The sequence below is a fragment of the Quercus suber genome, unplaced genomic scaffold, assembly GCF_002906115.3.
Source record: "Quercus suber isolate HL8 unplaced genomic scaffold, Cork oak 2.0 scaffold_85, whole genome shotgun sequence".
NCBI classification, from domain to species: domain Eukaryota; kingdom Viridiplantae; phylum Streptophyta; class Magnoliopsida; order Fagales; family Fagaceae; genus Quercus; species Quercus suber.
Genome location: NW_027069550.1, coordinates 470,335 through 614,513, shown reverse-complemented (window position 1 = coordinate 614,513; position 144,179 = coordinate 470,335). Strand labels below are relative to the sequence as shown.

General features: G+C 36.0%; 5 protein-coding genes, 2 long non-coding RNA genes and 2 pseudogenes across 7 annotated transcripts in view; 7 read left to right on the top strand and 2 right to left on the bottom strand.

The window, feature by feature from the left end:
- The window catches only part of LOC112008535 (uncharacterized), a 5,890-nt gene extending 3,882 nt beyond the window's left edge, over positions 1-2,008 (top strand). Inside the window, exons 3-7 of the mRNA XM_024040861.2 lie at positions 72-216; positions 305-523; positions 971-1,190; positions 1,311-1,506; positions 1,615-2,008. Coding sequence (XP_023896629.2) covers positions 72-216; positions 305-523; positions 971-1,190; positions 1,311-1,506; positions 1,615-1,726 — 892 coding nt within the window. The 3' untranslated portion in view covers positions 1,727-2,008. The remainder of the gene's footprint in view (positions 1-71; positions 217-304; positions 524-970; positions 1,191-1,310; positions 1,507-1,614) is intronic.
- Positions 2,009-5,701: 3,693 nt separating this feature from the next.
- LOC112008513 (putative receptor protein kinase ZmPK1) lies at positions 5,702-6,355 on the top strand (annotated as a pseudogene).
- Positions 6,356-14,481: 8,126 nt separating this feature from the next.
- On the bottom strand, positions 14,482-25,670 carry LOC136067785 (putative receptor protein kinase ZmPK1; annotated as a pseudogene).
- Positions 25,671-26,985: 1,315 nt separating this feature from the next.
- LOC112008511 (putative receptor protein kinase ZmPK1) lies at positions 26,986-29,661 on the top strand. Its single transcript, XM_065774022.1, has one exon. It carries the CDS (start codon positions 27,106-27,108, stop codon positions 29,449-29,451), a length of 2,346 nt encoding a protein of 781 aa, XP_065630094.1. The 5' UTR covers positions 26,986-27,105; the 3' UTR covers positions 29,452-29,661.
- Positions 29,662-60,768: 31,107 nt separating this feature from the next.
- On the top strand, positions 60,769-62,859 carry LOC136067794 (uncharacterized). Its single transcript, XR_010629211.1, has 3 exons — positions 60,769-61,530; positions 61,632-61,743; positions 62,482-62,859. It is a non-coding gene; the product is annotated as an uncharacterized LOC136067794 (long non-coding RNA).
- Positions 62,860-68,513: 5,654 nt separating this feature from the next.
- LOC136067793 (uncharacterized) lies at positions 68,514-70,217 on the top strand. Its single transcript, XR_010629210.1, has 4 exons — positions 68,514-68,603; positions 69,073-69,140; positions 69,920-70,025; positions 70,127-70,217. It is a non-coding gene; the product is annotated as an uncharacterized LOC136067793 (long non-coding RNA).
- A 23,336-nt stretch (positions 70,218-93,553) lies between these two features.
- On the top strand, positions 93,554-105,387 carry LOC112008508 (TMV resistance protein N-like). Its single transcript, XM_065774021.1, is given in 8 exon segments — positions 93,554-93,977; positions 94,078-94,592; positions 95,115-95,386; positions 95,389-96,227; positions 96,438-96,710; positions 96,803-97,603; positions 97,710-98,749; positions 105,003-105,387. Coding segments are annotated over 7 exon segments (3,843 nt in total). The 5' UTR covers positions 93,554-93,809; the 3' UTR covers positions 98,685-98,749; positions 105,003-105,387.
- Positions 104,856-114,401, top strand: LOC112008507 (eukaryotic translation initiation factor 5B-like). The gene is made up of 5 exons (XM_065774077.1): positions 104,856-104,888; positions 105,003-105,128; positions 113,514-113,684; positions 113,778-113,954; positions 114,030-114,401. Exons 1-5 carry the CDS (start codon positions 104,856-104,858, stop codon positions 114,399-114,401), a joined length of 879 nt encoding a protein of 292 aa, XP_065630149.1.
- Positions 114,402-119,749: 5,348 nt separating this feature from the next.
- LOC112008506 (uncharacterized) lies at positions 119,750-121,162 on the bottom strand. The gene has a single exon (XM_024040831.1). It carries the CDS (start codon positions 121,160-121,162, stop codon positions 119,750-119,752), a length of 1,413 nt encoding a protein of 470 aa, XP_023896599.1.
- Positions 121,163-144,179: the final 23,017 nt, after the last annotated feature.

The following is a 144,179-nucleotide window of genomic DNA, read 5'->3' as shown; positions in this document are numbered from 1 at the left end:
GTATGATTCACACGAGTGGACAAACCCAAGTGACTTTGAAGAGATTGCTCACTTACTGTTAATTTTTCCAGGCAGTGTCTGAAGCTCATTCCTCATGAGAAATTCTCTTTTGCAAAATTATGGCTTCTAGCTGCTCAATTTGAGATCCGGCAGCTAAATCTCAAGGCTGCACGACAAATCCTGGGAAATGCAATTGGCAAAGCTCCTAAAGATAAGGTCATTTACTGATTGAGTTTAAATATGTACTATATTTGGCATATTCCACATATTCTCACGCTTGTGATTTTGCTTTTTAACCCAATAGATATTCAAGAAGTATATTGAGATAGAGCTTCAGCTTGGAAATATAGACCGTGGCCGAAAGCTTTATGAGAAGTATCTGGAGTGGGCGCCTGAAAACTGTTATGCATGGAGCAAGTATGCGGAGTTAGAGAGATCTTTGTGTGAGACTGAGCGAGCTAGGGAAATCTTTGAGCTTGCAATTGCCCAACCAGCACTGGATATGCCAGAGTTATTATGGAAGGTACATGCAATAGTTTTTCAGTAAATTTTCTGTTACTTGTAAAAATGAAAGAAGTTATTTCAGGATGATGTTTGTAGATGCTGTTTCTTGATTCATTCCATAGTTTTTCAGTAAATTTTCTGTTACTCATAAAAATGAAATAAGTTATTGTTTCTTGATTCTTAATCCTGCTATTCCAGAAATAATGAAAAAGGGGCCCTATCTGATAAATAAATGAAGTTCATTCATTTCTTTTTGTGACCTAAATTGGGTGAGTTCTGTCTTATAGTCTGATTTATTTTGCCACTTGATATCCCATAATTCTGCGGATGTGATGATCACTTTTTTGGTTACTAGTGTAGCAATTTGACTTGATTGTAAGAAAGCTTTGGCATACTTTTTTAAAGCTTGTTGACTAAATTGATTTTTAGATAATTGGTAATAATACATTTATTTATTTTGTGACAGGCATACATTGATTTTGAAATATCAGAGGGTGAATTTGAAAGGAGCAGAGAGCTCTATGAGAGGCTTCTGGACAGAACTAAGCACTTGAAGGTCTGGATAAGCTATGCAAAGTTTGAGGCGTCTGCCATGGAGGAGGATGCTAAGGGTTCAGACTTGGCAGAAGATGATCTCCAGGAGCATCATCATGAACAAAAGAAGCAATGCATTCAGCATGCTAGAAGTAAGGAATTTTTGGCAAAATCTTATTGTTTACTTCTTTTAATTTATAATTTGATTGTGTTTAAATTCCATCACAAATAAAACAAGCTCTAACCCTTTTCTTTTGTTTTCTATGAATCAGGGGTTTTTGAGAAAGCCATTAACTACTACAGAACATCTGCACCTGAGTTAAAAGAGGAAAGAGCAATGCTACTGGAAGAGTGGCTGAACATGGAGAGCAGTTTTGGGGAGCTTGGTGATATTAGTTTAGTCCAGGCTAAGCTGCCAAAGAAGCTGAAAAAGAGGAGGCAGATGGTGTCTGAGGATGGTCCTGCTAGGTATGTTAATTAACTTATAAAAGTCTTATTAAGATTTGATATAATTGTGTTCCTTGCATTCTTTAGGCTTTTCCTTATTTGCCAGTACTAACAACTTTAAATTGGCAGGTATGAGGAATACATCGATTATATGTTCCCTGAGGAAACTCAGACGACTAATCTTAAAATCTTGGAAGCTGCCTATAAGTGGAAGAAGCAAAAGATTTCTGATGAAGACTAGCATGGTTACTTGTTTTTGTAGAATTGTAGCTTTTGGTGTAAATACACAATTGTTTTTTTTTAATGTTAATTCGGTGAAAATGAAGTAGTTTAGCTGCTAATCATATTTTTCTGGAATGAACGATTGCACCCCCAAAATCAGTTGAGGGAACTTAAGAGTTGTACAGAGTGTCTAGATTAGATTCTGAGAATTTATTATCATAGTGATGAAACAAGCATATCCTTCTAGGCTGAAATTTATTCTATCAATTCCTGAAATGCACTTTGAACTGATTGTTGATTATAGATAGTGTCATGTGATATCCACTATGGAGAAATTTTTCATAGACATTTTAATAACTTATGGTGCATTTACTGTGTTATTAGTAATGCCACAGATATGGTAAGCTCTAGATGAATTTGCCACTGTACATGGCATTGGATGAAAGTTTTATATTGCATGCCTTTTTGATCTTAAGTTTTTCTTTTGTTTGGGTTAAGAGAGAGTTCAAAAATGTAGCCAATAATATGGTTAAGTGCTGCTGTCTATAATTCAGTACTGATCTGTAACAGTTCTTCCCTTCCCCTTTCAGTCTGGGAGTTTTGGAAGGCTGATGTTGGATTTTCTTTTTGAAACTGATGTTGGATCTTTTTCAGTTTAATGAAAAGTTACTAGTTTATTATATATTAAAAAAAAAAGTTTCCCTCCTCAAGCCCATGCCCCATAGGTAATATGGAATCAATAGTTTAAATTTTTAAAGCTTTATTTTTTTCATAATATTCTCAGCAACTCATCCAGATGAGCTTGAATTTCCTTTGGATGAGGGAGACAGTAGTCAATCTGGGAAAAAAAAGAAGAAGAGAGAATGGGTTGTGCAAGTGCAATAAGATCAGGTTGTAAAGCTTATTAATGTTCTTTTTTGATACCAGGTTCGGAAAGTACAAAGCATAGATGTTTTAGTTAGTACCAGACATATCCATTACACCTTGAATGTTCTGATAAAAAATAATGAATGCGAGAATTTGTTGCACTTTTAGCCATATTAGTCACACAGCATAATTGTCTAAGATCTGCAAATAGTGCTCTACTACTCCAATGGGTCTCCTGGACTTGTTGCCAACTGTTTTTCAGTTCCCTTACTGTTGGTGAGGAGGATGATATTTGAGAACCCCAACTGTGTTGCTTTTTTTGACTGCAGCTGGCCAAATTGGCCAAATACCACATTTTTTGGAATTTTTTAGCAAAAAAACACTGTTTTACCATAGAAGAGTTTTAAAAACTCAAGTTCCTCATTAGTCCTGCCACCGTGGCACTGTTGAGTTGGAATTTGTGGGATTAAAAAAAATTATGTGGTACTCGAGCTTGGTAAACTCGAGTACCATGCAACACAATACTCGAGTATACCAGACTCGAGTACCTTTTATAAATAAAATGCAAAAAATTTTATTTCTACGGTACTCGAGTTTACCAAACTCGAGTACTGTGTAATTTTTTTTTTTTTTTTGGGATAATCAACAAATAAACAAAAAGATAAAAATAAGTAGCTTTTTTATGTTTTTATTTATTTAAATAGAAGCATTGTAAAATATAGAAATTTTAATTTTGAAATATGAATTTAATTTCTACATTTATTAAAATTGTTCATTGTTTTCTCATAAAAATTGTTCATTGTTTTCTGTATAAACTATTTCTACGATTTTGCATAAAATTATTTTCTATTCAGCATTATTTAAGAAATTGTTCACTCTCTTTTTTGCATAAATTATTTTCTGTTCACTATTTAAAAAATTGTTCACTGTTTTCTCATAAAACACTTAGTGAAATCGTGTTTTCTAAATTTAAACGCCAAATCTGAATGCTTTTTCATGTTTGAATTTCACAATAACCGAATATATTTTTTTGCATTGATAAAATCTGTTTCTACATTAATAAAATTTTCTCTCTGCACATCATATTTACTGTATATTCAAATCTGCTTACTGCATTCATAAAATTTGTTTTTTGCATTAATTAAAATTGTTCACTGTTTTCTCATAAAAATTGGACATGTTGCAAGAACAACCCCGAGATGAAGACAACAGCAAGATGAGGGCTAAACTAGAGTGTGCTGGAGCTTTAACAACTTCAACTCTTCCTACTGTTACTTCTTCTTTTGCAGATTACCTAAGGCTGCCAATAACTTATGAGAGAGTAAAACTATTATTTGGTAATCAAGTGATAAAGAGAATAACAGACGAAAAGCGCAATGCATTGCTGGTGGTTGCTGCATTGCTTGTAATAGTGACCTATCAAGCTGCACTATGCCCTCCTGGTGGACTTTGGCAAGATGATCTGTTCAAACCCAATGCCACTATAGCTGCACTCAGCCCTCCTACTCCTGCAAGGGGACTTTTGATTGAGTCCAATTCCAATATCACAGCACCACATAAAGCAAGGTCAGCCATTGCTAGGACAACATAATTTTTTTAACGTGTCTTCAAAAAACTACTCAAGCCATAGTTGGTACTACATCATGTTTAATGTATATTCAAATCTACTTACTGCATTCATAAAATCTGTTTTCTGCATTAATTCAAACTGTTTTCTGCATGTGGTTCGTATGACTACAGTTGGCGTCTGCGTAAATTATTTTCTGTTTACTATTTAAAAAATTGTTCGCTGTTTTTTCATAAAACACCTAGTGAAATCGTGCTTTCTAAATTTAAAAGCCAAATCTGAATGCTTTTTCATGTTTAAATTTCACAATAATCGAATTGATTTTTCTGCATTAATAAAATTTTCTCTCTGGACATCATGTTTACTGTATATTTGAATCTATTTACTGCATTCATAAAATCTACTTTTTGCATTAAGTAAAATTGTCCAAACAAATCAAGGCAGTCTAGACAAATACAGACAGATGTTCAAAAGTTACTGTTGTTTACTAGCATGAGTAAAAAGAGATCTGATAGATTCTCAAGATTTGAAAGACTCCCAGACAGATGTAGACAGACTATTACTCATCAGTACTAATTTCCATACCACCAACAGATTAACTTGAGTTAAATTTACCAACTCAGGTTACTTTACCATGGTTCATTTCACCTATAAAAGAGACGGATTACGAAGACAAAAGACAAGTTTCTAAGTTTCTAAGATTCTAAGCTTCTAAGTTCCAAGTTTTAGAAAGCCTTTTGTAATAGCCTTCCCTCTCCCTTAGAAAGACTTTTGTACTCTTTCCCCTCTTGTAATCTTGTAACCTTTCTCTTCAGACAGTTTTATTTTCAAGCTTGTATCAAAGAAGGCAGTTTGTTTTCAAGTTTATCAAAGACTGAAGTTTTTATTCAAGTAAGATTTTACTAGTTTCTATTTTCATATTCCATACTCCATTTTAACCTTAGTTTAAATATATCTATTTTGCTATTTACTTCTTTATTATCTATTTTATCATTGTTTATGCTTCCATATTACTGATGTGCTTTCTCTGGGTAGTCATTGGTATTAGAGAATCCGGATTATAAAACACCTAATGAACAATGAATAATTTATGTAGAAAAAACATTGAACAATTTTTCAAATAATGCTGAAGAGAAAATACTTTTATGCAGAATGCTAAAAATAGTTTATGCAGAAAACAGTGAAATTTTTTTATGAGAAAATAATGAATAGTTTTAATTAATGCAAAAAATAGATTTTATGAATGCAATAAACAGATTTTAATATATAGTAAACATGATGTACAAAGAGCAAATTTTATTAACGCAAAAAAACCAATTCGATTATTGTGAGCAAATTTTATTAACGCAGAAAAACCAATTCGATTATTAACGCAAAATTTGTCCATTATTTACATGGTTACATATTTAAAAAAACACAAAAANGCAGAAAAGAGAGTGAACAATTTTTTAAATAATGCTGAACAAAAAATAATTTTATGCAAAATGCTAGAAATAGTTTATGCAGAAAACATTGAACAAAAGAACACAATGAAAACACAGGCTTTTGGTGTATGAGTACATGGAGCACGGTTCTTTGGCTCAAAACCTCTCTTTTAATGTACTTGATTGGAGGAAAATGTTTGAAATTGCTTTGGGTACTGCAAAAGGTCTAGCGTATCTTCATGAAGAGTGCTTGGAGTGGGTTTTACATTGAGACATGAAGCTTGAAAACATACTTCTTGACTCTAATTATCATCCAAAGGTAGCATATTTTGGTTTATCCAAATTACAGAACAGAGGTGATCTCAACAATCCAAGCTTCTCAAGAATGAGAGGAACTCGCGGTTACATAGCTCCAGAATGGGTGTTCAATCTACCCATCACCTCCAAAGTAGATGTTTATAGCTACGGGATTATTGTGTTAGAGATGATGACTGGGAAGAGCACAATAATGGGTGTCCACACTATAGGTGTTGGAGTTGAAGTTGAACATAGAAGGTTGGTTACTTGGGTTAAGGAGGCAAAGAACAGAGAGGCAACTACTACTACTACTACTACTACTTCCTGGATTGAAGATATCATAGACCCCACAATGGAAGGCATATGGGATATGGGTAAGATAAAAATCTTGGTTGAAGTGGCTTTGCAGTGTGTAGAAGAAGACAAAGATGCAAGACCCACCATGAGTGAAGTAGTCAAGATGCTTGTTCATTGTGAAAATGGACCTACTTGAAATAGAGAGATCCTAATACCAATATACCACCAACATGGCATGATGGATCTTATATTTTGCTTTGTTTTGATTTTCTCATTAGTTTGTTCTCCTATTTTGTGTGTGTTTGAAATAAAATTCCTAATATATAACTGTTTGTTACTTTTTTATTAATTAATTGCACCTTCTCCCAAATTAAATTCACAAAAAAAAAAAAAAAAAACTCTTAGAAAATGGTGACTTCAATTCACAGTTTTCAATTGCTTTATATGTGTGTGTAAAACCCGTAATGCTTTGTCCAATTAAACATCCATATTACCATTTTGGGTTGGACTTGGACCCATGCCACTATAGGCTCCCCCGTTTAGGCCAAGCCCAGCCCAATCCTTAATAGTTAAAATTTGAATCTAACATTTACCCAGACTTTATAATTTACTCTTTTGAATTTAATAACCTCAAACAAGACTCAGAGATATTTTTTGATAATGCAAAGATAGCTTAGAAAATTCTTACACTAATCCAAACCTTATAAGTTATAACCTACTCTTTTGATTTTATTCACGTCAAACAAGGCTTGGAGATACTTTAGTATCTTAGGCTTAGATAATTCAAAGATAGTTTGGAAAAGTCTTACATATAATGTAACAAAAGAACACAGTGACGTTTGTTGGTATGAGAAACTATGGAAAATATTAGAGTAAAAGTTAAGTTATTCAAAGTTCAAATGCCTAAAACAATTTTACTTAAAACTTTTTTATTTCTTTTGATTGACTAGGACTGATCCATAAAACCTTCAAAAGATGAAAGACAAAAAATTTTAACTCAGAAAAGAGGAAACCTACATTTAAATTCTAGAATTTAGGGGTTAAACAAATTAAACCCCCATAGTTTTAAAATTGACAAATTAAACTATCACTATATTGAATTTAATTGTCCTTAAAAAAAAACAATGTTTATGTTATATTGGTCTATACAATTAAATATTTGAATTTAATTAGAAAACATAAGCTCTAATATCTAAAGAACAATAGTTGATTTTTATCTTGTTTCATGATTAGCTACATATGAGTATAATGAAATGTAGGCTACTCTCCCCTCCAAAAACAGTGAATAATAAAGTATGATGTTTGAGAATGTATTTAATATCATAGTGATATATCAAATCTCTCTCACAAAATAGTGAGTTCCACAATATTATGTCCAAAAAAAAAAAAAAAAAGTTCCACAATATTTGCCGGTGACATAAATTAAAAATTGCACAATGTTGACCGTAAGAATAAGACCATTTAGACTTCAGAGTGAACCACACCTAAACCATAATCTGAAAGCTTACCATAGAAATAATCTGAGACTTAGACATGGCAAAACGGGCGGGTCGGGTCGGGTTCGGGTCGGGTCAATCGGGTTGTGGGTCAAACGGGTCACGGGTCAAAAACGGGTCATTTTAAGCGGGTTAAAATCGGGTTCGGGTCAATTGGGTTGCGGGTCGGGTTGGGTCGGGTCGGGTTGACCCGTATTTTTCACATGAATTTTTTATTATTTAATTTTTATGAAGAAAACAATATGTATCTGTCATTTGGAAAGTTATGCAACAAATTACTTGATGTAAAATGCATTATTTTGAATTCACCACTTGTATCAAGAATGAACTCAGTTAAACTTATTAATACTTATTCAATAATGTTAAAATTATACAAATCCTAATATTACTATCTAAAACAAAATAACACAAAGATAAGTAAAACAAATACACAAGTTTTATTTCTACACAATATCAACATTCCAAAATATAAAACAAAATTGCAAATGACTTATTGGATAACTCATTTGATAAAGAATAAAAACATATAAGAAATTTAAAATTTTAAAAATTAATTTTATAATCTATTATCAGTTGTGGTTGACACTCTATTTCAATTTGAGATATACTTTAAAATTTGATTGCTTACTTATTTACACATGATTTCTTTTATGAATATCATATTATTGTTAAGCAACACACACTTTAGGAAATATCATAATTTATTTTGAAAAACCGTTTATTTTGGACATAAATTATTAAAAAATAGGTCTAAGTATTCATAATTTATGCTAATTTGATACTTTAGCTTCACTATTTTCACACTTGTGAATGTTTCTCACATGTCTACAATTTTAAATCTGTATTTTTAACTCTACTGTAATCAAATTATCTTGGCATGTACTTTGTTATTTGATATCTAAAAATATTTACTCATTACAGAATGTTCAATTATTTATCTTTCAATTAATTTGCATGTAGTTATGTAAATGTATCAATTGTTTCCTTAAAGTTTACAATAAACAATTAAACTAATATTGTCTTAGTTTTACTATTTTTTTACCAAAAAAAAAAAGTTTTAAAAAAATGGTTCGGGTTCGGGTCGGGTCGCAGGTCGGGTCGGGTTGACCCGCAAAAAACACGGGTCGGGTCACGGGTCAACCCGTTTTTGCTTCGGGTAAAAAAAATCGAGTTCGGGTCGGGTCGGGTTGGGTCAGAAAATTCTGACCCGTTTTGCCATGTCTACTGAGACTAGTGGAGAGATGTGTAGCGTGCAACGTGTCTTCAACGTGTGGATAATCACATGATGAATGTAGCTTGGAAGTCAGTTTGTCCAAACTCCAAACTTAAACGCCAGGTCAAACGGAACATTTTACCTTGTTGGGTTGGGCCCGCTATGGGCCAGTTTGGGCTAAGCCCAGCCATTTCCTCACTGTTAAAATTCAAATCAGCGGGCCGAGCCTAACTAGCACGAAGTCAGTTTAACTTGGTTGACTAGCACTTGAGGTCTCATATCTTATACGTCATTCTATGGATACTGCTTTTTACTAAAAACTGAAAATTGAAAATACTATAACAAAATAGTTTTTAAATGTATAAATAATACTGTGAAACTCAGTTTTAATGAAAAAGTTACTGAATGAAAATACTTGTGGGTCTCGTGAACAGTACACGAGACCAACATAAAAAACGCTTCTGCTGAGAAATGCGCAAAATGCACTTCCCAAATAAAGGCTATATTATTTTACTATTGCTTCCTGTTTTTCCTTTTAATGAAAATTTTTACAATTATTTTATATATTTTTTTTGAGATAAATGAAAATTTATTAATGCTTCCTCACTCGATCTGTGTGGGGTGAGGTCCATTAATATTATCAAAGCACTTGCTGCTTAATAGCTACTACTTAAATGATTTTTCTATTGTGGTGTGCTTCTCTAACGGATAATTGCAAGTATTTCTGAGACAATAATTTTGATAAAAGAGGACTTGCATTAATTAAAAAGAAATAATTTGTACAAAATAACCACTGACCTAATTTTGTAGGATTTTTATTTACAGCTAGGAACATGCCAGAGCATGCATTCAGTGCATTTATCAATTCTTACTTTGAATAATAAAGAAACTCAAGTACATAGTTGTTCCCTTTTTTTATCATTGATAAACAACTACCTGGTACCTAATGTAACTACCTGTTAGAATGAGACCACTATTGGAAAAGCAAATTTGAAAACACAATTATTGTGAAATTTAAACATGAAAAAGCATTCAGATTTGGCTTTTAAATTTAGAAAACACGATTTCACTAGGTGTTTTATGAGAAAACAATGAACAATTTTTTAAATAGTGAACAGAAAATAATATACGCATAAAAGAGAGTGAACAATTTTTTAAATAATGCTGAACAAAAAATAATTTTATCGTATCTGTGATTTGACGATTTGATTGATAAATAGACTAGATCCGAGAGGTAGTGGTTGGATGTGACGGCGGTAACTCGCTTCTGACGGTGGCTACTGGTGAAGGCGAGGGCAGCGGAAGAACGCCGGAAAATACCACTAGGTCAGAGCAATGGCTCTGATACCATGTTAACAATATAAAGAGAGAATGACTGAATAGTCAGTATAATATTATGTGTGTAACAATGTACAAAAGAGAGCCTTTATATAGGCTAGGTATGTGTGCAGTACAAGTAATAGAAGTATAGTACAAGTAATATACTAGGCTAAGTCCAATGGGCTAATCTATACACTAACAGTATTAATCACTTGTAAAAGATTTTGGTTTATGTTCTCTCTTGCAGCTAGTTAAACTTCCACGTGCCCCAAATGTTGATAAAATATTGAAGAAGTATCTGGGTTACAGGATGAAGAAGTATAACTCGTAAGTTCATTCCTGTTTTTATGGACACTTCTCAGTCTTTTACTTTTTGGCTTGCTAAATTTCAAGTCTTTCTTGTATAGTGGACCATAATTTACAGAATTTATTTTGTTGTAACGTCTACTTGGCACTTATTTCTTTACCTATTTCTTTACCTGTAATATACTACACTAGTTTTTTTTTAGCTGGATTTTCACAAAATGTATCATCAACTAACTTATTCTTAAAAATAAGTGGTTTTTGATTTTTGTATGGCTTCTTTTTATAGAACTAGCTTTTGAAGGCTCAACCCAACTAAGCCTTAATTTAAATCAAATTGGGGTTGGCTATGAACCTCTTCAACTAATCGGGGTGTTGACCACATGTATTGTTTTCTGTCATACTGTAGATTCTTTGTCACCTCCCAATTTAATAGTATTTCTTCACTATTTATACCCGTGTTATTTTATCCTCCCTCTACTTAATTTTCACTCCATCAAAATGAATTAAACATTCTCTTTAACATGTGCATTAATCAATCTCATGCACATGGCCAAACCATTGTTATCTACTATTTTGCATATTAGTCATCTTTACATTTGAATAGATGGCATCATTCTTTATCTAATATTTCCTAGTATTACTGCTTATCCATCTTAGCATTCAAATTTCAACCATAGTGAGTTTTATAGCAATCTTATAGCCCTTCAGCTGATACAGTATTCCCGATATACTTCTCTCTCCTTCACCCCGTTCTTATTCAATGACCCACATCATCCTCAGTCATCCCATCCTTACAAATTATTGAACCAAGATATTGAAATGGTCAGTCTTCTAACCAATTTAATCTTATAAGAAAATTTTAAAATAAAACACAATAATGGTTCATTTAGCAATCATTTAGATTAGAGTGTTTGAAGAGAGGTTGTACGTTGATATAGTCTGCATTACTGTATCTAGTTCTGAAGGCCAGAGAAATGTGAAAAAGAGCACCTTGGTGTAAATGCCCTCAAGTGTTAAACTTACTATTGATGCATCTTGCAACTTCTGTATTTAGACATTACTTTCCTATGCAATTTTTGTTGTGTGTGAAGTTCTTAGTATCATGTTTTTGGAATTGATGCATTCGTGTCTTGGTAATTACCTATTGTTAGTGTTCTGGTGTTCATGTTTTTGTGTGTTGTCATTGTCCTTTCTCTGTAACGTAATTAAATGGATATAGGATAGCTGATTCAGTGGGAGAAATTCTGAGAGGATTACGTTGTTACTTCAACAAAGCATTGCCAGCAATACTTCTATATAAAAGTGAGCGTCGGCAATATAAAGAAGCAATTTCAGTTGATGTCTCTCCTTCAACTGTATATGGTGCTGAACATCTATTGCGCCTCCTGGGTATGTTTATCCTTTTATGCTAGAAGTCATTTATTTTCTTGGGGAAAATCTGTTACGTTTTCTGTGTTTTAAATAGCAATAATCTTGATTTATTATATTTTAAATAAATTAATCAACAGATGTTGCGTCTCTTTTGTGAAGTTTGATTTGTAGGATGATTCTAGTTTTTTTACCTTAAATATATTAATACTTATTGTTTTAATAACCAGCCATATCATAATTATGTAGAATGTGGAAGTTTCGACATTTATCAAACATGTTGAGAGCAATAGGGCTGGCTAAATGAGTAATTCTTCCTGCCATGCCCTATCAAAATTGACTGGCTGGCAGAGTTCTACTTCTACCAGGATAAGTTTTTTAGACAACTGTCGGGTCTGTATATCTTCTACTAAAGCTAAACTTTATATATATCAGGGGTTCTGTATAAATAAAATGATGCAGCACAAAATTCTTAAAGGGAGCTAAGAATAAACAAATGAATAGAAAAATAAAAATAAGGAAAAAATAAACACACCACCCCTGTGGCATACCCTTAAAACATGAAACTATATTATTTTTACCTATATAAAAAAAAAAAGAAAAAAGAAACTATTCTATGGTTTATTTTGTAACACTTACCTTCCTTGTGGTTTGCTTTATGAGGCATTTTTGTTAATTTAAAGAAATTTGATGATATTACCAGTGCTAACAACACCCATTGGAAAATGAACTTAGGAATCAGCACTATGCCATTGGTAAATTGCAATAGAAATTTTAAATCCAGCTTGTTTCCAATTTCCATTGGAGTGTAATAGCTAATTATATAGGCTACTGGGATTCAACCTTAATTCTTAACTAACTTGGGCCAAAGCCCAATTATTGAATTCATAAATAACCTTTACTCTAGGAAATATAGTAAAATGCCAATAACTTAATAAACTAATATGACCTAAAATAAAATCCAATGGACCAATAGTAAAAATAAAATTGACTTCTGAAAATAAATAAAATTACATTAAAATAAAATTGTTTTTGTGCTCCCTGTATCATAAAATATGCTAGGAGACCATGAGTTATGGAAAGTGGAAATGACAGTTTATATATGTTAATCTATGCTAGTACATTTTCTGGTTGTCTATGGTAGCACTTGTCCAATAATCATCAATTGCATTGAGCTGATCTTGAAACAGTCCTAAAAATCCTTCCTCTTGCCCTTTTGTGACTGATTTTTATCAAAATTTTTCTAATTCATTTAGTTTTGAGTGGTTTATGTGTAGATTTGTTTCTGTTCTCAGTTTAAAACTATTTTTGTATCTAATGCTAAAACAAAGAAGACGTGTGAAATGTTTGGTAGATTTACCCTTTTTAGCTTAATTATGTGTTTGTGTAGTGAATTGAATCATTTTCAATGTTACAAGATCTTATATGACCGAAGTCCTAGCTGATCAATGTTTATATGCAAGTTATTAAACATTCTTACATGTTACAATGGAAATTATTCTTAACTACATATTTTTAAATTAATATTTATAACTAGTTTAATTTTGTAATTTGAGGAAGTAGCCTTGTTTAATAATTTTTTTCTTACTTATCAAAAAGAAGAAGATATGGTGCCAGCTAATCTAGGATATGTAGTTTTGGACTTGCCTATTACTAAGTACAAAAACTTGTCTATTGCTGATTTTAAATGTGTAGCTCAAGACATAAAAGATGTCAACTCATATGATATCAAATTGATTTTTTCTTTCCTAAAAATTAGTTTAAAACGGAAAAAGAAATATTGGCTGATGGCTGATCTTCAAGATATACCTGTGTACGTAATATATTGATTTTGGACAAGAAGGACATTTTGAATATTTATTATATTGCCTAACAAATATTGTGGCGCTTGTTGGATTTGCAGAGTAATTGATGACTGTAAATGTGGATTGCTACTGTTGCTGGACATGTGCTATTGTTTTTAATTGTGAATTTTACTAAACTAGAACTGCTTGATGTAGCATCTTTTGGCTTATGTATTTCCTTTTGGTGTTATAAAATCTGCTAGCCATCTTTACTTCGTGTTTGTAATGTCATTCTTTTGGTATTTGCAGTTAAGATGCCTGAGTTATTGTACTATGCCAACATCGAAGAGGAGACATTGATGGAGCTATGTAGGGAAGTTTATAACATTTTTTGAGAAATAATTCACACACACTTGTGTTTTTAAAATGTTACTAGCAACAAATCACAATTTTTAATTTTTAAGCAAACCAGATGTTGTAAAATGTAATTGATATCCAATTTTCCTATATTAATTTAATTACTTGTAATATATGATCTATGTGGTAAAGTTATAGTCGCTCAAAGCTTTTCCGACCGACCAATTACTTAGTCGCTTACTTTTTATTTATTTATTATTATTACTTTTTAAATCTCCCAACAAGAATGAAATTGATGGCTCTTGTTTGTGGTTGTTGGATGACTTAAAAAAAAAAAAACTTTGCCAATTTAGAAGGGAAGATGCAGTTAATTAAAAAAAGAAGCAAACCGTTACATGTTTGAAATTATTCTATATGTTCATTAAATAGGAGAATTAACGAGAGATTCAAAACAAAGCATAATATGAGAGAATATTTGTCAAGCCATGTTAATGGTATTAGGATTCTCTCTATTTGAAGTAGATCTATTTTCATAGCGAACAAGTTTCTCAACTCTTTGGCTCATGGTAGGTCTTGCATCTTTGTCTTCTTTTACACACTGCAAAGCCACTTCAACCAAGATTTTCATCTAATCCATGTCACATTTGTCTTCCATTGTGAGGTCTATGATATCTTCAATCTAGGTAGTAGTAATTGCCTCTTCGATCTTTGCCTCCCTAATCCAAGTAACTAGCCTTCTGTGTTCTACTTCACTCCATCTATGGTGTGGACACTCATTATTGCGATCTTTCTAGTCACCATTTCCAACACAACAATCCCGTAGCTATAAACATCTACTTTGGAGGTGATGGGTAGATTGAAGACCCACTCTGGAGCCATGTAACTGCGGGTTCATCTCATCCTTGAGAAGCTTGAATTGTTTACACCACCTTTGTTTTGTAGTTTAGATAAACCAAAATCTGCTAGCTTTGGTTGATAATTCGAGTCTAGAAGTATGTTCTAAGGCTTTACATCGCAATGTAAAACCCAATGGTGTATTTGGGGTCTGGGTCTTGTGAGGGTGCCTGTGTGATACTCTTGTAATCTCCTTTACTTTATAGTGGAATGTTCTCTGTCGCTGCTAATAAATGTAGGCAATTGCAGAACTATGTAAATTCCTTGTGCCTATTATTTTCTTCTCTCTTCTTTAATCTTAAATAAGTGGGCGTATTTTCACAAAAATATATAAGTATTTTATATAAATAAAGACGTTTCTTTGTTTTTCCATTTCTTTTTAAAACTAAAAAGCGATTAGTGACTTGGAGCATTTACATTCAATTTTGTAAAAATTCTCTATTTTAGACTACCAAAAATTTAATTTATCTGATTTATACAATCACTTTTACAATATATTATATATCTTATTCTCCAATTTAAAACATATTATATTAAATAATCTAAATAACTCTTTGTTGAGGGCCAAAATTTCACAAGAAAGCTCATTCCATGAAAAGTAAGGAAAGACCTTGGGCTTTAACAAAAGAAGGCCCAATTCATGAAACTAAGAAGGACCATGAAGGCCCAAAATCCCAAAAAGAAGGAAAAAAGAAAGAAATAATAATGATAATAAAGAAAAAAGAAGAGGATCTTGGTCAGGCTAGAGGAAGGATCTCGGGTGGACCAGAGGAAGGATCTCGGGCAGACTAGAGGATATGCAGCGATAAGAAGGATCCCAGTCAGACCAGAAGATATGCAGCAAGATGTATGTTCATATTTCCAACAAAAGTCATTAAAAAATCCAGCAAAATCCAGTGAAAGAACTGGGCTGGGATACCTAGAGGCTGCCAGAGGCTCGGGATCCTCGGGATGTGTAACACAGCTAAAGTGGGATTGAGATAGCTCAAAATGGGTACCACGAAAGACAAGAAATGAAGAATAGATATGTCCTTCTCAAGCACCCAGTGGTGCAGCAAAGAACTAGAAAGCTTGGAGAGTGATAATTTATGAACAAAATGCTGGTACCTCGGGGAACCCAAAATGAAGAACTATAAAGGGAAGTGGCTGGGAAAACCTTCAACCTAGTAGGAATGGATTCTGCTCACTCGGGGAAAATGACAGCAAGAAGGACGGCTAAAAAGCTGAGTCTAAAAGGTAAAAAAGCCTTGAAAGAAGAGAGATTGAAGGTTAGCTGCCCAAGGATGCCTTGGAATGGAAAGTCAGCAAGTGACTTTTAGAGAAACAGCACTAAAAGAGGAAAATTATGAGAAACAGGGAAAGAACCAGCCATCAGAATGGCTGACATGACAGGGGCTCTGGTACCTAGTGAGCCAATGAGGGAGAATCAATGGTAGCCAAACCCTAAAATGACACTATAAAAGGGGGGAAGCAGCCAACATTAAGGGGCATTATGCAGAAGCAGAAAATCATAACAAAATCTTTGAGAAAACACGGTCTAAAACTCAAAGAAAGTAAAAAATAGCGCTCGGTATCCTAGAACAGCCACTATAGAACGTACTTGGATTCAAAGGGATTCAAATTTTGCAAGTCTTAGAGGCTTAGATAGTCATCTAAGTCTGTAATTTTTGAGCTTATTTGGACCTTGTAACGCATCTTAGTGAGCACATTGTAATTCACAATTAAGAAAAATAATGAAATATCTTATATTGATTTGAGGATCTCTAACAATTATTTCGTGTATTTCTTTATTACATTGTCTTCCTTTAATGTTTCTTGCTGCTCAATACATATATTCTTGCTTGCTAGTTTTCCTTTTACTTAGCCAAAAGCTGAGTCCTTTTATTGGGGTCCTCACTTCAACTTGGGCCTTGGACACACTTAGCCTCCAAAGAAACATTATCAATCTCTCCCACAAAATTCCTTCTCACCTAACTATCTTGGAAGGCAATGCCCAAGCAAAGCCACTTGGACTTGAGTTCCAAATCCCACAAGTCTTGTGCAAAAGCACTAAGTCTGTGAGAGTTGAGGCTAGGATCCTCGTGGCTGAATCATTCTCATGAAATTCATTTATATATATATATATATATATATGTATATGTATTAAAATGTATATCCCAATTTAAGAAACTAACAATTATTTGAAAATTTGTGTATTGTATAGTGTTTTTTATGTAGGACCTATAAAGGTAAAGGGAAAGGAAAAAACTATATTGCATAATAAGTATGGAGAAAGATCATATAGTTCAGAGAATCAGCATTCTGGGTTCTTACAGGCCTAGTACGCCCTGAGATCCCACGACAGTACGCCCGGGGTACCAAGTGAAGGAACTCTTTTAAATGTTTATACAATAAAAGATAAGCCTTAAATATTCTATTTCAATCTCTTTCTCATTGTGAATATTATGAATACTTATTTTACTTATTTCGTAAGTGTAAATGGTCATTTTGTGACACTGAAACACTTATAATGATATTTTATTGCTCAAGAGGAATCGCATTTTTGCCTTGAGGAGATTTATGTGACTTGTGCACAACTTGGTTCGTAATCAGCTCCCATTTAGCTGCGGTAAACCAAGTCCAGTCCACCAAAACAGCAAGTATTTGGTCCGGGATCCTTGTCTTTACTTGGGCCTGTGTGCTAAGAAAAAAGCACTCTCACACTCTTTTTATATAATTTTTTCTACTCAACAAACCAGCAGCTAAACTGAATTGAAATTAACCTAAACACCCGAATTGAATTCAGCCCAACAACCTACCCGAAATAACTAACAACCCCAACCCACCACCATTTACCATCTAACCCCAACCTGCTACCATTGACAACCCAATCTCAACCCGCCATCATCGATAACCCTAACCTACAACTTGAGCCTAGCTAAGTGATCCATGCCTAAATTGAATATCAAACAACCACAACCTAGCAACACTAATCAAATCCACTCTCAAATCAAGTCGATCGATCCACTACCACAGCACCATGATGGTGGAACCTTGACAAAAAGAGATTCAGGAGAAGAGAGATTTCTTTTTAATTTTTAAAGTTAGAAATAGAAGTTCTCTAATAATGCAATAATGCTATTGCTATAGTTAATTTTGGAAGAAAAGTAGAAAATTGTAGCATTTGTAAATTTTGAACAGTGATAGAAAACCGGATATATGGGGCGTTTTTTTTTAAATTGGATGAACGGTACTCTCTATTTTCCATATTTAGGTGTTTTTACTTTTTACAATGAAAATGTTCTAAGTGCATGTCCCACATCTAATTTAATATAATTGATTGGATCTCATTTTAGTTTGCTGTGCTTGTAACTACCACAAGAAAGAGTGTCAAAGACAGCAAATTTGGATGTCCCGGGGTCATCTATATAATGATGGCACGCGACTTGGTAGAGGAGACTTTAGACTTTGTTTGAGAGTTCTTAGAGCATCTCCAACGGTATAATTAAACCCAAAATTTTCTCTATAATAGAGAATGAAACCAGAATTCATTGTTCCAATAGTCTCTCTATATCTTAAAAAGTTTTTTGCTCATAAACAGTAACTCATCAAGTTTGATGATTTACTGTAGATTAGGAAAATAATTTATCACATTAAAAAATTCCAGAGCTAACTTTTTTGTGCCAGCGTGAATAAAGGAAGAATTAAAAAAAATATTAAACAAATAATGAAGAAATAATATTTTAATGGAATAGAGAAAATATAGAGAATCTATTGGAAATTGTATTTTATAAAGTAGGTAGATAAAAGGTAAAAGTCACTGTTCACTGACCAAATAGTACAAAAATTTGAAGAAATTGTTGGAGATGCTCTTAATGGAATGAAATAGAATGATTATAAAAGAATGGAAAGAAATGGAATAGAATAGAATGTATTTAAGCATGAGAAGTGAATGAAAAATAATGGAATGAAATGAAATTAAGTAACTTTGATTGAATGCTTTAAAATAAAGGAATGGAAATGAATGAAATATAAGTAATCTTACATTCTCATACACTTTTTTTATAGGTTAATTAATAATATTTTCAACAAATTTAAAAGATTAATTCAATCTGTTATTGAAGTCAAGAAATTTAATAAAAGTTTTATTATTTACTTTTAAATAATTTTATGTTTTGAGTAATGGCAAAATTAATAGATGTTTTAAGAGTATTGTTTTATGATATATTTTTAGAGACTTTTTTATGAGAAAAGTAACAAAGTAATTAATTTTTTTATTATAAATTTTTATATTTTTCATAAAAAATAATGTTAAAATTTTTTAAAAATGATTTATTAACTATTTGCTCATTAACACGACCCTTTGACTAAAGTAGAAAACTGAAAAGTCGTCGTGGGATGGACAATTTTTATTGATTGGGTGGAGCGGATTCTTGAACAACCCTAGTAACAGGCCCATTTCTTGCTTTCAATGTGCATCTCTCGTGTTATTGACTAGAACATCTTGCCTTTTTTCTTTGCCAAAATTGAATAGACTTTCTTGGACTAATCTTAAAAGTGGAAGATCACTACAAACTCCTTCAATATAAAACTCCTTCTAGAAACAACAAATTATAAGCATGGTGGGAAATTTTTGTATGGTACCAACATAAAAAATAAAAGAAAAACGAAAAAGAAAAACCAAGATTAGCAGTGTTATAGAGAGATAATTGTAGATTAAGAAAAATTAACTTTCCTATTCTCTTATATTTTCATTTCTCAACTAGGAAAAAAAAATATCCATCATTTTACTTTTCCGTCCTTTATACTAAATATTCACGGTGAAAAATTAAAATAATTTTAAATTTTCTATCCTCTAATCTAACTAGACTCTTTCTTTCTCAGCCAAAAAAAAAAAAAAATATGAGAAAAGTAACAAAGTAATTAATTTTTTTATTATAAATTTTTATATTTTTCATAAAAAATAATGTTAAAATTTTTTAAAAATGATTTATTAACTATTTGCTCATTAACACGACCCTTTGACTAAAGTAGAAAACTGAAAAGTCGTCGTGGGATGGACAATTTTTATTGATTGGGTGGAGCGGATTCTTGAACAACCCTAGTAACAGGCCCATTTCTTGCTTTCAATGTGCATCTCTCGTGTTATTGACTAGAACATCTTGCCTTTTTTCTTTGCCAAAATTGAATAGACTTTCTTGGACTAATCTTAAAAGTGGAAGATCACTACAAACTCCTTCAATATAAAACTCCTTCTAGAAACAACAAATTATAAGCATGGTGGGAAATTTTTGTATGGTACCAACATAAAAAATAAAAGAAAAACGAAAAAGAAAAACCAAGATTAGCAGTGTTATAGAGAGATAATTGTAGATTAAGAAAAATTAACTTTCCTATTCTCTTATATTTTCATTTCTCAACTAGGAAAAAAAAATATCCATCATTTTACTTTTCCGTCCTTTATACTAAATATTCACGGTGAAAAATTAAAATAATTTTAAATTTTCTATCCTCTAATCTAACTAGACTCTTTCTTTCTCAGCCAAAAAAAAAAAAAAACAGACTCTTTCCGATCATATCTACCTGGATAGGACTACTTTAACCTCTAAGGTATCTTAGAGCCTTTAGACAATTAGCCCACATTCTCATCACAGTCACATTTCACTCGGCAAAAATATGTAACGTGTGGTGGTGGTGTGAGCTTATAATTAAGCTACTACTTTAGTTTGATGTGCGCTTGTCCATTTTCATTAAACTCGTCTCCTTTTTTCTTTTCTATACTATTATTTAAGAGGTTTTCCATATTTGGATTTCTCATTTTGAATGCCCAAAGTATCCTCATCCTATTCGCTTACAAGTTTTAAACCAGCTAGGATAAATATGTAAAAAAAACTGCCAACTATTGTCCTAAATTTTAGTTTTTCAAAAAGAAAACTACCAAGTATTCAGCATGTTCAATTTAAGATAACAGCGAATTACTATCTTAACTCCACAAACAAAAATGCCCAGAAAAAAGGAGCCCACTCTCCCGGACATAAACACAAATTCAATGAATAGTGCACTCTCCTAATTCTTCAGCTTTCTTCTGAAAAAAAGAAAAAAGAAAAGAAAAGAAAGAAAGATAGATCTTCACTTTTGACAAAAATTTCCTCATTCTCTCTCATGTTGGCCGTCCTTATTATTTTCTCTTCATTAGATTAATGGCCACTACAATGATGGTAAGTGTTTTGATCCAATTTTTTTCTACATATTTTTTAGACATTGTCTATTGGCATTGCTGTTTTGGAGATTTTTGCATAACAAGAGATCAACGTGACGAGAGTATGTTATGTTCTGTCAAATTTCTCAAAAGTGGTGGGTCTCTTATCCTATTAACACATATATCTCCTCTGTACATCCAATCCATTGGTGAGGTGTTGGCTGTGTAACTATGATTCTATTTTTTGGAATTGTTTGATAGTTGTCCTAATTGTTATTGCGTTTTCTGATGCAGCCATGCAGAACACGCTTGATGATACATCAGGTAGGGAATTACCGGGGCTACTAAGGTAAGTTACTACTTATTGTATGAATTGGCCTTATTTACAACGTTGTTTGATGTTGAATGTTGTGCCTACTTGATGGTAAAATAATATTATTTTGTGAATTTGGAATCTTTTTTTTTGTCTTTTATTTTTGTTAAATGAAAAGCATCCAAGATTCACGTTTGTTTTTGTTTGGGTGTTGTTTTCGGTGTTGTTGTTTACTTTATTTTATTTTATTTAAAATCTCTGAACACGCTTGATGATACATCAGGTAGGGAATTACCGGGGCTACTAAGGTAAGTTACTACTTATTGTATGAATTGGCCTTATTTACAACGTTGTTTGATGTTGAATGTTGTGCCTACTTGATGGTAAAATAATATTATTTTGTGAATTTGGAATCTTTTTTTTTGTCTTTTATTTTTGTTAAATGAAAAGCATCCAAGATTCACGTTTGTTTTTGTTTGGGTGTTGTTTTCGGTGTTGTTGTTTACTTTATTTTATTTTATTTAAAATCTCCTTGCTGCTATTCTGCTTCTTCTGCTTACGGCCATACAAACTCTATGGCCTGTAAAGTTCAAATTAGATGTGGATCACTTTATCTTTTCTTTTCAGTTGGTACCTTTTGAATAAGAGGTTAACTTATGATTATCCCTATCATTAGGAAGTCTTTTGAGTGTGTTAGTGTTGGAATTGGATCAGATAAGCATAATGCTTATCTATATCTGTTTAATTGTATGATCGATGGCTGGGTTTTCGGGTTGGTAAAGGAGAGAGGAGGGATTTTTTTTGTTTTGTGTTAGTGAAGATGTAAAAAGGAGGGATTTTTGGGGTTCTATTTTGAAGGCTTGCTGTGAGGTTGTATGGGGTTTAGGGTAGGTGTAGAAAGGAAGATACTTTTTTTACGCTACTTTTTTTAAATGTAATTTACTCCACTTTTTTTTAGAGGGTATTATTATATATTTGATGTATTATGTTAATGGTTATTCAATTTAAGACAAAACTTAAGTATAGTAACTTAGGTACTGTTCATTAGGTTCCACTCTTAAGATTCAGTCATGTGGCTATTTAACTAAAAAAAATACTTACATCCCATGAGAAAAAATTCATATGGCAGAATTTTAAAAGGGGAACCTAGGAAAAAATATCTAAGTACTGTATCTAAGTCTTACTCTTCAATTTAAACCTCACATGAAGTGATTGTTATCTAAGAAATTGTTGTAAAAAATTTCTTTTGTAACATAAATTATATTTATCATTTGTATAATTCTATGTGAAATTCAATTTACATTTTTTTTATAGTAATTATTAATTTACTATTCCATAAAAAATGTTACGTACCTTTTCTCTGTTTTAAGGGTAGTTGATATCTTTAAGATTTAAACTCTTTTGGATAGAACACAGATTTTGGATAGAACATGGGATTTTTTTTTTTTAAAATAGTTTAATTCAAAATTTTTAAATGTGTACTTTTTCTTTTTTAACTTTTTATTATGGATGTGTACTACATTACTAAATTTTAGGATTAAAACACTACATTTTAGGATTAAATTCAACTTGATCACTGTCATAAATAAATGCTGGTGAGTATTATGTGTGATGAAATAATTTTTCATTACACTCCTAGGTTTTTTTTGTGATTGGAAAATGTAGTAATCCCAAATTATAATAAATGTTTTAAATTAACCTTTACCCAAAAAATAGAAGAGCTTTTGAGCACGCGCGCGACCATGTGCTCGTGCTCAGAGGCTAGTTTCCTTTATGCCTCTTTTTTTTTTTTTTAATTATATATATATATATATATATATATTTTTACTTTAAACTTCACCCATCTCTTTTTTTTAGAGTTTTTTTTTTTTTTTTTTTTTTTCTCTCTCTTTTTTTGAAATTCAAAAACCATTTTATAACTAGTATTTATGCTATATCGATTCATATTTTTGTTGACAAAGTCAATAGGCATATTTTATTTTCCTTTTATTCGAAAAGTCAAGTTTGGTTTTACGCTTTGTTATTTGTGAATGCAAGAAAATTTGATGGTCACATTCTAATATGAAAAATAAATTCGGTTTGTCTTTGTTCTTTGTTAATGTAGTCTTTGGCATACTCAAATCCTACATGATTGCTTCCTATTTTTGAAAATCATTAGGATATTAAGAATAGAGTTTTAGATAAGTTGTTTATCATTTTACATCATGGTAGATTTATGAATCATGATTTTTTTTTCTTAACATTTCCATGATTTTAATAACATTATCTCCATTTGATCATAATTACAAAATTTTGCATCTTTTTCTCCCCCTCCAATTAGATGTATTCATATAACTCTATAACAAACATAATATAGAGTTACTTATAATGGTCGGTTTGTATCTTCCAGCAATATTCATGTGCATTTGCAATTCATTATTGTTGGATAAGAAAGAAAGAAGGTCATTTTTTTTTTTTTATGTAATTGGTTAATCATTTGATAAAACGCACTGTACTTGTAATTGGGTAGATCTAAGTTGAATTTAATGTATCAAAGAGTATGTTGTTCAAACATATCAAATAATATCATTAAAGACATGAAGGTTGATTCAAGAAATAAGTGAAGAAAGACTATTTCATTAAGTCTCGACACAAGCTCGACCGATGCTGTTATCGAAGATTAATGGAGAAGCTCGACACAAGCTCAATCTATTGAGAACTACGATTTCAGAAATCTCAGATCTAAAATTCGGCCCATGATGACTTGAATGATTAGAGTTTCTCTTCTTACAACCCTAGTAATATATATAAGGCTTATTTTAAAAGTCATTATGTACGAAAACAGAGACCTAGAACTAATATACTATGTGAGAAGCTACTGCGTTTGTGCGCCTTAGGGTTTTGTAACAAAGTGCTTTTTGATCTTCATTGTTTATGAAGTGAAGAACTTTGCAACCAACAACAATCAATCAAGTTGCTGGAGTTAGTCACGTACTAGAATCCATGCAAAAGAGTTAGTTATAGATTGGAGATTTGTGCAACAAAAGCAAAAAGATTGCTACAAGATCCAGTTCAATTGGGTATTGGAGTAAAGGTTCAACTATAGGTTGGTATTTTGGGATAGGCTAGGGGAGTGGTAAGATTTCTTATACTTGCAACTACTTGATTATTGATTAGTGAATTCTTGGAAGTGGTGACCTTAAATTCGTCTAGTAGTGTTTTTGCCTTGTGAGAGGTTTTTCCCATTTGTCAACAAATCACTGTGTTAATTTATTTTCCGCTGTATTTAGTTTATTTGGTGATTTGTTGGTACCTTCACGATTTGTATGTAATTTGACATAATTAATCAACTTAGGTAATTGAATTAATTAACTCAGCTCAATCTATTTTAACCCAATAAAAAGGAAACAATGAAGTCCTCAAAGCTAGGGATGATAATAATAAAAAAAAAAAAAACTTTGAATAGGCTAACAAATTAGACAAAGGAGTTTCAAAAGTAAAAAATTAAACTTTATAATTTCAAAAGCAACAAGTTAAACCATAAACCTTAAATAAAAGATATATATAAAAAATTACAATTGTAGTCTCAAAAGTAACAAGGTAAACCCAGAGATTTCGAAAAGTAACAAATTGAACTCTTAACCTATACAAAATCTCAAAATTTCATAACCACGCATGGACTTTTCAACTTTATATATAATTGCATCTCTCTCTCTCTCCAATGACTTTTATTTATTGACATTCCAACAATTAATGCTATAAATAGCAAATTTCACAATTTTTTTTCATAATTTTTGAGGTGGTAAATTTTGATTAGTGCGCAACATCACTTTTATGAAGGACGATCGATCCTTAGTATATATTACTTTTAATATATATATCAATTATAACTTACCACCTAAGCAATTGTAATAAGCTTATAAAATTGGTTGTACGTTTCAACTTATTGTATTACTGTGTGCTGGGATGGGATGTGTTGAAAATGAGTACGATCATAAAGAAATAACAACCTATTGCTTGAAAAACGAATGCTTTTGTTGTTGTTGATTTTCCTTGTCTTTTTCCTATTCTTTTTCGTTGGCTCAGTCAATACTAATCCTTAGACACAAAAAATCTAGATTATGCTTGGCTTTAATTTGGCAAATAATGTAACCAAAAAAATTCCATGCCAAATTCTGTCATTCCTCTATATATCGTCTAATTCGTTTCAATTACCACCCCCCCCAAAAAAAAAAAAAAAAAAACTACCACACCATTTCTTATGAACAAATTCTTTCATTCCAGTGAAGAATGATGTGGCCATCTCTATATCGAATCATCGTTTTATAAGAGTTTACAAGAAGCCTCCAATCAATATATATATATATATATATAATTGATTCATACTAAAAGTTTGAAGATTCTACCGTATAAGCAACTGACTTAAGGCCACAAAGTAGAAAAAGACTTCAGAATTTTAACTAATAGGTTTATTTATTTAATTGTAATAGTATTAATTAAGCCCAAATATTAGCCAATAAATAAAATAATATTATTTTATCAAATGAAAAAGAAAGAGTGAAAAATGCTACGTGCACAACATTTTTCACAATAAATTCTAAGTAGTAGGTTGTTACTAACTGTTATTAGTGGATCAAAAAAGTACTTTAAGTAGTGGGTTTAAATTAGAATTAATAACAACTTAACAAATCCTAGCTGCTCACAATAAATTCTAAGTATTAGTTTGGATAGCACTTCATTCCACTTAATGTTGCGTTGCGTTTTGTTCCTGTTTTTTTTTTTTTTTTTTTATTTATTTACGCCGGAGTTATTGACTTTTGAGGGACAAAAAGTACTGTGCACGCACGTGCACTGTTCATGCACTGTTCACATATTAAAAATACTAAAAATGAGTCCCATGATACTATTCATACATTTACAAATTATTTTGCTACAGTGTTTTCAACAACAATCAGTTTTCAGCAACAATAAGTTGTATCTAAACGGACCCTAAATACTACTTAGTAAGTAGTAGGTTGTTACTAACTGTTATTGGTGGACCAAAAATGTACTTTAAGTAGTAGGTTCAAATTAGAATTAATAACAACTTAACACCTAGCTAGGATTTTTTATGAAAAAGTTTTAAATGTAGAATCTTAAAAAAAAGAAGCAATACATAAAAATTTTCTTAACATTTTTCACAACAATTGAGTTGGTAAACTTTTATAAGTTCTCATTTAAGTTTATCACTAACATCATTTTTTTTTTACTTATAATTATCAATCTGTCACTTTAACAAGTGTGAAAAGTTTTGGCAAATTTTTTGTGTCTAGACTTTCTCAAAAAAAAAAAAAAAAAAAAAAAATCAACAAGGTTTATATTAATTAGTAATTTTGCATTTAAAACAAGAAAATATAGTTTATTTGATATTAAAAAAAATTTAATATAAAAAATTATATATATTTTTTGAGAAGAATATAAAAAATTATATTTTAGTATATAAGGTCTCCGTCTATTTTTCGCCTTGGGCCTCAGAATCCATTTAGCCGCCCCTAACTTTAAGAAACATGGCTACTCATTTACGACCTTAAGAAATTGTAAAAGAAACAAGGAACTAGAGTCTTGCTTTTAGGATTACTGTTACTCGTCAAATCAATTAGAGCACGGAACTAGTCTTTGCTTTTACGTACGTTCACACGTATCTTTGATCCTTAAATAAAGAGAAGCACATCTTTGTTTCCCATGACCATCTCTTGTTCATGACTACTATAATCTTGTTGCTTCTCTCTTTGACATTATTTGCTCCATTCTCATCTTCAACATTTAGCAAAGGTTCATCTCTCGTCAGTGAGAGACCAACATATGTTTTAACTTCACCAGATAACGTTTTCTCTGCAGGCTTTTACTCCGTTGGTGAAAATGCTTTTTGCTTTGCCACATGGTTTAGCAACTCAAGCACTGTAGTTTGGGTGGCAAACCGTGACCAACCAGTTAATGGAAAGCGCTCAAAGCTCTCACTTCTCAAAAATGGCAATCTGATCTTAACTGATGCGGGTAAGTTCACTGTTTGGGCCACAAATACTTTCTCACTCTCCTCAGTAGTACAATTATTTCTCTTCAACACCGGTAATCTTGTTCTACAAAATACGGAAAGTGTTATTTTGTGGCAAAGCTTTGACTTCCCTACAAATACACTTCTTCCTCAACAATTACTCACTAGAAACACAAAACTTGTCTCCTCTAGAAGCCAGACAAACCATTCCTCTGGTTTCTATGAGCTTTTCTTCGACAATAATAACGTTCTCAGCCTTCTTTTTAATGGTCCTGAGGTTTCCAGTATTTACTGGCCTGAACCGTGGCTTGTAAGCTGGGTGGCTGGAAGGTCCACGTATAACAATAGTAGAATTGCAGTGCTGAATTCCTTAGGAAACTTTAGTTCATCCGATGATTTTACTTTTTTGTCAAATGACTATGGAGCAGTGCTTCATAGAAGATTGACACTTGATTATGATGGTAATATTCGATTGTATAGTTGGGAAAAGGAGAGTCAAACTTGGGTTGTTTCATGGCAAGCCAATCAGAAACCTTGTAGGATTAATGGGGTTTGTGGGGCCAACAGTCTGTGCAAATATGTTGTTGGTTCTGGGAGGAAATGCTCTTGCCTTCCAGGATACAAGATGAAAAATAGTTCTGACTGGTCGTATGGGTGTGAACCCAAATTTGATCTCCCTCATCACAACAAACACGAGTCTGTCTTTCCCCTACTATCCAATGTTGAATTCTACGGGTATGATGTTGGTTACTTCGTCAATTACAGCTTAGATGACTGTACAAATTCATGCTTGCAATTACAAAATTGCAATGCAGTCCAGTATGCCTTTGGAACAGGTGAATGTTTCCGTAAGTCACTATTGCTGAATGGATATAATTCCCCAGATTGTGGAAAAAATACCTATTTGAGGCTCCCAAAAAGCTTTAAGTCCAACCAAAATCTTGTAAAAGAATTTAGTTTAGATTGCTCAAGGGAGGGTACAATACAATTGGACAGAACATACGTTAAAAATCGTGAAAAGGGGATAGTGAAATTCCTGCTTTGGTTTGCATGTGGAGTGGGAGGACTTGAACTCACTTGTATCTTTGTGGTGTGTTGTCTTCTGATCAAAACGAGGAAAAGCTCAGATGCAAACAACCAAGGGTATGGTCTTGTTGCCACTAGATTCAGAAAATTTACCTATGCTGAGCTAAAAAAGGCCACAAACGGTTTTACTGAACAGATAGGAAGAGGCGCATGGGGAGCTGTATACAAAGGGGTATTGTCTGACAATAGAGTTGTAGCAATCAAGCGTCTCGATGAAGCCAACCAAGGAGAAGACGTATTCCTAGCAGAAGTAAGCATCATTGGGAGGCTTAACCACATGAACTTGATAGACATGTGGGGTTATTGTGCTGAAGGGAAGCGCAGGCTTTTGGTGTACGACTATATGATGCATGGTTCTTTGGCAGAAAATCTCTCTTCTAATGCACTTGACTGGAAGCAAAGGTTTGAAATTGCTCTTGGTACTGCAAAAGGTTTAGCTTATTTGCATGAAGAGTGCTTGGAGTGGGTTTTACATTGTGACGTAAAGCCTCAGAATATACTTTTAGACTCGAATTATGAACCAAAAGTGGCAGATTTTGGTCTATCTAAATTGCAAAATAGAGGTGCCCTTAACAATCCAAGCTTCTCAAGAATGAGAGGAACTCGTGGTTATATGGCTCCAGAGTGGGTTTTCAATCTACCTATAACCTCCAAAGTTGATGTTTATAGCTATGGAATTGTTGTGTTGGAGATGGTGACTGGAAAGAGCACAATAATGGGTGTCCACACTACAGATATTGGAGTTGAAGCTAAAAACGAAAGGCTGGCCACTTGGGTTAAGGGGAAAAAGAACAGAGAAGTTGCAAACACTTCTTGGATTGATGATATCATGGACCCCAAAATGGAAGGCATATATGACAAGGGTAAGATGGAGATCTTAGTTGAAATGGCTTTGCAGTGCTTAGAGGAAGACAAAGATGAAAGACCCACCATGAAACAAGTAGTTGAGAAGCTTTCTTCACCTTGAAAATGATCTTCTCTAACATGGCATGGCGGGTCTCCTCATGTTCAGCCTTTTTCTGATTCTCTCGTTAGTTTGTTCTCTTATTTAGTGCCTACATAGTATGTTTCATGGGGTTGTCTTCTTTATTTCAGCATGTATCTTTTGTGGAACCCTAAGTTTTATGCAACTCTTCTATGTTATAATAGATATTTCCTTAATTGTGTTTGAATGCCATTACCACCAACATGTATAATGCATTTATTTATTTTATTGGGTAATTATAGGTTTACATTGTATTTGCAATACAAGATTTACATTGTAATATTGTACATTTTTTGTGTACAACATGACAATGTTTAGTCTATAATATAAAATTTACATTGCTAATATAGTGTAAAGTAAAAGTTTTCATTATTTTATTATTAATTTCTCTAAACGTGGCCACAAATTTGTAGCCACGTTTAATGTTCACTCTGTAACCAAAAAAGCAAGCGGTTTTTCGTTTTCCCACAAAATCTTTCAATCTTAGTGAAAAATATGGATCTAAATTCACTTCATTGGCAACTGAAATTCATACAAACTATCAAGATCATGTCTTCTTGGGAAGCTTACACTCTATATAATTCCCAAATTGGGTGCCACCCCAAGTTGGCTAGTACAAAGTGAATTTTTATGTTGCCATAAGATCGAAACAAAACTTAGCGTAGTTGTAGTTTGTAGAGATGATATGTCACGACCCAAACCTGTACTTCAGAATTTAGAGCATGACCAGCATATTAATATCAAGGTTTTCAGACTTGGACCGTTCATTGAACCGTAAAAGGGAGAGGTTCAAGGTTTTTGAGGTCGAATCGAGGTTGAACCGTGATGACATCATAATTAATTTAATAATTAATTAAAGCCTAAATATAGATATTAAATTTATAAAACTAGTAAAATTCACTAATATATCTATATATGTGAGAGAAATTTAATGATTTTCAAGCATATATTTAATATTTAAATAAGAAAGTTAATAAAATAAAATAATAACCATGAAAATATTAAAATTTATGATTAATTTTTGAAGTAAAGTTGAATATCTTTGAAGGGTTTTAATTATAATTTTTTTTATTCCTTGTAAGAGATGGATAAATTAATTAAGTAGAATAAAATTGTGTTAAGTTGTTTTTATAAAAAAAAAAAAAAATGCTAAAGGATTGGACCACACAGTTCTTGACCGGTTCGTACGGTCCAACCTTGGTTTTAGGGGTTCACAGAATTGCCACATATGCCCGGTTCTTTATGCTTAAAAACCAGTTTTCATCACGGTTCACGGTTTTCAAGGTCCGACCTTCCGGTCCGGTCTGGTTCTGAGAACTATGTTTGTGATAGCTATTTCCAGTTTAAAACTTTTATCTTTTTTTATATAAAAAAAAGAAATTATCTTTTATTTTATCGTTTTCTCTAAAAATGCAAAAATCATATGTGAATCCCATCATCATGACTACCTCTAATATTTCAAACATGGGATGAAACAAACAATCAAGCCAATATTCATTTTTAAGTTGATATCGTGAGATACTTTGTAGTTTGTAGGCAGGGAATGGATCTCAAAGTGCCACACATTAAACTGCCCAATGAATTAACAAAATAGATCCCTATTATTATTGATCAACTACTAATCCAAATAAGCTAGACACATAAGTTATACGTTACAACTTAATTAGTTTTTTTTATTATTTTTTTTTAACAACTACTTTATTAGTTGATTTGTTGGCTTGTTACTAATTTTAGTGAGGTTACTGAAAAAATGAAGTATTGTCCTAATCTACTGATTGAATTTAGTTGATTACGCTATTATTATATCCAAATGGAACTTTAAAATAAGTAGCATTGGAAATTTCATCAATACTGCATATAGATATAATAAATTATACCATATATATATATGGTATAATTTATATCAATACAAAATAGGTAATAAACTAGTGTCATGGGTAGAATTTATTAAAAGTTGAAAAGAAAGTCTTGTTAGTGTTTGTGTCTTGGAAGTCTTCCCTTGTGCTTGATACAACTTTCTCAGAAAAGATCTAACTAGGAACAAATTTCTTCCCAAGCAAACTAACGTTGAATATACTCATCCAAGTTAATTGAAAATGTGTGATGCTCTGCCACAAAATCTTTCCTTATCAAAACTAGTCAACATAGAATTCAACATGACATTAGAATTTCCTATCGTATAAAGTGGGTTTGTTTGATATTGTGAAATTTCTTTATCTAGCCATTGAAAAGTCTAGTATGAGGCTGCCTAGTTCCAAAAGTCATGCTTTACTAGTTAAGAGTTGAAATGGTTATTAACCAAAATTGTGATTATTTTAGGACCAAAATTAAGATTATTGAGAATGCATTTTATGAGCGTGTCAAAAAAATGAGCCAATTTTTTGATGTTATGTGGTAATGGTCTACTGTCCTGAATTCATTTAAGGCACTATTTGTGGTTTAACTTAATTTCAACATTCCCTCAAAAATGAAGTTTATCTATCTCAAAAAAAAAAAAAAAAAAACCTACATGGATTGCATAATTTTTTTATGTGTGGCGAAATGAAGTGGTGTCCTAGTTATTCTGTTTATTAGCTATTTTAGTGGTCTTATTCACAATTGACAACATTGTTTTGTTTGAAATTCATGCCAAAAAATATATATATATATATGATGAAACTTCTAGTTGTAAAAGAAATTGATATCTTGAATTTCAAATATTCATTATAAGTTGTAGAGAACATTGGAAAAGAAAAAGAAATTCTTATGAAAATAAATCTAAATATGTTCGTCAATGATTTTTTATTTTTTATTTTTTATTTTTCTGCAGCCAGTCATTGATTAATTATTATTGTATATAGACTTAAGAAATTTTGATCCACAACAAAGTATATATTAAAGATTGAAGCAATTACACATCCCAGTGTGCTTTTGTTGCTTAGTTCTAAGCTATTGTTATGCTACTGGTCGTGTACATTGTTTCGCTGCAAACTAAATTAAGCGTCATCTAGACTATTTATTAGTTATGGACTTTACCACATGTTGTTTGGTGATAGGATGTTAGAGTTGGCGGGAATTTTTGTTTGATGACTTGAGCTTAATCGGTTTTTAATGCTTTAAATTTGTACCATGCATTAGGGATTTGGCGTAAAGCATTAACTCGGTGAGTCTTGTATATGCGACAATTTTGTTGGACATTAATAGGTTCATTTTTGGATACATATATTAATTTTCTAACTTGAGAAAAATACGATGCAACTTAATTTACACGGAGCTTTGATTTTTCATCATCATTCATTACTTTATCAAAAAAATTTTAAAATATTCAAGGTCATTAATATAGAATATGTCCCAATTTGATTTTAACTTTTAAGTGGCTATATATTTTTTACTCAAAAAAAAAAAAAAAAGTGACCATATTTATTATGGTGATTTTTTTTTTTATAGTGATACTACTTTGAAGGATGGAACATTAATAATAATAATAATAATAATAATATGGGGTTTAACTGGATTTTACTTTGAAATATTGTGAAAAAAGGGACAAAAGTTTTAATGAGATCATTAGGCAAATACAGTTTATTGGAATTACAAAAAAAAAAAAAAAAAGTTTGGTTAATGGATGCGCTTGGAATTATAAAAAAAAACTTTTATCTTTTATTTTATTTTTTTGTTTTCTCTAAAAATGCAAAAATTATAGATGAATCCCTCATGACTACCTTTGATATTTCAAATATGAGATGAAACAAACAATCAAGTCAATGTTCATTTTTAAGTTGATATCATGAGATACTCTATAGGCAGGGAAGGGATCTCAAAGTGCCACGATTATTTCTATGTAAAAAGTAGCAAATTGGTATAATCAACTTTTTTATTATATAGTATATGATATAATTTATTTAATATATGATATTATTATACATGACAAAGGAAAATTTGGTTTGTGTATCCATCATCACTTCTTTTAGGAGATATATCTACCGCAGGATAACTTTTGTTATTAATATTCTTATCATATGATATTATTATTATGTCATGGAAATCCAACCATATCATAGCAGATGGAATTTCAAGAATCACNACATTAATAATAATAATAATAATAATGGGGTTTAACTGGATTTTACTTTGAAATATTGTGAAAAAAGGGACAAAAGTTTTAATGAGATCATTAGGCAAATACAGTTTATTGGAATTACAAAAAAAAAAAAAAAAAAAAAGTTTGGTTAATGGATGCGCTTGAAATTATAAAAAAAAAACTTTTATCTTTTATTTTTTTTTTGTTTTCTCTAAAAAGCAAAAATTATAGGTGAATCCCTCATGACTACCTTTGATATTTCAAATATGAGATGAAACAAACAATCAAGCCAATGTTCATTTTTAAGTTGATATCATGAGATACTTATAGGCAGGGAAGGGATCTCAAAGTGCCACGATTATTTCTATGTAAAAAGTAGCAAATTGGTATAATCAACTTTTTTATTATATAGTATATGATATAATTTATTTAATATATGATATTATTATACATGACAAAGGAAAATTTGGTTTGTGTATCCATCATCACTTCTTTTAGGAGATATATCTACCGCAGGATAACTTTTGTTATTAATATTCTTATCATATGATATTATTATTATGTCATGGAAATCCAACCATATCATAGCAGATGGAATTTCAAGAATCACAAGCATAAATGTGCCGCAAGATCTGCAAGCCCAACTTTGAAACAGAAAAAGGGCACTCCAATGGAATTTTAAGTTGATGAATTCTGTTCAGAAGCTGTTCCAGAGGCTTGTGTAGCACCCGCAGCTGTTCCACTCACCTCTGCTGTTGATGTTGCACGTATTGCATTTCGCATGCAAATTCTATGGTAAGAATGGCTTGTATTTTACTTAAAAATGAACATTGGAGAATGGTTTAAAATATATCACCTGTGCTATTAGTTGTTGGCATTGAAGAAGGAAGAGAAAGTATCCCAGTAGAGCCATAGTTCTGAGGCAAATATGGGTATTGTACCATTTGGGGATATTGAACTCCAAAACCCTGAGCCTGGCTACTTTGTGCGTATTGTGCATAGAATGGGTAAAAATTGTGGTGCATTTCAGGTCGTCCTGCTGCCCCAGAGGTGGCATAATAAGTAGAGAATTGTTGACCCCCATAAACACTGTAATAGTTCTGTAATATTGACATCAAACTCAAAATCAAGCAATGTAATGTAGTATTTACCATTTGCAATATATGCACACACAAATGTACTAGCCATAGGATACATAGCATCTTCGGAATATCCAGTGTACCTGAAAGTTGACCAAAAAGATTTTTGAAGGGTGAAAAAAACATAGATTGATAGGGAATAATAACAAACAAATGAATAGAACAAAGTATTAATTAGTCTAAGTTTTTTTCCTAGGATCTTTCTAGCTTACCCATAAGCTGAATAAGGAAATGTGTATTGACAAGTTGGTTGATGGTAATATGCAGATGAGGATCCATGATAAGCAGGTGAAGCTACCAAGCCAGTTGCCGGTCTAAACCTTCCTGAACCTGACATTTTATTTTAAAACAAAATCACTTTTTTTTTGGGGATACCCTATGGCATTCAGATCCATATATATTTATAGCATCAAAATACATATTCAGTGAAATCCATTTGCAATAGCTTGCTAAGGTTGAAATAGAGACTGGAATGATAATGAGCATGTTGATGTTGTGTTGGATACCTATAATCCAACATTACTCATTTCGACATTGTCTCATGAATCCATATCAGATGAATACTTAATGATCATTGACCTTGGCTAGAAAGTTGATATTGGAGGTGTCCATTAATTGTCTATATGTCATTTTCTCCACAAAAAAAAAAAAAAGGAAAAAAAAAAAAAAAAAGGAAATCACAAAAAAAAAAAAGAAAAAAAAAAAGAAGGAAAAAAGAAATGAGAAAGATGGGAGAGCATGTTGAGGAGTTGGTGGACGAGTCTTCTGGGCACCAAGAGATGCAAGATTGCAGTTTGCTCTCCTTCCATCAATCACGGGAGATGGGTTTTGACATGCTCTCATGGCTGCCTCTGGATCCTTAAATGTAACCTAAGAAACAGAAAAAACAAAATAAAGACCCGGTTTTTTCTAATCAGACAAACAAATGAAACATTAGATATAGGCAAATGCCATTGGAAAACGACATGACCAAGTGAATAGGTAGATAAATAAATAAACGACATGTTGTTTTAACCACAGTTAAGATCTTTCATTCATTCTCATTATCACACTCACACACCGAAAGAGTAAAGAGTAAAGGCAGAGTAGTGGTGTACTCTATTACTTTTTGCGGTGAAAGCAGGACAGCCAGCCGTTCCCTTCCCGCCTTAAAAAGAAAGAAAGAGAGAGATGAGCGAATTGGTAGTTCCAGGGAAGGAGGCAAACGTGTTGAAAGGTCACGACTCTTTAGGAGGCTCTACTCGGTAATTCTGAAATGGGTCATCATGGCTTGACCTTTTTTGGGCTCAAAGCCTACCAATCTGCGGACATTTTTCTTTTTTTGAGAAGCATAATAAATTCAACATGTATTAAGCTAATGAAGCCTTATATGGATAACATAATGGTATTTTAGGATTTGGTATTGGTATGATTAAATCTGAAAGGAAAGGGGGGTTATTGTTGCCTGTAAGTGTCAATGTAGAACAAGGAAGTACTACTTAAGCCAAAGGGTCAACGGTGATTTGGTGTAGTTGAAGCTAATGACTTTTTGGTAATTATTGTTAGTAATAAGAATAATATGATATAATCAATATGGATTCGCATGCATCTTTTTTTTTTTCAATTCAATCCCAATAAAAGTTCACACCAAGAATAAAAAGGGGAGAGAGGGAGCTACAATGAAGATTCATGATACATTATATCCTAAGTAGGTAAAAAAAGAGTTGACATGATAGCAAAAACAATCAAGGAAGCAGAAGTAGAAACGAGAGGTCTTTAACAAAAATTGCGTAAATCTTATTTCAATCATTCAATTTGTTTATTCTATATCACAAAGATTTTGATAAAGATTATCAGATTTCCTTCTTTTTTTCTTTTTGTGGTTGAATGATGTTGGGGGCCGTTTTTCATTGTGCAGCCACGTGTTGTCCTTTGGATGGGTGACCTTGTTAGACCTGGATTTGTTTTGGAGAGTTGCGTCTAGAACTCAACATTGGGCCACATAGTCCAATGGCTTCTAGCATATTTTTAGACCTACAAAATGGGTAAAGCCCAAAGTCTAAAAATCATGATAGTGGTTGAATAAATAAATAATATGTGTTTGATATAATTGCTTTGATCGAGTGATGAGTTAAAGATCATAATGATGTATGATGGGTGATATCCAATATTAGGGAGTAATTAATTAAGTGTCATATGTCTAGCAATGGGATGGATCCAAAGTAGTCCATGTCCAGTTGTGGTATAGTTCATGTAATAAGATATGTCCAGCAGAGGTTTATGTTCAAATAATAAAGTGTGTCCAGCTGAGGTTTATGTTCAAGATAATATATGTACAACAAAGGTCTATGTTCAAATGATAAATGTCCAGAAGAGATTTATGTCCAAATAATATATGTCCAGCAGTGACAAGTCAATTTATTAGCTAGCGTATGTGTTTACTAGATAGTAATGTAATAGTAAAGTAATTTGTATTTAAAGGTGAAGCAATAATGTATTCAATAATGTAAATTTAGAGTAATATCAATGAGCTGATAATATTCCAGTAATATGACTTCAGCGGTAGAGAGGCAGTATGCCATGATATGTCCTTCCATGATGACTTCAAAATTGAAGGGAAAAAAATGGGTGCAACCAAAGGGAGAGAGAGTATGTTTGGCTGTGTGTAGAGGCTAGTTAAGTTTGTTCCCTCTATCATGCACTTATATGAATTTCCCTTTGATAATGCTCTTTTAGTTATTGTGAAGTTATGGATAGTATTGCCTTCCATAAGAAAAGATTTTGTAAGATAGGTTTATGCCTTCCTATGAGAAGGGCTTTAGTATGAGCTCTTTGTGCCTTCTAAGAGGACTTTAATAAAAGGTCTTTGTGCCTTCTAGGAGAAGAGTTTTATGTATTAGAAGTCTATACCTTCCATGAGAAGGGCTTTTGTAAGAAGTATTTGTACCTTCTAGGAGAATGATTTTAGTATTAGAAGTTTATACTTTCTATGAGAAGGACTTTTAGTATGAGTGTTTGATATCTCTTGAGAGGCATGGAGATGGTAAAAGATATAAATGTTTTGTGGTATGTAGTATTTGTAATTTGTATGGCTAATAAATATGGGTACTTGATGAGAGATGGGTTTGTAATATATATGAGAAATATATATGGATAATTTGTGAGAGATGTAATTAATGGGAAAGGCTAGCATATAACTATAAACAGCCAAAAAAAAAAACTTAAATCGAAGAAAAAAGTTACAACCACTACTAGGATAAGAAGCCAATGATCTTGTGATTGTGAAGGATTTGGGATAACACTAATGGAGAACAAGATGATAGAAGGTATTTAGACCGACTTGATCATCAAATGCAATAGTCAATAACAGCCTTTTGTAAGAAGGGGTGATGCAAAACAAGTCAAAAGACATTACAAATACAAAAAGAAGGCCCAAAAGAATTGGTCAAGCCATTGATAAAGGAAATTACGGCTTACGCCTGAGCTGATTGGTCTTAAAGAACTTCTGTCAAGCCAACCTTAAGTCTTTATTAAGTTTAGTTTTCTTTCGCCAAGAGCTTTATAGCTTAACTAGCACCTCTTGTTGTTTCCAACGAAAACATCCAGACTTCAAACAACCCCCACACCCATTATAACTATTGAATTATATATATATATATATTATTTTTTTTTAAAGCTAAGTTTTCTTTCAGGTTTTTCTCTTTTGAGGGAAAATTCAAACTTGTGACCTCCACTTCAGTAATCATGGCCCATTGAGATGATCTCAATTAATTTTGATCATCAATGCTGTAAAAAAAAAAAATGCAAAATTAACAAACTAAAATATAACCAAAAGAAAATCAAAAGGGAAAGCCACATATCATAACATAAACATACTATGAAATGGTTCCAAAACCTAATCTAATTCAGCAAAAAAAAAAAAAAAAAAAAAACAACTCTGCTATTATATGAACAAACTTAAGTACTTCCCCAAAAAAAAAGCTCAGCAATTTTTTTTTTTTTTTTTTGGGATAAGTAAAGGAATTTTTATTCAAGAACTTAATAATCAGTCACTTGAGTATATAGGAAGTATATAGCTAGCCAACATAATCAAATACATAAATTACAAGCATCCATCAAATCATAGACCGAAGAAATAGAATGACTTCCTATGATAGACATCCAGTCCGATAGAGTTTTAAAGAAGAAAAGTTTTAAATCAGCTATAGTCCTTTCAGAATCTTCAAAACACCGGTTGTTTCTCTCTCGCCAAATGCACCTCATCAAACAATGAGGGACAGGCATCCAAATATTTTTTTTAATCTGTTCTCAAAAAAAATATTTTTTAATCACAACACAAATTGGCATAACTCAAACCATTCAACCAAAGATTAAATTTTAACTATGTAAAATTCTGTGTGTATTTACATTAAAAAGTGTCTTCTTCAACACTTATATAAAGTAGCATCACCTGTTAAGATTCATTGATCTTAACAACTCACTCAGTTGGTAGTTTTTCAAGGGACCTAGGCCTCCAATGATCCTTTCAAGTGAATCAACCTCCAAAACAATTACATTCTTATTCCTTGAATCAATTTTACAGTCTCAGCAGAGTCTTATACTTTATTACATGACCCAACTAACTAATTGATCCACAAGAGTACAACTCATTACAGCCCAACAGACTAACTAACAAAGTACAATACTCTAATGCTTATCCTAACTAACTACCAACTAAAACTTATCAAAATTTTTTATAAAAACTTATAAAAAAAAAAAAAAACTAACAATTAACTGACTATGAGTGCTTATTACACAAATTCAATACAGCAGTGTTGTGTTGTTCTAAGGACCTAACACATCAACATGTTAGTTACTCATCACAGAACACATTCACTCAGAGGAGATATCATCATCATATCAGAGAGAGAGGCAGGTACATGCTTTCATAAAAATTGTAAAAGTGCAGAGACAACACGCGCACACAAAGGATAGATATTAGGGAAGGGAGATCAGAAATTCATGAGAATCATGAGTGATGAGTCCATACACTCATGATTAACCTTACTTATTTTTGCCAAATACACACTTAGGGTCCGTTTAGATACTGCTTATTTTGTTGAAAACTAAAAACTGAAAACAAAAAATAAATAAATAAAAAAGTTACTGTTCACACGCGTTGAAAAAAAAAAAAACGCAAACGCAGTAGAAATCATTTCTATCCAAAAAAAACTGCTTCATGAGGTTAGAATTCCCTTTGATTTTTTATTGTTAGAATTCCCTTTGATTTTAAAGTCACACTCTTTTCAACTCGGATTTCAACTCGGATTTGCCTATCATTCCGAGAACGATGACTACAAGGTTGTCAGGATTTCACATTCACAATTGCGTATACCTGAGATTGTGAGTGAGGTGTACACATTAAGTTCAGATTCATGGAAGAAGGTTGTAATCTCATTGACAATCGGGATTTTCCTCTGGCATCAGAATTATCATTTGCCAGCCCCATTGGTTAGTGAGGCATTAAGAAAACTAGCACTGCCCAAATATTCTACCCATGCCAGTCCCTTGATTGGATTATTCAAGGGGAAACTGGCTTTATCTACCTGGGAATATTATTATGGAAATTCTGACTTCCAGTACTGCATATGGATGATGAAGGAGTATGGTGTGGTTGAGTCTTGGAATAAGCTTTTTGTTATTGGATCATTTAAACAGAAGATTCATTGGAGTGCCTTTACCAAGTATGGTTCACTTATACTCTGCTTCGTCAATCATCAAGTAGAGAGGACGGGATTTGAGTTTGTATTAATTGACACTGAAACTCCACATGAGAAGAAGGATCCTGATATCAAATATCCTTCATATGTAGCTACTTTCAAGGAGGGCCTTCTTTTACTAGATGGAGCAAATGTGGTTTCCTACTAAACAGATGGTGCTGTGCATATAAGAATGTAGTCATTAGTGGTATGGGTGAAGTCAAACCCTTGTTATTCCTTTTCCTCAAGTTTAGTATTAGGTATGATAGTAGTGCAAAAAACTTCATTTTTATCCCTGTTTTACGTTAAACTTCATTTGTGAATATCTTTATTTTTTGCTTCTTGAACTATATGGTTTCAAAATCATGGATTAACTTGATTGTTATTATTATTATTATTTCCTGTGTTTTGGTAGAATAATTGGCAGAGAGGTGCAAAAGGGAAGAATGAGATGGCTTCGGGCTGGCATTCTGGGTTGAAAGGTGAATTGCTGCCTATATATTTAGGTTGTATTACCAATTATAAGGTTCTTGAATAAATATCAGGCAGTGTGGAAGGCTGTTAACAAGTAAATGGTCGAATTTTTGGGATGCAAATGTAGCTTCTTTGCCTACATCTTATTTAAGATTCTTGTGTACTTGGGCTACACGCCTTTTTTGATTAATAAATATTGTTATTTATCAATTATCTTATATATACATATAACTCGTTTAAACTTGCCAGCTGTAACTGTTCATGTGACAAATGTGAAGGAACTGAAGTGTTTTGCAGTAAAGAAATGAGTCAGAGAAAGTAGAAGAATAAGAAAAGAAATGAATGCATAGTGAGAGAGAAGGTGAAAGACGCACCAAAAATTAAGTGAAAAATAAATTCAATCTTATTCGAATGCCCCAATTTGTAGTACATTACCAATGACCCAATTGGTCTGATGTCACCTCCTTAGGTACTAAGTACCTTGAGGTTGAGGGGGAAGGGAAGCTGGGAAGGGTTCAGGTAATAGAGTAGAGATTTCTAACCATTTCAAAAAATAAAAAAAATAAAAAATCTGTAGTGCATTGATATGTATTTTATACTTGAATCTGTGTGTGTATTGAAGCCAACTAATCCTGTTAGTTGTATAATCTGTTATAACAATACATAACAGTAAGTGTAATAGACTTTCCACTAGTTCTATCAATCGTAAGTAACACAACTGTAGAAACTGTCTTCAACCAATGATACTACGACATTCGTTTAGCATTATATCATAGGGAGGGAACGATCAGTTGCACTTCTAGGTATAAAAGTTTGATGCTTTGTACGACATGTAGTTTGTTTAGTTTTATCATCGCTTGACAAAGATCGACCCAGTGAATTTGAGTGAGCAGCCATTTACTGGCCTAATCACTGCATGATCTTGTGCAACATGTCATATTGTCTCAACAACAAATAGTATGAAGTTGAAGAGAGACTTCTTTTGGGTGGGGTAGTTGACAAGTTCAGGTGCTTTTTATAGGGTTGTAAGGATGTCCATAGTCCATACTCCTAGTTAATCAAGAGGCTTGGATATTAGAAAAATTAGCCTTATTGGTGCTATGTGGAGTCAACAATCCTATGGTTTCACCCAGTTCCACACATTGCTTTGCCGTTAACTTATGATGGGAGTAACATCACTTTTACATGTGTTTATTATTGACACTATTTTTATTATGCACCAATAATAACTTGATGTATTAGTTAGGTGTGTCCCTAAACTTGTTGACGTGGATTACCTTACTTTTATTTTATTTTTTATGGTAATAATTGAATTCCATTGTAATTAATTTTTTTCCACAACTTAAGTAATATTTTTTTTTATAAGTAATCAAAGAACTATTATTAAAGAAAAAATAGGAAATAGTACAAGTTGTTCATGATAATGAACAACAAGAAAAAGATAAAACAAACAGCAAAAAAGAAGGAAATCAAGAAACTAATCTAAGGGACAACATAAGCTTAGAGAGAGAAGAATAATCAGTAAATCCCCAACACCGAGACCACTTAAAAAGGCTATGTTGGCATAAAACCTTTAACTCATCCAACGTCTTCTCAATGTCCTCAAAGGAACAATGATTTCGTTCCAACCAAATAGTCCACATTAAGTAGCTTGGAATCAAATTCTAGATGCTCAATTTGTGCTTCCCAAGCCACTAATGCCAGCAAAATAACAATCCCGCCACCGATCTTGGCATAACCCAATTTATACCAAAAGTCTAAATCATAAGAGTCCATAAGGTATGTGTAATAGGACAATGAAGAAGAAGGTGGTCCGCTAATTCCCCATCACAACAACACATACAACACCGATTTGCCAAAGGGCAACCTCTAAGCATGAGATTATCCAAAGTGAGAATCCAATCATGAGCAGCTGTCGACAAGAAGAAAGCCACTCGCTTAGGAACCTTTAGTTTCCAAACACCCTTCCAAGGAAACGAAGAATCTGGAGTACCCCGAATTGCATGGTAGTAAGATCGGGGGTCAAACTTACCATCTCCTTTTAGTCGCCAACAAAGACTATTGCGCCTTTCACCTCGAGGAAATATGAGATTGGATGAACTGAAGGAAAGAATAAGATGCAGCTAGCTCCTAGTCTTCAAAAGATATATAAAACCTTAAATCCCACACTCTAACAGTACCCCCCTCTAGAGTCCACAAAATCTTAGAAATACAAGCATCCTTGGTTGTTGAACAAATCTAGAGCTCCGGGTAAAGGTTTTTTAGGGTATTATCACCAATCCACCTATCATGCTAGAAGCGGATATGAGTGCCGTCACCCACTACAAAAGACAAATGCTTAGAGAAACTCTCCCACCCTTCATGAATGCTTCTCCAAAGACCACATCCATGAGCCCTCCTACAAACTTTAGAATTCCATCCCCCTTGGCCCTCACCATATTTTGTGGAGATTACTCTCCGCCAAAGATGGGTAATTTCATGACCATACCTCCACAGCCACTTTCCTAATAAAACTTGGTTAAACGACACCACACTTCTTATCCCTAAACCGCCCAATTCCATGGGTAGACATACCTTTTTCCAAGCCACCAAAGGGTATTTGAAACTCCCTTCGGAAGACCCCCATAGAAAAGTCCTCTGAATACTTTCCAATCTAGCAGCCATAGCTTTAGGAATGGTAAAAAGAGATAAAAAATACATTGGAAGACTTGAGAGAATACTCTTCAGTATTGTGAGCTTACCACCCTTAGATAAATAGAGATGCTTCCACCCTAATAATTTCTTCTCCGTCTTCTCCAAAATGGGATTCCAAATTGAAGTTGTCTTAAAAGAAGTTCCCAACGGCATCCCCAAATATTTCATAGACAAATTGCCCACTCTACATTGAAGAATATTAGCTGGTGCATCTAGATTATTCACCTCTCTAATAGAGACAATCTCACTTTTCCCAACATTGACCTTCAAACCTGTAAAAGCCTGAAAACAAGACAATGCCTACCTTATGGGAGATATGCACACCGACAAAATTCACTGCTCCCACATGAAAGCCCTGAATAAGATTGCTCTCCTCTGTCTTCCTCAAAAGTCTACTGAAAACCTCCATAATCAAGAGAAACAAAAGCGGGGATAATGGGTCACCTTGTCTTAACCCACGAGAGGTTCCAAAAAAATGTTAAGGGGAACTGTTTACCAGGACTGAAAATCAGACAAAAGTGACACAAGCCTTAATCCACCCTTTCTATTTCAACCCAAACCCATCCTCCCCAAAAGATAAAACAAGGCCTCCTAATTCACATGGTCGTATGCCTTTTCAATATCAAGCTTACAAACCACACCCAGTAACTGGCTCTTCAACCTACTATCTAGGCATTCATTGGCAATGAGCACTAAATCTAGAATCTGCCTTCTGCTAACAAAAGAATTTTGAGTCTCAGAGACGAGATTATCTAAAACCGTCCTCAACCTGTTAGCCAACACCTTGGATATCAGCTTGTACACACTACCCACCAAACTGATAGGGTGAAAATCTTTAATATTAACGGCATTACACTTCTTAGGAATTAAAGTGAGAAACGAAGCATTCATAGATCGTTCAAATACAGAGTGTCGATGAAAATAATCAAAAAAATCCATGACATCCTTTTCCATAACACTCCAACATTTGTGAAAAAAAAAACCATGGTGAAACCATCAAGATCAGGGGCTTTATCACCCTTCATCTCCCTTAAGACTTGGATAACTTCCTCCTTCGAGAAATCCTTCTCTAAGGACAACCTCTCGTCCTCTTCAATACAAGCAAAATCTAACCCATCCATAGTAGGGCGCCCCACCTCAATTTCCTCATACAACCCCTAGTAGTAGAGAACTAACTAAAAGCGCACATCAGACTCATCCTCATAAAGAACACCATCCACCTCTATCCTCTTAATTTGATTAGCATTTCTATGGGAATTTGCTAATCTATGAAAGAAACGAGTATTATTATCTCCTTCCTTCACATACAAAGCACGAGACTTTTGTCTCTAGGAAATTTCCTCAAGAGAAGCCAAATGTTCTATGTCCCCTTTGAGCTTAATATGACGAATTTGATCCTTATTCGATAGACCCTCTAGCATCTAAACCCATAAGTTCAGTTAGCAAATTCTTCTTTCTAAAAGCCAAATTACCAAACACCTCTCTGTTCCACTTTTTTAAATCTACTTTCAAAACCTTCAACTTTTGTGCCAAAATAAAACTTGGAGAGCCCATAAAACTATAACTATTCCACCATTGTCGAACTCTATCAACAAAACTCTCAGCTTGTAGCCACATGTTTTCAAATTTAAAGGCACTTTGGCCTCGTCGAACAACACCAGCTTCCAACAAAAGTGGACAGTGATCTGAAATAACACGAGGAAGCACCCGTTGGGATACATTCTCAAAATGTTCCTTCCAATTTAGAGAAACCAAAGCCCTGTCAATTCTTGACATAGAGGGGATACTAGAAGCTCTAAACCATGTAAAGGAAGCCCCCTTTAATGGTAAATCAACGAAATAATTACTCTATAAAGTCTGAGAATGCAAACATAGCAGGGTTGAATGACTCACAGCCAAGTCTTTCACTTGGGTACTTGATAATATTAAAATCTCCTACTAAACACCATGCCATGGGCCATCTAGCGCGCACCCGTAATAACTCCTTCCACAAAATAGACTGCTATCCATCATTATTGGGGCCATATACACCAGTACAAGCCTAAACAATGTCATCCACCACCCCTCTCAACAAGATACTGACAGAAAACTGTCCAACAATTACATCCATCTTTTCAAAAACCCTTTTGTCCCATACTAGCAGGACCCCTCCCGAAGTCTAGACAGCATCCAAAGCATCCCAATCAATGAAAGGACTTCCCTATAAACTTCAAACAAAAGCAGTGTCGATAGAAGCTACTTTTGTTTCTTGAAAACATACAATATCACATTTCCACTCTTTTAGAAGATTCTTACAAACCTCTCTCTTCTGGGGATTGTTAAGCCCCCTTACGTTCCAAGAAAGTAGGCATAAAGTCATTTAAAACTAACGACAACCCCCACAGCATTTGAAGGAGCTTTGCTCCTACTCCTAGAATAGACACCATCATAATTAACATTAGAAATAAGCCCTTTGAGCTCCCTAAGACCTCGTGTCCCTGAGTTTGCAGGTCACTTAGGCACCCTATCATCAATCACCTTGAGACAATCCTGTTCAAGAAGGCAAAGCAAAGCCAAACATTGAGCTTCATGTTTCACAATAGGAAAACCCACCATATTACAAAAATCTTTCATCAGCTGGGACACCCAACTTGAATTTGGTTCAGTTTCTGCCACCCAAGCCCCTCCTGCATCATCTTGAACCATCACCACCTCACCAAGTATATTGGGATCCCACCGAGACAAAGGATTACACTCCAAAAGACAATTATCTTTCACCCCATTACCACCACCATAGTTATCGGCTCCACTGTTGTCCCACGGCAGGAAAAGAAGCTCAGAATCATTTTGACTAAACCCAATAGTATCCATTGACCTCGGCTGTACCACCACTTCGTGGTATTCACTAAAAACCTCATCTTGATTGTCCCCTTCCCCAAACTTAGTACCCATCTCGTTACCCAGCTCAAACAAAGGGGGAAAACGATTTTGATTCACGCACTGATGACGGTGAGATTGTGACCCATTTTTTAGAACTGGAGACTCCATCGTCGTAATTGCCAGGGTAACCAACATGTCTCCGGTGACCCTAGAGGATAGTAGTGCCTCACCATGCATTTCCTCGACATCAGAACTTGTTATCACTGAAGAAACAACCTTGCTGGAGTCAGGATCCAACATGGAGAAGCTACGCACTCTCTCCATGTTTGTTTTAGCCCCCAGTGCATTGAAATCTTCCATTAGCGTGCACCCAACATAGTTCGAGCTCTCGCCGACCCTCCCATGTATCGGCTTCAGATCCCTAGTCTCCAGCTCATGAACTTGGGCTAAAAGCCCTTTATCCTTACCTTTAGGATCTGCCACAGGTTGGGCTTTAACAAGCCCACCTGTATGTTTTGTAGCTTTTAGCCCACCACTTAACTCCTTGGGCCATCTGAAGTTCTTAGCACCCAGACAGGTCACCATACGTCTCTCACCCTCAGGCTTGCACACTCTCAAAGCCAAAATAGTAGGAGTCAACTTAAAATTAAATGCTTGTGTGGGTCTGCCATTTAAGACTGAAACACTGCCATTTTTAACAAAAGCAATTTCTGTAGGATCTCCATGAATCACGTTCTTCCCCAAATTTGTTCCAAAATTTTCAAAATTCTGATTTTATGCTGATTACCCAAAGCAGACATAAATTTCCCACTTCGGCCACCACTAGCAGACTGATCGCCTCCACCCCTATTTTTGGAGGATACTTCAGCCATAGTAACTGGTTTTGCACCAGAGAAAAAATACCTTAACTCTCTCTGAAACAAAGACCAACCTGCACGATTGGAGCTTACTGGCATCATGATACAGCCTCTCCTAGACCCTCCAAAATATACCACAATAACTACAAAAAGTCTAGCTTTGTTAGATCTCCCACAGAACTCTAACAACTTCCCATTTTCCCTAAATCTCTTGAAGAGTACAGCTCGACCAGGCACCCAGTCTCGTATATCGGCGAGACAAGTAAGGATCCACTCCATATCCCTGTCCAACCCAAATAGAGCTCTTAACATCCCAATGTGTCTCATGTATAGCATACGAATCAGACTGCCCCCCATCAAAAGATAAAGAAAAAGGTTTGGCATCAATACGAAATGACCTCTTACTGCCCCCATGGACCGAGGATTGAGGTTTAGGAGGGATATTTTGTGGAGTTTCTATGGTGGGGATATCTGGTATGGCTAAAGGTGCAGGATTAGGCAGTTTAGACCCCTGAGGAGGTGGGAATGGGGAAGGCAGTGATGGAGGAGGGGGGATAGGGGTATTTGAAACTCCCAAACAGTGGAGGGAAGCATGGGGGGGAGGAGGAAAAAGGAAGGGCAGCAAAAAAGGAAAAAAAGATGGTGATGGATGAGGGAGGGGGTGAAGGTGTGGTGGAGGAGGGTGTTGATTTAGGAGGGGGAAATAGTGACGGGGATAAGGCGACGAGGAGTCTAGTGAAGGGGATTCTGAAGGTCCTGAAGGTAGTCGTCCCTTCATCCTTCCCAAGGACTGGGCTGTGAATAAATTTCTTCCAAAGATGACGCTTAAAATTTTCAATGAACTACGTACCCGTTTTCAAATTCCTGATCATATTCCCATCCGTCTACCTATGGAGGGTGAAAAATGTTATACGGGAAGGAATGCAGACGTTGGCATGTATGACGCCATGTTTGCTGCCGGGTTGAGATTGCCTCTGACGGCTTTGCACCGTCAGCTGGCTGATTATCTTGGCATATCGATCAGTCAGATTGCCCCAAACTCATGGAGAATTTTTATAAGTGCCGAGGTGTTGTGGGGTCGCCTAAGCGGAGGTCACCGTCAGCTGACCTTGGATGAATTTTTCTATTGCTATAGACCTCGGCACCTTTCTTCATCAAGAGGATGTATCATTTTGCCGTTAGGGAGAAGGAGCTAAGGCTGGTGTCTGAAATGCCAGATTCCAATAGAGCCTGGAAGAGTAGGTTCTTTTTCGTAGAGGGGACGGACTGGGTGTGCCGTCAGGATGAATGGGAAACGATTCCCTTTGGTTGTTTCGACAACACTTGGGGTTTGTTAAGGAGTCAGGTTTTAGTCGTCACCTTTTATCCTCGTCAGTTTGCCACATTTCACTTTTCCTTTGAAAAGATATTAACGCTGCCAAGTTTTTTTTTTTTTTTTTCAGCTTTCGCTCGTCCGTCAATAACTGACGAGCAAGAGGATTTCATCCGTCGGGTTCTGGGGATACCCATAGAAGAGCGATCGTGCCGGGACGTGATTACCCTCGATACTCTTTATACATACTGTGGGGGTCCTGAACCAACGCCCGAGGCCGCAGGTTGGAAGAGTTTGCCCGTCACCGTGAGTCCTTTACCTATCCGTCAGCTTTCATACTTATAGTCGTTGGCTTTCCTTATGTTTGTTTTTTGTTTGTCTTTGTTGCAGAAATGGATGTTGCCAAGGAGCGGATCAAGGCCGCGCTGCCCGTCAGCGGGAGGAGAAGAAGGCGAAGGGTGAGGCGACGTCTACGTCTGCCCCCAAGACCGTCGCCAAGGGATCCCAGAAGAGAAACGACTGACGGAGTGGTCATTCGTCCGCCGAAGAGACCAGCCGTCACTCCGTGAATTCGCCCCCCACGTCGGGCCATGGAGCTGGGAAAGGTGTTATGACTTCTTCTGGTCCCGTCCTGCAGGGACCTCAGAGCCTGCTGATGCACAAGACTTTGCCGTCGAGGCCATCGAAGCACTCATAAAGCCGACGGACATGGATCCTTGCGCTCAGCTAGGGACAGAAGAACTGGGGTCGTCGGCCTTGTTCGACCTCTCGCGGTAAGCCGTCAGTTTTACTTCTTTCTCTTTGACTGACGTGCCTAACTTTTTCTTTTGCTAACTGACGGTTATATCATTTTCTAGGCTTTGGTTTGTGAGAAGGCGCTGCAGGAACGGTGCGTGGCCAAGGAGGGGGTCGTCGCTCGCGTAATAAGCCAACGCCAATATGCGAGACCAACAGGCTCAGTATAAGGAGGCGGTGCGCACACTTAACGTTGAGCTGAAAGACGTGAAGGCGGAGTTGGAAGAGGCGAAGCGTCAGCGGCTCGAAATAGAAGGAAAGCTGACGGCTCTTTATGATCAGTTGGAGACGGTAGGGGCTGATGCTGTTGAGAAATTCAAGGCGTCAGATGCCTTTATCGATTCCTGTGGCAGCTATTATGGCACGGGATTCGACGACTGTCTTAAACAGGTGGCGTCAGCTTTTCCGATTTGGACCTCTCTGGTATTAACATAGATGACGCCGGCCATGACGCCTGCGACAGATGCCGTCACCCTGGTGTTGACGACTCGGTCGATTCCCCCCCTCTTGGAGAGAGTGGGGTTGTCTTGGCCCAACCTGCTGCGAACCTCCGATGACTGCAGCCACTCCCCCTATGGTGCTGCTTGACGAAAAGGAGCCTGCCGCCAAATAGAAAAATTTTTTTGAAGTGACGTTTTTATTTTTTGTTTATCATCATTCTATTTTTTTTCAAGCTATGTAGCAAACAATTTTTATTAAGTGCCCCTTGGGCCTCAATATGTAATATTCTGACAGCCTTTTAAATGCCTTTTGGGCTTTTATTCATAACGCCAGCGCTTCCGGCTATGTGGTTATTTACTTGGTTTGTTAAAGTTGTGTTTTGATTTGAAAGCATGAACTCAGGATTGTGGCTTTTTAGGATACCGTCAGCTTTTATAAACCGTCGGTTTCGTTTGCCTAATAAATCCGTCAGTTCTTTGCTTTAATGATTGTAGAAAATCTTGTGATAAGGTCGTCTGCCTTATGGACTTGTTTATTTGTGGGCTGATAGATTCAGCCTTTTAAGACCGTCAGTCTAAAGGATGACGTTATTTGTTTATGAATTCCGTCAGTTTTTGTGGATTTGATTTCTTTGTACCTGGTTTAATCACTCAGTCCTTAATTTTGACTGTAGGTTTGAGTACTGAGGTGATTGAGGTCTTGACAATATTTAGTCTTTTAGACCGTCAGCTTGAGAGCTGAAATGATGTGGGCTTGACAACAGTCTTTTAGACCATCAGCTTGAGAGCTGAAATGATTGGACTTGGCCAGTTTTTTAAACCGTCAGCTTAAGAGCTGAGATGATTGACAATTTTTAGCCTTTTAGGACCGTCAGCTTGAGAGCTGAAATGATTGTGGACTTGGTCATTTTCAGACCGTCGGCCGTTTTAGCTCGTCCTTTTTGGACCGTCAGCTTTTTTGGCTTGTCCAATTTTGGATTCGGTCACTTAGACCGCCAGCCTCTCGTCCATCTTTGGACTTGGCCATCTTTAGACCGTCGGCTGTTTTGCTCGTCCATTTTTAGACTGTCAGCTTTTTGACTTGTCCAACTTTGGACTTTGTTATTTTTGATCTTATATCTGTAAGTAGACTCATATCTGTAAGTAGACTTCTGTTGTCTTGAGTACTCTTATCGTTATGCATTAATATAAAAGGTAGTCTAGAAACAAAATCTGCCCATTCTGGGCTTATTGTAGCAAAAACATAAGTAGGAAAGAACTGCCCTTTGGGCTTATTGTAACAGATGCTTAAAAAGGATGCTTAAAAAGGTAATTGAAGTCTTATTCCGGAAAGAAAGGTGTTTGTTGCTCCTACTGGTAGTACTTCGTAAGTGTTCCGCATTCCATGGATGTGGTAGCTTTCGTCCGTCCAATGTCTCCAGATGGTAGGTGCCCTTCCTTTGCCATGCCGTAACTCGGTAGGGTCCCTCCCAATTTGGGCCGAGCTTTCCTTGGATTGGGTCTCTTGCTGCACCCATAACCTTTCTTAGAATGAGGTCTCCCTCTTGGAAGTTTCTGCGTCTGACCCGGGAGTTGTAATTTTTGCCATGCGATCCTGGTATCGCGCGAGCCTTTTCTGCTGCCATTCTGACTTCGTCCACCAGATCAAGCTGCAAACGTATGGCCTCGTCATTCCTCTTTTCGTCATGGTTGTGCACCCTGTAGCTTGTGAGGCCGACTTCGGCTGGGATGACCGCTTCGTTCCGTACGTTAATCAGAACGATGTCTCTCCTGTTGGTGTCCTTACTGTTGTCCTGTAGGCCCATAGTATGCTTGGCAATTCTTCAGCCCATATGCCCTTTGCCCCTCAAGCCAGGTCTTGATGATTTTGAGCAAGAACCGGTTTGTAACTTCGACCTGTCCATTGGCTTGGGGTGGGCTAGGGAGGAGTAGTGGTTCCGTATCCCTAACTGCGAGCAGAAGTCCCTGAAGGAGTCATTGTCGAATTGCTTCCCGTTGTCCGAGACTAAGATTCTTGGAATGCCAAACCTGCATATGATGCATCGCCAGATGAAGCTCCGTACGTTTTTTTCTGTGATGGTGGCCAATGCTTCAGCTTCTACCCACTTCATGAAGTAGTCAATACCGACAACTAGAAACTTCAGTTGTCATATTGCCGTGGGGAATGGCCCCATAATGTCCAACCCCTATTGAGCGAACGGCCATGGTGCCGTCATTGGGGTTAGTTCTTCGGGCGGTTGCCTGATGATGTTGCTAAACCTTTGGCATTTGTCGCAAGCCTTTACATAAGCCTCGGCATCCTTCTGCATTGTTGGCCAAAAGTACCCAGTTCGCACTAACTTGTGTACCAGTGACCTTGATCCCGAGTGGTTTCCAGAGATTCCTTCGTGCACTTCTCTCATGACGTAATCTGCTTCTTCAGGACCTAAGCATCGTAGGTAGGGGCGGGAGAAACCTCTTTTGTATAAAACATCTCTGATTAGGACAAACCTTGCCGCTTGAACCTTCAGTTTCCTTGCTGCCTTCTTATCATTTGGTAGTATGCCGTTTTTCAGAAAGGAGGTTAACGGCGTGGTCCAATCATGCTGGGGATCGAGCTCCTGTATGTCGACCACACTGATGAGTGGAGATAGCTGCGTGAAGGAGAGTGTACTGCTAATGGCGACCATGTGTTCGGCGGAGGCGGCTTTGGCCAAGCGGTCGGCTTGCTCATTTTCGCCCGGGGGATCTGTATAATTTTGACCTTCAGCTCGTTCATTCTCCTTCTTGCTTGTTCCAGATACTTCTTCATTCTTTCGCCTTTGCATTCATACTCCCCGCTTATCTGGTTAACTATGATTTGGGAGTCACAGTAAACGATTACTTTCTCGGCTCCTGCTGCTTTCACGAGGTCGAGCCCTGCTATCAGAGCTTCGTACTCCGCCTCGTTGTTGGTAGTGGGGAATGAGAGGTGGACCATACACTCTACCGTGTCTCCTTCGGGTGACTGTAGTACGATGCCGGCTCCGCCGGCCTGTCTGTTGGAGGATCCATCCACATGTATGCTCCACTGCGGGGATTCCTCTGCCCCTTATCCTCGCCATTCGCGAATTCTGCTATGAAATCTGCCACAGCCTGTCCCTTGATAGCGGTGCGCGGGCGATATTGGATGTCGAACTCGCTCAGTTCTATTGCCCAGAGTGTCAAGCGCCCGGCAGCATCCGGGCTACCCATTGCCTGTCGTAACGGCCTGTCGGTTAAGACAATAATTGTGTGAGCTTGAAAGTACAGCTTCAGTTTTCGTGCCGCTGTAACTAGCGCGAAAGCAAGTTTCTCCATGGGTGGATATCTTTCTTCAGCCCCGTGTAACGCCCGGCTAGTATAATACACGGCTTCTGTATTTTCCCCTCTTCTCTGATCAAGGCGGCGCTGACTGCGGCCGAAGAGACAGCAAGATATAGAAAGAGTTCTTCTCCTGGTTGTGAGGGACTCAGCAATGGTGGGGAAGAGAGTTAAGCTTTCAATTCTTCAAACGCTCGCTGNGTCACTATTTCCCCCTCCTAAATCAACTTCACTCCCCTTGCCTACTTCCTCCTCCTGGCCGCCGTTTCCCTGACCCTCTATATCTTCGACGGCAACATGGGCTGACGTCTCCCTCTCTGACGACCAGGAGGAACTCTCAGACTCACTACTTGAGCCTGAACCAAACACCTCGTCGTAGCCCGCTCCTTCGCGGACCGACGACTGATCACTCGACATCTACCTACAAGTGACGGGTGTAAACTAAGCACCTAGGATGACGACCTCACTTTAAAAAAGAAATTGAAAGCATGCGAGAAAGGAAGGGAAACTTACAAGTTCTAGAGTGACGGTTGAAAGAGCAACGACAGGAACATTGATAGAGGTGACAAGATGTGGCCGACGGATGTGCTCTCCAGGAATTAAGTGAATGAAATAGTAAAAATAGGAAGAAGGGGGGGCCACATATATATAAGTTAAACGCACGGAAAACGAAGCGACGCCCGCGTTCAGACGCGGAGCCAATCCAAGCACGCCACCTGTCCTAGCATTTAATACTAAAAGTGTCAGCAGTAATAATTCCTCTCTTGATCAAAGTGGCAGGTAGTGACGAATGCAAACTCCATAACTCGTCAGGTATAGCCGACGGAGATATGGAGTAGGGGGCAACTGATGTGGAAGAATAATCATAGCAGGTGTCATGAGATTAACCCGTCAGCCAAAGTTTGGGCTGACGGGCCAATCTCGGGTAACGGACAGGGGTCACACTGACGGGACCAAGATAAACTGGGGCTGAAGGCTCCGGCTCTAACCGACGGTTATTCAAAGCTCCTTGAGCGAGAAGGTGACGCCAACGTGGCTGAAGGGGAGAGAAAAGGCTGACGGTTTTAAGGCCGACGGCTTTGTTGAAAATAAGACTTGGCCACCACGCATAGGAAGTTGCTTGCGTTCCACGCCCAATATCAGAATCCTATAAGGAAAGGATCCCGCAATCTACGCTTATGAGGATTCCTATAAGGAAAAGACTTCTACCCCAAGGAAGAAGGTTTCACCCTCTACTACTATAAAAACCCCAATACCCTCATAGGCCGAGGTACGCATAATTAACCCCTCTCTAGCACTCTAGAGTTGAAAGAAGTTCTAACTTGACCTTCGGAGGGTATTTGGCCGGCACTACACCGGTGCTCTCTATTAGGTCTTCCCTTTTTTGTTGTGCAGGTGTCGTTTTGAGCGTACGAAGCATCGTGCAACTCACTGGTGAGATTTTCGGCATCATCATCAGCAAATAACAAATGGGAGATATGCACACCGACAGAATTCACTGCTCCCACATGAAAGCCTCGAATAAGATTGCTCTCCTCTATCTTCCTCAAAAGTCTACTGAAAACCTCCATAATCAAGAGAAACAAAAGCGGGGATAATGGGTCACCTTGTCTCAACCCACGAGAGGTTCCAAAAAAATGTTAAGGGGAACTGTTTACCAGGACTAAAAATCAGACAAAAGTGACACAAGCCTTAATCCTCCCCTTCCATTTCAACCCAAACCCATCCTCCCCAAAAGATAAAACAAGGCCTCCTAATTCATATGGTAGTATGCCTTTTCAATATCAAGCTTACAAACCACACCCATTAACTGGCTCTTCAACCTACTATTTAGGCATTCATTGGCAATGAGCACTAAATCTAGAATCTGCCTTCTGCTAACAAAAGAATTTTGAGTCTCAGAGATGAGATTATCCAAAACCGCCCTCAACCTGTTAGCCAACACCTTGGATATCAGCTTGTACACACTACCCACCAAACTGATAGGGTGAAAATCTTCAATATTAACGGCATTACACTTCTTAGGAATTAAAGTGAGAAACGAAGCATTCATAGATCGTTCAAATACAGAGTGTCGATGAAAATAATCAAAAAAATCCATGACATCCTTTTCCATAACACTCCAACATTTGTGAAAAAAAAAAAACATGGTGAAACCATCAGGATCAGGGGCTTTATCACCCTTCATCTCCCTTAAGACTTGGATAACTTCCTCCTTCGAGAAATCCTTCTCTAAGGACAACCTCTCTTCCTCTTCAATACAAGCAAAATCTAACCCATCCATAGTAGGGCGCCCCACCTCAATTTCCTCATACAACCCCTAGTAGTAGAGAACTAACTAAGAGCGCACATCAGACTCATCCTCATAAAGAACACCATCCACCTCTATCCTCTTAATTTGATTAGCATTTCTATGGAAATTTTCTAATCTATGAAAGAAACGAGTATTATTATCTCCTTCCTTCACATACAAAGCACGAGACTTTTGTCTCTAGGAAATTTCCTCAAGAGAAGCCAAATGTTCTATGTCCCCTTTGAGCTGAATATGACAAATTTGATCCTCATTCGATAGACCCTCTAGCATCTAAACCCATAAGTTCAGTCAACAAATTCTTCTTTCTAAAAGCCAAATCACCAAACACCTCTCTGTTCCACTTTTTTAAATCTACTTTCAAAACCTTCAACTTTTGTGCCAAAATAAAACTTGGAGAGCCCATAAAACTATAACCATTCCACCATTGTCGAACTCTATCAACAAAACTCTCAGCTTGCAGCCACATGTTTTCAAATTTAAAGGCACTTTGGCCTTGTCGAACAACACCAGCTTCCAACAAAAGTGGACAATGATCTGAAATAACACGAGGAAGCACCCATTGGGATACATTCTCAAAATGTTCCTTCCAATTTAGAGAAACCAAAGCCCTGTCAATTCTTGACATAGAGGGGATACTAGAATCTCTAAACCATGTAAAGGAAGCCCCCTTTAATGGCAAATCAACTAAAGAATTACTCTATAAAGTCTGAGAATACAAACATAGCAGGGTTGAATGACTCACAACCAAGTCTTTCACTTGGGTACCTGATAATATTAAAACCTCCTACTAAACACCATGCCATGGGCCATCTAGCGCGCACCCGTAATAACTCCTTCCACAAAATAGACTGCTATCCATCATTATTGGGGCCATATACACCAGTACAAGCCCAAACAATGTCATCCACCACCCTTCTCAACAAGATACTGACAGAAAACTGTCCAATAATTACATCCATCTTTTCAAAAACCCTTTTGTCCCATACCAGCAGGACCCCTCCCGAAGTCTAGACAACATCCAAAGCATCCCAATCAATGAAAGGACTTCCCTATAAACTTCAAACAAAAGCAGTGTCGATAGAGGCTACTTTTGTTTCTTGAAAACATACAATATCACATTTCCACTCTTTTAGAAGATTCTTACAAACCTCTCTCTTTTGGGGATTGTTAAGCCCCCTTACGTTCCAAGAAAGTAGGCATAAAGTCATTTAAAACTAATGACAACCCCCACAGCATTCGAAGGAGCTCTGCTCCTACTCCTAGAATAGACACCATCATAATTAACATTAGAAATAAGCCCTTTGAGCTCCCTAAGACCTCGTGTCCCTGAGTTTGCAGGTCACTTAGGCACCCTATCATCAATCACCTTGAGACATTCCTGTTCAAGAAGGCAAAACAAAGCCAAACATTGAGCTTCATGTTTCACAATAGGAAAACCCACCATAGTACAAAAATCTTTCATCAGCAGGGACACCCAACTTGAATTTGGTTCAGTTTTTGCCACCTGAGCCCCTCTTGCATCATCTTGAACCATCACCACCTCACCAAGTATATTGGGATCCCACCGAGACCAAGGATTACACTCCAAAAGACAATTATCTTTCACCCCACTACCACCACCATAGTTATCGGCTCCATTGTTGTCCCACGGCAGGAAAAGAAGCTCAGAATCATTTTGACTAAACCCAATAGTATCCATTAACCTCGGCTGTACCACCACTTCGTGGTATTCACTAAAAACCTCATCTTGATCGTCCCCTTCACCAAACTTAGTACCCATCTCGTTATCCAGCTCAAACAAAGGGGGAAAACGATTTTGATTCATGCACTGATGACGGTGAGATTGTGACCCATTTTTTAGAACTGGAGACTCCATCGTCGTAATTGCCAGGGTAACCAACATGTCTCCGGTGACCCTAGAGGATAGTAGTGCCTCACCATGCATTTCCTCGACATCAGAACTTGTTATCACTGAAGAAACAACCTTGCTAGAGTTAGGATCCAACATGGAGAAGCTACGCACTCTCTCCATGTTTGTTTTAGCCCCCAGTGCACTGAAATCTTCCATCCGCGTGCACCCAACATAGTTCGAGCTCTCGCCGACCCTTCCATGTATCGGCTTCAGATCCCCAGTCTCCAGCTCATGAACTTGGGCTAAAAGCCATTTATCCTTACCTTTAGGATCTGCCACGGGTTGGGCTTTAACAAGCCCACCTGTATGTTTTGTAGCTTCTAGCCCACCACTTAACTCCTTGGGCCATCTGAAGTTCTTAGCACCCAGACACGTCACCATACGTCTCCCACCCTCAGGCTTGCACACTCTCAAAGCCAAAATAGCAGGAGTCAACTTAAAATTAAATGCTTGTGTGGGTCTGCCATTTAAGACTGAAACACTGCCATTTTTAACAAAAGCAATTTCTATAGGATCTCCATGAATCACGTTCTTCCCCAAATTTGTTCCAAAATTTTCAAAATTCTGATTTTATGCTGATTAACCAAAGCAGACATAAAATTCCCACTTCGGCCACCACTAGTAGACTGACCGCCTCCACCTCCATTTTTGGAGGATACTTCAGCCATAGTAATCGGTTTTGCACCAGAGAAAAAATACCTTAACTCTCTCTGAAACAAAGACCAACCTGCACGATTGGAGCTTGCTGGTATCATGATACAGCCTCTCCTAGACCCTCCAAAATATACCACAATAACTACAAAAAGTCTAGCTTTGTTAGATCTCCCACAGAACTCTAACAACTTCCCATTTTCCCTAAATCTCTTGAAGAGTACAGCTCAACCAGGCACCCAGTCTCGTATATCGACGAGACAAGTAAGGATCCACTCCATACCCCTGTCCAACCTAAATAGAGCTCTTAACATCCCGATGTGTCTCATGTAAAGCATACGAATCAGACCGCCCCCCATCAAAAGATAAAGAAAAAGGTTTGGCATCAATACGAAATGACCTCTTACTGCCCCCATGGACCGAGGATTGAGGTTTAGGAGGGATATTTTGTGGAGTTTCTATGGTGGGGATATCTGGTATGGCTAAAGGTGCAGGATTAGGCAGTTTAGACCCCTGAAGAGGTGGGAATGGGGAAGGCAGTGATGGAGGAGGGGGGATAGGGGTATTTGAAACTCCCAAACAGTGGAGGGAAGCATGGGGGGGAGGAGGAAAAAGGAAGGGCAGCAAAAAAGGAAAAAAAGATGGTGATGGATGAGGGAGGGGGTGAAGGTGTGGTGGAGGAGGGTGGATAGGATGAGGGAGGGGTGAGGGAGGGGGGTGAGGCTGAGTTATAAGATGGTGATGGATGAGGGAGGGAGTGAAGGTGTGATGGAGGAGGGTGGATAGGATGAGGGAGGGGTGGGGGAGGGGGGTGAGGCTGAGTTACCATATAGTTACCAAAGTATACCAACACTACCATTTTTCATCCTCCACAAAAATTCCTAGGTCTTATATGACGACTTAAGTAATAAATATGTTAATATATTAAAAAATATAACTTAAAAAGTAATTAATTCCAATTTTTGGATTTAATTCCATTTGTTCTTCCTACTCACAATAATGTTGGCTGATGTCATGAACCTGGTTGCTAACCAAGAAACGTTGTGGAGGTAGAATGTTTCAGTGGATTTGAACTAATCTGATATTCAGTTTGTTAATCAGCTTAGAATTGGTTGATAACAATATCTATAAGGAATAATATTAGTACTGCTTTATCTCGCTGTGGTGAAGAGAATTAGAGTCTTAGAGAGGTACATGCACCAGAAAAGATATTCTAGGAAGTAAAATGTAAGATATATATTGGAACAGTCCATTCCACTCTCGTGTTAGAACTTTTGGTCTCTTAAAACAGATGGATATCTCATTTACTAACTTATAATTCATCTCATTATTTTACTGCCGTAGGCCTTCTAATAGAGGACGTGGGCAATTGTGAAGTTTTCAGAACACATTGTACAAGCTATGCTCAAGGGAATGCATCCTTACTTTCCACCTAATCATTCGTTTTCTTAGTTCTTACCAAATGATATGTGTCTTGGAATCAAAGAAATTTATGTGACTTGGAAACCGCAATATTCCATTTTTTAAAATGGGAATCAAAGAAATTTATGCGACTTGGAAAACAGATTTCATTTTTTAATTGAGAATCAATGGAATGCGTTTTCAATTAATAATGAGAATCAAAGAAATAAAAGGGTGTTTTGAATTTCTTTGACTTGAGAGGGAGAGAGAGATCATTTTTGAATCAATTAGCTCCATACATGTTTACTTTTTTATATTACAAATGGTTATAGAGTTATGTTTAAGAAATGGTTAGTTGAATATTACTTTAGTTTATCTTGGACTGAACGAAATTGGCGTTATTTTGAGGATATGGGGAAATGATTGGATCAGTTGTTAGATTTATGCAGACGGACCCTCTTTGATTGGTCTTGGTGTTGGGGCCTCTTGGATTATTCTACTATCATGGATTTTCTTTTGTCTCTTAGAATAGCTTAGTCTGTTTGCTTATTTTTATCTCTTTTTTCTATTTGTTCACTATTGTGAACCTTGTGTATTTTTCGTGCTTATCCTTTTTCAATAAAACTTTTTCTTACCTATCAAAAAAAAAAAGCTTCAATAAAATGTATAATTATATTTTGTATTGTATGTACAGTGCAGTAGATTGTAGACAACATTTATTCCTTAAAGGATGGCCACCTTGTGTGCTATGTGGAGGTGCCAATTTCTAAAGATTTTAAATGGCTTAAGGCTATGGAATACTTGAGAGCCTAAACCTTCGGCAGAGTAAATAGCATGGACTAGCAAATGAGTATAAAAAATCAAAAGAACAATCAATGTTTATTAATTCTTTATGATATTCAGAATTTTTATGATTCCATTATTTTAGTGGCACTGAAAGGTACTTTCCAAATTATTGTCATTGTTTGATGACATATAATATCTATTCTTTAATTTGTTTCTTAAATAAATTTGTTTGTTCGTCCAAAAAAAAAAAAAAAGCTATGGTTGTCAATGATTTTTCTTGAGGACCTTGATTATATTCACTTACTTATTTTTTACATTTCCAAACAAACTACAAAGAAAGTGTGCATTCAAACTTGAATTCCCTTGCAGCCAAACCTTAACGTTCTAACTAAAGTAACTCTTTTTTTATTGATTGTATTGCTCCTATGATTACTGTATTTTGCCATTTACTGTGTTCTTTTATATGGTTTAACTATTGGGAACTTCTAGATTTGGATGGAAAGCATAAGACTATACTACTTTTGAGAAATGTCTAGTAGCATTCAAGATTCATATCCTTTTGGTGTTAAAAGCCAAAGGTGATTGAGATTTCTATGTGCTGTGCAAGCCTATTTTATCTGTTCAATTTCTATATATATATATATATATATATATATTTTACATCTATCTTATTGTTAAGATATTAAATTTAATGTTAAACATATTTGGGTGTTTCATGTTCAACTCTTAGAGACCAAAATGCTTTAGATCTATCCAGGCAAGCTGAATCATATAATGCTCAGTGTGGTAAAATCTTGAAAGATCCTATAGTCTAAAGGTCTAGCTTTGTTGTTTATTTTTACTTTTTAGGTTTGAAGTGGTTGTTATTTTATGGATTTCCTATAGTCAAAACCTCTGAGGTAACACCAAATAATTGTTATTTTATGGATTTCCTGCTTTAGTGATCAATATTATGGTAAATATTCTTACCTCTGGTTCAGCCAGATTTGGGATCTAATGATGGGTTTGATCTGGGTTCATGTTCAATGGTCCTTACCTTTATCAACGATGTTTCTGACTCCAATCTGTGTCTACCATAAAATAAAATTAAAACATCTTAATTGAACTTCAAAGAAATATGGCTCCATCAGAAAACAACCTTGACAACAAGGTATGCTTCCTTTAGTTACATCTTCGGCCGCCTTTGTCACTTTCGTCTCCCTCTCTTTCTCTAAATTTGAAGTCTCATTCATTGGGAAATCAAGTTGCTGGGATTTGAAATTATTATATGTGAAATAAGTATTTAATTGATTCTAATGCAGTTGGCTACCGCTGTTTCTGTTGAAGTAACTGGTAGGCTCAACATCTCTTCCACCTTGTAATTGGATTTTCATTTATTATAATATGTCTTTTATTGATCTGATTCATCTGCTTCTGGCATAATTTCTGTTTAGCTTTGCATCAAATGCCCCGTTCTTGTGCAAAATTCGGTTGTTGCCTCCAATGTTTCAGAACATATCAATGACCTCTGTCCTCTTGAATAGCTCAAGACCTTTGCAGCTGACAGTAAGGCCCCATTTCTCTCTTTATTGATTATTATGTTTGGCTAGATATTTAAATTTTGCTTCTGTTTTTCATGTCCATTTTTCATTTCTTTGGTGAATCCACTTCTTAATATTGGGAAATGTGATGGAATCTGTGATGATTTTTCAATATACATTAGCCATGTATGCTGAATCTGAATATTTTTACTTTCCAACCAAAAAAAAGAAAAACCTGAGTTCAACTTGAATGAAGATTCAAGATGATATTGAGGTTATATATAAAATTTGGGCGAGCTGTAAGTCATCTTGAAGGTATAGATGATATATGAATGTGGAGTAGAAGGTATAGATAGTATCACTGTATTCTGTAGAAAGATTTCCTGGTTTCATTTATTATATAGATTTCAACAGTAGTATGTCATTGTTTAATTCCCTTCAATGTTTGATTTCAATTAGGTGCAGTTCCATTTTCTCTTCTAATTAAAGAATAAATAATGCATTGAGCCATGCTGTGAGTAGAAGCTTATGACTTGTGAGATTAATCATATTTAGAGGAACGCTAAACTTTGCAGTTTTGTTGTAAATCAGCTTCGGAGAATATAAGAACCAGATTTCCTGAAATGAGGTGGCAGAAATTGATCTGGCATTAGTATTCGTAACATAGCTTTATTTGCTGTCTTGCTTTATGAAATAGATTTTCCACTCAATACAGGTCATTAATATGGGACTTTCATGGTGATGTTATGTGTGTCTTCTGCAGGAGCTGCCTTGAGAGTAGGAAGCACTTGTTCTTTGAATATTCTTTCTCAAAGTGGCTATTTGAGTTAGTTGTGGTGTCAAATAAAATCCCTGGGATATAGCTTGCCTTAAGTGGTTCTATGGAGTATGGATAGGTTGAAGGGTAAAATTTCTAAAAGCACCATATGCAAACTTGCTTGGTCTGCTGTGGATTATAATGTTTGGCTTCAAAGAAATGCTCTTATATTTAGCGGCAATGTCATGTCTGAGGAGGCTATCCTGCTTTGATTAGAAGAGACATTAAAGCACAGGTTGAGTTTGTAAAGAGACTAAAAATTTTGTTTAGTGGGATTTCTCTATTTTGTATGATAGCCATAACTGAGGGGTTTTAGTTTGATTATTTGTAAGTTTAGCTGCAGTTGCTATTTAAGTTTGCTGCTTGCTCTGTTTAGGTATTGCGGCTTTTAGCTGCTGGGATTCTGCTTTTTGTATAGTTTGTTTACTTGAAAAAAAAAAAAAAAATCATTCATAGAAAAAAAGGTTATGCTCTACCTATGATTATTCTTGACCATTTTTTCTTACTTTCTTCTACATTGCCAAACAAACTATGAAGAAAAGAATGCATTCAAAACTGAATTCCCTTGCAGCCAAGCCTTGTTGTTTTAACTAAGGTAACAGTTTTTATGGCAAAACCACACTTTTGGTCCTTTGACAATGGGGGTGGTTTTGTTTTCGTCCTACACATTTAATTGTGTTATTTTATTACTCAACTTTCAAAATCAAGTCAACTTTTAAAGACACAATTGACTTGATTTTGAAAGTTAAATAATAAAATTGACACAATCAATATTTGAGAGACCTTGATTTCAAAAGTTAAAGGACAAAAGTGACACAATTGAATGTATTGGGACAAACTTGGCCAACACTTTTTATTGATCACATTGCTCCTATGGTTACTGGTTTTTGCCATTTAATGTATTTTCTTTTGTGGTTTTACTATGGAGAACTTCTTGATTTGGACAGAAAGTGCAAGACAATACAACTCTTGAGAAGGCCTTGCAACAATCAAGGTTGATATCATTTACCAGTTAAAAGACATAGGTGATTGAGACGTGCAGTTGTATCTTTTTATTTGATTTTTTTTTTTTTGGGGGGTGGGGTGGGGTGGGGCGGAAGGGGGGGGAGTTTATGGTTTTGATATTAAATTTAATGTTGAAACAAATTTATTTGCTTCAAGTTCAACTCATTTATGTGTTTATAGAAACCAAAATATTTCAAATCTATTAGGCCAGGCTGAATCATGTAATGCTCAGTGTGGTAGAATCTTGAGTGGTTATCTTAATCTAAAGGTTTGGATTTGTTGTTTCTTTTTTCTTTTTAGGTTGTTTGAAGTGTTCATGAGAGTTTAAAACCTCTGATGCAGTACCATACAGATGTTGTTTTGTGGATCTTCTGCTTTAGTAATGTTCTAGTTAATATCCATGAATGGGAGGATCAGGATCAACACAAAATTAAATGCTCTGCTTTGAAAATATTTTAAACCAAATATTCCTTTCCATTCAATAGTAACAAAATACACACACACACATACACATATATGGGTTATGCTAACGAGTGCTCTTAGAGTAAGTGAAGAAAAAAAATACTAAAGTTAACAAGTGTTCAAATATTTGATTGGTTAAGTAGACACTTAGTGTAATATTTATATATGGATGAATATGGAAGTGTGTTTAATAAATAATAGAGTAAGATTTAGGTACAATACTTAGTTGTTGTTTCTTAGATTCATCTCGTAAGATTCTGCCATGTGGCTTTTTCCTAATGAATGGAAGTGTATTTTTTTTAAGTTAAGTAGATATATAGCAGAATTTTAAGAGAGGAACTTAAAAGTAGCACCTAAAGTACTATATATAAGTTTTGTCCTAAATAATATAGTATTAGTGGGTTGCATTTTTTCATTTTAGTTTAAAATATTTTTATAAAAATAATTATAACTGCATAAAAATAAATAAATGTTATACAAACTTAATAAAATAAAATGGTCACGCCTAGCCACATTGACAATAGATAATAAAAACTAATAATGAACTATAATGTAATGATTTAAAAATATGAAAACTTGTGGAGTTGTAAAATTTCATATATTTGCATTTTTTTATGACTCGATGTATTCAAGTTTTGTTTTATTAAATTTTATTTAATTTAAATTTCTTAATGACTCCCCAGAAAAAAATTCTTAGCCGCCACTATATATATATGTGTGTGTGTGTGTGTGCACGCGCATCCAGATTTAACTTCAACACTTGAAGAGACATGTAAGATTGTATTCTAAATTTTTTTATTAGCTTTCATTTTTGTTTTTAATAGGCAATAAGGAAATATTATTATAAAGGAAAAGATGAAAAGATACACAAAGTTCACGATAGTGAAAAAGAGCAGGCAAAAACAAAGAAAAAAAAAAACATTAAACTACTCTAAGAGACAAAAGAAAAATCAATAAGAGTAGAACAATCCAAGAGACCTTAACACTGAGACCAATCGAAGAGAGTTTGGCGGCACAAATCTAACAACTTGGCTAGAGATTTCGCAGTATCTTCAAAAGAACGTCGATTATGTTTAATCCAAGTAGTCCACATCAAATAGCCTGGAACCAAATTCCAAATGTTGGAATTATGTTTCCCAAGCCAATGATGCCAACAAAATAACAAGTCTGCAACAGAACCTGGCATGACCCAATCAATCCCAAATAGTTGAAGCATATACATCCACAAAGAATGAGCTAACGGGGATAAAATCAGCAAGTGATCCATAGATTCCTTATTACAACAGCATATACAACAATGACTCGCCAAAGGGAGACCACGAGCATAAGATTATTCAAAATAAGAATCTAGCCATAAACCATTGTCCACATAAAGAAAGCCACCCTTTTAGGGACCTTTACTTTCCAAATGCCCTTCCAATGGAAAATAAAAGGGGTAACATCTCGAATCTTATGCTAAAAAGATCAAGTGTCAAACTTCCCACTTCCATTGAGGCTCCAACAAAGACTATCACAACCACCTCCTCTAGGAATCCGAGATTGGATTAAGTGAGAAAGGAGAAAGAAGCCTCTAACTCTCAGTCATTGAATTCCCTATAAAATCTTAAGTTTCACACTCTGTCATTTCCACCCATTGGAGGACTCAGAACATCAGAAATACAAGCTTCCTTATTGGCTGAACACACAAGTAACTAAGGATAAAGAGTTATAAGAGAATTATCTCCAATCCACTTATCATGCCAAAAAAGAATATGCGAACCATCACCCACCACAAAAGACAAGTGCTTAGAAAAGTTCTCCCAACCTTCACTTATGCTTCACCATAATCCACACCCATGTGCCCTTCTACAAACTCTAGTGCTCCATTACAAAGGAATTTAATTTTGTTTGTAAAACTTAATAGTTTTAAATTTTTCTTTGTTTGTCTGTTTGACTAAGAATGTGAAGCTTCCATTACAAAGGACTACACCTATGTCAAAGTCATCAAAATTGTTGGGTTAAGATAGCTTGACCCCGGTTAATTAATTTAATTACCCAAGTTGATTAATTAGGTTCAATTGCATGCAAATCGTGAAGGCACCAACAAATCACCAATTAAACTAAATGCAATGGAAATTAAATTGACATGGTGATTTATTGACAAATGGGGAAAATCTTTCATAAGGCAAAAACTCTACTGGGTGATTTTAAGTTCACTACTCCTAAGAATCTACTAATCAACAATCAAGCGGTTACAAGTATAAGGAATCTTACCAATTACCTTGGCCTATCTCGAAATACCAACCTACAGTTGAACCTTCAGTCCAATACCCAATTGGACTTGATCTTGTAGTAGCATTCCTTTCTTTGATGCACAAATCTCCAATCTGTGACTAATTCTTTGCACGGATCTCAGTATGTGAGTAACTCCAACAACTTGAACAAATGTTGTTGGTTGCAAAGTTCTTCACTTCATCAACAATGAAGATCTGGAAGCGCTTGGTCACAAAACCCTATAGCGTACAAACGCATTAGCTTGTCACAGAGAAATCGTGAATCGTATCGTGAATCGATTTTTCATTTTTTTGTATCATGTATCGTAAGATACACAAATACTTAATAAAATTTATAAAAAAATTATAAATATACATATATAAATGATATATTCATTATAAATTTTAAATATGTTCAACTAATGACTAATTTATTCATCACTTATATAATAATATTTAACAAACTAATTAAATAAATCAAACTAGCATGTGTTCATAACATACACATTAAAATTACTTAAATTCAAAAGTGATAATATATTACAAATGACCCAAAAATAAAAATTTATTTTCATCATATTCATCAAATTGCCTAATCAACCCCATCTAAGTTAACGCTATCATCATATTTATAATTTTGCAAATTTATTTCTTCATTAAAATTTTCTTCATCGTTATTCGTCATTAACATTTACTATCTCTTCTTGTTCTTTCCATTTCTATAATTTTTTTTTGGCATTCTAGTTTCTTGGACTTATAAGAATAACAATTAAAATAAAAATAAAAAATTTTTAAAAAATTTAAAATATTAAAGTGAAAGGTAAGTGTGTACTGTGTAGTCAATTGTAGGAGGGAGGGGAAAAAAACTTATGAATATGTTATTTTAGTAAGCTAAATTAAGAAAACTAATAATTTTGTGTTAAAAACAAATCTAACAACTTGTTAGATTCAAATAAAAGTACAAATTTTAACAAAAAATTAAAGGTTTGGATTTGTTGTTTCTTTTTTCTTTTTAGGTTGTTTGAAGTGTTCATGAGAGTTTAAAACCTCTGATGCAGTACCATACAGATGTTGTTTTGTGGATCTTCTGCTTTAGTAATGTTCTAGTTAATATCCATGAATGGGAGGATCAGGATCAACACAAAATTACATGCTCTGCTTTGAAAATATTTTAAACCAAATATTCCTTTCCATTCAATAGTAACAAAATACACACACACACACATACACATATATGGGTTATGCTAACGAGTGCTCATAAAGTAAGTGAAGAAAAAAAATAGTAAAGTTAACAAGTGTTCAAATATTTGATTGGTTAAGTAGACACTTAGTGTAATATTTATATATGGATGAATATGGATGCGTGTTTAATAAATAATAGAGCAAGATTTAGGTACAATACTTAGTTGCTGTTTCTTAGATTCATCTCGTAAGATTCTGCCATGTGGCTTTTTCCTAATAGATGGAAGTGTATTTTTTTTTTAAGTTAAGTAAATATATAGCAGAATTTTAAGAGAGGAACTTAAAAGTAGCACCTAAGGTACTAGATATAAGTTTTGTCCTAAATAATATAGTATTAGTGGGTTGCATTTTTTCATTTTAGTTTAAAATATTTTTATAAAAATAATTATAACTGCATAAAAATAAATAAATGTTATACAAACTTAATAAAATAAAATGGTCATGCCTAGCCACATTGACAATCTATATATTACTAAAAGCTGAAGCGTAGCATTTAATGTTGCTACGCTCCAGTTAAGCCATGTCAGCGCCATGTCATCATTTATTTTATTTTATTATTTATTTTTTGTTTTATCGATTGCCATTTATTGAGTCTCTTTTTAAATTCAAGTGTTACGTTATCTCCATATCTATCGCATGTCTCTCCATTAACCCATAACCCATACTCTTGAGATGTTGCTATTATATGGAATTCTTATAGTCGCCAATACTTTATCTCCATATCTACCTTGTGTCTCTCCATTAACCCAGACTCTTGAAATGCCGCTATTATATGGAATTCTTATAGTCACTAATACTTTATCTCCACATCTATCATGTGTCTTTCCATTAACTCAGACTCTTGAGATGCCGCTATTATATGGAATTTTTATGGTCACCGATAGATTGCAACCTCCTCACCTCCTCACCTCTCATTTTTTTTCTATAAATTTTCAATTGTTCTTTGTTTACAAATTGATCGGTATGGCCTTCAATGCGATAGTTTCTTGAGTGTTTTTTCCATTCTTTTGGTCATGGCTCAAGTTCGTCTACCAAAACCCAATCAAGTGAGTGCAAGAGATAGATAATGACTCTAGAGCTTGCAAACGAAACTAAAGCAGATGAGAGGTGAACATTGGTAACCCAAGTTCAAAGGGTATAAACTGAAAATGAGTTCTGCTATTTGTATTATTCTTTTTTTTTTTCTTTTTTTATTCCCATCTCATTATTAGGGGAAAAAAAAACGTAGTTCAATTTTGAGTTTTCATTATGAACGAGATTGAGTTTTCATGGTCTTAAAACTATTAAAATATATATATATATATATATATATATATTTTAAAAAAAAATTATTTGAGTTGGGCATTTGATCATGTTTGTTATAAATTGTTTTATGGTTGCCATTCTCTAGACTGTAGGAATGTTACTCTCAATATGTTTGTTCAATGTGATGTTTTTATTTTGGTCTTTGTTTTATAGTAAGAGTGTTATTCATTTTCATCAAAGAGAAATTGTTATTGTTCTCTTTTTCCCATCGTCTTATATGCTAAACTAAATTTCATTTTTATCTCTGTTTTGTTTGTCAATTCTTCGACAGATGTCAATGATCAAGACTCGCAATCATTGGAGGCTTTTTAATCTATTAAAGGTCATACTAATCAATTGGTAACCATTCTTTCTTAGAATATTTTGAAGGAAAGAGGAAAAAATGTTGCTTTTCTTGGGTGGTGCTTGATAATTTGCTTTTTATGGTTCAATACACAGCTATATTAGATTTCATTTCCTTATACTAATAATTTGTTTTTTATTGTTTAATTTGACTATTTGGTGTCCAGAAATTGTGGAAAATGGAAGAGAAAAGAGAGTAAAGTTTGAATCTTTTATTATTATTATTTATTATTTTATTATTTTTTTTTTTTTTTTGTGTATGGAACTTGGGATGTAATAGTTTAAATTTTTTTTATCTTAATATTTTAAAGGAACTCTAATTTTCAAAGTACATCAGCTTAAGTAGATTGTTGTATTGTGGGTAGAATTTTTGTTTGGGACCTAAGTTGGCCTGTTTGGTTGACGAATAACTTTGGGGATTATTTAGCTTATGAGAAATTTTTTGGTATTTTAGGAGTGTGAAATTCAAAGAATTGAGTTTTTTAAATTCCATTTAGTACCTAGCTTTTGGTAACTGTTGTGAGGATAGAAAAATTAATTGGTCTTGATTTTTTGAATAACTATCTTTAATACTGTGTACATGAACAATAATTGGATTTTTAGTTTTAGATTTTGAATTATGCTATTTTTTCAACAACTTGATTTTCTTTTTTTGAATATCTAGAATACTATGTACATGAGTTTTAGACAAATCTTAACAATACTATTTCTTTTGGATTTTACTATTTTTTTCCTTATTAAACACAATATGATATAGTTGATGTGTTCCAATGAAGGCAGAAGCAATTGCTATTTTTGGGCATAGCAACTGATACAATCTGATAACTTCCTGTAGCCATTTGAAATTCATAACTTGGAATGTTAATAGACATCTTCTCTGAGGTAAGAACAATTGGCTGAGTTAGCAAGTTTACAATTCGTATACGCTCTATTTTGATTTTCTATGGGAATTCAAAACAATAATAATTGAGTGATTTGTATAGGGACACATTGATAAATGTCTGTAGTAGACATGGGTGGAATCAATGGCATATTACTATTTGACAATTTGGTGGTCTTTGATGGAAATTGATATAAGTGAAGATCTATTAAATTTGATCATTTTGCTGAAGTAAGGTATGTTTAATATGTATTTTATTTATATACCTTCTTGTAAATAATTTTTTGTACGTGATGACTTTTTTTTTTTTTTTTTTGAGAAGGAGTACGTGATGACTCTAACCTATAAAACTTCACTTTCCTTTTCTTTTCTTTTTTCTTTTTTTTTTTTGTGGTCTTATTCTTTTTTGTTGGCAACTAACTAGACATCACTTTTGGGAATGAAGGATTTAGCAACTGGTACGAAGGTTGCACCTCAAAATTTAGAAGAATTAAAATATAATACAATCTCATCATGGGAAGAAAAATAGAAATCTAATGTTGTGTTGGCATGTCCCTCCATTATTGGTTTTCAAATATCATATCTATAAAATTAAAAAATTAAAAAAAAATAAAATAAAAAACCAAAATAATATAATGATATATTTGTAGAGATAGAGAGTTGGAAAATAATTTTAGAAATAGTTCAAGTTTTTAGGAGAAAACTATTTTCAATAAATTTTAGAGAATAAATTATGAATTGTATCATATTACAAAATATATATTCCCACGCATCGCGTGGGTTTGCGACTAGTAGATAATAAAAACTAAAAATGAACTATAATGTAATGATTTAAAAATATGAAAACTCGTGGAGTTGTAAAATTTCATATATTTGCATTTTTTTATGACTCGATATATTCAAGTTTTTTTTTCATTAAATTTTATTTAATTTAAATTTCTTGATGACTCCCCAGAAAAAAATTCTTAGCCGCCACTGTATATATATATATATATGTGTGTGTGTGTGTGTGTGCACGCGCATCTAGATTTAACTTCAACACTTGAAGAGACATGTAAGATTGTATTCTAAATTTTTTTATTAGCTTTCATTTTTTTTATTTTTAATAGGCAATAAGGAAATATTATTATAAAGGAAAAGATGAAAAGATACACAAAGTTCATGATAGTGAAAAAGAGCAGGCAAAAACAAAGAAAAAAAAAACATTAAACTACTCTAAGAGACAAAAGAAAAATCAATAAGAGTAGAACAATCCAAGAGACCTTAACACTGAGACCAATCGAAGAGAGTTCGTTGGCACAAATCTAACAACTTGGCTAGAGATTTCGCAGTATCTTCAAAAGAACGTCAATTATGTTTAATCCAAGTAGTCCACATCAAATAGCTTGGAACCAAATTCCAAATGTTGGAATTATATTTCCCAAGCCAATGATGCCAACAAAATAACAAGTCTGCAACAGAACCTGGCATGACCCAATCAATCCCAAATAGTTGAAGCATATACATCCACAAAGAATGAGCTAACGGGGATAAAATCAGCAAGTGATCCATAGATTCCTTATTACAATAGCATATACAACAACGACTCGCCAAAGGGAGACCATGAAGCATAAGATTATCCAAAGTAAGAATCTAGCCATAAACCATTGTCCACATAAAGAAAGCCACCCTTTTAGGGACCTTTACTTTCCAAATGCCCTTCCAAGGGAAAATAAAAGGGGTAACATCTCGAATCTTATGATAAAAAGATCAAGTGTCAAACTTCCCACTTCCATTGAGGCTCCAACAAAGACTATCACAACCACCTCCTCTAGGAATCCGAGATTGGATTAAGTGAGAAAGGAGAAAGAAGCCCCTAACTCTCAGTCATTGAATTCCCTATAAAATCTTAAGTTTCACACTCTGTCATTTCCACCCATTGGAGGACTCAGAACATCAGAAATACAAGCTTCCTTATTGGCTGAACACACAAGTAACTAAGGATAAAGAGTTATAAGAGAATTATCTCCAATCCACTTATCATGCCAAAAAAGAATATGCGAACCATCACCCACCACAAAAGACAAGTGCTTAGAAAAGTTCTCCCAACCTTCACTTATGCTTCACCATAATCCACACCCATGTGCCCTTCTACAAACTCTAATGCTCCATTACAAAGGAATTTAATTTTGTTTGTAAAACTTAATAGTTTTAAATTTTTCTTTGTTTGTCTGTTTGACTAAGAATGTGAAGCTTCCATTACAAAGGACTACACCTATGTCAAAGTCATCAAAATTGTTGGGTTAAGATAGCTTGACCCCGGTTAATTAATTCAATTACCCAAGTTGATTAATTAGGTTCAATTGCATGCAAATCGTGAAGGCACCAACAAACCACCAATTAAACTAAATGCAATGGAAATTACATTGACACAATAATTTATTGACAAATGGGGAAAATCTTTCATAAGGCAAAAACTCCACTGGGTGATTTTAAGTTTACTACTCCCAAGAATCTACTAATCAACAATCAAGCGGTTACAAGTATAAGGAATCTTACCAATTACCCTGGCCTATCCTGAAATACCAACCTATAGTTGAACCTTCACTCCAATACCCAATTGGACTTGATCTTGTAGTAGCCTTCCTTTCTTTGATGCACAAATCTCCAATCTGTGACTAATTCTTTGCACGGATCTCAGTATGTGACTAACTCTAACAACTTGAACAAATGTTGTTGGTTGCAAAGTTCTGCACTTCATCAACAATGAAGATCTGGAAGCGCTTGGTCACAAAACCCTATAGCATACAAACACATTAGCTTGTCACAGAGAAAATAAGTCTCTTGGTCTCTGTATCCATATTTATGACTTTTAAAATAAGCCTTATATATATCTAGGGTTGTGAGAAAAGAAACCCTAAACAAATACAAAAGCTTGGGCCAAATTTTAGATCTGAAAAACTGAAAATTGTAAGTCTCGATAGATCGAGCTGCTGTTGAGCTATCTATCGAGCTTCACATTAAGTCTTGATAGTAGGCATTTGTTGAGCTCTCTGTCGAGACTTAATGAATGAATTTTCTTTACTTGTTTCTTAGACCAATCTTCATGTCTTTTAATACGAACACTTGATATGCTTGAACAACATATTCTTTGAAGTATTAAACCTATCTTATATCTATCCAATTACAAGTAAAGTACATTTTGTCAAAAATAGGTGACTCATTTTGGTTATATTCTGAAAAAACATCTTTGGAAGTGCTCCTAGCTTTTGAAGTGCTAAACATAAGTGCAAATTCTGATATTCCATTTTTTGGACAATAGCTTGTGGTGTTTGCTGCTTATCTGCTTCCAAGTATATCACACTACATATTCATAAAAAAATAATAATAATAAAATAAAATAAAATAAAAAAAGCATTCAATAATCACATCAAAGAACTACTTTTCAGTCCTCTATTATAGTGTGCTGCTATTTTACAATATTAGGCAAGGCAACTTTGTGTGGAATTCATTGATTGGTAGCTTAACATTTTGATGCATCCCCCTCTCTCTCTCTCTCTCTCTCTCTCTAGTGGACCATATATATTAGGGAGTGGGTGTAGCTATAAAATTCCAATGTAATTCTTGTTAATGTTATACCTATGAATGTATTACTTATCCATAAGTAAAATGCTGTTAATGTAATACTATTGAATAATTTTTAATCAGATGATTATTGTGACAAACAAGTTTTTGGTTTACATGTTCTCCTTATTTCTTCAATGCTTGTCAAATATCAAGATGATGAATATGTGAAATCTTAGTTTATTATATCTTACAAAAATTTATATGACACTTAAATTTTATTGGTTGGATAGTAAGGATATTTGTTTGACATTAAATTTGACGTGTTAAATATGGACAGTATATGTAATTTGACAATGGGATTCGGAATGTATTTATCCAACTTAAAGGTATTAAGTTGTGTAGCGTTAGGTTGTAATTTGACAATGTGTACTTTGCTGTACCCCTCACTAGAATAATCGGAAGGCTGTTTCCTATGAAACCCATAAGTTTGTTTGTTTAGTATAGTTAAGATTTAAGAATACAAAAGACTAATTTTGAACACTTCAAAGATAAGATGTTTTTTTATGCGTGATTACCCTGATATTTGATAAGCTTGGTGATCATGGGAGAGACACTTAATCTGACTGTAGAGGTATAAATTGAACATAACTCTTTGTATATGAAAGTCAAGATGATGTTTTATATAACAATCTTACCTTTTAGTTCTCCTAGTATCCTTAGTTATCATCATAGGCTTGAGTTAAATCTTATTTTTACTAAGGATTGGCTGGTTCTGGGGAAGAAGATTGCCACCTTTGTCAAACAATGCTGACAGTGAGGTGCAGCACCACTGGAATTTACTTGGTTTCTCTGCTACATGTCTTGACTTGAGGCCGCTACAAATGTGCATTACGTGCCAAAGCCTCAAGCAAAATTTTCTTTATTGATATAAAACCATTGCTCTGTACATTTGAAAATGACAACACAGTTTCTCATTAATTCCATCAATTACATTGCCTGATACAGATGTTCATCACTTTATAATGTAATTAATTCTACAAAAATAGATGAGATAAGGCTTATGCACAATTATGTGCTGTCAAACACAATTATGTGCTCAGTCTTCAAGACTCGTAGCGATCAAAGATCAGAAAGACCTATGAACCTCTTTGGGAAAGTATCAGCATTAAGAGCTGCTGAAGAAGCTGAAGGAGAAGAAGCTGAAGGAGAAGAAGATGATGACCACAAAGAACTCTTCGGTGATGAAGCTAGAAAGTTTTTTGCACTAACATCTCTGTCTTCTTCATTTATTGTATCCAGCATCTTTCTTGCTTTTTGCCTGATGACACTAATATATTGTGGAGGTGCAACCTCTGTTACAAACCTTGCTAAACGTGAGTTTGCCATCAAGGAGTTAAGTTGAAGCATTAAACAAAAACGGAGAGTTCTTGTAGTTCTTGTAGGAAGAGGATTTGGTTGTGGATGAGCTTGAACACAAGGTATGGTTGATATTTATAGGTGCATTGCCTAAGCATTGATTAGTCAGTAGTCCCAATCAGTTTCAACAGTTAGTGCCGCCCCTAGCTTTTGATATTGATTGCATTCGATTCAATCTTGATGTTTGCTTGATATTTCAAGAAGATAAGTTTTTTGATGGACCATATTTTTCTTATGTGCCAATTTATCTTAAAGTATGTTTCTGGGTAGGTTCAGTAGCTTCCAAATTTGCACTTTCTTGAGCTTAATCCGAAGCGGCACGTGTCAGTGAATGGTTTGGATAAACAATGAGTGGCAGGATGAGCTACAAGTGGGTGTATGAGGTTGTTTTGAAAGTGATGCTACAATGGCTTTTCTTGACCCCTTTCCTCCTCCACAGGGAAAAGTGGCTAGTTAGCCGCTAATTGACTCATTTACTGTGAACCATGATAATATAAATATATATATATATATATATATATTCTTAATAATAGGAGGAATAGCACTGAAGTTATAAGAGCAAGAGAGTCAAGAAGGGTTTTTATTTTTATTTTTTTTTAACCTGTTGAAGCTGTTTAACCTTAAATCTATTGACTGGTTAAAAATGCTGCGATATGAATATATAGATTTATGTTAATAATGTAGTAGAAGGAGGGATAAAGAGAGAACTAAGAAATTCAGATTCATGAAAAGAGAAGGAGATTGGTAAACTGAAGTCATGCTAAACCATACTAATAACAATCAATAGAATCAATACAAAAGACTTGATTTGGACAAATTGTTTGATACACATAAGAAAGACTAAACTTATTTTTTAAGAGAAGACTCATTGACTAAAACCACATTTCTAAGCAGCTTTTAAACTTCTAAGGACTGAGCTTAATCCCGAATTACATAGCCCATTATGACTATACATCAATTTTCTTTAAAGGAAGCATTAATTTGCTGGTTCACTCTAGGCCATAGATCCTGTTCTAAATAGTTTAATCTTAGTTGTACTAGTAAATCCCCTTCCCTCTACCCCTGTTTGTGTTAGTTTATTGTAAAAAGTACCAACATTTTAGGCCTCAGCTTTCTTTGTATAAAAATATGCTTTTGTTAGTGAGTGCGGACGCAAGTCAAAATATATTTAATACTTCATTAAATGATTCTTTGATTATGTATATTTTTTCTAAAATTTAAAAGCAAATTATGCACATATATATCTAAGAAAACACAAGCAATCATAATGAGTTACAGTGTGCAAACCAATGAGTTGTTGACAAGCAATTTCTCTTTTCTAAAATATATAAATATGGTTATAGTTGAATATTTAATATGAGTGATTAAGGGCACATTTGGTAATAGATTTTTAATAATGTTGTTTGTATTTTTTGGAAATACATGAGTGAAAAATGTGTTAAAAATGTGTAATATTATTTAAATACTGAAAATTATTGTTTAAACAACAGTAACAAACGGGTTCTAAGACACTCATTTACAAGACCATAAAAATAAATATAAAATAGTACTATACTCCCAGCCAACTGAACTGAATGGCATGAATTTGGTTAAGCTTGAGAGCAAACTGTTTTAAACAATAGCTACCAATTTATTCATGAGGACATATAGCAGATTGGAAATTGAAGGCTGCTCTATGTGTACCAATTATTCAGGTTGATCCATATTAGCACAATGAGACCTCCTACATGTTTATTTGGAGAATTATTTTCATTGGTTTAGGGGCTTGAAAAAATGAACTGGGAAAAAATATAGTAGTTGTACTTTCAAAAAAATAAATCTTTAAAAAGTTGTGTATAAACAAAAAAAGCTTTTTTATTTCAGAAAAAAAAAAAAAAAAAAAAAACAAACACAAACAAACAAACAAAAAAAGCTTTTTAAATTTTTTTTAACGTTTTATAATTTGATATATACAATGGGTGATTTGAACCCTTTATATCTCTATTGAAAATACCAAAAAATACTAATTAAACTATAAGGTTTTTGGCAAAAACTCGCTCTCTTATCTACAAACGTTTTCCTCTTATCCACGGCATGAATCATCCAAAAACAGCAAATGTTATGGTCCACATACTTCGCAAGTTTATTTCTTCACATGGGAGCTGACCCGGGGGCACCAGGAAGGAATAGACACAAATACCTCACTGCCACAGTTATAGGATAGACAAAGAGTAACGTATTCGTATTCGAATTTAGTATTTACTAGTACTTCTTAGGGTATTATTTAAGAATGTGATTTTATGTTGTTGTATGGTATGACTGTATGAGACTATCTATTGTCTTAAGATTATTTGTAAATTAAGGGCAAGGTTGGTCTAGTGCTCCTATGTATTGAATCCGTTGAAATTTGAAAACGTGAAAAATAATTATGGTTTACAATCAACATTTCAACAGATCTATCTATCAAAAAAAAAAAAAAAACATTTCAACGGGTCTAGTGCTAAGCCAGTCATTCAAGTAAACTAATAAACTTTATAGATAAATATCTTTTAAATTTAATATGTAATTATATATCTGTTGACAACTAATTTTTCACACAAAGACATGAACCCATGAACGAAGCCCAAGAATCAATGAATTTGGGCCTTAAGAGAAGAGAATGCAAAGTCATATCGGGGCACAAGCATAACCCAGCTTATTGGAATAAAGAAGATAAAGAAGTAGGGACGACAAAAAGAATTGTTTTTGACAAAATGCCTTTAGATGAGGCAATGAATGGGCCAGAGGATGGCCCAAAACCCCTTAGATGGGGGAATGAGACTAAGAATGATCTTTAGCAAGACAACCTTTAAATGGAGGCAGTGGAGGTGTTGACAGCCCCACAACACCTCTTGATTTTTGGAGGTTTCTTGGCAAGACATGTGTGAAAGTGTGTAATTAGTGTGGATACTTGCGTGATTGTGTATGCATTGGTGAGTCCATCTATTATCTTTCCAATTTTGCAGTCTTCATTAGCCATTGATTTCTAAGGTGTGATTAGTCACCTATGTCTAATTCATTTTATTTTTAATTAATTAAAGGTGTACTTAAGGTTTTTTTTTTTAAGCTAAAAAAGATAGGCAAATGCCTTGAATTAAATACATGGACTCAGAAGTTCTATCAAATGTAAGGAAGGTATCAAACACCTCACAACGTCTATCCTAAAATAATACCTTATTTTGATTACGTCTCTAGTTTTTATTATTTGAAAAATAACTCAAGAATTGGCAAGTTAGTTTTTGAAAAAAAGTTATGTTAAATCTACGTAATTTGTGCCAACGGCAACATGTAACGACAAAGTATATACATTTACATGTGAACTATAAATACAAATACTAAGCATGTGAAATTCAAGTACATACACTAGCATATGAAATTTGAGTACATATACTTTGCATGTGAAATTTAAGTACAACTAGGCATGCATAAGAAAATTGCATTTGCAAGTGCCAAGAAACTTATATCTCTCCCTGAGGATAGCATGACAAGCCCAAGTTGCAACTTATTCCCTCAAAGATTTTTTTTTGTTTTGTTTTGTTTTTTGTTTTTTAGTTTTTTATGCAAAAAAGGCACAAAGAGACAAAAAAGAATACAATGGTTAAATTCTTATCAAGTGTGAAAGTAATGTCATTTGATAATTTATAAATCCTGGAGGAATACTTTTTATTTTCTTTAATTATTTTGAAATTTAGTGTTGGAATGGTGATTTTTGCAAATCTTGGAAGTTTAAGGGATTTTTTTTGCAATTTTTGAAAATTTTTAGGGCCTTTTGTAATTTTGGGAAAGTTTTTGGGTCAAAGTATGATTTAGAAATATTTGGGGTTGAAAAAGTAATTTGGGAAAGTTTGAAGTAGAAAATGTAATTTTGTGAAAGTTTGAGGATCTAATTGTAATTTTGTGAAAGTTTAGAGGTCAAATTGTAATTTAGGACTTTAATAAAATAAATAAATAAAACTAGAACTAATTTTGAAACATGATATAAACCGTAAGCCTTTTTTTCGTATTTTTTCTTAAATAAAATTATTCTAGTTCTTGTTTGCCACATTTTTTTTTCCTTCTCATTTCACATGTACATTTAAAAATAAAAAATAAAAAATTCTATGTACAATTGTTACTTTTTTTTTACATAGCTTATTTTTTTAATCTTACTATTATTAAAAATAAATTCTCTCAACAAACCCCTTATGTTTTTTTTATGTTCATAAGGAAAAACTTCACACTTAAGTCTGTTTGGGTAAACGTTTTCACTTGGCAAAAGCGCGTTTTAAGAGCAAAACACAAAAAACCTAGCGTTTGGCCCTTGATTTCTATGAGATTGCATTTTAAAAACAAAGGTAGTGTAAGAGACCACGCCCCCAACTCAAACCCAAAAGAATTAAGTTTTGACACTTAGCCCATGCGAATGGGGTGGAGTTATGTTATTGCTTCTCAAGTGACAGTGGGATGATCTTGCTATTGTTATCCTCACTCTAGGTTAAGGGTTTTACAATGGAGTCACTGCTTTTTTGATTGGAAAAATAAGAAAACAAAATTGAAAGGTGCGTCATTCTTATTAATGAATTGAAAATGTACATCTCTTTGATAATAACTAAAAATTACATTGCTTTGGTTCTAAATACATTCTACAACAAAAGTATAATACTTTTATTCTTAGTTACAATCTTAAAAAAAAAAAAAAAAAAAAAAAAAAAAAAATTGTTTCATGCTCTAACGTACTAGATAGGGGTGTGCACGGGTCGAATTGGTGGAGAAANTAGTTACAATCTTTAAAAAAAAAAAAAATTAAAAGGATAAGTCCAATCTACTAATCATTCATCTAAGTTCAGAGATTAGATTACATGATTGGAAAGGTGTTAGACACCCAACCTGCCTAGTGAAACTAGTCTTCTAGACTTTGGTAGCCAATATCATATCATATCATTCAAGCAGTTTATATTATCTAAGAGCAAGTAATTGAAGAGTGAAACAAACATTGATAAGCATGATGAAACCCTATTCTAGGCATGAAAATAATTAAAATTGAAAGACATGGTGAATATATGTGTGATGTGTGATAAATCCTAATTTAGAACATGTGAACATGTTATTGAATTGAAAACTCTAATCATGCAAAGACTAAGAACAACCTAGATCTAGCATACTAGCAATCAAGAACATGTGAAGAACTAGAAATAAAAGTATGCTTAAATCTAACTAACTAGGGCATAATTAAAAGAAAGGTTTAGAAACCTTACCTGTATGCACAACACTACAAGCTTAAACAACACTCTTCTGAGAATTCTAAAGTTTTCGAGGGACTCCATGTGTGTTTGAATTTGATGGGGGGGTGGGGTGGAATTTATACTAGATGTATGGGAACTAGGGTCGTGTCTCTAGGCAAGGTGGTACTTAGGAAAATTAGGGTTTTTTTTTTTTTTAAGGAAGAAAACATAGGATCAAAGTCAAATTGAGTGGGAAGCAAGCCGGGCCAAAAAAGAAAGGAGATTTGGGGATTCTGGTGCAAGTGTTGATCGTCACTTGGTCTAGATCCTCCTCAGACATTTTCCCTTTTGGTTCGATTGAAACTGTTCCAGCTATTATTTGATTCCCTTCAAATTTTAACTTCCTTTTTTTTAATTTTCTTTGTCCTAAAGGTTAGCAAATTAATTCCAAAAGTTATATTAATTAAATACTTGTCTAACTAATCAATTTTTACCTATTACATTGGGAATTAATAAATGTTTTGACTCAAATTAAATTTGATGCATGCAATCTTACCGTAAACCATATCTTCAGCCAATAGTGTTAAGATCATATTTTTATGTAATTGGCATATCTTTTGACAAAATGCACTTTACTTGTATTTTGGTACTTTTAAGTGACTCAAGAAGGCCAATATTTCTATCCAATCTGCCACTAGCGGGTTGGCAGAATTCCAATCTGCTACTGACTCACCAAAGTCTAAATCCATTGGATTAGTTACAAATTTTGGCGATTTCAACTCGATGAGTTAGACGAATTCAGCAGGTTGGCATTAATAATGTCCTTTAAAAAAATATTATCATAAACTACAATTTGTTATTGAATAATCCCAAAATATAACTAATGCACACAAAAACTTATAGGTAGATTTCATTGAATAATCTCAATTCCAACACAAACATAGGGTCAATGAAAAAGAGACATATCATCTCTAATAGACCTTGTCTCCGCACACACACACATGCACAAAAGGTGTGTTGCTGCCTTACATCCAAGGGAAATTAAATCAACAAACCCAAAGTCTTAACATTCTCAAAGTCACATCAATGATTCTAAATAATAACATAACAAGATAACAAATAAACTTCAAAATTGTATGCATGTTCTTAAAAACAATTATCACAAACTATAATTAGTTATTGAATATAGAGTGTATATATATATATATATATATTTGATAAACTGTAGAGTATATATAACCAACCTTAGTGCCTAAACTAACCGTATTACAAATTATAAGAACCACTAAGAGTATTACATGTGCACAATAGTATAACTTACTCTATTATTAAAAACTAAATGACCTCCAGCTTTTCAAAAAGGTTAAGGAAGAAAAATACAAAACAACAAGAAAGAGAGAGGGGGAGGAAGCAATTGAAGTTGAAGGCTAAATATGGAGTGTAGTATATGGCTGAAGTGAGTTTAGGGTTTCAATGTTGACTTTTTATATTTTGAATAAGGAATTGATTACTCATCAGCTGTAAAAATTGATTAGGTGAATTGATTAACTTTAAATACAAAATATACGGTTGAACAATTTGAACTAATATATGTGTGTGTATATATATATATATTATTTATGTATAATTAAGCGGGTTGGTTGGGTTGGGTTGTAGTAGGTTGTCAATTTTTCAATTCGTTACCCAACCCAATTCATTATTTTGGGGGTCTAACCTGCCTAACCCAAACCGCCTAACTTGATGACCCGCACGAGGCAAGTGGGTCGGCTGCGGGTTGGGTAGGTTGGCTGGTCAACAGATATTTTGCACACCCTTATGTACTAGATGATATAAAAGAATTATTTTATAGTTGTCATCATACACAGAGACTTATGCAGAGACTTATACTGAGAATTTATACACTTATTGTGAAGGTACTACATTCTTATACACCTTAGGGTTTTATGACCAAGTTACTTCCTCTTCTTCAAGTGTATTGAAGAAATTTGCATTCAAGAACAAGTTTCAAGTTGTTGGGAATTAGTTACGTACTAGAATCTATTGTAGAAGAAGTTTCTACAAAATCAAGTCCAATTGAGGATTGACGTAAGGATTCTACTATAGGTAGGTGCTTTAGGATAGGCCAAGAGGGTAAGATTCCTTTTACGTGTAATCACTTGATTTTGATTAGTGGATTCTTGGAAGTGATAACCTGAAAATCACCCAATGGGATTTTTTACTTGTAAAGGTTTTCCCTATTAGTCAACAAATTACTGTGTCAAATTTAATTTCTACTGTACTCTAGATTATTTGGTGATTTGTTTATGCCTCCATGATTTTTTATGTAATTTGGCCTAATTAATCACCACAGAATTGCAACCCACCACCACCACAAATGAAACCCGCCACCACTACGAACAAAACCCATAAATCTCAAAAGATTCAACAATAGCTATAGATTGGAAACAACTATAGACCTAATGTGTGTGTGTGTGTGTGTGTGTGTGTGTGTGAGAGAGAGAGAGAGAGAGAGTGTGTGTGTGTGTGTGTGTGTGTGTGTGTAATCAAAGAGTGAAAAAGAAAAGAGAGAATAAAATGTGTTAGGTTCTAAGGAATTAGGAACTAATGTATTAGAAATTCTTTTTTAATGTTGGAAACCATGATCAAAATTTTATTATGTTTAGACTTTCTCAAAGATGTGTTTTTATGTAAGTTGAATGAGTTATAGATTTATGTGTTAATTATGATGTCGTGGCTCGATCGATTAAAGTCGTGCAAATTGTTTTTCCTACAAATATCTAACTTAGCCCAAGCCTTTGACGTGTAGGGTTTTATGTTTTGCCCTAGTATAAAAGGGAAACCCTAACCAATTTTTAGGATGCTCTTATATGTATGTGTGAATCTTTTGTGAGATCTAGAGTGTTTGCCTTCACACATAATAGGTTATCAAGAATCAAGACTATGTAAGAACTTGGTGATCAATTCAGTTGCAGATTAAGAGTTAAAGATACACAAGCAGGAGTGCTTGTACTTGCTAGGAATCCAAGAAGAAGTAGTTGTGGACTCGGAGTTGTCACATGGTTGTGGTAGTAAGTTCCTACTCAGGTAGCAATATGATGTTAGTGGTCTAAGTTGCTATTTGTAAACTTCAATTCTTTCATAGTGGATTCAGTTTACCTTAGATAGCTAATTAATCCTCCCCAGGTTTTTTATCGGTTTGATTTTCCTGTCATCTATCTTTGTGTTTTTATTTTTTGCACTTTACATTGATATTATATTTGTTTAACCTAGATCTAATAATTTGATAAGTAATCACTTGGTATTTAACTAGGTCAATNGAATGCTATCTTTAATGCTGTTTCTATGGAGAAATTTAAGAAAATCTCTAATGTTAAGGTTTCTCATACTGCTTGGAATATCCTTCAAACTGTGCATGAAGGCACAAAGACAGTTAAAATCAATAAGTTACAACAATTAAAAACTAGATTTGAAAGCATTAAGATGTTTGATGATGAATCTTTTGATAAATTTTATGCTAAGCTTAATGATATTGTTAATTCTGCTTATAATCTGGGTGAAATCTATGATCAACCTAAAATTTTTAGGAAGATTCTTAGATCTTTGACTGAAAATTTTAGACCCAAAGTGACTGCCATCACTGAAAGTAAGGATGTAGACTCCATTCTTGTTGATGAACTTGTAGGATCTCTTCAGTCCTATGAGTTGGACCTACGTAAGACTAGCAAATCGAAATCAATGGCTATTAAGTCTGTTGATGATATCGATGTAAGTGGATTTGATGATGAGCTCTCTGTTGATGAAGTCTACAATAAACTTTGTAAAGTTGTTGCAAAGGATGCTATAAGTGTTAATTTAGGCTTAAAGAAAATTGCATCTCTTGAACTTGAAAAGAAAAATTTGCATGTGAAACTGTTTGATGTTAGTGAATTGTTAAATAATGTGAAGACTGAGAACATACTTTTCCTTGATGAAGTTAAGAATTTGAAACTTTAACTATCTGTTGCTAGAGAACAAACTAATAGTTCTGCAAACTCCAAGCTTGATCACATGTTGAGGGTTCAAAAGTCTCCTTCTGACAAAACTGGCTTAGGTTTTGTAGAAAGCATCTTTGTGCCTGAACCCCATTCCACAAATTTTGTTCCTTCTTCTGAGGCCCCTATGAATGAGGTTGTCAAACCCCTTGTAAGTGAGACTGCTAAATCTGTAGAAGTTTCACTTCCTAGGAAGATTAGGGATTGATCTTCAAGAGTCTAAACCTAAGGCTTCTAATCCTCCTAAGGGCAAGTTGCAAGATAAGCCTGCATGAGTTTGTCATTTTTGTGGAAAGTCTAGGCACATTCATCCAAACTGTTTCAAGTTGCAAGTTGCTAAGAGAGCAAATAAGCCAAAAGTACCTGTGCCTCAAGCACAAGATCCTATGGTACTTATTGGTGAATTGGTAAAGTTTCTAAACCTTTATTCCAATCCTAGAGTTGGTCATCATTCTAATGTGAATAAGAACTCCAATGCTCGAGTTGCATCTAAAAAGTTTTAGATGCAAAAGGCTCGATCTAATTTAGTCTTTCTGACATGGTCTTTGTGCTTCTTTGCTTTATTCTTTGTGACCACTCTCTTTTGTTGCTTCTGTTTTCTTTGTTTTTCTAAGATTTGTATTGCATAACATTCATGCATTTCATTCTGAGATTTTTTTTTTTAATAAAAAAAAAAAAAAGGAAAAAGGAATCAAAATGTGTTTTGCATTATTTTTCTTGGATTTGAAATCAAGGTTGGTCAATTTATTTTTACATAACATGTTTTTGTACTTTGTTTAGCTTGGATGAGCTTATTTATTGTACTTTACTAGTTGAAGCCTTGTAATGCATGTTGTGTGGGAAAGATGTTTATAGTTTTTTATCACAGTGTCTTGATCTTGAAGTCACATGCCTTTGATTGTCAGACTTAAACTTATTGAGATAGGCATAAATAACCATCTTACCACTGTTTACTAGTCAATCATGAACACCTTAGTGCATATCATAAGATTTTGTGCTAAAAAAAGTGTAGCACATGCACAAATAGAATATAAGGTGTAAGCCTTGGTTTAAATGATAAAATTGGTGTGTAAATTATTGGTCTATAATAACTTTAAATCAAATAAAATTGGTGTGTACATTATGAGGCAAATCAAGAAACTTACATGATTGCAAGCTTTTATTTTAGGAGATGTGAGAGTTATATGATGTAATTCTTTAGGTGATAGTCTCTTTCAATTTTACGTGATGAATTTTGTAGAAATTGTGCTTGATTTCTATTCACATATCACCTCACATGTATCTCAAGTTTTTGCTAGTTGTGCACACTACACAAGTTACTCTTTGCTAAACTTTGTACATGTTACTATGTGTGATTTTGGTTTGGCCAACCAAGTTTGAAAATTCCTTGAGTTTTATGCAGAACATGCATGCCGGTTGCATATTGTAAGGAAAATTGATTGAAAATCTTAATTTTGGGAAAACTGGGTTCAAAACAAGTGTTTTTGAAAAGTATTTCATATCATACTCATGCATTTTATTCATAATATTCAATGCTTTGGGGAGTGTCTGCATAAAATTGATTTGATTTTCAAAAAATTGTTTTTTCCAGAATTTCGATCGATCAAACTTATTTCTCGACCGAACGAAATTGCGATTAAAATTTTGGTTAGCCTCTATTTGTTTCGATCGGTGCTCGATTGATGTTGGATCAATCGAAGCATTTTCAATCAATCGAACTTAATTTTTGATCAATCAAAAGTCGTATAGAGAGTTTTTTTTTAAAAACCTTTGTTTTTTCACGTGTTCAAACACTTTTCAAACTTTTCAAAACTTTTTCTCTCTCTATTCAATTGGTCAAGGCATCCAACCAATTTTTTGTCGTTTTCCTTCGATCTTTTTGCAAGGTTTTTCTCTCCCAAGGCTAGTAAGACCATATTACCCTTCCTTTTTCATTTATTTTCAAGTTTCATGCATTTTTGTCATGCATTTTGGGAAAATTTCGAACCTATGCAAATTTGGGATTTTTGTCGATTCAAGCCTTTTCTTTCAAAATTGATTAATGGGGTTTTGTTGTGGGATGCTATAATCATGATCCTTGTGGTTTAATTTGATCAATTTGTTGAATTGGGAAAATTTGGAATTTCTAGGGCTTGAAACTACCCGAATTGGGGATTTTGTTCAATTAGGTTTAATTTGATGAAATTGGCTTGTTGGATTGATTCCTATGATCATTATATTGTGTTATATATCTTGATTAATGGTCAATTGGTCAATTTCTTGAAAATCGTACAAGTGATTTTTCAAATTTTGAGGTTTTTGATATATACGCTATGCTCAAGCCAATTTTGTGAATTTAAAGTTAAATTGAACTTATTCTCACTACATTAGAGCATGCATCATTTGCTTATATTGTTCATGCATCATACAGAATTGTTATTTCTATATTTTTTGTGCTAACTTGTAGTCTGCCGTTTTTTTTTTCTTTGTTTCTTTTTGGTTCTTTTCTGTGTAGCTTGTCTTTTCCTTAGCACTATGTCTAGGAAGACTAGAGTCAATAGGAAAGCCTCCTTCTCTTCTATTCCTTCTTTTAAGAGTGAAAGGTTTCAGAATGAGAAAAACCTAGAGACGTATGAGAAGCTTAACCTTAAGAGGAATATTTGGGCTGAGAGAAAGGTTCTATTAGATGAGCTCGATCTTGAGATTAAGCGTAACTTTAAGCGTAGGGGCTGGTTGCCATTGCTGGATATTTCTCATCCACCTCCAGCTACCTTGATTAGAGAGTTCTACTCGAACCTCTCTATCCACGTCTATGATTCCAACACTCTAGTTAAGAGTTGGATACGAGGTGAAGAGTACACCATTACTCCTTCAGTAGTGGCTGATGCTCTTGGAGTACCTATGGTCTAGCATTCTGTCTACCCTTATGATGAGTCTCCTCCCCTAAACAACATCATGTCTTACATCATTGGGTCTTCTATCTAGTGGGGTACTGATCCTCAGATCATTACTGTTGAGCTCACTGAGATTCACTATCTTTTCTTTAGGATTGCTTGTCATTCCTTGTGGCCTATCTCTCACTTGCACACCATTCCTTTGGAACGTTGTGCATTTTTGTATGCCCTTGTTACTGATGCTCCTATGAACTTTCCTCATCTTTTCATTCGTTCTTTGACTGAGGTTCATAGAAGTAGTTCTACTGCTCATGCTTTTTTCTTCCCTGTTTTTATTCATCGATTTTGTTACATCTAGGTTTAGATGAGTTTCTGATGTCTAAGCATGTTTATATTATTGCTTCTATAGGTGCCACATTTCTTAGGCAGAGGGTTGCTTAGATGAGAGCAAGCTCTAAACGTCTTGGGGTTGAGACAACTGGTGTAGCACCTCCTCCTCCCTCTTCTACAGGTGATACTACAGTTGAGGAGTCTGTTGATCCTGCTGCTGCTATTGCTATTTCTCCACCTTCTATTTCGGATGATTCAGACATTCGACGTATGTTGGAGACTGTCATGACCGTTCAGGCGGCTCATGGTCAGCTTTTGGTGGACATACTTGATAAGCTTCATGCCTTACGAGCAGATTTGGAGCATCTTAGACAGTCGCCTCCGCCACCTCCTTTTGATGATGATTTGTGAGTGCCCTTTGGCAATTCATCACAAAAAGGGGGGAGTATATTTGTAGAGGAGATTTTGTTGTTAGGGAGAGATTTTTGATGTTTTGGAGCTGTGGAGCTTTTATATTGTACCTAGGTGCTTTATTTTGTATTTATCATTTTTTGGCTCATGTTGTATTTTGTTTGGGTTGTCCATGATAGGGGGAGATACATTGATTGTATATGTTTCTTGTTTCACATTGCTTATTGATTTACATTTATGAGGTTATTCATGATATATGTCTTTATTTTGTATTTTGTGAAATCAAGAAGTTATTTTGTTCTACTTGTATTTTTCACGCATACGTTTATGCATTTGTTAAGTGTTTCAAGAAATATACAGGTTGATTCAATTGTGCTGCTGTCTACACTTGCAACTGATAAATGGTAGTTAGGTTGAATTTGTTGTGCTGGACAATATTTTTGTAATCTGTTGTTTTTATGTAACTTTGAGCATTTTGTTTAGTTTATGTTTTGTCACGGATTGCCAAAGGGGGATTTTGTTAGGTTCTAAGGAATTAGGAACTAATGTATTAGAACTTCTTTTTGTAATGTTGGTAAACCATGATCAAAATTTTTTAGTTATGTTTAGACTTGCTCAAAGCATGTGTTTTTATGTAAAGTTGGAATTGAGTTATTATAAGATTTATTGTGTAAATATGTCTGGCTCGATCGATCGAAAGTCGTGCAGATTGTTTTTTTTTTGCAAAATTTCCAACTCAGCTCAAGCCCATTTGACGTGTAGGCTTTTATGTTTTGCCCTAGGTATAAAAGGGCAAACCTTAGCCAAGTTTTGAGGATGTTCTTTATGTTGTATGTGTGAATCTTTTGTGAGATCTAGAGGTGTTTGCTTTCACACATATTTAGGTTTATCAAGAATCAAGACTATGTTAAGACCTTGGTGATCAATTCAGTTGCAGATTTAAGAGCTTAAAGATACACAAGCAGGAGTGCTTGTACTTGCTAGGAATCTAAGAAGAAGTAGTCCGTGGACTCGGAGTTGTCATGTGGTCATGGTAGTAAGCTTCCTACTCGAGGTAGCAATATGATGTTAGTGGTCTAAGTCGCTATTGTGTAAACTTCAATTCTTTCATAGTGGATTCAGTTTACCTTAATGATAGCTAGGTTAAATCCTCCTTAGATTTTTTATCGGTTTGATTTTCTTGGGTCATCATATCTTTGTGTTTTTTATTTTCTGCACTTCACATTGATATGTTATATTTGTGTTAACCTAGATCTAATAATTTGATTAAGTAATCACTTGGCTAATTAACTAGGTTAATCTGATTGTGTTTTAAGGGGTCTAAAAACGTACAAAATGCAATAAAATAAAAAGTAAGAACTACTGCAGTGAACTTTGTAAGAGTTCCATGTAGCAAGATTGCAATTTTTATTTTAGATATAGAGTGCTAGATGTAGAGGCTTTTTGGTGATTAGGAGTTCTGAAATAGCATTTTAGGGGTTTTATACCCCTAGATGCTAATGCTATTAGGGCACTAGCCAAATACCATTTTAACACACCAAAACCTACTTTATCTATTTTAGCATAGCATTTAACAATATAGTCTATATCACATCTTCTATTTTAACATTCAACACATTAAAATAATATAAAATAACCCAATAAAAATAATCATTCATTTATTTTGCTCTATCTTTCTCTCTTTACGTCTGAAGCCTTCTCTCTCTCTCTCTCTCTCTCTCTCTCTCTCTCTCTCAGCCTCTCTCACTCTCTGATCTCAAGAAAAAAAAGCACCACCACCACCGCTGCAACCACCAGATTTGAAACCTAGCCTCTCTTTCTCTCTCTCTCTCTCTCTCACTCTCTAATGTCGGGAGAAAAAAGCACCACCACCACCGCAACTACCAGATTTGAAACCCACCACCATCAATTGCAAGAATTAAAAAAAAAATAATAATAAAAAACCAACCACATGATCAACCTAGGCCAAACAAAACCAACAATCAATCAAACCAACCACTGTGATCAACTCATACCAAAATCAACATAGACCAAACACCAAATCAACCAAAACCTAAAAATCAATAGAACCTTTAGATATACCATGACCACAACCCAATCAAAATAGAGTGAGCCATTGTTGTCAATCAACCTAAAACACCAAACTAGCCTAAAATGTGAATCAAATGAAAACCTAACACAAAGAAACAAACCCTCAAAACTTTAGGTACAAGATGAGAATAGAGAGGAGAGAAAGCAAAACGATAAATGAAGTAATAGAGCTTTAGTGAAGGAGATGAAGAACAATGACAATAGAGCTTCAGTAGAGCAATTGAGCTTAGGTGAGGGAATTTATGAGGAAATTGGCAAAGAGAGAGAAAGCAATACCCAAGCTTTCCATACAAAACCCAAGCTTTCATTAAGAGAGAGAGAAGATAAGAAGAGGAGAGAGATTGAGAGATCAAAGAGTGATGGGTACGAGAATAGACAAAGAAGAGAAGAATAGGAGAGAGATCGAGAGATCAAAGTGATGGGTGAGAGAAAAGAGAACAAATATTTTACAATTATGAGACAGAGAAAGTTAAATAAAAAAGACCAAATTTTTTTAGCATATGTTGCCATACCCTTTTACTAAATAGAAGGGTATTGTAGCTCATGCAAAATTGTTTTTGGCATTTGGCACATTTGATGGAGCATGGTTTTTGGTGTTTGGTGTGCTAAATGCTAAAAATTTAGCATTTAGCACATTTGATTCTAGTGCTTTTAGTGTTAACTTTGACCTAGGCAAGTTTTAGACAAATTTTTGTTTTTCTATTATAACTATTCACTTTTTTTTTTTTTTTTTTTTAGAAAGAGTTTTAACTTATAACGTCTGCTCCTGATTAGAGCTATTTGTGATCAGATGAAAACACCAATTGGTATTTGGTGTAGGCAGGAATCGAATTCCAGATCTTTTATTTGACAATAAGAGATTTGGGGTTTGATACTTGCCTACTTACCAATTGACCTAACTGGAACCTACAACTATTCACTCTTAATACACCCTACATCCAACTATTTATTTGTAGTGATCCAAATAGAGGGGGTCTTACATTCCATGGAATCCTACATCGCTTAGGGAAGCACATGAGAATGTGTTTATAAGGAATGATCTCCCTTTAATATGTAGATTCCTTTTTCGTCCCAACTATGTAGATATTGTCCGCTTTGAGACCCATATACCTCAAAAGGACTAGTCACAATTGAGGCTCCTTGTAGTTGTTAATAAAACCTAGATCTACCTAGTAAATACCTAATGTGGGACTCATTACACACCCACACACATCACACAATCAATCAAATTCACATCACACAATCAATCAAATTGGGGCATCATAATCTCCCCCACTTAAATCCTTAACGTCTTCATTAGGGCCTACTTTGTGAGGTATTGTCTCTGAGCCCACACAGGGTTACCGGGCCGGCTCTGATACCATATGTAACGATCCCGCCCCAACTGTGTAGATATTGTCCGCTTTGGGACCCATACCCTTTATAGTTTTGTTCTCCTCCAAAGCACACAACAGTGAGGGAAAGAGCCTCTACACATTAAAGGGAGGTCATTCCTTATAAACACATTCTCATGTGCTTCCCTAGGCGATGTGAGATTCCATGGAATGCAAGACCCTCCTTTTAGGTCACTACATTATTTCTTTTTCCATCTTATTAAAATGAAAAGTGCTATGCTCATAACATTTCCACAATGCTTTCAAAAACAAATCTTAGGTAGTAAGTTGTAATTTGAACTCACCATTAGAATTACTTTTGTGTTTACTAATAACAGCCAATAACAATTTGTCGCTTATGATTTGTTATGAAAGTATTGTAAAAATATTGTAGACATAACATTTCTCAATCATAATACAATTTCGTAAATTTTTTCTTTTATTTTCTCTCTTTTCCTTCACTAAAACCCCATACAAATCATTGCAAACAAAATAAGAGAGAGACAATCACTACAATATTCCACCACACATCCAATACTGATTAGTTTGAACTATGAACTAGACACTATAACTCAATGTAACTGAATATATTTTAATTGAGTAGTGCTAAAAGCACAACATTTTCACATCAAACTCTAGGTGATTAGTTATTATTGGTTTTCGTCTAAACATAACACTTACATCACTTTTTTACCTACTAGTAATGCTTTGGATTTTGCTCCATTCTAGCCAGAATGGTCGGAAAATCTCAATCCAGTTAGTTAATCAGTACCAATTAGCTCTTCGTTCTACCTCCTTAGTCCAAATTCTAGTTTGTTCCATCCATTTCAGTGTATTTTGGTCTGTACCCAACAAACTTAACTTTAATAACATCTCTTACCGTCTTAGACTCATCTCTCATCTCTCAGCTCACTTCTCTCTCTCTCTCTCTCTCTCTCTCTCTCTCTCTCTCTCTAAGATGGTGGCGTTGTGACACCATGAAAAGGAAAGGGAAAAAAAAAAAATGAAAGGATTAAGTACCATTTGGTCGATAATGTTTGTTCTATATGTTAAAATAATCTCTAACATTTCAAATATGCCAGTTTAATTCATAACATTTTGGTATTATGTCAAAATAATCAATGTTCTTAATTAAAAAAAGAAAATATATGGATTTAGTTTATTTTCAAACTTAAAATTAATTTTTTTTATTTCTTTGTTTTTCCAAGAATATAAGGGTTAAAAACCTAGAATTTAAAACTCATTTTCTTTCCTTTTCTCTACATTTTATCAACAACGCATTCAAAATGTTATAGACCACTTTGACACATTTGATTAAAGAGATTAACTGTCCATATATATATATATATAGAGAGAGAGAGAGAGAGAGAGAGAGAGTACAAAATTAAGTGAACAACTGAAGGAGGTAATAGTGAACACTAATGTACATTTTTTATTTATTTTTTCAAGGTGAGACATTTATCAATAGTTGATGGGCATAAATGGGTTTTAAAAAGGAGGGAAACTTAGCCATGTTGTAAAGCCGAAAAATGATCTAAAAAAAAAAAAAAAAGGTTAATGGAGAGTGGTGAGCATCTTCAAAAAGAAGGAAAGGACAAAAAATGTTAATGCCGATAGCTTTATTAATTTTGGTTAGGTTGTGGGCTTGTAGCCCGATGCAACTCTTTCTTTCTTTTCTTTTTCTTCTTCTTCTTTCTTTCTTTCTTTCTTTCTTTCTTTCTTTTTTTTTTTTTTTTAATCTTAACAAAATTTTAGTTACCGCATCTAAAATAACAAAATTGGTTGTACTTTAAAGGTACAACCTTGCAAAATATCTTTTTATTATATGTGAATTTTAACAAATTTACTATTAGATTATATTTTTTTCTTTTATCTTTTATACTTGTAAAATTTCTAAAAAATTAAAGATTAATAATTATTTTGTCAATAAATTGTTTAAATTACAAGTTTTTACAGTTTAAAATTATACATAATATATAATCTTATAAATTATATAGAAAATAATATCTATTTGACATATGTATTAAGAACGTAAAGAACATACAATTTAACGAATACATTTTTAAAATATATAATAATATTAATGATATTGAGTAAAGTTGTAACCCGTAACCAATTTTCTAATTAAATTTTGTCCGATCAAAATAATGGAAATGCTACTGTTAAATTCTTATGAGTGGGTGTCGATGAGAATAATTAAAGTTCATTTTTCTGTCATATTCCCCTTTCGATCTTTCACGATGAGAAGGCTCTTTTTCACTCTTTCTCAATAATTCTCATTCACCTTTAGCGTTTCTTAGTCAATTTCCTATCATACGCTTCTTTCAATTCCTCTCTGCCTCACGGTGAAACCAATCTCTCTGTTCTTCTCTCAAACCTTCTTCTTCTATTAAATTCCGACACATTTCGTGAAGATCATCGCCACCTCATTCCATAACCCAGAGAACAAGTCTTAACTTAATTACTAGTTTCTTTCCTCTTTCGGTCTCCTTAATTATGGTAGTCATTATAGTACTCTTCATGGTGGTTTTCGTCCTCTGTCTCCGACATCTTTTCACCAAACGGTTCTGCTGCCGCATTGAAAATGGCACTCCTCCTCAGTGCAGCTGCTCCACACCGTCACCACCTTCAACCTCCAGCCAAATTTTACAATTTGAAGAGAAGGTAAGCAATATGTGTGTGTGTGTGTGTTTGCATGGTTCACTCATCTCTTATAATTTTCCATTTCATCACATCTTTGATATTTTCAATCTTCTGCTCATAGATACCAACAACATTCCAAAACGATGATGGAGGCTCCTCTTCTTCTTCTTCTTCTTCTACCGCTCATGCATGGAATTATGATGTTTTCTTGAGTTTTCGAGGTGAAGATACCCGTAAAGGTTTTACAAGCCATTTATTTAAGGCTTTGTGTCAAAGCGGTATTAATACCTTCATCGATAATGACCTTTTGAGGGGAGAAGAAATCTCAGCAGAACTTTTCAAAACCATTGAATCATCAATGATTTCTATTATTATTTTCTCTAAAAACTATGCATCTTCTACTTGGTGTTTAGATGAACTTGTTAAGATTTTGGAGTGTAAGGAGAAAAAAGGTCAATTGATTCTACCAGTTTTTTACAAAGTGGATCCATCAGAAATACATAATCAAAAGAGGAATTTTGGGATAGCACTTGCTAAACATGAAAAGAAATTCAAGAATAACTCGGAGAAAGTGAAGAGATGGAGGGCAATTCTAACTAAAGCATCTAATTTGTCTGGATTCACTTACACGGATGAGTATGTATCACATAATTACTCTTTTCCTTTTATAAATGATGAGTTTTACAGATCTTTAATAGTTTGTCATCACGACCAGGAAACACTAAATTATAAAATAATTGCTTTTTAATTTGATATTCTGATATTGAGGTTGTTAGGCTTTAAATGTGAATTTTTAAATATTTTAACCTTAATAATAATTTTTTTAATTTCTTAATCATTTTGTTCCAGAATCAGGTTTCCTATAACGTCACCACACCCCCCCCCCCCCCCCCCAACAAAAGTTGAGTTTCAATACAACTACTTGTTAAAAGCCTAAAACTAATCTTTTGGAAAAACGTACTTACTTTTTTTTTAAATACACTTACTTAAATTAATGTTAATTCTTAAATCTATGAATTAAAATACACTTACTTTATTTTAAATGTGTTAGTGGTAAATTGCAAAATAAAAATAAAAATATTGAATTTAGTCCCTCTTTATTTATCTTTTCATCTAGTCCAAATCGTTATATGTTTTTTTCTGATCTATCATTGGCAGATACACGGAATCTGAATCTGAATTTATTCAAGGAATTATTAAATGGATATCAGCTGCTAAATTAAAGCGGACACAATTATTTGTTGCTAAATATCCAGTTGGAATAGATTCTCGTGTTAAGACCATAGAATTGCTTTTAGATATTGAAGCAAACGATGTTCGAATGGTAGGGATATATGGCCTTCCAGGAGTAGGAAAGACTACAATTGCAAAAGCTGTTTATAATAGAATTGTTGACTATTTTGATGGAAGCAGCTTTCTGAAAATGTTAGAGAAAATTTGAAGACAAATGATGGCATAATTCGGTTACAAGAGCAGCTTCTTTCTGATATCTTAATGGACAATAATTTGAAAGTGGGTAGCATATCCAGAGGAATTAATTTGATAAAAGAAAGACTAAGTTGTAAAAAGGTTCTTTTAATTCTTGATGATGTGAATAAATGGAAAAAGATAGAAAGCTTGATTGGAAAATGTGATTGGTTTGCTTTAGGAAGTAGGGTCATTATAACAACAAGAGATAGAAATGTACTAACTACTCTTGGAAAAAATCCTTTAATCTATAAGGTTCAAGAATTGGATAGATGTGAAGCTCATGAACTCTTCAATTTGCATGCCTTCCAAACAGACAAAACTGAGGAAGAATATTTTGAACTTGCTGAGGATATTATACATTATGCCAATGGCCTTCCATTAGTTTTAGAAATAATAGGTTCAAGTTTGAGTGGAGAATGTATAGATCAATGGAAAAGTGCATTAAAGAAGTTCAAAAGAATTCCTAACAAAGATATTCAAGATATACTCAAAATAAGTTATGAAGAATTGGACAATATTGAACAAGAAATTTTCCTTGATATTGCATGTTTCTTCAAGGGATGGTACCGTGATGAAGTTACTAATATATTAGATGCATGCAATTTAGATCCAGATTATGTTTTACCAAGACTTATTGATAAGTGTCTTATAACTATTAATCGATTTGGTGAGTTGTCAATGCATGATTTAATACAACAAATGGGGAGAGAAATTGTTCGACAAGAGTCACCACAAATGCTCGGAAAACGTAGCAGGCTATGGTATTATAAGGATGCTCTTGAAGTATTAACTAGCAATATGGTATCAGTCCTTTCTCTTCACTTTTTTTCCCCTTGTTTTCCATAAGGCTGAATAAATGTATTCTTTCTTTGATTTTTCTTTTTAATTTTGAGAAAAATATAAGTTTATTAATATTCTTTTTGTTTAAATATTCAAAATTGTTATATATATATATATATATATATATTCTATTGGGTAGTGCAATTCACTTAATGTTTTTTTTCCAACCAGGGATCAGATAAAATTCAAGGCATAGTGTTGAGCTTGCCAAAACTGATAACATTGCATTTGAATGCTAAAGCTTTCAAAAGGATGGAAAATCTTAAATTTCTTATAGTTCATAATGTTCGCATTTGTGAAGACCTTAAATATCTCCCAAATGGATTAAGGTTGCTTGATTGGGCTGATTATTCTTTTTCCTTGCCATCCACCTTTTGTCCACAACAACTTTTCAAACTCAACATGCCTCGTAGCCGCATTAGATTGGAGAATCTATTCAATAAGGTAAGATTATTAATAGATGTGAATTATTATTTCTTTTGATTATATTTTGAAGTTTGTAGAAAATAAATTTTGATTTTTTTTTTCTTGTACAGGTATTCCAGTTTGAAAATTTGAAGAATATTAATCTCAATGAGTGTGAATTCATAACTAAATTACCTGAGTTGTGTGCCCCAAACTTAGAGACATTGGACCTTTCTTATTGCAAAAATTTAGTTGAGGTTCATGAATCCGTTGGATATCTTTATAAGCTTCAATTTTGGAATCTTGTTCACTGTGAAAAACTTCAAATTCTTCCAAGCAATCTCATGTTGAAGTCTCTAAATTTTTTTTTTCTTAACGGCTGCTCAAGCCTTGAGAAGTTCCCTGATATACAACCTGAAATGAAATGTTTAGATGTTTTAGAATTGCAAGGCAGTGGTATAAGAGAATTGCCTACATCAATTGAGCATCTTACTAGCCTTACTATGTTAAATCTAGATTATTGTGACAACCTGAGGGAACTTCCAGATAGCATCTATAAATTGCAACTTATTGTTAAATTAACTATTTCTACTACCAAATTGAGATCGGTTAGCAATTCTTTTGATAGCTTATCAGGATATGGATTTCCAATGTTGAAATATCTAGATTTCTCCAACCGAGGAAATATATTTGAATTGGAATTTTTAATGAACCCTGATTATTTCCCAGCATTGGAATATCTAGATCTCTCTGAAACCGATATTATCATCATCCCTGAAAGTATCAACAGATTTGCTAGATTAAGAACACTTATAATGGACAATTGCAAGCAGCTTCAGGAAATTCCAAGGCTTCCACAATTTATAAGAAAAGTTTATGCAAAGAACTGTCTGTCATTGACTTCACAATCATCAAGCAAATTACTGATTCAGGTTTCTCTCTCTCCTACGTAATGTTATAACTTATAAGGAAATAATTTTATTATCTTTCTAAATAATTTTCTAACATCAATTTCTTGAATTTGCTAATTGTAAGCAGATTGGGGAAATTCTAAATCTTTTGCCAAATAGAGTATGTAAAGGTGCAAGAAGTGACATATCAATGGATCCACTATCATTGGTTGGAATTCTAGATGGGGAAGATATTTTCGCATTTATACTGCCAGCATATGAGATTCTAAAGTGGTTCAACCATCAAAATGTTAGAAATTCCATATCATTTTGGGTTGGAAGGAAATTTCCAGATACTGTTGTTTGTATTTCTTTTGGATCAGAGGCGCATATGAGGGGATTTTACTGTGAAGTTTACCTTTCTATCAATGGTTGCCAAAAACGCCACTATGAATCACTCTCTATAAAAGACATTCCTGATCATCTGTGGTTATTTTCTCCATCTCATCGAAGATTGCAGGCGCATTTAAATGACTCCAATATATCTGAACAGAATCACATTGAGATTATATGTGAAATCATGAACGAATGGAGTACAAGCTCTTCTTCTCTTGAGCCAAGAAAACTTACTGGCATCATAAAAATGTTGGAGGTCCATGTAGAATGCCTTTGTTGTCCTCAGATTTCTAGTAATCCTTCCTTGCCCTTTTTGAGTGTGACTCATGGTGTTGGATCTTCCTCAGTGTTTGATGATATTGAGCCCCAACCTTTACTACCTCTTTCCCCCTCTTTTTCTAGCTCATGTATGGATCAACAAGTTTTCAACAATGAAGGAGTTTTGGGGCTTTCAACAGAAACAACAAATAATGGATGCGATTTGAGTTTGTCATCAAAGGCCTATCCCATCAGAGGCCTAGTCCTTGATGATAATAGGCACCTTCCTTTGCCATCTAATGTGGGCTCTTCAATGGATACGACAAGTGGTCCAGAAATAAGATTTGGCTCAACTATTAATGATGGGTTTGAGCTTGATTCATCTTCATTGGCTCATACAATGGTAAACGATGACTCTGACTCTGACATCAATTTGTATCCACCAGCGAAGAAAATGAGAACAACTTGATCAAATTTCAAGAAATACACCTCTTACCTTGCTGCTTCACCATTTGTCATGCCTTTAATGCCAAGGTATTTCTCTTTCTTTAGTTGAACGGTTTCATTTGCATCTTTGGGTGGACTCTCTCTATCAAGCGCCTCATTCATAGGATTGGGTACCAACCTAATTACAAATGTGAAACAAAATTAATGAAAGAAATCAGTCATTTGATTTGCTGCTAAATTCCAAAAAAATAAAAAAATTTAGTGATAAAACATATTTTCAAAATTATTCTAGAATATATCATCAAGTCCCATTTGGTACAACTTATTTTTTCAACTTTTTGAAAATGAGTTGTAGCTAGAAAATAGTGAAGATTAAGAAAGCTGTACTTTGAAAGTGGACGGTTTCAAAATGGGATGCCAAATCGGTGTTGCACATAATTTAATTTAAGTTTTTTTTTCTAAGTGGCACATAATCTTTTAGACATATAATATAAGGAATGATACATGCATAAAAGAATACATGTGGCTGGCTTTGACTAATTTATTGAGGATCTAAAGTTCTAAAAATTTGAGACTATAAGTCTATAAGTGTTTTTTGTAATTGTTGTAAAATGATTGATACATAAAATAAATTTTTTTACCCAAAAAAAAGAAAAAGTACCTAGAATAATTTCTATTTGATCGATAATCATATGAAGAGGCTATGAAATTTTGTTAAGAGTGAATTCTCATTAACTTGAAGAAAAATAACAATTACAAGTGTTTATTTACAAAACCGAGAAACTAACCCTTAGGCTAAAACTAACTTAACTGACTTTTAACAAACTCCTAACCAATTAATAGCTAAGTACAGCTAATGACAAACATGTGCTGCTCACATGCTCATTAATCAAGACTAGACTACATGTAGCTTTCACCTAACATGCCTAAGCTACTTGCCGTTTAGCCCTGTTTTAGTTCTGTAGCTCTTATGAGTTCTGGACCCGTGTGTTTCATCTTGTTCCTTTTGCTTCTTTGATATTTGATACTCCCCCTCAAGATGGACATCATGAGATTGAATGTTGGAGATGCACATCTTGGTAAGAAGACCAAGAAATTGATTCCAATTCAAGGCTTTGTTCAACAAATCTGCTAACTGACATTGGGTTATAATATCCATTAGCTTTATAATTCCAGCTTGCACCTTATCCCTCACAATGTGGCAATCTATCTCGATTTTCTTTGTACGCTCATGGAAGACTAGATTAGCGCCTATATGGATTGTTGCTTGACTATCATTGAACAGCAAGGCAACTTAATCATGTTTAATTCTTAGATCCTTAAGCAAATATAGAACCCAAGTTACTTCACACTGCAACTATCATTGCTCTGTATTATTCCTCTACTATGGACCTTGAAACGGTATTTTGCTTCTTTGATTTCCAAGAAATTAAAGAATCACCAAGAAATACACAATAGCCTGTGATGGACCTCCTAGAATCAATGCATGTTGGCCAATCTGCATCTGCAAAGGCTTTGATATGCAAAGATGACTTAGATGGAAAGAACAATCCTTGTCCTGAGGTTCCTTTGAGATACTGAATCACCCTATAAGCTACCTTAAGGTGAGGCTTTCTAGGCTTAGACATGAACTAACTCAATCTGTGCACAGAGTAAGTCATATCTAGCCTAGAAATAGTTAGGAACAGCAACCTTCCTATCAACCTTCTGTACATACCAGCATCATTCAATAGCTCTCCTTCATCTTTGCTGAGCTTAAGATTGACCTCTATGGGAGTTTTAACAAGCTTACAACCAAGCATTCTCACATAATTGATCACTTCAAGTGCATATTTTCTCTAGCATAATGATATGCCTTTCTTAGATCTAGCAATTTCCAAGCCCAAGATGCACTTCAAATTTCCTAGGTCCTTCAACTTGAACTACTTATCCCATACAACCTTTATAAATTTGCTATAGCTCGTGGATTATTGCTGTCAATGAGCATATCATTAACATATACCAAAAGTGCCATGAAAGAAGCACTAGTCTGCTTGGTGAACAAAGAATAGTCTGCCTTTGACTGCAGAAAACCATGTTGTAGTAGAGAGGTTGAAAATTTGGAATACCATTGCCTTGAGGCTTGTTTAAGGCCATACAAGGACTTATTCAATTTACACACAAGTTCCCCCTTGCTGGGCAAGCCTGGAGGAAGACACATATACACTTCTTCATGCAAATCACCACGAAGAAATGCATTATTGACATCTAATTGATGAAGAGTCCAGCCTTGCACAGCAGCCAAAGCCAAGAAGAGTTTGACAATCACTATCTTGGCAACAAGAGATAAGGTTTTAGTATAACCTTAACGTTCTTGTTGAGTATAAACCTTGGCAACCAACCTTGCTTTGTATCTCTTTATACTACCATCAGACTTGTACTTGATTTTGAATACCCATTTGCAACCAACTGCCTTCTTATTAGGAGGCAAAGGAATAAGAGACTAAGTGTTATTAAGCTTTAAAGCCTGAAGTTTAGCTGCCATAGCAGCATCCCAATTTGGATCACCAACTGCTTGATGGCAAAATATAAGTTCTTGAAGAGCAGATATACTATTGCAGAAATGGGAGTAAGATGAACATAGCGTGTGACTAGAGATATTATTGGCAATAGGATACTTTGTGGAAGTAGCATTGCATTTATAGGCCTGAAGGTAAGCAGATGGTCTAGAAGTCCTAGTAGACCTCCTAGGTAAGGAATCACCAAGGATAGGACTAGCTGGTGTAGGAGTAGAAGTATGGGCAAATTCAAGGATAGGAACAATGGACAAAGAATCATTCGAAAGATCAGGTGTATTAGTAATGTCATTAGGAATAAAAACAGACAAGTCCTTAGGAAGATCAGTAAAATGATCTTCAAGAATAGTAGAACTAGTAGGCGATAAAAGGTCTGTAAGAGGAGTAGAATGATGAATAGAATCAGTAACAGGTAAAGGGGGAGCATCAGGGATACAATCATGATAATAGGGGTCAGATTGAGACAAAGGAAGAGAAGAGGGAAGAGATTTAAAAGGAAAAACAGATTCATAGAAAGTAACATCTCTAGAAATGAAACAAGATTTGCTTTGTAAATTCAAGAGCTTATATCCTTTAAGTCCATAAGGATATCCTCAGAAAACACACTTAAGGGCTCTAGGATCAAACTTGCCTCTATTGTGAGAGAGAGTAGAAGCAAAACATAGACATCCAAACCCTGAGATGTGAATAATCTGGAACCTTGTTGTAAAGAAGTTCAAAAGGGGATTTATTTTTCAAAAGAGGATAAGGGAGTCTGTTGATAAGATGCATAGCAGAGAGGATGCAGTCATCCCAATATGCTAGTGTTTTCTCTCCACAACTGAGTTTTGTTGTGGAGTAGCAACATAACTATGTTGATGTAAGATGCTATTAAGCTTAAAGAAATCAATCATTTGAAACTCAAGCCCATTGTCAATCCTAAAGACCTTAATGGACTTACCAAATTAAGTTTTGATCATGGTATAAAAGGATTGCAGAAGAGGTCTAGTTTCAGACTTATATTTCATAAGATAAACCCAAGTTGATCTAGTATAGTCATCAACTATGGTAAGGAAATATTTGTGACCAGCAACAGTAAGTACCACATAAGGACCCCAAATGTCACAATGTATCAAATCAAAAGGAAAATCAGAAACATGATTATGGAAAGGAAAAGGAAGCCTTTTATGCTTAGCTAGAGGACAAATCTCACAAATTTCATTAGAAATGGAAGTGATATTAGAAAGTACATTCTTCAAAATAGAAATCTTAGCATCAGAGGGATGCCCAAGTCTAGAATGCCAGATAGAAGCTGGAATCTTGACATTATTGATTACATGAGGCTGAGTTTTATTAAAAACAAAATGAAAAACATAATTAAAAACAGATTGGAAAGATGGAGTTGCATGGGATAGAATTGGAATGGTGCAAGTATCAGAGGGGCTGTGTTGAAGTAGATACAACCATCATGAACTTCACCCACACCAATCGTCCTCCAACAATTGAGGTCCTGAAAAAACAGAAAGTAGATAGGAAAAATGAAACAGTAATGCACTTTCTTGGTGAGTTGACTAACAAATAGAAGGTTGAAGGAAAAGGATGGAACATAAAGAACATTGGTTAGGATCAAGGTTTTAGAAAGACATATAGAACCAATATGAGTCACCAAAGCAGTTTCACCATTAGGAATTTCAACCATACAATTAACAGTAGTAAAATCAGTCAATAGATGAATGGAATGCACTATATGGTCTGTTGCCCCAGTGTCAATGACCCAAGTATCACCATTAAAAGTTGTTCTATTCACAATTTGGGCAGAAAAGATTGAATGCCTCAAATCAAGACAAGTAGAATCTAGCATACCTACCATGGTGAGAGCATTTGTGGTATTAGAAGAAGAGGGAACAACTGGATTACATTGTTGGCCATGTGTTCTTCCTTGTTGCCCATGTTAAACTGACTGTCCTTGCTACTAATGTTGAGTTAAGTAGCTTGCATCTGAGTGCCCAACATGGTCAAGAACTACTAACATTGCTCTTTTTTTTTGAAAGTACTACTAACATTGCTCTTGAGTGAAAGGAAAATGAGCAGATGTTGAATCCTTATCTGCATAATCCTCTTGAGCATTGATTTGATTCACCATAAAGTTCTTGCCTTTAGGCTTGAAGCCTGGTGAAAAACCATGTAACTTGAAGCATTTCTCCATGACATGACCAAGCTTCCCACAATGAGTACATATAGGTCTATCTTTCCCTTTGGAATTCTTTCCTCCAGAAACACCAAAATTGCTAGAAAATCCAGGAAAATTAGAGTTGAAGTTGGGATTAGAACCCTTCACTGCTAGAGTAGTAGACTCTATATGAACAAAATTGCCATGTCCCACACTCCTTTGCCTCTATTCTTGAATCAACAAGGAGTAAACTTTGTTAATGGATGGTAGTGGATCCATTAACAAGAAATGTCCTTTGATCTAAGAGTATGAATCATTGAGCCCCATCAAAAATTGCATAATTGATTCTTGAAGATGAAGATCTNAGGCCTAAATTCTGAAGCTGATTCCAATAGACCTTCAATTGAGTGAAATAAGTGGTGATTGAAGAATTACCTTGACTGATCGAAGCAATGTCCTTCTGAAGTTAAAAAACCCTAGGTCCATTGCCTTGTGAATGTGTATTTATGAGATCATTCTAGATCTCCAATGCAGTAACTCTATAAGCAATGCTAACTCGAATTTGAGGTGAAATTGCCTTCATCAACCAAGAACCTACCATGTTATCACAACGAATCCGAGCATCAATCGCTGCTGGAGTCTTTACCAATGGAGAAGAGAGAGTGATGTTGCCATTGACAAAACCAAACTTGTTCTTGGCAATCAAGGCCTTCTTCATCGAATGAGCCCAAGCATGGAAGTTCTCACCAATCAAAGCCTCAGACACAAGCATAGCTCCAGGACTTTCAACATGATGAAGAAACAAAGGATTTGAGATATCCTCTATTAGTGTAGGATCTTGTATAGAGGAGGAAGAAGTGGTAGTTGTCATAGCCATTGAAGAAGCTTTAAAGCTTTCAAGAACAAACCCTAGAAAACTTGGGAGAAAATAGAGCAGGAAGGCTTTGATACCATATGAAATTTTGTTAAGAGTGAATTCTTATTAACTTGAAGAAAAATAACAATTACAAGTGTTTATATACGAAACTGAGAAACTAACTTTTAGGCAAAACTAACATAACTGACTTTTAACAAACTCATAACCAACTAACAGCTAAGTATAGCTAATGACAAACACGTGCTGCTCACATCCTCATTAATCAAAACTAGATTACATGTAGTTTTCACATAACATGCCTAAGCTATTTGCCGTTTAGCCCTGTTTCAGTTCTGCAGCTCCTATGAGTTCTGGACCCGTGTGTTTCATCTTGTTCCTTTTGCTTCTTTGATTTCTGATAGCGGCAGATATTTTTGACATTTGCAATTGCAAAGATCAATGTCTAACATTACATACTCAAGAAATTAGTTATATGCTTTTGGGTAAATTTTCAAATGAACGATTTCAACCAAATATTTCAATTTCTTTAGAGGTTAATTGGTTTTATTTGATGATTTGATCACAAAAATAAACCTATGGTTTTTAAAAATAGTACCTCTTTGCACATGATTAATGGGCCAAAAACGAGGTGTCACCGTTTCAGATGTATGTGAGTGTGGAGTGTTATGCTTTAGGAAATTTTTTTTTTTTTTTTTTTTCAAATATTAAAGTTTGATTATTAGTATATTGAAAAATGCACGTTGTTCCATTGACATACAGAAGTTTGTGGTTATGGATGATCTCCTGGTTGGAACTGAAGGGCGATATATTTTGGTCACAAGAGTGCATGTAAAGGAAGATGAGGTTGCCCTCCAAGTTGATCTATCCATGAATTTAGCACTCCAGGTATGAATTACTGTGGTCTCTAATTTGGTGGCAACAGCAATTTACCCCATTAAACATTTTTGTTATAATGTTCTAGTGGAACCAAGGAGTGGAACTGAGCTGAGTTTCTGTGTAAAATCCTTCTACAAAGGAAGGGTTTTTGTATTACTTAATTTGAGTTAGACTTCGACCTACGTAACATTGGATTACTTTGCAGTTTGCAGATGTAAGCAAAATGCGTTTTAAAATAGGTATTATGAATCTATGATAGAATGCATTTTTTTTTTTTTTTTAAATTTCATTTGGTATTTTGTTGAAACTTTTACAAAAAGTAATTATGCAAGGATACAGATATCCCCTTGTTTTTATCTTATCTTTTTCCTTAGCTCTTTCTATGCTATTTTCTTTCTTATTTCTTTCTCTACTATTTTTTTTTTCCTCTAAGATTTTGGAACCGACCCAAATAACCCTTAATCGGAATGTAAGAAAATTAAATTAGTTGTTTTTCTAAAAGTTTTTTTTGTTTATTTGTTAAAAGTTACAAGAAATATAGCTGTACTTGAAAAAAAAATCAAGCTTTTTAAAAAGTTGTACATAATCAAGTAAGCTAAAATTTAAAAAAAAAAATTAATAAGAAAAAGAAAAAAAGAAGCTAATCCAAATTCATATATACAATATATACAACTTTAAGAAATCAAATATAACATGTTAGTTATGGAGAAAAAAATGTTAATAAATAGGAACGAAAATCTATATTGAATTAATGAAAAAACTACTCAATATATGTCAGTAATAGATCCAACACTAAAAACCTTTTTTTTTTTGGGTGTGAATTTCTCATCATGTTGACAAGTAATTTCGTTAGTATTTTCAGCATTAATATAGAAATTTAATATAACTTTATTATACAAACATTAATAGAAAATGAGTCAATAACAAAAAAATAGAGTTTAATATTTTATAACAAACGCTTGAATGAGTTAGGCTGGGTATGCATTCAATCAACCCTAGATGGGTTAGAATTGAATACAAGTCAGAAATGAACTAAAATGTGTTGTTAATCTTATTATTCATATCTTTTTTTTTTTTTTTTTTTCTTCTTGTTGAGCTACATCATCAACTGATTTTTTAAATTATTATTATTTTTTTTTTTATTTTTAAACTTCTCTTTTCCCTATTCTAAAAAAATAAATAAATAAACTATTCTTTTCCATGTTAGTCCACACCTATCGTTACACTTCTTCCAACATTTCATCTCCCTCTTTGCCTCTTTATCTCCCCACCACTCTCTACTTTTCCATTACACTTCCTTCATACTTTTCTCTTTCTTATATTTTGACTATTCTTCTCTCCATTTTATTTTGTATAAATTTGATATCATTTTTCCAATTCATTCCATATTTTTCTCACACAAAAACTACTCTCTCTCTCTCTCTCTATGTACCTTCTTTTGGTGACTTTTTGTTCTTTCTTATAACTCTAATTAAGATAGATGGTTTTTTTAGTATGTTTTTTTTTTTTTTTTTTCCTTCACAAAGTCCTCTTTTTCCCTTTAATATCTTTGGTTGAATTTTGGTTTGGGTTAATACTTAGGTTTTTTTTTTTTAATTTATATTTTAAATAGGAATTTGAGTTTATATCAAAACACAATCTACATGACTATGGATTTGAATATGCCTACCAATTTTTTGAGTAATAAATTATAAAGTATATCTTTTATTCCTTTTGGTCTCATTTTAATTTTGGTTAAGATAACATAGTAATTTCGTGATAAGTTTTGATTATTATGATAATCTCCTTATTTTTTAAGAGATGAGAAATTTGAATAATAAATTTGAAACTTATAAAGTTTAGTTGCATATTAGGCAAATATAACACATTACAACAAAAGTTAGAAGAATATGATTCACCTTAAAAAATATTAATCAAACGCACAAAAAATAATAGAATGATATATATATATATATATAGATACAAAGATAAAAAAACAATATTTGTCAAAATCATTTTTTAAAAATAGACAACACCTGAAGTAATTGTTACTCTTTATATATTACATGCCTCATTATATAATGTTTATCTATTAACACACATCGCATGGGTCTGCGGCTAGATAGTTAATGTTAATGTTGTTGCCATGCTAAAATTCTCTTATTATGGTTGAGACTTGATATTTTATAATTGTGTGTTTGATTTGAAATGTTGTGACAGGTTGAGATTTATTAATATGTGTTAATGTGTTTAATAAACACATGTTTAATTTGACAAGTTGAGATTTAAGTTTTATTGTGGTTGAGACCTGATACTTTATAATTGTGTATTTGATTTGGAATGTTGTGAGTCTTGTGACAAGTTGAGATTTTTAGTCTTATTGTGGTTGAAACTTGATAATTTATCATTGTGTATTTGATTTGGAATGTTGACAGGTTGAGATTTTTAGTCTTGTTTTGGTTGAAACTAGATAATTTATCATTGTGTATTTGATTTGTAATGTTGTGACAAGTTGAGATTTTCAATGCTTAACATGACAAGATAAAATTTTATTACTATGTTTGACAAGTTCAGATTTTCAAATTTTATAATTCATATGTTTCAGGTTTATTGTGTTTTCAAATTTTATAATTCATATGGTTTATAAATTCTATGTTTATAAGGGTTTAATGTTAAGCACATGTATAAAGAAATGGCCAAGTATTTGGGAAAAAATAAGCCCTTTGTAAAGAAAGGCCTAGTTAAAAAGAAGTCAAAATGGGCTCAAAATGCTATTTTTTAGAGGCTTGAAAGCCCAAAATTTAGAATAATTATTTTTTAATGCCTAACCCACAACTGAATGAATTGCACCGAGCTACTAAGATTAACTGCACCTTGTGTAAACCGGTTCTTACCTTCCAAATGCGAAGTGCGGTCAAGCATAGGGTGAAACCGCACCCTATAGATGTGGTGCAAAAAACCTCTCCAAAACTGACTACACCAAACCATGTACACCCTTAGCCAAACACTACTATCTTTTTTTTTTTCTTTTTTTGGAGAAACTAGTAAAACACTACTATTAATTAAACAAAAAATAATAAATAGAGTAAATTACAAATTGTTCTTTATCCTTTACACCAAATGTCAATTTGGTCATCAATCTCTTAATTGTGTCAATTTGGTCTCTAACTTTTTAGTATAGTGTCAATTTTGTTCCTGCCATTATTTTTTGGATGAAAAAAAATTTGATATGTGAAATGATATAATAAAAAAAAAAATTTGTGCACATCAATTGCCTAACCATATCAGATTTTGTTTTTTTAAACCCAAACTTTATGTTCTCACAGAGTTAAGATTAATCTCCCTAAAACATTCAAAATTTTCTAAAATCCCTAAAAACCCAGCCCAAGAACACACTGAATTAAAGGTTGCATAGAGACCGAAATGAACCAATAATATGACAACGACAATGAAGAGGAAATGGATCCAAAGTAAAGAAGAGCCATTGGGATGTGGTTGATTGTCATTTTGTATGATGATCTGATCGTCTTTTAGGGAAGCGGTCTTGTGTAGTGGTTGATAGGGAGAATTTGGAAGATTGAGTAGAGAGCGATAGAGGAGATGACGGTGAAGCTTCCTTCTTTGATCAAGACAAACTGAGTAGCATCGGCGCCGCAGTGGTGAGCATTCAACGGTATTCACTGCGGAGCTTGATAAAGAGGAGGATGATGACGTAGCAGATGGAACTGATGGCAAATATATTGAGAAGGTATTGGATGTTGAGAAAGCCATGTTGTGTTGGAAAATTTAATTTTGTATCTCATACAAAACACACAGCGGAAGTAACAAACATGGATTTACTTCATTCATGAAAAATAACATGTAACCTTGAATTATAGAACAAAGAATAGAAAGCATATCTTGGTGTGGTGAAATTCAAAACCATGACTTGAGAAGTACTTGGGAAAACTTTTAATCTTCACTCCAATTCCAATCAATGCCCAAGAAGTGTGGTCTCTCAATCAGTTTTAAAGGAGGAAATAAAAGAGTGTCCAACACTCACATACAAACCATTTCATTTCTTATATGATCTTAATGAAATAACCTTAATAAAATTCTATATGTTTCTCTCCTTATATATAACTAATTATCTAATTGGGTTAGCCTTTTGGGCCATTCCAATTGGGCTCTAGTATGTGACTTGAAGTGGGATCAAAAGGGAACAAATAAGACTCTAGCTCCAATAGATCTTGGGCTTTTCTGTCAACTCTTGACAAGTCCAAAGTTACCATTAATTATATTCAATACTATTATAAGAATATAATTGCACTCTAGGCCTTATTAATAAATTATATCACAAGAATTTATTATACTTGCAACCTCTTCATTAAAATATTCGTAGTAATTGAAAGTCATGAATGTAGACTGTCACTTTAAAGATTATTATATCTTAATACTTGAGTACCTGGTTTAACCCTTTATGTTATTCATCATATATTTATGAAATCCAATTTCATAAATATATATTTTAGTAACTCCTTACTAAAGTGGTTGGGCCCAACACTCTGAATAATCAAACCCATTAAACTTATCTCAAGGGAATATTTTATATCCCCATTAAGAGATTATGAATTCTATCTTGAGAATATATGTTCCATCAACACTAAATGCGACTGCCCAACATATTGAGATTTTGATTGTGACTTATAGATCTCACTCCTGATATATCAAAGTAACCTACACTTCATGATTAGGTCCATTATTCTCTCAAGATTTAGAGTTGATGTAAATAGAAGTCATGAGATTTATTATTCATTTGACAGTCGTTAGGAGAATAATAAATTTCATAGCGGTCCAGTTCAATATGTTTTAACTCTTAAAACATATCAACATATCAGCTAGAAGTTTTCACTTCCATGATTAAGACAAATCATCTTAGTTGATATGTTATAGTCTTCGCAGATGAAATGCCCAATTTCATCACTGACTACGAACTAAAATTCTAAATTTATAAAGAACTTGTGATTTATATCTTCTGTGATTTTTCACATAAATCACATATTGTGCATCTCATGGACTAAGATAATATCACATTAGTTCATTTATAGACAGCCTCATATAATTAATCTATTTAATTATTTATGACATGCCAATAAATTGGATTTTAGGGCATAAACCCCAACAATCTCCCATTTGCTCTCAAAGACAATTTACCATGTCTCTAACAATTATTTTCCTTTAGAGTAATTTATAGTCATTCTAAGGCAAGGTTTGGAAACAAGTTTCAGTCAGATTTATTGCATAAATTATCTTTTCTACTACTACTTTTCACGTACTCATATCTCTCTAATGAGATGATACTCACGCTTAATATGTATCTTCACCACCTAGGATGAACACATATCTTGAAGTCCAACTTCATGAATCACAATCAAACTACAAGTCAGTATTTGTACATCTAGTATCCATCAAAACTTCACTTTTGTGGACAAGCATATTGTAGGGATTGAATTTGAGCACTTCTTCTACTGGATGAGTGGACTCAGACCCAATTAGCCTAATACAATAAATTTGTAGAGAATGGGTTTTAGAACTAAGCCCTAGTGAGGATTACAACAACTAAACATGGTTGCATATGGATTGGATAACAAGAACACGAACTGAAGTGTGGAATTCTATTCCTCGGCCCTCTTTTTTAGGGGTTGATAATTCTTATTACTTCTTCAATGGTTGGTTACAAAGGTTTTAGTTGCTACAATATTCTATGCTTCAGATTTTCAGTCCCCTCTTTCTGGAGGATCTCTTACATTATATACCCCCTTTCAATTGATCTTGGCCCTTCATTTGTTGATCATGTAGGTCGCTACTTGAGTGTCTGTCCCATCAGCTGCCCTTCCTAACTTTCTGTGGGTTGCAGCAACCAAGGCAACACTATTCAGTGGTCACTTCCTCATTAATGTGGCCAGAATGTTAGTTATGGGCATTTAATGTGGAGGTGACAGTTCCTCCTTAAATTGCTCCTCCATCATGCTTCCATGGCTGACCCATTGTACTTGTCTTTTTCTTGGGATGCTAAAGAAGGCTGCCTTCAGTGGTGTGTTGCTCTTTCTTTCTATGATCTCAGCTGGCTGAAGATAGGATCGTCCTCGGCGATGTTTCTTGGCAACTTGGGTTTTCTACGTTCATCATCGAACGTTTCTTCATCCTCGGCTTGGGCCTTGGGCTTAATATAAAATGGGCTGGGGTTGTTAGATTCTTAGACCCCACAATAGCCCCTCAAAATCTTGTTGTCCAGCCCTCTGTCATGGCTTGTCCAGTCTTGTCCTACGTCAACGTTAGAGTCTTTTCACCTGTCCAAGGCATGTTTTTGGTGCTTTGGTATACGGCGCGCGCCCTCATTAAATTCTAGCTACTCTGTGCTCCTTACGTTCAATGGTGTGATGGTAATCTAACGGTGAGAATTTTTTTGCCTTTATGGCCGGGAAACCCACACGGTCCATTTTAATTGGGGGTATAAGTACCCATCTAAACTGATTTGCCTCTTTACTTTTGCACTCAAGAGTTCTTGCGCACATATCCTAAATTTGGTCAAACCTCAAATCAAACTCGTGTCTCTTTTCAGCATAAAAAGTCTGTCTGAGGACCTTTTCCTCATTTTTGAAAGTTTTCTTCTCACTCTATCTCATTTTTTCTCCCTTCTGATTTTATTTTTCCCTCTATTCCTCTATTTCTTTCGTTCTTCCCTAAGTCTTTTAGCCGTTCTTTAGGATGGGTAGGTTTAAGAAGTTGGTTGAGTTTGAAGAGGCGATGGAGAAATTCATCGCCGATTATAAGATACCCAGTAATGTGGGTTTGAGGTATTGTGAAGAAGAAGAGTGACATATTAAGAGAAAGAAAGGTGAAGTAGTGATTCCCATAATCGCCTTCCTAGAAGGTGGTATGAGAATCCCTATGGGGTCGGTGATAAGGGGCTACCTTAGGCATTTTAGATTGGCTCTCACCTAGTGTGCCACCAACGTGTTCAAGATCCTGGGTTATGTGGATGCCTTAAACGAGAAGATGGGATTGAGGTCAACCCATCATGATGTAAATTGGTGCTACAACCTCCAACACTTAAAGGGTAAGTCCTATTACATGAAGACGAGGGACGATAAGGTTCGGCTTATTCAGTGCCTTCCCGAGTCCAGCAAAGGGTTAAATAAGGACTTTCTCATAGTGTCCGGGGAATGACATGACAGCCTTCATTGTCCAACAGAGGAAGGGACACCAGGTGGGGTGCTTAGAGTAGGAGAGGGCTTGATTTTTTGTGTTATTGTAGTTTGCATTGTTTGGTTGCTAATATGAATGTGCTTTCTTTTTTGCAGATCCACACGCTTTTGGATGACACTTCTATTTGGTCAACAAGGAAGACTTAGAAATCATACTTAGGATGGAGATCTTTGTGAACGAAGCTGACAATCAAGTTAGGGCTATTCATAAGATCTTCGGGTACGATCCAATCTAGAAGTCATTCTTGGCTCCAAAATACGTGATTAGAGCCCAAGATCATTGGCTTCACAAAATCACTGTAGCGGAGCACGGGTTCTTGCTCCCCGAAGGGTCTCCTATCCCAGAGGGCGTCCTGTTGGCAAGCCTTTCTTTATCCTATCAAGCTGCAGAGGCTGAGGGAGGAAGTCTAGAAAGAGAAGAAGAAGTTGCTGATCTGGGTCCATCCGAGGACAAATTTGGTACGTTCGACCAAGTCCATTTATCCGAGGATCCTTCTGGTGACTTGGGTGACCCCCATTCGGCTGAAGCAAACCTCTTATTAGCAGGAACTTCTCCTTCGGCCAAGATGAGTTTCAAAAGACAACCTCAGACTAGTTTGCTCGACCTGATTGAAGGCCAACCGAGGAGGGATGCGTTGGGAAAGTCTCAATCCAAGCTTCCTCCTCCTCCACTCAAGTCCCAGCCGGTCAGACCAGGTCATCTTTCGCCCAATCTAAGCTTCCACCTCCTCCACCTCAGCCAAGTTTGCCACTGAGGCCTAAGCCCACTAATCCCAAACACAAGAAGGACAAAGGCAAACGGCCTATGGGAGTAGATAAATCTCATTCCTCCCAGGAGGAGGGGGAAGCTCGTCGGCCTTCTAAGCAATAAAAGGCTGGGCACCAGGGCCAAGAGGTCGCCACACTGTCTGAGCCCTAGGCCTGGCTCCCTGCCCCAATGCTCTATGGGGAGCTTCTGATGGACGACGCCTCCCTTAGGGGCTTTTAACGCATTGGAGAGGGCTTTGTTGCTTCTCGGTGATATGGCCGAGTTGGGGAACTTGAGGAGGCAAGAAGTCTTCCTCAGCCTTAAAAGGTATTTGGGCATGGTAAGATATCTAACACTTATGACTCTACTAACTTTTGTCCCTTGGTTTCCAACTTATCGTGTGCTTGTTTCGATTAGCAGGCTGTCCAGGCCACTTACAGGTTGGAGGAGGAGGCTAATAACCAGAGCAAAGCCTTAGATCAGGAGCGTGACAAGCGCCTGAATGCTATGCGAACCCTTAAGAACTCCGAGGCTGATATCAAGAAGGCAAGGGAGGAATTGAAGGAGATGACGAGGGCCAGAGATAGTGTGGTATCCGTCCTGGCTGGCGCTTAAAAACAGGTCGAGGACTAGATAGGGCACCTGCTAGAAGCTGAAGGTCAACTACAGATTGCCAAGGAGTAGATTACTGACCTGAAGAAGAAGCTGGCTGAGGTAAAAGGGGCCAAAAATGCTGCCAAGTGGGCCAGGGACGAGGCTTTAAGGGCTAAGAAGGAGGCTGAATTCGCCAGGATAGAGGCCGAGACCTCTAAGGAGAAGGCCGAAGAGTTAGCTTTTGACTTGGGAGTGGCTGAGACCCAGGCTACTCTCAAGGCCTAGGTGCTTGGGGTATGCAGACTCTATTATTCCTAGACTTGGAATGAAGCCCTCAAACAGGCTGGGGTTGAGGCTTCATCTGATTTGTGGAAGGTAGAGAATGTGTACTACCCTTCTGCCTTCCGAGAGTCAGGCCGTCCTAGCTCCGAGGCTGGTACTTCCCTTGAGGTAGCTGAAGCTGGACATCCTAACACTGCTCCTACTTCAACTGCTCCTGATGAGCCTGCCGAGGAAGCCGAGCCTTCTGGGGGAGTTGAGACAGAGAAAGACCTTGATCAGGAAGCGCCCCAAGATGCTGCAAAGCCCTCAACCGAGGCCCAGGCCCCTCATGCCAAGGAGACAGCCCTCTCTGTTGAGCCTTTTCAGACTGTTCCTCCAAGCGAGAGCTCCAAGGATTTTGAGACCGCTCCAGCTCAGCCCCCCAAGGAATGAATAAAGATAAAGCTGAAGAAATAGGCTATCTTGGCTAGTTTTTGTTTTAGTTTATCCCTCTCCCTTTTTTTTGAACATTGTAACGTTACCTTTAGATTGAACGTATGAAATTTCTTTTCCCTTTTTTTTTTTTTTTTTTTTTTTTTTTTTTTTAAAACATTATGGATTTATTGTTGCTATGATGGTTTCTGCTGTTTATATGACCTGTGTTTTGATCATTAGCTAAATATTCTCAACTGTGTGACTCGTTTTCCATTTTTGAAACAGCGGCCAAAAAGTGTAAAGTCCATAACGATAATTTCCATTTATACTTTGACTAACAATTGAGCCACCTTATTACTATGACTTGCCTTTATTGAATAGACTATAAAAGGCAATAACTTTGTAATATGAAAATAAACCTTATAAAAATGCCAAGCACGCAGCACTTATAAAAATAAATCTTTGAATCAAAAGATCAAATGCCACAACACAATGTGCAAGAGTACTCATAGGTATGTTTTAAAAAGTTTGCTAACCTCAAGGAAACAGTTAGCTATTGGTTATGCAAGGGAGTTAAGTTCAATATACCTTAAAGTGCTTTAAGTGATGCTCATGGGCTTGTGTGGGTTTACATTTGTATTAAATTAGAGCGAGGCAAGTGGTCCAAGGTGCCAGACCCTCCCTTGGCTGTATCTTTAACTCATATGAGCGCTCAAGCTCGTTAATTTTCTCAAAGGTTGTGGTCCTAGGAGTCAAGCAACACCTGAAATCTGTTTAACGTTCATGCCTTTGTTGGAAGTAGCTAGTTTTCCCACAAGTTTGAGTCCAAGGACCATGCAAGACCTTGGTTCTGTCTAGTACTTAGATTTTTCCTAGAGTAACTAGTTTCCCCATAGGTTTGAGTTCGATGACCATGCAAGATCTTGGTTCTGTTTAGTACTTAGATTTTTCTTAAAGTAACCAGTTTCCCCATAGGTTTGAATCCGAGGACCATGCAAGACCTTGGTTCTGTTTAGTACTTATAATCATATAATCATAATAGACTTTAAATCTGAATTAGAGAAATGCTTTCATTAGTAATAATACATTTTCAGGTTATTTACATTCCATGGACGAGGTACAGCCTTTTCATCTAAGTCTTCTAAGTAGTATGCATCTACCCTTGCTACTGAAGTAATTCAGTATGGTCCTTCCCAATTGGGTCCCAGCTTTCCGAAGGATGGTTCTTGACAGCACCCACAACTTTCCTCAACACCAAGTTCCCTGGTGCTAGTGGTCTCAGCTTCACATTGGCATCATATCCCTGCTTGAGCTTCCGGTGGTAATAGGCCAATTGGATCATTGCCTTTTCCCTTCGGTCATCGACCAGATCTAGGCTCTTCCCTAATAATTTATCATTACTGCATGGAGTGAAGGAGCTCATCCCCAACGTTGGGAAGTTTGCCTTTAGAGGGATAACAGTCTCAGCCCCATAAGTCATGGCAAAATGTGTCTCCCCTGTTGACCGCCGTGGTGTAGTCCGGTAAGTCCATAAGACGTGTGGCAGCTATTCTACCCATCTTCCTTTGGCGTCATCCAGTCTCTTCTTAAGGCCATTGACTATGACCTTGTTGACAGCCTCGGCCTGCCTATTTCCCTGAGGATAAGCTGGAGTTGAGTATCTGTTTGTGATTCCTAGTTCGCAACAATATCTTCTGAAGATTTTGCTGTCAAATTAGAGTCCATTATCTGAAATGAGCATATGAGGGACCCCGAATCGTGTAACAATGTTTCTTCAAATGAATTTCTTAGCATCCACATCTCTGATGTTGGCCAATGGCTCAGTTTCAACCCATTTGGTGAAATAATCTGTGTCAACCAACAAATATCTCTTATTTCCTAGCGCCTTGGGGAAAGGGCCTACAATATCCAGGCCCCACTGGGTGAATGGCCATGGACTGGACAAAGGGTTGAGGACCCCTCCTAGCTGATGAATATTTGGGGAAAACTTTTGGCACTGGTCACATTTCTTAACATATTCTAGAGTATCCCTGGGTGATGGCTCGGTGCGATAGAGATCTCCCTCCTGTGTGACTACAACAAATCCTTTCCTGCAGCTCTTCAAGCAACAACTCTGATGCTTCAGGGTGAATATACAGTAAATATGGCCCAGAATAGGAGCGCTTATACAATTTGAGGTCCTTGGACAACCAAAATCGAGGAGCGTTTCTTCGTATTTTCTCAGCCTCTAACTTCTTTTCGGGTAGAACATCATATTTGAGGAATCTCACTATAAGGTCCATCCAGCTAGGACCTACTCTAATTTGATGGACATGGACCATGCTTTCAGTGATCTCAATTGCCCTCACCAGATGCTCGACAAGTATAACCCGAGGTAGACACCCTGCTGAGGAGGTTGCAAGCATGGCTAATGAATCTGCATGGGTGTTTCCACTTCTGGAGATGTGTGACAAGTTGAAAAAATTGAAGTTTGACTGCAAGCGTTTAACTTGGCTTAAGTACTCTTGCATCCTCGCGTCTCTGGCTTCCAACTCTCCCTTTACCTGGCCCACTACCAATCTCGAGTCCGAGAACATCTCTACTGCTTTTCCTTCCATTTTTTGCACCATGGCCATTCCTTGTAGCAAGGCCTCATACTCGGCTTTGTTATTTGTGGCCGGGAACCCAAGTCTCAAGAATTTTTCTATGATAGACTTCTCAGGGGATACTAGGACTAGCCCCACTCCAGACCCCCTTTGATTTGTTATGCCATCAACGTACTTCTTCTAACATGGGGGTTCGGACATAGAGATTACCCCAACCAATTTTCCATCCATGTTTCGCTTCTCTGCTACCATTTCTTTTGTTGGTTCGGCAAATTCGGCCACTAAGTCAGCTAGGATTTGGCCTTTTATAGAGGTTTGAGACATGTACTTGATGTCGAAAGCTCCCAGAATTATGCTCCATATGGCAATCCTTCCAGTGTAATCAGCAATCCGAAGTACAGACTTCAAGGGTAGTTGGGTTAGAACAACCATTTTATGGGCTTGGAAATAATGGGGAAGCTTTTGCGTAGCATGGACCACAGCTAGTATGGCTTTCTCCAAGGGTAAGTATCTGACCTCAGCTTCATGAAGTGACTTGCTCATATACTAGACTGGCTTTTGAAGGCCATTTTCATCCCGTATTAGCACCAAGCTCACAGTATGAAGGGCCACAACAATGTATGCGTATAGGACTTCGTTAGCCTCAAGACTGGACAAGATAGGTGGCCGGGACAGGTACTCCTTAAGTTGCTGGAAGGCCACAATATAGTCCTCAGACCACTCAAATCCTTTCCACTTATTGATCAAGAGATAGAATGGTCTGCATCTCTCCACTGACTTGGAAATGAATCGATTCAAAGTTGCGATCATTCCAGTAAGCTTTTGGACCTCCTTGGGGTTTTACGGTGGTTTTAAATCATTAATAGCCTTGATCTAGTCTAGGTTAACCTCAATTCCCCTATGAGTAACCATGTAGCCTAAAAACTTGCCTGATCCCACACACACCAAATAATGGGGAAGCTTTTGCGTAGCATGGACCACAGCTAGTATGGCTTTCTCCAAGGGTAAGTATCTGACCTCAGTTTCATGAAGTGACTTGCTCATATACTAGACTGGCTTTTGAAGGCCATTTTCATCCCGTATTAGCACCAAGCTCACAGTATGAGGGGCCACAGCAATGTATGCGTATAGGACTTCGTTAGCCTTAAGACTGGACAAGATAGGTGGCCGGGACAGGTACTCCTTAAGTTGCTGGAAGGCCACAATATAGTCCTCAGACCACTCAAATCCTTTCCACTTATTGATCAAGAGATAGAATGGTCTGCATCTCTCCACTGACTTGGAAATGAATCGATTCAAAGTTGCGATCATTCCAGTAAGCTTTTGGACCTCCTTGGGGTTTTACGGTGGTTTTAAATCATTAATAGCCTTGATCTAGTCTAGGTTAACCTCAATTCCCCTATGAGTAACCATATAGCCTAAAAACTTGCCTGATCCCAGACACACCAAATAATGGGGAAGCTTTTGCGTAGCATGGACCACAGCTAGTATGGCTTTCTCCAAGGGTAAGTATCTGACCTCAGTTTCATGAAGTGACTTGCTCATATACTAGACTGGCTTTTGAAGGCCATTTTCATCCCGTATTAGCACCAAGCTCACAGTATGAGGGGCCACAGCAATGTATGCGTATAGGACTTCGTTAGCCTTAAGACTGGACAAGATAGGTGGCCGGGACAGGTACTCCTTAAGTTGCTGGAAGGCCACAATATAGTCCTCAGACCACTCAAATCCTTTCCACTTATTGATCAAGAGATAGAATGGTCTGCATCTCTCCACTGACTTGGAAATGAATCGATTCAAAGTTGCGATCATTCCAGTAAGCTTTTGGACCTCCTTGGGGTTTTACGGTGGTTTTAAATCATTAATAGCCTTGATCTAGTCTAGGTTAACCTCAATTCTCCTATGAGTAACCATGTAGCCTAAAAACTTGCCTGATCCCACACACACCAAAGGAGCATTTGGAAGCATTTAGGCACAGCTTATGCTTCCTTAAGACATCAAAGGTGTTGCCGAGGTCTCTTAAATGCTCGGATACTACTTTACTCTTCACCACCATATCACCAACATAGATTTCGATGCTCTTGCCCAATTACGGCTCGAACATCCTTGTCATTATCCTTTGATAAATGGACCCTGCGTTCTTTAGGCCAAACGACATTACTTTGTAGTGGTAGTTCCCCACAGGTGTCATAAAGGCTGTTTTCTCCTGATCTTCTGGGGCTAGTGGTATTTGATGATAGCCATGAAAGGCAACTAAGAAGCTTATCCGAGGATGGCCCACAATTGCATCCACCAGCTAGTCTATCCAAGACACGGGGAACGGGTCCTTCGGACATGCCCTATTTAGGTTTGTGAAATCTACACAAACTCGCCATTTACCAGTTTTCTTTTTAACCACCACGGTGTTGGCCAACTATTCAGAGTAAAAAACCTCTTTGATAGCCCCTGCACGTTTAAGCTTGTTCACTTCGTCCCTAATCGCATCAGCGTGCTCTCTTGATGGGCCCTGGGCTGGCTGCTTCTTGGAAGTGATGGACAAGTTGACATTGAGATGGTGATAGATGAAGGCTGGATCAATCCTGAAGTATCACAGGCATCCCATGCAAACACGTCAATATTTCTTTTAAGAAACTCGATAAACTCCTCCTTCTCCTGAAGAGGCAGCTGAGCCTCGACCTGAAAGAACTTCTCTTAGTCATCACCAATGACTATCTTCTCTAGATCTTCGCACTTTGCCTCCTCGGTAGCTGTATCAAGAGGAGCCACCAGGGTCTTTGATTGCTATAAGCTCTTTTCAGCAGACGTCGAAGACTCTGCATCAAGCCGATGTGAAATGGTAGCCACCATGCATTGCCTTACTGTGGACTGGCAATCACTGATTTCGAGAAACTGGTCCTCTGATAGGAATTTCACCTTCTGGTGCAAGGAGGAGGCAAAAGCTCCCAAGGTGTGGAGCCAGGGCCTGTCGACGATGGCCATGTATGGAGAGTAGGTGTCCACCATGATATAGTTCACCTTCACTATTTCTGGGCCAATCTGGATGGGTAGCCTAATCATGCCCTTTGGAATAATGAGCTTCTCGTCGAAGCTCATCAAAGGAGAATTATAGGGCATCAAATCTTCCGGTTTCAACCCCAGCCCCTTGTAAAGGTCGAGGTACATGACCTTAGCCGTACTGCCATCATCCACTATCACTCTTTTCATATCATAGTCCCCGATTTTGAGGGTGATCACCAGCGCATCATCATGGGGCTGGGTGGTCCCAACCTTGTCTTCTTCTAAAATACTCAAGATTGGGTGGAAATTCTTTTTGGCCCTCTTCAGTTCGGGCTGGGGCTCCTCGACGGGCATCTGAGCCACAAACAACACTCGTGAAGGGTGCGTGCCTGTTCTTCCTAGTCCGGCCAAGATTACATTGATTGTCCTTACAGGCGGTTTCAGTGCAGTGTCTCTCTGGGGCTCTTCATAGGTCTGGCCTTGATGACCACTGGACTGGTGTAGAAGGTGCTTTAGCTTTCCTTCTCGGACCAATTGGTCCAAATATTTCCAGAAGTTCCTGCAGTTCTCTGTGGTATGTCCGTGGTCCTGTTGGTATTGGCAATAAAGGTTTTGATTGCACCTTGTGGGCTCTCCCGCCATCTTATTCAGCCATTTAAAGTATGACTTGTTTTTGATTTTCTCCAACACCTGGTGTACTGGTTCTTGGAATACAGCAATGACAGTCTGTATGTTGGTTGCTCTGGATTGTCCTACGAAATCTCTCCTCAGGCAGTTGTTGTTATATTGGTCCGACCTGAAGTCCCTCATTTCCTGAGGGATAACCTTCTCTTTTCCCTTGCCCTGCAGCTGGTTTTTCTCTACTCGCTTATACTTATCGATTCGATCCATCAGTTGGCGAACACTAGTGGTAGGCTTGCTAGTCAGAGACTTCCTCAAGCCGTGCTCGGCGGAGAGGCTATTTTTGAAGGTGCTGATGGTGACATCATCAAAATTGCTATCCATTTCATTATACATCTCCCAATATTTGTCCGAGTAGGCCTTTAGAGTTTTCCCATCACGTATGGATAAAGACAACAACGCACTCAAGGGTTGAGGAGCTCTGCTATTTGTAATGAAACAGGAGCCAAAGGCTTGGAGCTGCTTATACGAATCTATGGAATTCGTCTTTAGGCCATTGAACCACCTAATTGCCATCGATCCCAAGCCGGATGGGAAAACCTTGCACATCAGTGCCCCGTTTTTAGAATGGACAGCCATCCTTTTGTTAAACTAGCTCACATGCTCCATGGGGTTTGTTTTGCTATTATAAATGGTGAAGGTTGGCTGCTGGAATCGTTGAGGAAGTGTAGCCCTTTCTATGTGACGTGTGAAAGGTGACTTGGGGAGTTGATCCAATGCCCTACTCATGGCATCGCGTCCCAAGCCTCTAGGGGATGGGCTTTTACGTTTACGCCTACGGTAGTAATCTTCTTCATGAGAGAAGGTCTCGCTTGGGGGAGTACTTGATCTTTGCATATAGTTATCGTCGCTTTCGTCGTCAGAGGCCATGTCAGGACTAGAGTGAGATAGCCTTCGTCATCCATGTTGTAGCTTTTTCTTCAAATCGTCTATCTCCCGCTGCATGACCTGCTTATCATTCTGTCTCTAGGATACATGACTCTTAACTTCTTCTGATTGCATGGCCCGGTTGTTATTTTGTCTCTAGAGCACGTGGCTGCCTTCGCGAGAGTGGCTTCTGCTGGTTTGAGTGGTGTGTACACTTCCCTCTCAAAACCTTCCATTCTCTTCATTTCGATCACGCTCAGGGTTGTGAAAGTTACCCTGCTGTTGGGATCTAATTGGTTCAGGTTGATGGGAGCCTGTTTGGCGAGGGCTTGATCCTGCCATGCTTGATTGTTACCCTTACTAACACACAAGTTCTCCCTACAGATGGCGCCAATTGTAGGGACTGGATTTGAGCACTTCTTTTACTGGATGAGTGGACTCAGACCCAACTAGCCCAATACAATAAATTTGTAGAGAATGGGTTTAAGAACTAGGCCCTAGTGAGGATTACAACAACTAAACATGGTTGCATATGGATTAGATAACAAGAACACGGACTAAAGTGTGGAATTCTGTTCCTCGGCCCTCTTTTTTAGGGGCTGATAATTCTTATTACTTCTTCAATGATTGGTTACAAAGGTTTTAGTTGCTGCAGTATTCTATGCTTCAGATTTTCGGTCCCCCCCTTTTTTGGAGGATCTCTTACATTATATACCCCCTTTCAGTTGATCTTGACCCTCCATTTGTTGATCATGCAGGTCACTACTTGAGTGCCTGTCCCATCAGCCACCCTCCCCAACTTTTGGTGGGTTGCAGCAACTAAGACAATACTGTTCAGGGGTCACTTCCTCATTAATGCGGCCAGAATGTTAGTTGTGGGCATTTAATATGGAGGTGATAGTTCCTCCCTAAATTGCTCCTCCATCATGCTTCCATGGTTGACCCATTGTACTTGTCTTTTTCTTGGGATGCTTAGGGAGGCTATCTTTGATGGCGTGCTACTCTTCCTTTCTATGATCTCGGCTGGCCGAGGACAAGATCGTCCTCAGTGATGTTTGTTGGTAACTCAAGCTTTGTACATTCATCCTCAAACGTTTCTTCATTCTCGGCGTAGGTCTTGGGCTTAATATAAAGTGGGCTGGAGTTGCCAGATTCTTAGGCCCCACACATATAATCCTTCATTCTCCTAAGATATTTGAGTATATGCTTTACTCCTACTAAATGAAGTGATCTTTGATTCAATTGATATTTGCTTACCATGCCCACCGCAAAATAGATATTTAGTGTAGTATATAGCATAACATAAAGACTATAAGGAACCGTCTTAATATGCTCTTCCTTTTATATGTCTTAGGACTATAGTCCTTTATAAAGGAAATTCAAACTTAAAGAGAAAGAATCCTTTCTTGAAATATTACATGCTATACTTGGCTAGAATCTAATCTATTTAAGCAGTTTGAGATAGACCCGACATCCTAATTTTTGAATTTTAACAAAGTTTAATTCTTAGGATGTGACCAGTCTTTCCCAAGTACTTTATATCAAACTAGACTAGACAACCAAAAACTCTTTTGATGACAACAACTCTACATCATTCTAAATGATTAGAGTGTCATCAACATACATTAAGAAATTTATTATTCTATATAACTTTTACACGCATAAGACCTTTTAATACTTGATCAAAATCAAACAATTTGATTGCTTGATCAAAGATGATATTTTATGATTTAAATGCTTGCTTTAGTCCACAAATGAACTTTAAGCAAATTGCATACTAAACACTACTGGTTCTTTGCTATGAACAAGTCTAGTTACATCATATAGATGTCTTCTTCGAGATTGCTACTAAAAGAAGCTTTCTTGATATCTATTGTCATATTTCATCCAAATGAAATATAATGAATAAGAGAATCTAAATAGAGTCAAACTTGACTATTGGTGAAAAAAACCTTTTCATAATCGAACCATTTCTTTTTGAATAAATCTTTTCGCCACTAGTCTTGACTTTGAAGGTTTGCATCTTCAAATCTATCAATCTCATTTACTTGTAGAACTATTTAAAAACAATAGGCTTAATGCTATTAGGCACCTCTACAAGTTCTAGACTTTAAATAGAATCTAATTCTATTTACATAACCTTAATCCAGTAATCCATATTCATATCATCTATTGCCTTTACGTAGGATCAAGGATCAAATTCATATTCTTGCGGAATAACTATAAAAGTTTATTCCAAATGTATGAATTTATTTGGTAATCCTCCCACTACAATATTGTACCGGTGTAATAGTTATCTATAGAATAATGTTTTTTGGTGTATCTAATACAACCATCTCATTTTTAAATGTATTTTATAGTTGTCCTACAACAAATTCTGACATTTTTCTTCTAGAATAATCTACCTTTAAAAGAGACCTATTCCTTCTTTATGTATGCACTAACTTAAAGAAGTCATTGGAACTTCATTCTTTTACAAAAAGGAACCCTAGATCTTATTATCCTCTAAATAGAATTTATAGATTGAGAATATAATAAAATAATGGTTCTAAAAACCCATCTTTTACCAATCTTGAATATCATTTAGATTAATAAGATCTATAGACATAAGTGCCAAAACATACAATTACAAAGGATGGAAACTTTCTCTTTAAAAAGTAAAACATGTAAATTTCTATCTAGAAGACAATCATGGATAATGCTTAGCTTTACCAAAACATAAATACTTTCCTTTCGGTCATTCTTTTGAGTCTAATTTCCTTTTGGTAACTACTAAGGCAACTAACTTGTCCAACTATTTGGTATTATAATTCCTCTTCTTACCACCTTTACCTTTCAGTTTAGGCTAATAATTTGAATTAAATCATATTGATCATAGCCTTAACTTTTAGGATGTCTTTCGTTGCATAGAACTCACTCATCAATTCAAGTAACATAAAAGGAATTTAGTTTCAAAACAATATGAATTGATCAAATGATTCTAACAAGGACTTGTATCCAAGTGAGATTAGCATTTAATCTCTACATCCAAGAATTTCAATTCATTTTAAAATTAAAACATTTTCATAAAATAATATAGAATTTGAACTCCTTAAGCCTTTCATAGCACTCAATATGATTCATACCAAAAATCTCATTTAGACTTAATATAAAGTCTAAGTCTAGTACTAACTCTTGCATCTCATGTTGTAGTATAATTGAAATAGAAGCCAATGTATCATTTTAGCATTTCAATGGAGACTATGATCATATCATAAGCTATCTTCCATCAATGCATCATTCATAGGAAATTTTGACAATGCTGAATTGAAACATATTTATGTACTTCAGCTCCTTTAAGCACCATGTCCAAAATTATTTCTTAGTTAATGTGATTCAATTAAAATAGTAGTTAGAGAACAAAATTTATGACAATTTTATTTTGAGACTATGAACATAATTACAGGGACATTATATTTTCCATCTATAACCATATAATATGGAACCCAAAAACTATACTATACTAGGTGCAATGACAACCTAATCCTACAATTAATATTCCTCAGCATAGAGTGAATACCAATCACTATAATCAAGTGAGAAATATTCTTATTATTAATGCTATCATGCTAACTCTTACTAAACAAAAATAATTTTCCGCTTTTCCTTTAGCCTCTAAGTAATAATAGCAAGAACTCAGCATAGAGGATACTATCAAACTTAGTCTAGTGTACACCAATGCCTAGACCCATGTGTAGCCACATAACTCTACCATTGTAAGGTTTAATCTTGTAGTACCATGACGCAAAACACCCTCCGCATGGAATGCAAGGCTCGAGGCCAAGACCAGGTGCTTGCCCACACCACTATAAACTAGGAAGTTCAATCTTGTAGTACCATGAAATAAACATCCTCCAAATGGAACGCAAGGCTCGAGGCCAAGACGAGATGATTACCCCACACCACTATGAACCGACAATGGAGGCCATGAGATCCAACCCTTGTATCTCTCTCCTACTAGAAATTTTTAAACAAGCAGATTGTCTTGAAATCATTGTGATCTAATCACAATTTTAACCCTACACATTAAATGTGTTTAATTGTTTAAATTCAATGTGATGTAACTAAGTCATTTCACCATAGCACAATGAACATTCGCGCAATCACAAAGAAGTTTAACCTTGTAATCTGTGAAGTAAATACCCTTCGAATGGAATGCATTCACATTACAATAAACTTAACAAAAGGGTTATTTTAGCACTCCCATTCATTATTTGGGTTTTTCTTTAAATAATTGTGATCCTATCACAACTAATAACCTTGCACTTGATAAAAACTCTAATCTCATTAGAATCACTAACTAAAATGGAAGTCCTAAACTATTTAGGATTTCTTAAACACTAATGAATCAAAAATTAATTATAAAGAACTCTATCCTTAATTTACTAGAAAAAGTATTCTAATCTCATTAGAAACTATATAACTTTAACTAGAATTTTAATCTCATTAAAAAAAACCTCTAATTAAAATAAATTAAGGACTTTTAATCATAAAACAATTTAGGACTAAGAGTTCTATTTAACTAACATCTTTGATCTCATTAGGTCTTTTAGTTAGATAATGATTAATAAATGTCCCTAACTTTTGAGGACTATAAAATTAATCGCATAGCTTTACTTTTTATCAAAGTTTTAACACTTAGTCAAAAACAAATGAAAATTCAAAATTCAGTGCATTCAATCAGTTGAACCTTTAGCCTCAAAAGCATTTTTGCGATAATCTCGCGACCAAGCTCTTCCCGTGAAAATGGTTTAAGGCTAAATTGTGAAAAACAAAATTCAGACAGAAACTTTCGCAACTATTTCGCGAGTAAAGCTTACCCGCAAAAAGTTCTGTGCTTTAGAAGCATTTTTTGCGAGTAGCTTCGCAGGGAATTAACTCATGAAAAACACGTGTTTTCAGTTTTTAAAGAGAAAAACTGAATTGTTTTTAGAATTTTCAGGTAACCGTTTTTTACATCTTCATTGTTCTTCCATCAAAAACACTTTTGATTTTTCAATGAAAATTTACAGATCAAACATTAGGGTTTTCAATATCAAGATCAAGAACCATAATAATGCTAGAAACCTTGAAAACATAATCCTAATCTCATTAGGAATAAATTTCATAATCCTAGCATTAACTAACTGTTTGATCATAAAAAATATATAATGCAAGGCAAGCAACAATATGATGAATCTTTTATAAATAATTTGCACATGCAAGATAGCCATCAAGGCAATTACATTAAATTGTCTTATAATAGCCAAGCAGTGCAAAACATCCAAGCGGTGTAATAAAGAAACTTATGCACATGATAGTTATTCCACTTACGTTCAATAACTATATCCTTGGCAATTACTATTAAGACAAGGCACTATTCAATGGGTAAACATCATGTGAATGAATATCATCATAAATTATGAATCCACATCATAGATCATGATAAATAGCAAGTTTCTAACGCACTACCAAAAACCAAAAAGTAGTTTACTCTTTGATTCAGACACCGAAACAAAGACAAACAATTTGGCTTTCCTCATTCTTTAACCAAGAATGAACATGGGCGCCTAGTGAAAAAAGAAAAACGATTTCATACAGTTCCCTTCTCGCTATCTCTTATCAAAACATGTAGAAACATGTTCAATTATTAATCTAACAATAAATTAATAAAACCCAACATGTATCTATATCAGACCATACATGCAACAAGTATGCAGAAAATTTTACTGCAGAACACTAGAACACCAAGAAAATGGTTTTTCTTTAATCCTAAAACTCAATCACATGTTATACAAGCATGATATTGAAGACTGCTCTGATACCATTTGTTGGAAAATTTGGTTTTGTATCTCACACAAAACACACAGCAGAAGTAACAAACACGAATCTACTTCATTCATGAAAAATAACATGTAACTTTGAATTATAGAACAAAGAATAGAAAGCATACCTTGGTGTGGTGAAATTCAAAACCATGACTTGAGAAGTACTTGGGAAAACTTTTACATCTTCACTTCAATTCCACTCAATGCCCAAGAAGTGTGGTCTCTCAATCACTTTCCAAGGAGAGAATAAAAGAGTGTCCAACACTAACATACAAACCATTTCATTTCTTATATGATCTTAATGAAATAACCTTAATAAAACTATGTATGTTTCTCTCCTTATATATAACTGATTATCTAATTGGGTTAGCCTTTTGGGCCATTCCAATTGGGCTCTAATATGTGGCTTGAAGTGGGACCAAAAGGGAACAAATAAGACTCTAGCTCCAATGGGTCTTGAGCTTTTCTGTTAACTCTTGACAAGTCCAAAATTAACATTAATTATATTCAATACCACTATAAGAATATAATTGCACTCTAGGCCTTATTAATAAATTATATCCTAAGACTTTATTATACTTGCAACCTTTTCATTAAAATATTCATAGTAATAGAAAGTCATGAATGTAGATTGCCACTTTGGAAATTACTACGTTTTAGTCCTTGAGTATCTGGTTTAATTCTTTATGTTATTCATCATATATTTATGAAATTCAATTTCATAAATATATACTTTAGTAACTCCTTACTAAAGTGGTTAGGCCAAACACTCTGAATAACCAAACTCATTAAACTTATCTCAAATGAATATTTTATATCTCCGTTAAGAGATTATGAATTCCATCTTGAGAATATATGTTCCATTAACACTAAATGCAGCTGCCCAACATACTAAGGTTTTGATCGTAACTTATAGATCTCACTCTTGATATATCAAAGCAACTTACACTTTATGATCAGGTTCATTATTCTCTCAGGATTTAGAGTTGATGTAAATAGAAGTCGTGAGATTTATTATTTATTTGACAGTCGTTAGGAGAATAATAAATCTCACAGCGGTCTAATTCAATATGTCTTAACTCTTAAAACATATTAGCATATCAGCAAGAAGTTTCAATTTCCATGATCAAGACAAATTATCTTAATTGATATGTTATAGTCTTTGTAGATGAAATGCCCAATTTTATCATCGATTACGAATTAAAATTCTGAGTTTACAAAGAACTTGTGATTTATATCTTCTGTGATTTTTCACATAAATCACATATTGTGTATCTCATGGACTAAGATAATGTCCCAATAGTTCATTTATAGACAGCCTCATATAATTAATCTATTTAATTATTTATGACATGCCAATAAATTAGATTTTATGGCATAAACCCCAACATGTTGTTAGGCTGGGTCTTCACCCTTGCATTTTAGAAAATTTTAGGAGGTGTAATTTTTTCTTTCTTTTTATAAAAGAGACAAGGAACATTATCATTACTAGCCTCTAAGCACGTGCTCACTTGTGTGCTCAGAGGCTCTTCTACTTTTTGGGTAAATTTTAATATTTTTTTAATTTCTTACACAAAATGCACTAAAAAATTAATCATGTGTATCTGGACTTACTAAACTTAGGAAGGCACTTCCCAAATCCAACTCTCACAATACATTCTAACATATATTTAGATCCAGACAATATGAAATAATTACCTTTAAAGATGATGTTCCTCTATTAGGAATGTAGGCTCCATAATGAACTTTACCAGCCGGGTTGTCAACATGAAGGGATTTCAAAATGGAGGCATGTCATTTGTAGTCACTTCATGTAAGAAGAAGTTGTATTATAACTAATGTGAGAGAGAAATGTGGAGGTGGGAAAAAAATAGTTAAGTGGTAAAAACTTGCGGTCATTTCATTTTGGCAATTAGGAAAAAAAAGTACGCTTGTTGAAAAAAAAAAGTTTTATTTATTTATTTTTTTTAAGAAGAAGTTGTATTAGTACTTGACAACTAACGTGAGAGAGAAATGTGAAAGTAGGAGAAAAAACTTGTTTTTCTTATTTTAATTTAGCTAAAAATTAAGAGTTTTTAAATTACTAATTTTACATGTCTAATCCTATTACTTAAGCTATACAAACAGATGAATTTAAGGATCTTTTAAGCATAAAAATTGAGGAATCCAAACAGGGAAACCCTTTAATAGTAGTATAGATTACATAAAAATTACTGGTTATTACTGGTTACTTCATGTAAATATCCAAAACCACCGTACTAAATAGTCACTCATTGCCATAGATAATTCAACAAGGCGCAATACAACAAACATGGTCAGAAATGGTTCCACAATAAGTCTAAGGGCAGCACAAAATCCTCTGATAAAACCACATGTCCCACAATAAGCCCTCTCTTCTGTTTTACTCAGGATTCTACTCCTACTACTCATGGTTTAAAAATGGCTTTTATATTTATTTAGATTATTTTAGTCTTTTTTTTTTTTTTTTTTACTTGTGGGGCCTAATAATCTAGCAATCTCGGCCCATCTTATATCCGGCCTAGGGCTTATGTCGAGGATAAAGAAATGTTCAAGGAGGAACACAGATAGCCCAAGCTGCCAAGAAACATCGCTGAGGACGATGTTGTCCTTGGCCAGCCGAGACCGGTGAAAAGGGAAGTAATGAGCCACCAGGAGCAGCCTTCCTGGGCATCTAAAGAGAAAGGGCAAGTACAACGTGTCAGCCATGGAAGCATGGTGGAGGAGCAAGTCCAAGATGAGCTGTCACCTCCACATTAAATGCCCACAACTAACATCCTGGCCGCATTAATGAGGAGATGACCCCTGAACAGTGCTGCCTTGGTTGCTGCAACCCACAGAAAGAATGGAAAGGTGGTTGATTGGATAAGCACTCAAGTAGCGGCCTAGTTGATCAACAAATGTAGGGCTAAGATCAATTGAGAGGGGGATATATAATGTAAAGAATCCCTCTGGAAAGAGGGAAGAAAAATCTGAAATAGAGGATACTGTAGCAACTCGTATTCTCCCAGAAACCCTTGTAACCAATCACGAAGGAAGGAATAAGAACTGCAAGCTCCTGAGAAAAGGGCTGATGAGCACCGTTACGCATTTTAACCCACGTTCAAGCTATTCAATCCGCATGCAACCATGCCTGGTCGTTGCATCCCACATTAGGGCCTAGTTCTTGAACCTGTTCTCTACAAATTCATTGTATTGGGCTAACTGGGCTTGAGTCCACTATCTCAACGGTAGAAGTGCTCAAACTCGATCCCTACAATTGGCGCTGTCTGTGGGGAGAACTTGTGCGTTAGTAAGGGCAACGATCAAGCATGGTAGGATCCGGCCCTCATTAAGCAAGCCCCCATCAGCCTGAACCGGTCAAGCCCTAGCACCAGGGTAACTTCGCAAACCCTGAGCGCGATCGAAATGAAGAGAATGGGAGATTTCGAGAGGGAAGTATACACGCCACTCAAACCAGCAGCAACTACTCGTATGGGGATAGTCATGTGCCATAAAGACAAAACAACAACCGTGTCATACAACCAAAAAAGGTGAGGAGCCTCATGACCCAAGGGCAGAACAATGAGCAAGCCATGCAGCGAGAGATAAATGACTTGAAGAAGAGGTTGCGCCATGCACAACGAAGGCGATCTCAACCTAGCCCTGACCTGCCCTCTGATGATGAGAGCGACGATGATTATCGGCAAAGATCGAGAACTCCTCCAAGTGAGACCTTCTCTCATGAAGAGGAGCACTATTGGAAGCGCAAGCGTAAAAGACTATCCCCTAGGGGCTTGGGGTACGATGCCATGAGCAGGGCATTGGATCAACTATCCAAATCGCCCTTTACATGCCATATAGAAGGGGCTGCACTTCCTCGGTGATTCCAGTAGCCAATCTTGTCCATCTATAACGACAAAACGGACCCCGTAGAGCATGTGAGCCAGTTCAACCAGAGGATAGCCATCCATTCTAAGAATGAGGCATTGATGTGCAAGGTTTTCCCCTCTACCTTGGGTCCAGTGGCGATGAGGTGGTTCAATGGCTTGAGGACGGATTCCATAAGCTCGTACAAACAGCTAACCCAAGCCCTTGGCTCCCGCTTTGTTACAAATAGTATAGAGCCTCGGCCCTTGAGTGCATTATTGTCTTTGACCATTCAACGACGTCGCCATCAACACCTTCAAAAACAGTCTCCCAACCAGATATGGCCTAAGGAAGTCCCTAACAGGCAAGCCTGCCACCAATGTGCGCCAACTGATGGATAGGATCGACAAGTACAAACGGGTGGAGGAAAACCAGCTGCATTGTAGGGGAAAAGAGAAGGTCGTCCCTCAAAAGAGGAGGGATTCCAAGCCAGACCGATACAACAGCACTCGCCCGATGAGGGACTTTGCGAGGCAATTTGGAGCGACTAACACACAGGTTATCCATGCCACATTCTGAAAGCCGGTGCTCAGGGTGTTGGAGAAAATCGAGAATGAGCCATACTTCAGGTGGCCAAACAAGATGGTGGGAGAATCCACGAAGCGCAACTAGTAAATTTATTACCAGTACCATAGGGACCACGGACATACCACAGAGAACTGTAGGAATCTCTGGAGCTATTTGGACCAGCTGGTTCAAGAGGGAAGGCTGAAGCACCTTCTACATCACCTCAGGGCGCCTGCAGGGTCGATCAATGTGATCTTGGCTGCACTAGGAAGAACAAGCACGCGCCCTTCATGGGTGTTATCTGTAGCCCAGCTGCCAGCCGAGAAGTCCCAGCCAGAGCCAAAAAGGGCTAGGAGAAATTTTCACCCGTCTTTGAGCTTCTCGGAGGAAGACAAGGTTGGGACCACCCAGCCCTATGATGATGCCTTGGTGATCACACTCAGAATTGGGGACTACAATGTGAGAAGAGTAATGGTGGATGGTGGCAACGCGGCCGAGATCATGTACCCAGACCTTTATAAGGGGCTGGGGCTAAAGCTAGAGGACTTGACGCCCTATAGCTCTCCCTTAATGAGTTTCGATGGGAAACTCGTCATCCCAAAGGGCATGATCAAGCTGCCCATCCAGACCGGCCCAGAAGTGGTGGAGGTGAACTTTATAGTAATGGACACCTACTCCCCCTACACGGCCATCGTAGGAAGGCCCTGGCTCCATACCTTGGGGGGCATTGCCTCCTCCTTGCACCAGAAGGTGAAATTCCCATCAAGGGATTAGGTTCTCAAGATCTGTGGTTGTCAGCCCATAGCAAGGCAGTGCATGGTGGTTGCTATATCACATCGGCTGGACGCACAGCCCTCGGCTGCTGCTGGGGAAAGCTTATAGCAATCAAAGACCCCGGTGGCACCTCCAGATGCAACTGTCGAGGAAGCAAAATGTGAGGACCTGGAGAAAGTGGTAATTGGTGACAATTCGGAGAAATTCTTTCAGGTCGATGCTTAGCTGCCTCCCAAGGAGCAGGAGGAGCTAGTTGAGTTCCTCAAGAGCAATATTGATGTGTTTGCATGGGATGCTTGTGATGCCCCAGGGATTGATCCGTCCTTTATCTGTCACTATCTCAAGGTCAATCCGTCCATAGTGCCCAAGAAACAGCTGCCCCAGCGCCTATCAAGAGAACACGCTGATGCAATTAGGGAAGAGGTGAATAAGCTTAAGCGTACAGGGGCTATAAAAGAGGTCTTTTACCCTGAATGGTTAGCCAACACTGTGGTGGTCAAGAATAAAAGTGGAAAGTGGAGGGTCTGTGTGGACTTCGCCGACCTAAATAAGGCATGTCCAAAAGACCCATTCCCTATGCCTCAGATCGACCAGCTGGTGGATGCAACCACGGGTCATCCTTGGATAAACTTCTTAGACGCCTTCCAGGGCTATCATCAAATACCACTAGCCCTGGAAAATTAGGAGAAGACAGCCTTTGCGACGCCCGTTGGGAACTACCACTACAAAGTAATGCCGTTCGGTCTGAAGAACGCAGGGTCCACCTATCAAAGGATGATGACAAGAATGTTCGAGCCAATGCTAGGCAAGAGCATTGAGGTCTATGTTGATGATATGGTGGTAAAAAGTAAAGTGGTATCCGAACGTTTGGGGGAGCTCAGCCGCACCTTTGACGTCCTAAGAAAGCATAAGTTGCGCCTAAATGCTTCCAAATGCTCGTTTGGCGTGGGCTTTGGCAAGTTTCTGGGGTACATGATCATCCACAGGGGAATCGAGGTCGATCTTGACCAGATCAAGGCTATTTGTAATCTAAAGCCTCCGTAAAACCCCAAGGAGGTCCAGAAGCTTACCGGAATGATCGTAGCCTTGAATCGGTTTATTTCCAGGTCGGCTAACAGGTGCAGGCCCTTCTATCTCTTGATCAACAAGTGGAAGGGATTTGAGTGGTTCGAGGACTGTGTCGTGGCCTTCCAGCATCTCAAGGAGTACCTATCCTGGCTGTCTATCATGTCCAATCCTGAGGCCGACAAGGTCCTATACACATACATTGCTGTAGCGCTTCATGCTGTGAGCCTGGTATTGATACGGGACGACGATGGCGTTCAAAAGCCAGTCTATTATGTTAGTAAGTTGCTGCATGAAGCTGAGGTCAAGTACCTACCCTTAGAGAAAGCCATACTGGCTGTGGTCCACACTACACAAAAGCTCCCTCATTACTTCCAAGCTCACACAGTGGTTGTCCTAACCCGATTACCCTTGAAGTCTGTACTCCAGACCGTTGATTACACAGGAAGGATCGCCAAGTGGAACACAATTCTAGGGGCTTTCGACGTGAAATACATGCCTCGAACCTCTATAAAGGGCCAAGTTCTGGCCGATTTGGTGGTCGAGTTCGCTGAACCAACGGTAGAGGTGGCAGCCGAGGAGAGAAGCCTTGACGAAAAATCAGTTGGGGCAGTCTCCATCCCGGGGTCACCATGTTGGAAGGTATACATTGATGGCGCGGCAAACCAGAGAAGGTCTGGAGTTGGGCTAGTCTTAGTATCCCCTGAAGAGCATGTCATAGAAAAATCCCTGAGGTTCAGGTTCTCGGCCACAAACAATGAAGCCGAGTATGAGGCATTACTGCAAAGGATGGCCATGGTGCAAAAGTTGGGGGGAAAGTCGGTGGAGATGTTCTTGGATTCAAGATTGGTGGTAGGCCAGGTAGAGGGAGAGCTAGAGGCCAGAGATTTGAGAATGCAAGAGTACTTGAGCCAGGTCAGGCGGCTGTAGTCAGAGTTTGATCTTTTCAGCTTGTCTTATATCCCCAGGAATGGAAACACCCATGCCGATTCATTAGCCATACTTGCCACTTCCTCGGCAGGGGATCTGCCTCGGACCATACTTGTGGAGCATCTGGAAAAAGCGAGTGAGGTGGCAAAGGGCATAGTCTGCATCCATCAAGTTAGGGTGGGTCCTAGCTGGATGGACCCCATAGTGAGGTTCCTCAAAGACGATGTTCTACCCGAAGAGAGGTCAGAGGTTGAAAAGATATGAAGGAATGCTTCTCAGTTCTGGTTGTCCGAGGACCACAAGTTGTATAGGCGCTCCTACTTTGGACCATACCTTCTGTGTGTTCACCGCGAAGCAACAGAGTTACTACTCAAGGAGTTGAACAAGGGAATATGTGAGAGCCACATAAGAGGAAAATCCCTGTCTCATCGAGCCGTCACACAAGGATATTGGTGGTTGGGAATGCAAAAGAAGGCCCTGGAGTATGTTAAGAAGTGTGACCAATGCCAAAGGTTCGCCCCAAATATTCATCAGCCTGGGGGGGTCCTCAACCCTTTGTCCAGCCCATGGTCATTTGCCTAGTGGGGCTTGGACATTGTAGGCCCTTTCTCCAAAGCACCAGGAAATAAGAGGTATCTGTTGGTTGCCACGGACTACTTCTCCAAGTGGGTCGAAGCCGAGCTATTGGCTAACATCAGAGATGTGGATGCAAAGAAATTCCTTTGGAGAAATATTGTCACATGATTCGGGGTCCCTCATACCCTCATTTCGGATAATGGACTCCAATTCGACGGTAAGGCCTTCAGAAGATACTGTTGTGAACTTGGAATCACAAACAGGTACTCAACTCCAGCCTACCCTCAGGGAAATGGACAAGCCGAGGCTGTCAACAAGGTCATCGTCAATGGGCTTAAGAAGAGACTGGATGACGCCAAGGGAAGATGGATAGAAGAGCTGCCACACGTTCTGTGGACATACTGGACCAAATCACGGCGGTCAACGAGGGAGACACCTTTTGCCATGACTTACGGGGCCGAGGTTGTTATACCCTTGGAGACGAACTTCCCAACGCTAAGGACGAGCTCTTTCACTCTAGGCAGCAATGATGAACTGCTGGGGAGGAGCCTAGATCTGATTGATGAATGAAGGGAACGAGCAATGATCCAGCTGGCCTATTACCACCAAAAGCTCAAACAGGGATATGATGCCAATGTGAAGCTCAGACCACTAGCACCGGGGGACCTGGTGCTGAGGAAAGTTGTGGGGGCTGCCAAAACCCTTCTTGGGGAAAGTTGGGGCCCAACTGGGAGGCGCCATATCGAATTACCTCGGTAGCAGGGATAGGCGCATACTACTTAGAAGACCTAGATGAAAAACCTATACCTCGTCCATGAAATGTAAACAACCTGAGGAGGTATTATTATTAATGAAAGCATCCTTTTTCTTGTGATTTGAATTTCAAGTCTGTTATGATTATATATCTTATGTTTTGGCGGCCGCCTAAAGTACTAGACCAAACCACTTCAAGCAAAACCTGGGTGCTAGACTAAACCAAGGTCTTGCATGATTCTCGGACTCAAACCTATGGGGAAACTAACCACTTCAAGACAAACCTGAGTACTAGACTGAACCAAGGTCTTGCATGGTTCACGAACTTAAACCTATGGGGAAACTAGCTACTTACAGGGGAATCTAAGTGTTAGACAAAATCAAGGTCTTGTATGATCCTTAGACTCAAACCTATGGGGAAACTAGTTACTTACAAAGGAATCTAAGTCTTAGACGGAGCCGAGGTCTTGTATGATCCTCGGACTCAGACCTCTGACGAAACCGGCTACCTTTGGCAAAGGCATAAACAAACACAAGCCCATGAGCATCGCTCAAGGTATTCTGAAGCACATTAAACCTAACCCCTTAGCATAGTCAGCAACTAATGGCTTTCCTAAATATTTTTTACTGATTACAGTACCTAGTTCATGTGACATAGAACCAATGTTGTAGAGTTATTCCCTTAGTACTCAATCGGACAAAATAGGACCTGGTATTGAAATGGTCCAATTATCGACCGAGGCCTAAGTGGAAACTATCACTATGGCCTTTACATATATATTTTTTTTGGCTGCCAATTCAGAATGGAAAGCATGTTGAGCTTCTAAGATTGTGAAACTAGTAGTTAAAGCCCAGGTTATGTCAGTGGTAAAACTCATCACAATGATAATTAGCGCGTAGAGTAAAAAAGAGATGATTCATACATTCAACTTAGAAGTAGCAATACAACATTTAATAAAAAAAAAAGAAAAAAAGAAGAAGAAAGGAGAAGCAACAACAACAAAAGCAGGAAACAAAAGGTGAAAGCTAGCTAAGGCAGCCTAGTTCTTCGACTTAAGCTTTACTCCCCCTTGGGAGGCTGTCCGGAGGTGTCCTCGGAGTCCTTAGAGCTTTGACCTATGGGAACCGCCTGCAGAGACATCACCATGAGAGCTGTCTCCTTGGCTGGAGGGGCAACTCTGGGAAGGTCTCCCTCAATAGGAAGAGCTGGAGAGTTAGCAGCAGGGAGTTGAGGGCCAACAAAAGGCACTTCCAAATTACTGGTTTCCCCTTCCTCTGGCACCCTCTAGTGCTCAGCCCCCTTGGCAGGCCTATCAATGGAAGTGGGGTCCTTGGCGGCATCGGCCTAGCCCCTACCTGCCGCTTCGGGCACGGTATCGACTTCAGAGGTAATGGGGGCAGCCTCTCGAATAGCGGGAGGGTAATACACTCTCTCGGCCCTTCTAAGGTCAGACGAGGCCTCGACCCTCGCTTGGTTGAGGGCCTCTTCCCATGTCTAAGAGTAGTAGCGCCTACACACCTGAGGGACTTGAGCCGTAAGGGCAGCCTCAGTCTTAGCCACTCCTTCAGCAAAGGCCTCTTCCTCAGCTTGCTCTTTAGAGCTCTTGGCCTTTGTCCAAGCAGACCCAGCCTCTGCTTTGGCTCTTAAAGCCTCATCCCTAGCGTGCTTGGCAACACCTTTGGCCCCCATTGCTTCGGCCAACCTTTGGTTTAAGTCAGCGATGTGCTCCTTAGCAATTTGCAGTTAGCCCTCAGTGTCTAACAGGCGTCTCGTCTGGTCAGTGGCCTACTTTTAAGCGCTAGCCAAGCCTGCCACCGCGCTATCTCTGGCCTTTGTCACCTCCTTTAGAGCCTCTGTCATCTTCTTGAGGTTACCTATAGACTTGCTAAGGACCCACGAGGCATCCAGGCGATTGTCTCGCTCCTGCTCCAGGGTCCTACTCTATTTATTGGCCTTCTCCTCCAGCTTGTAAGTGGCCTAGACAGCCTGCAAATTGAAACAAACAAATGATAAGTATGGGAACCGAGGGGTAAAGTCTGCAAACTCTCAAGCGGCGGATGGCTTACCATGCCCAAGTACCTCTTCATGCTGAGAATGACCTCCTACCTCTTTAGGCCCTCCAATTGAGCCATATTGGTAGGAAGCAGCAGGGATCTCTCTAGCGCAGCAGCCACATATGCGCCTTCACCCCCTTTGAAGTCCTTAAGGGAGGCATCATCCATTAAAGGCTCCCCATAGAGCATGGGGGCAGGGAGCTATGCCTGGGCCTCGAACTAATCAACCACCTTTCTTCCTTGGCCCTGATGCCTAGTTTTCTGCTACTTAAGAGGGCGATGAGCCTCAGCCTCCTCAGGGGAAGAGCTAGTCCTCTCAGCTCTCATAGGCCCTTTACCCTTAGGGTCCTTCTTACGCTTGGGATCAGCAAGCTCGGGCCTCGATGGCAAACTTGGTTGAGGTGGAGAAGGTGGAAGCCTGGACTGGGCAGAAGATGACTTAGTCCGAACAGACTGAGACTTGGATGGCGAAGGAGGAAGCTTGGGTTGGGACTTCCCTGGCTCATCCCTCCTTGGCTGACCCTTAAGCAGGTCAAATAGGCTGGTCTGGGGCTACCTCTTGAAACCCATCTCGGCCTGGGGAGAAGTCCTTGCAGAGAAAAGGTCTGCCTCGGTCAAATTAGGGTCGCCTAGGTCACTAGAGGGATCCTCGGACATATGCACTTGGTCAAATGCACCAAATTTGTCCTCGGATGGACCCGAATCAGCGACTTCTTCCTCTCTTCCTAGCTCTTCTCCCTCGACTTCTGTAGCTTGGGTTGGGTGGAAGTAGAGGGTCCTGCCAACGGAGTACCTTCAGGAAACAAAAACCCTTGCCCCACTACAGTTATCTCGCGAAGCCGTGGATCACCGGCTTTGATCACGTGCTTTGGGGCCAGGAATGACTTCTGGATCGGATCGTACCTAAGGATCTTGTGAGCAACCCTAACTTGATCATCGCCCTTGTTCATGAAAATCTCCGCCTTGAGAATGGCTTCCAAATCCTCCTTGTTGACTAGGTTAAAATGACATTCGAAGGCACGCGGATCTGCAGAAAGAAAAACAAACTCCTGTCATCAACCGAGCAAAGCAGACTTACAACAAAAAAGAAAAAGGGCTAGACCCTCTCCTACTTTAAGTACCCCACCTAATGTCCCCTCCTCCATCAGACAGTGAAGGCCATCGTGCCATTCCCTAGACCCGATGAGAAAGTCTTTATTCAAACCCTTGCTGGACTCGGGAAGACACTGGATAAGCCAGACCTTATCGTCCCTCGTCTTCATATAGTAAGACTTACCCTTTAATTGCTGGAGGTTGTAGCACCAATTTACATCATGATGGGTTAACCTCAACCCCGTCCTCTCATTTAAGGCATCCACACAGCCCAGAATTCTGAACACGTTGGTGGCGCACTGAGTGGGGGCCAATCTAAAGTACCTAAGGTAGCCCCTCATTACCAACCCCATGGGGATCCTCATACCACCTTCAAGGAAGGCGATCATGGGAATGATGACCTCCTCTTCCTTCCTTCGAGTACACCATTCCCTTTTCGCACAGTACCTTAATCCCACATTGCTGGGTATCCTATAATCGGCGATGAACTTCTCCATCATCTCTCAGACTCAACTAATTTCTTAAATCTACCTATCCTTAGCAATGACTAAAAGACTCGAGAAAGAGCGAGGGAAAGAAAGGAGTCAGAGAAGAAGTTTTGAGCTAGAGAGAAGAAGACTTACAGAAATGAGGAAAAGCTCCTCGGACAGGCCTTTTTGTGTTAGAAATGATGTGGGTGCAGTTGGAGATTTGACGAAATTCAGTGAACGCGCGAGAGCTCTTGAATGCCAAAGTGGAAAGGCCAATTGGTTCGAATGGGTATTTATATCCCTAACTAAAAGTAACAGTGCGAGTTTCCCTACCCATAAAGCTGGAGAAAATCCAACCGTTGGATTAGCATCACACCGTTGAACGTGGAGAGCACAAAGCTGCCAGAATTTAATGAGGGCATGCTCCGCATATCAAGGTGCCAGGAACGTGCCTTAGACAGATGAAGGGACTCTGGCATTGACAGAAGACAATACGTGACAAGCCATAATAAGGGCCCAAGGACATCAAAATCCTCCTCCCCATCCGAGGGGCCGGACAGTAGGATTTCGAGGGGCTATTTTGGGGACTAATAACCTAGCAATCCCGGCCCATCTTATATCCGGCCTAGGGTCCATGCCGAGGATAAAGAAATGTCCGAGGAGGAACACAGATAGCCCAAGCTGCTAGGAAACACCGTCGAGGACGATGTTGTCCTTGGCCAGCCGAGACTGGTGAAAGGGGAAGTAATGAGCCACCAGGAGCAGCCTTCCTAGGCGTCCAAAGAGAAAGGGTAAGGGTAAGTACAACATGTCAGCCATGGAAGCATGGTGGAGGAGTAAGTCTAGGATGAACTATCACCTCTACATTAAATGCCCACAACTAACGTCCTGGCCGCATTAATGAGGAGATGACCCCTGAACAGTGCTGCTTTGGTTGCTACAACCCACAGGAAGAATGGAAAGGCAGCTGATGGGATAAGCACTCAAGTAGCGGCCTAATTGATCAACAAATGTAGGGCTAAGATCAATTGAGAGAGGGATATATAATGTAAAGAATCCCTTTGGAAAGGGGGAGGAAAAATCTGAAATAGAGGATATTGTGGCAACTCGTATTCTCCCAGAAACCCTTGTAACCAATCACGAAGGAAGGAATAAGAAATGCAAGCTCCTGAGAGAAGGGATGATGAGCACCGTTGCGCATTTTAACCCACGTTCAGGCTATTCAATCTGCATGCAACCATGCCTGGTCGTTGCATCCCACATTAGGGCCTAGTTCTTGAACCCGCTCTCTACAACTTCATTGTATTGGGCTAACCGGGTTTAAGTCAACTTTCTCAACAGTAGAAGTGCTTAAACCTGGTCTCTACATTGCTAATTTAATATATTTATTTATATTTTAAATAATTATTAAATTAATTATGACATTATCATGATTCGATCTTGGTTGGATCTCGATTCAATCTCAAAAACTTTAAACCTCTTCTATTTACAATTGGGATTTCAAAATCATGCAACTACTAGACCCTCCTCCTCCACTAGCTAAGCTTGCCAACACTGAGGCGTGTGATGCAACCGCATAACATGACCGATTGATAAAGAGAGAAAATCCATCTACAATGCACTCAGGAAGAAGCTTAGCATGAGTAAGAGAGCAAGCCATCTGATAATATTATTTGATCCAATGGCTATTACCCACTTATTTTGTTGTTGCTGTAGAAAAAATTGTTTCTTCTTGAAAAGCTTTTCCAAGAAGAGAGAGACTTCCATGGCAGCTGAAGTTGGTTCTCTTTGTTTTGTGGTGGCTGGTGTAATATAATCTCAATTTGAATGTGTGAACATAAAATTTGGTTTTTATTTTTAAATCTGATGTGGTTGTACAATTGATAATTGATGTGGTAGGATTTTTTTTTTTTTTTTAATTACTCCATTTGACATATCAAATTTTTCTCTCCAAGAGATAACAATAGGGATCAAATTAACACAACACTGAAATGTTAAGGACTAAATTGACACAATTGAAAGGTTAGGGATCAAATTGACACGATATTGAAATGTTAAGTACTAAATTGACACAATTGAAATATTAGGGATCAAACTAATATTTGAGGTAAAAGATAGGAACCAACTAAGTAATTTACCCAAACAAATATTATTATTATCAAATTTAAGCCAAAAAAAAAAAGTAAGGGTCCGTTTGTTTTGCACGTTTAGCGTTTTAGGGTTTTTTTTTTTTTTTTTAATTTAATTTTTTAAACTACAGCCTATTGCACTATTCATGGGACTCCCACGAACAGTGCAAATAGGCATGTGAACAGTAATTTTAAAAATGATCAGTAAAAAAATAATTTTTTATTATTTTCAATTTTCAATAAAATAAGTAGTATCTAAATACATACTAAGGCTAAATTGTAAGTTGTAATCCACTCAAGCCACAATAGTATAATTTGAGTGCAAGTCTAGTCAACTGATGTTTGGATACCACAAACAAACTCAATAAAATAAAGTGGGACTTTACTCTTTCCTAAAAACAAAAAGTAACTCTAAGAACTGAAGCTTTAAAACTAAAGAAAAGCTACTGAACGTAGAGAGAGAGAGAGAGAGAGAGAGAGAGAGAGAGAGAGAGAGAGACAGCCGTGAAGATAGATCGGCTGGTCATTTCTTCAACGGTATGGATAGGATAACCGATCAGAGTTGAGCTTGCAAGTATGGCGGCGTAAGGGAATTTTTTTTTATTATCCGACTTTTACATTTTGGGAGTAAACGGTTGTGAAGTCTAGAGTTGTTTATATATTAACTATGCAATTTTTTTGGAGTTTAATTTTGATTTAATTAGGAATCTTGATTTAGAAAATATTTGGGTTTTATTTGATGCGTTATTACAAATTTGTTAAAATTATTAATTTTGGGTTTATATTTTAGAGGAGCCATGGGCTAAAGATATGGACCAAATCCTATTCTTATTTTTGGATTTTCTTTTCTTGAACAAACTTAAGATTTGAGGATTGAAACATGTCTATATTATTTTTAGAGAAATACTATGTCTATAATATTTTCACGACAAATCTTAAACGGTAGGTTGTTATTGGTTGTTATGGGGGATAAAAAAATTATTTAAGTTATGGATTCAAATTAGAACCAATAATAACTTACCACCTTATGGAAAGGTAAAATTTACCAAACAGTATGATTCTGGAAACATTTTAGGTGGATGGCATGCGTTCAAAGTTAATTAGTTAGGTGGACTCTTTTTTGAAGTTGAGTACAGCAAATTGACTTTCAGTGGAAGTCGAGTTTACAATAGTCGACTTCCTACTGAAAATAGATTAAAAAAAGAGGAAAAAAACGATTTTGGCTGGAAGACGAGTTTACTATAATTGATTTTGGCTAGAAGTCAAGTTTCTTAAAATCAATTTCCAAAAAATACTCCAACTAACTAATTAACTTTGAATGCATGCCACCGCTTAAAATTTTTCCAAAATTATACTGTTTGGCAAATTTTGCCCTTATGAAAATGTTGTGGATGCATGCCCCACCCAGCTCTGCCACTGGTGACGTGGTTAGAACTCAAAAGAGCAATCTTTCAGTTCGAGAGTTATCTATGTAGATTTAATAACTTTTATTTTTCTTTGACAAATCAGGACCCGAAATTTACGTAAAATTGTTGTGATCTTTGTAGATTTTATAGAGTTGTGAAGGAATAAAGTTTGGCCCTACACACAATTAGTCTAGTCAAAAGTTGCAGAGGAGGCACTATTCACTCTATTGTTAACATTGAACCACTAAGAGGCTATTTAGATTGGCAATTTTCATAACTCAATTCTCAAAAATGGTGGGACCCATAGCAGAATACTCGTTTGCTTGCACAATTTCGTTGTTTTCATAACTCTGTTTCCAATACTTAATTCTCTATTTTTTGAGTTATGAGTTGTAAAAACTGAAAACAACTTTTGGCTGTTTTCAGTTTTCAGTTTTCTGTTTTCAATGGCAAACTTGTAAATAACATCACACAGCCAGTCCCACAGTCAGATTTTTGCTCCCTCTTTATCTTCTTTTCTCTTTTTTTTTTTTTTTTTTCTTTTCTTTTTGTCTTTCATGGGTCTGGGACTGTTTGCTCCTCCTCTTCTTCTTCTTCTTCTTCTTCTTTTTTCTTCTTTTCTTTTCTTTTCTTTTCTTTTCACTTTCTGGGTCTGGTTTTTTTTTTTTTTTTCTTCTTTTCTTTTCTATTCTCCTTTTCTTTTTTTCTTCTTTTCTTCTCTTTTCACTTTCTGGGTTCGGTTTTTTTTTCTTCTTTCACTGGTTTCCGTTGGCTGGTTTTTTTGTTTGTTTGTTGTTGTTGTTGTTGTTCTTTCACTAGGTTCTTCCTTTTTTTTTTTTTTCACCTGGGTTCACCGTCCCTTGCTTTTTTTTTTTTTTTTTTTTTTTTTNACATCTCCTTTTTCTCCTTGATCAAAGCATAATATTTTTTAGGCAAATGTTAACATGCACTGTGCGGTGCTTGTTAATGTTGCACTAATGTGAGTCTCATTTGATAAAAAAAATTGAACAAAAAGAAAAAAAAAAAAAAAAGATATAAAACTGATCCACAACTTATTTTAATATCTTTTTTCTCACTATAAAGTTGGTACCACAACCTAAAAGTTGCAAAAATATGACATAAAGTTGCAATAATGC

Bases quoted from the DNA above. Each gene is read 5' to 3' on its own strand.
- LOC112008511 (XM_065774022.1), top strand. From the start codon at position 27,106: ATGACTACTATAATCTTGTTGCTTCTCTCTTTGACATTATTTGCTCCA.
- LOC112008507 (XM_065774077.1), top strand. From the start codon at position 104,856: ATGGGCCAAAAACGAGGTGTCACCGTTTCAGAT. The intron at 104,889-105,002 runs GTATGTGAGTGT...ATTGACATACAG, and splicing joins GAGGTGTCACCGTTTCAGAT to AAGTTTGTGGTTATGGATGA. The intron at 113,685-113,777 runs GTATCCGTCCTG...GCCAAGGAGTAG, and splicing joins CGAGGGCCAGAGATAGTGTG to ATTACTGACCTGAAGAAGAA.
- LOC112008506 (XM_024040831.1), bottom strand. From the start codon at position 121,162: ATGGCAATTAGGTGGTTCAATGGCCTAAAGACGAATTCCATAGATTCG.